The sequence below is a fragment of the Manacus candei genome, unplaced genomic scaffold (genome assembly GCF_025592945.1).
Source record: "Manacus candei isolate 608988 ecotype Guabito, Panama unplaced genomic scaffold, ASM2559294v1 h1tg000017l, whole genome shotgun sequence".
NCBI lineage: Eukaryota > Metazoa > Chordata > Aves > Passeriformes > Pipridae > Manacus > Manacus candei.
The window spans coordinates 11,553,323-11,670,837 of NW_026138065.1; the positions used below are offsets into that span (position 1 = coordinate 11,553,323).

Genomic DNA, 117,515 nt, shown 5'->3' on the forward strand with positions numbered 1-117,515 from the left:
GCAGAGGAACAGGGGCCACAACAGAGCCACAGTCCCCTTTGTGTTCCCTTTCAGGGCTCAGCTGGTGGAGCAGGGGATCCCAAAGCATCATGCTGTGTGGTGGAGAGAGTTGGGTGCACACTGCCAAATGCCTCTGGCTGCAGCTATTTGCCACTGCTTCCTGAATGTCTCTGCCATGTCCAGCAGCATCGCAGGCCAGCTCAGGGAGAAACACTGGGCTTCCCTCTTGTGCCCCATCACCACACTGGGATTGCACTGGTGAAGGGAGCTGGGCTTAGCCCTGGCATGCTGCAGGTTCTGCTTTTAGCTGCTGAGCCAGGCTGTCTGGAAAACCCACACTTTTTCTGTTTAAGGGTCAGAACTTGCCTGATGCCTGCAGAGTGCTTTTGAACCCGCGAGGAGCAACCTGGAGCATTCCCAAGGACTTCTGTACTGCCAGCAATGTGCCAAGGCCATCTGCTGCCTCTGTGCCTGGTCTACCTCTGGCTTATGCCCTGTGGTGCGTCCTCTGGACCAGTGTAAAGCTTTCCATTTCTGATTTCTAAATCCAGCTGTACCCCTCTACAGTAAGGCCTCCAGTTCTGCCTGATAGGGCCAACTTATCCTGCTTAGCTGTGCTTTTTGGTTGCACTGCTTGCTGGGTCTCTCCTTCTTCCATCTCCCTGGCTAGATGCCCAGGACTGGGTGCCCAGGGTGATGCTGCTCCCCCAGGGCTGGGAAGCCCTGCTGCAGAGCCCGCACTTGCTGTTTTTTCTACAAAAGAAAGCCACTGTGGGAGCTCACTGGCCCTCAGATGTGGACAAGGGGGTCTCTTCTCCCAGAGCCTGACTCTGTTAGGGAGCGGTGGTGCCCATAGCAGGGACACCCTACACATCCTAGCTCATGCTGCTGCTGCAGGGCCGTGAGAACCGGCAACTCCTGGGTCACTCTCGGGGCAATGAGCTCCAGCAGGAACTCTCCTGGCTCTCCAAACCTCTGGTCTGTTCCAGGTGGGTGATTCCTGTGTTTCTAATAAGGCAGGGGAAGAAAATTAAAAGCCCAAGTGAGCAAAGCAGCCAGGCTGAGCCACGAAACATCAGAAATGCCTCTGTCAACACTGCAGCCGAGGCAAGCAGGCAGGCAGGCAGCTTTTTAATTATTGATGGTGCTTATAAATAAATGCTGGGGCAGGGAGGAGGTTACAGCAGAGCAGAGGAGCCACTTCTGGGTGGGGGAGGGAGCCTGAGAACTCGCTTGTTTTAAAGGTCATTTAGTTTTGTCTCTCTTTCCCCCCTTTTCTGTAAAACTCGGTGATATTTGAGTTGATGGATTGTCTTCCTTGTGCATCTTCTTGCACCTGCCTAACCTGGCCAGCCAGGAGGACGGAGAAAAGACACCCACAAGTGAGGGCAGTGAGAGAAGGAAGGGGGAGGGAGGGAGGAAACACTGTGTGGAATGTGGGACAAACAGGCAAACGAGGAGACAACAAAATTAGTAGAGCAGCAAATCCCAACCCGAGTGTAAATAATTCTTCACCATGTGAAAAGAAGGTCTACGTAGGCTCAGATTTATCTCCCTGTTCCTGGAGCTCAAGCTTAGGCAACCTCTGATGCAAAGCAAGAAGAAAGTGCGTGACACAAGGCTGGGCAAGGACTAGGAGATGCAGGGATCTTGGTTGGGAACTGGAATAGTAACCCAGTGTCTGCATAGCCTCAGGAACTTCTGCAGCAGGCTCAGGGTGGAGTGTCTCAGAAAAAACAGACTATCTGATGGCAATAGCTTTGGCATTGGGATCCCACAGCCAGCTGAAAACATAGGAAGAGTTTTGAACTGGAGTTGCAGCAGTACTTTGAGGCTGACAGCCCCCATGGGAGTCTTAAGTGATTGTGGATGGTAGGACTTCACAACTTAGTCTGAAGCCCTCCAGCTTGCAAAAGTGACACACAGGCACTTTGTGCAATATGGACTCAGAGGAGATGAGTCTAAGCCAGTCTACACCACAGCAGACCCTACAGGGCAGGGTCACCTTCTATTCCTCCTCCAGCCTCAAGGGAGCCATTACAGGTGGTGGGCAGCAGCACCCCAATACCTGGGGCTGGTCATGAGCATAGCTTTGCTCATCTTCCCACGAGGGCCTGCCATGTTTGCACAATTGCAGGATGAGCAGCTCTGCAGTGCACAACAGATGCAGCTCTGCAGTGCACAACAGATGCAGCAGCATGCAGATCTCTGGATGATGGATCTGGATGCAGCCCAGGTAACACCACAACAGCCTCACTGCATACCCTCTGTGTTGACATCCTGGGACCCCACAGCCATCCTCCAATAGACTGAGACCCAGAATGACATCAATAAATCAAAATTCATCCCTCCATGGAAATGAGGTGTGCCCTTTCAGAAGGGTGGGCTCAGTAGCAGGGTGCTCCTGACAGCAGTTGGGATGGCAGTGGGGAAGATGTAGGGGGAAGAGGAACCCTTTTCCCAGCCCTGTGGGTTTTCCTGGTACTTTCTGGAGGAGAAAGTTGTAGCTGAGCAAATCATGCCTCTGGGCAAGCAGCACAGAAATGCCAGCTGCAATCCAATCTGAGGAGCTGACTGCAAGGCGCCAGCGCTCTCGCGCAGGGAACTGGCTGGCCGTGAAGGGCATGCAGCAAAGGCGAGCTGTTGGGATTCCCCACAAAATGCCTCTCCTGCCTCCTCAGGCTCTCAGTGTGCTGCTGTGGGCAGTGTTCTGCTGCAGTGGAAACTTCTCTTTCCCAGGAATGCTCCCCAGAAGCTGAGGGCCCAAGACCAGAGGGGTGATTTGGCCAGGGGGCTTTCCTGCCCTGCCCACATGCCCTAACATGCTGCCTGTCCCTCAGCCGAATGCCTCTAGCACAGAGCCATCCACTCCTTTCCCAGGCATCTAGGACACAGAAGGTGAGCAGCAGCACCAGCTCGTGGTGGCTCTGAGCCACTCCTAAGGGATGGGAAGTCCCACCTTGTCACCAGTGCTCTGGGTCCATGGTTCACCACTGCAGCCTTGTCTGTGCTGTGCAGCAGCTGCTCATGTGTGGGTGTTGGCTGCTGCAGGAGCAGGGAGCCCACAACACAGGGCACTGTGATGGTGAAAGCCTGCGAGGGTAACGCAGAAACCCACAGATAGGTGGATGTGTGGGTTCCTGGATGACATGTGTGTGCATGTGTGATGTGACTAGCTCGGTGCACACTATCACTATGCATGGAGAATCACAGAATAGTTTGGGTTGGGAAGGACCTTTAAAGGTCACCTCTGATTCCCCACCACTGAGCTGCTTTTCCTCCCTGCAGGGCTTAGCTTGGACATGCTGCATTATGTTCAGTGTCTCTGGGAGATGTTCAGTTCCAGCTGTAAGGGACCAAGCTTTTGAGCCTGTGGCTCAGCATGCATATGGCATCCTCTGCATGGCTCGGCTCTGCCACCACTACAATCCCAGTACATTCCTGAAATGAGTCCCTCAGGACCCAAGTCCCTACAGCAGCCTGCCCCTGGGACTGGGTGGCAGGGGTGCCTAAGGAGAGTGGGCTTCTTGCAGGCACTGCCTCTCATGCTGCAGCCCAGGATACAGAGAGTGAAGCTCCTGGAGCAAAGTGGGTCAGAAGAAACACCCAAGTACTTTCTGCTCCCCTTTTGCTGATGTCAGGTAGTTGCTTGGGGTTGCAGGTGCCCTTAAGAGACCTCAGGGTCCATCTGGCCTTACTGAGGTGTTGCCAACCTGACAGCACCTGATCACAGCAAAAACGCTTTTGTCTTTCAATTAGTTTCCCACTTCCTGCTGTCCCTTCTGTGCATGTGTTCAGAGTTGCAAATGTTTGCCCAGAATACTGCTTGGACCTTAGATCCTTGATGGCTGTAAGAGAATGCAGGCTGCTATTTGGGCCAGAGAACTGTATTTCAAAATTGTGTTTCATTCCCTGAAGTCCTCCCACCTGATCATTGCTCGCCCTGCTGCTGACATGCAGGGCATGCCAGGCAGAAATGTGGCAACTACTGCAGCTGCAGCATGGGATGTGAATGCCTTGTCCCTGTGCGGCAGGGAAAAAAGGAGGACAGGAAGTAAGTATGGGCGCTGGGGGCTCAACAGAACAGGAAATGCTCTCTCCTGAATCAGTGGTGGCCTGGCATGGCTGCAGCACAAATCCCAGCATTTCTACGGCAGCAACCCACTTTATCAGCTTGAGGTGATAGGGGCGCCACAGGTGCCTCCACAGAACCACTATTTGGTAGGGTAAGATCCTTTTTCTTCTTTGATTACAGAGCAGTTTTAGTGCAACTGAGCTTATAAGATCTAGTAAGATCACGACTTGGTTATGCTGTGACTTCATTGATCCTTGCAGGCTCAGGAAGGGGAAGGGAAATACAAATTTCATGTTCATAAAAGCCAAGAGCAGCAAAGGAGGAGAAAGAAAATGGGCTCTCCAAGACTGCCCCAGCTGAGGCAGAAGAGCCAGTGCCTTTGCAGCAGGCTGCAGCCCTGCTTGCTGACTAGGTGGTTTTTAAAGTTTATAGGAAGGTGCAGGAGATGCAGCAGCCCTCGGTGCAGTGGGTACTGGAGCTGCTGCAAATACCCTAAGAACAGGAAGCCACTTTTCTCATGGGACACAGGAGGGGACAGAGCTGGAGTGCCAAGGCATCAGGCCTTAGCTGCTCACTCTTCACACAGTGCTGAGAGCCTAACAGTTCCTACAGGCGTGATGGACCTCCTTCCAACAGCCCCAAGAGCCACTGCTCCACGGTGCCTCTGTAGCAGCAGCCCTTGGCCCTCCAGGGGAATGACAACAACGGCTCAACTTCCCCATCAGTAAAGGCATTACCTTGAAGGTCAGCACCCAGACCTCTGCCCCTTAAGGGGCTGGACAAAAATCTACGAGGGGTCAGTGGTTTTTAAGCTAACAGTCAAGCCAAAGAGGGTTAATTACATAAGGCTGCTGCTGGCAAGCTCAAGCTCTGCTTTTGGAGCATCACGCAGGAGCAGCTCAACCCAGCATTCCTTTCCTCCTCCTCACACCTACTCTCCGATACGGAAAGGAGACATCATCTCCTGTAGCAGCTATTAATACAGTAACACAGAATCACTCTGGGAAAGCGCTTTCCCTGTAAGACAGAGCACCCCTTTCCCTTCCCACACCTGGTACTGCTGTGGCCCAAGTGAAACACAGGGGCTGTGCAACACTGAGCACTGATGCTGCTTTCAACTGATGGCACGAACCATTCCCTAGGATTCCACACACACTCTCCAGCACCTAACCAGCCTTGTCACAAGGTCCCCAAAGCCCCAGGCTAGATGTTCCAGCTCTCTCCAGGGCTCAGGTTCCTTGGAGAGATGTTACGAGCACCAAAAGTACCTCTGCATTCAGAAGTGGAAAGAAATTTGAGAAAGCACCAAGCTGCTCTGCTACAGCATAGAGGAAAGCAGATGGGGTCTGGGGTGAACAGCAACCTGCCCCACTGGCAGGGTGATGAGAGAAAGGGGCCTATGCACCCCTCTGATGGCTGAAATCGTGGCAGCAAGGGCAATGTCGAGAGACCTTGGCTCACAGACCCCTTTGCCACAAGCTCTGCTTTAAGCTCCCTGGCTGGAAACAGCATTTACTGAACCACTGAACACTATTGCTGCAGCTGTCAGTGCTTTGGGGGAGCAGGGGAGGACAGTGGGAGCACCACCAGACCCTAAAGGGCTTCCTTCTTCTTCCGAGTCCTCACATTTATATCTGGCACTTATCCAATGCAAAAACAGTTGCTGGCACTTTGCAAAGATGAGTAGGAGCCACATTAAGCCCCATATGAGATTTTGGGCTGGAGAGCCCAAACCTCTGAGATAGGGAAGAAAACCCCTTGTCTGCTAGTGATGCCCCTTAAGTCCACATTACCCCCCCACCACTCCTGAGATGACCTGTTCATTGAAGAGAGAAGGGAAATGAGGCTCTGCTCACAGCAGCTATTCACCCTCCCTCCCTGAGGCAGACAGCTAAGTGGGAAGTCTCTCATTAGGACACTGGGCCATTCCCCTCTACATCCTCTTCACCAACCCTTATCTGTGTGACAGCCATTGCCTGCTACCCATCCATCAGCACCACATGCTTCTAACCCTGCCCCCTCTCCCCAAAAGCAGGCAGCTACTGCCTCCTCCACCTCCCTTCACAGTGCCAGGCAACCCTACCTGCTGGCGAAATTCATCCCTGTCAGGCTGCTCTTACAGTGAAATCTGCTTGTATCACTATCCCATTGCACCTTTGCCTCAGCTACCGTTTGTGATCTCTATTTAGGTCAAAACTGTCTCTCAAATAATGTGCTTTGGCCAGGAGCTCTAGACATCACTCTAACAATGAAGTCTGAAATGTCTTTATGAATTGAATTTGCTGGGTCTGCTACTGCTTGTGAAAAACGATCAGTTTATGAGAGAGACCTGCTCACCTCAAGACTAGGTGTCCTGCCGCAGGGACTTACATGCTGTGACACAGCAACAGTTCTCATTCACACAATTCACCAGATCAGTGGTGATTTTTAGGTAGGAGCTGGGAAGAAACCAGAAGGAAGGAGTTACAAGGAAGAAACAGGGATAGGAACATTCATCCAAAACAAAGAGGTGGAGACTGGGATGATTCTGTTCCCTCCATGCTGAGGACTGGCTTCAGCACTACGCACTGCATAGCCTAACAAGCCTGAGCCCACAGGGGCTCAGGGGATTTCTCTTCCCATTTCTAAATTACAGTAGCATTTTTAATCAGAGGGGTGTCCTGAGTTCTGCAGTAGGAAACACACTTTCTTAGACACAAGTGGGTGCTGATTTCCAGAGCTACAGAGGACCCCTCTGCCAGAAGAGAAAAAAACGGTGCGCTAACAAGAAACATCAGGGGATCAGACACTCTCTACCCTTTAATAGCTTTAGGATAACACTGTGCCATCTCCCCATGTTCTCACAGAGTCTCCGTGCTGGTCTTGTGGCAAGAACTGCACTGTTCCAAGAGAAGGACCTGCTGTTGCAACTAGAGCTTTCCAAGGCTCTATCCCCATATGCTCACGCTGAAGAACAAGCAGCATCATTCTGTCAGCGGGATCAGGAGCAGGGTCTCTGCTGATCCTGGATGGTCAGAAGTCAAGTGCTCCAATACAGTGGTAGCAGCAATGTTCAGTGTGGGAGCTGGTAAACTTTTCAGACCAGCAGAAGTACATGCTCAATATCAAGTGTACGCAGTGGGTGCATACAGCTGTCCTGGCACTAAAGCATCACAGTTTACTGTGAGCAAACTCCAGTGCAGTAGTCAGGGCTCCCTGCATGCCTTTGGCATTTCCACTGCCCTTAGCAACGATGGGAGAGCCTCCCGCCTTGCCTTCCATCTGTGTACACACAGCCATGGCCCAGTCAGCAGCGGAGAATGCAGGGAGGCAGTTCTGGGGAAGAGACACAGAAAAGTCATTTGGACTGTGGAGCACTCTGAAGTGTGAATAAAGAAAGTTAAAAACATCTTCTCCTCACCCAGCCTGGGCACTCACTATCCTGAGGCAGTCATGACTGTGAGAATGACAAAGGCTGAGCTTACATGTTAATGCTGTGTCTTGCCCTTGGGCAAACATGACCTGGAGGATCCAGGGATATCTGTGCCCAGCAGAGACTGAAAGCACATCTGGTCCAAGTAGGGTCATCTCAGGTCCTGCCCCTGTGTGATTAACCACCAACTCTGGGCAGAATCCCAGGAAAAGCCTCAAGCAGGACCTGCAGACCAGTGGGTCCAATGCCCCTTTGCAGGCATGTTCCCCGTGTCTCTGCCAGGGTTCTGCTTACCTTGGACACCTGACAGGCACAGAGCACCTCACCAGAAGCCTGAGGGCTGAGCAGCAGGACTGATGAGCCAGGAGACTTGTCACACAGCTGATTCACTACCTTCATTAGGATCTAGGAGAGACAGGGAGAAGGGGGGTCAGGCTACAGCAAAGGAGACTGGCATCCGCAGAAAATGTGCCCAGCAATTCCCTTTTACTGTTTGCGGCATCTGAGGTACCGCTGGGCCAACAAGGAATGTGGATTACTCACAGAGAGGGAATCAGCTGGGACAGTATCAATGATGACAGGTTGGTTGCAATGTTTTGCTAGCAGGCTTTGTGCCTTCTTTTCAGCCTGGAGGGAGAAATACACAGCATTTTGAAAGGCTACAGGTGGCACAGGGTGGGCTGGATGGGGATATATGCATGCAACAAATATAAAAAGGGAATGCAAGTGCTGCTCTGTGGGACAGAAGGGAGCTGTATGATAGCAGAAATCAGGCTGGCAGACTGAAGTCTTCATGTGGAGACCTGTACAGCCCTCCTTCCTTGAAAGCAAGCAGACATGAACCCCTGGCAAAAGTGGAATAGACAGTGACCCATTCAGTCCCCAGCCTCTCCTGGACCTATACACCACCCCAGATCTCAGGAAGGCTTCAAGATGCTTCTACTTGTAAGAAAGGGATAGTTCTTGCTGAAATCTCTTGTCACCAATAAGCATTTCCAAAGGGCTTTCAATGTAAATTGGCAGAATAGAAACACATGTGGGAAGCCATAGCAATATTCACATAGCTGGGAGAAAGGCTCTGTCCTGCCACTGTCTTAGTGTACGACCTCGTTAAGCCCACTGTGACAACCATCTCATCTTTTCCACATATAAACAAGGAAATGATGCCTAACTCCCTGTTGGTGTTGGCCAAAAGTGCTGGTATGGGGCTCTCCATCCTCACAGGTAGAGATGTGGGGATTCTGCAGCTGCTAAAAGCCCAGCCAGTCATTCACTGCATTTTAAGCAACGGCACCAGACAATGCCAGTGAAATCAACCCAACACAGGGCGTGTGGCACTGTGTGTGATTATACCTGCCTTCTTCTGCTTTCTAGTGGGACTCTACTGACTGAGTGGCTGTGAAGTGTGACAGAGACACCAGGTCCACTGGTGTGTGCCACACAGTGCTATCAGCTGGCTGCAAGTCAGTGTGCTGTTGCCACAGTACCTGCTGCAGCTCCAGTTTCTTGATAGCTGTGTTGGCTGTTCGCTGTAGGGCTTTGAGGATGGTCTGTAATTCTTTTCTTTGCCACTGGGGCATTGCAGTGGTGGACACTACCTGCAAGACAATTTCCTGTGTAAGAACATTAAACTGTACCTCTAGACGTAAACTGCCAGTTCTCTGGGAGGTCAGGCTGGAGCCTGGTCTCTTTTCAGACTCTCCTACAGCCCATGTGATCAGGCCAGCCAGTCACTGTGGTAAGTAGCTTTCTTTTTCAGCTGGCTATCTACAACAGAGGCATCTGGGCACTGGTAAAAATCCTGCAACAGTAGGTAGCAATTTGCCCTTGCTATTGACCATGGTAACACGTTAACCTGGTAGGAAAAAAGTCACGTGCCTCAAGCGTATAAAGCCCGTGCCAGGATCTTTCTGTATGGGAGTGTAGTCCTTACTTTGGTCAACTGGCCCACTTCTTTGGAGAGGTTCTGCATCTCAGGAATAGAGGTGCTCCTCTGCTTCATTCGTTGGGAGACAGAGTCCACTTCCATAGCCAAGCACTGGCCTACTTCCCGGGCCTGGAGAGGTAGAAAGAATGCAAGCTTGAAATGTAGCAGTAGAAAAAATGACTAGGGATGGAGAAAGTAGGGAGGCAGCAGGGTCATAAACACTGAAGTGTTGCTCAGGATCCAGTGGAAAGACACCTACAGATGTTTTAAGAATGACTGTTCCCATAAGACTCTGAAATAGAACGTTCTGCTCCAGATTTGCAACCAACACTAGATGGTTACACCCCAGAGACCGAGCTGTCAAGCATTTATGTTTCCTCACTATCTTGCACCAAATCATCAGGATTTCATTGAGGAAAAACTGGGGAGCAAATGGCATATTAGAGCTATTAGCAAATGCGATCTTGAAACTACTGACTGAAGAAACAAAATAAACACTAAAACTAAAAGAAACTTTATCAGCTGTTCAAGCATCTTTCCTTGGTTCTTCTATCTTGGTGTATTTCTTATTGCTTTCCCCAACAACAATGCTGCCATTAATTAAAAAAAAAAAGCTATTACAGGCTTTTCTCATCAGTGACAATCCTTATGGTTTGGAGCATTTCCTCCTGCCAGATCTCTGTGCCCATGATGGTCCTGTGAGACTTCAGATCAGGACAGCAGAGAGTACATAAGAAAAGCTGTGGAAACTGTGAACTGCTCTGCCTAGCTAGGGTACACAATCCTTGTTTCAAGTCATTCCCTCATGCCTGCAGTCTCCCTTGTTTCATTAACACATGCACAGAGTTCCTCTTGGAGGCTTCTCCAGGTCAGCATTTCCAGCAAAGCACGCAGATGTGCCCTGCAGCTTTTTGTTCTTCTGCACAAACAAAAGCCTCACTGGGACACAGATGCACAGGGGACAGCCAGCCAAAAAGTAACAGATTTGCAGGGGTGGGCTTTGCCTTTAGTCTTTCCAATTCCACTGACTATGAGTCACTCTCCTCTGACTGCAGCCTTAAAGGAAATGAACAAGCTTGTGGGGCACCCGACAATTCCAGATATTAAAGGACAGAGTGATCTCACGAATACAATAGTAGGTTGCTTACTTTTTATACAGACCCAACCAGACCAGAATCACAGCTTAGCAAGAAAAAGACTAAAGAAAAGAAGCAAAAGGGCTGTAAGAATGAGGCCAAAGCCCTGTAATCATAAAGTGCAAATCCAACTGTGATAGGCAGGAGGTGAAACTAATGTACAAAGGATCACAGCTTCAAGTGTCAACCCAGGGACTGAAATTTATAGACCAGAGACTTTCTGATATTTTGTGCCAAATTTTTCTCTTGGAAAAGTAGGTCTGGGGGAAGAATGAAGGTCAAGGAGACAGAAGACTAGGATGTGGGTAAAAGAGGTGAATGGTGAGGTACAGCAGCAGAGCTAAGTCCAGGGGTGAAGCAGGAAACCAGATCAAGCACAGCAGGGAGGCTCCAACCAAAGCAGCGGGGAGCTAATCGTCTATGAGGAATCTACAAAGTTTGGTCCTTCTGGCATTGCCTTGACATGGCAGAAATCTCAGTTCCCCCTTCTTACCTGTTTGGCTTGGCTCCCTGTCACTGCAATGACACGGCTAATCCCTTTAACGAGCTGACGATCGCTGATGATGACCAGATCTTCCACAGATCCTGTCTGCAGAAGGTGCCTAAAAAGTCAGCAGAGAACAGGAAATAAAACAAGCTGCTCTCTTGAAACAGAAATCATTAAGCCTGCTTTCTTTTTAAAGAAGTCTGAAGTCCAGTAGCCCCTTCCCACTCCCAATAGCTCGAATCCTTTCCCATCCCTAAAATCCTGATGGCACCCTGTCAGGCAAGAGACAGTGGCATTGAGGCTACTTCATAGGAACCTCTGTGCTACCTGCCCAGCAGGGTTCTGTCAATGATGCATAATAGCCAAGTTCTGCCTTTCTTTCCTCACCTTTCCCTCAGCAGTGGGATAAACTGGGATTTCTCTCTTCTACTCAGCTGCTACTAAATCTTGTAGAAAGTAATCTTATGCCCCAACTCCACCACTCTCTTGTCAGGCCAGCTCACAGCCTGGCCAGTAGACTCCAGTCACAGGATAGCTGTGCAGTTTCAGGGCTCTGACAACTTCCCCTTTCCTTCTTGGTTGTTTAACATTGGATATGAAAACTATGGTGTCTCAGGTTCTGTTACCACAAGTAATCATTTCAGACAGCTTCACAAGAATTGATCATCTCTACTCCCATGCAGTTTCTTGTCCCACTACTCCCACAAGAATGATCTCATGGCTAGAAAATTGCTCATTTTCAGCTCTATCTGCTCAAAGGCCAATTTGTTCCTGATTTTTCTTCTTTTTTTGTCAGCACTGTCCTAAGATTGATTAACTTTTCTTCTACTCCCATTACTGCTAAAAGCAAAAAAGAGAGTGAAGATAATTAATTAAAATAATCTGAGCAGTCTCAAATTTGCACAATGATCTTGGAGTCTCCAGCTGGGTCCCCAGCCCTCCTGCATCCCCAAAGGCAAAGCACTGGTGTGACAGGCCACACACACCTTTCCCATACCCTGTTGGTGACCTGTGACTTCTAGGTTGGTTTCAGACTTTCAAGTAAGGAAAACGCTTTACATTTCATTAAAGTTTGCTCAACCTGGGGCTTCCAAAGCTTCACAACTAGCCAATCTTGTCCTCACAATATCTTCCCAGTGAGGAAACTTAATTTCACGAGGATGGGAGTTAAGCTCGCAATGACATCTCTAACTTCAGCCACCAGTGCCCAAAAACATGCCTTCTCACTGCAAATAAAAGTCACTTACGTCCCACAGCAGAGCTCCACAGAGGTCTGCATTGCAGCCTCGGAGTCACAGGTCAGCACACTCTCCACAGGGACCCCCAGAGACACTATCCTCACTGGATCTGGATACCCCTGACAGAGGAGACAGGGATCAGCAGCTAACAACATGGTCCTTCAGGGGCACTTACAGACTAACTACATGGCTTCAGGTGTTGGCCTCATTTTTCCCCTATTCTAGAATAGCCCCAGAGTCAGGGGCAGCAACTACTACTCCCCCACCACCAACCACCATGGGGAGAAAGAAACAGTTGGGTGACACTACAGGCTTTTGGTCCAAAGGGATGAGCAGAAAGCCTATGCATCACCAGCCTCCATGTTTTACAACACAGTGTCCTGAGATCTCATCTCTGTCCTATTTTCCTTTCTCGGTTTTGGGAGTCAATTCCCTCGCAGAAACACGTTGCGTCAACATCTCGTGTCCCAGATGATTCCTGCTGAAGGAGAAGGCTCATGAAGATGTGTGCTGCTATCCAGTCATACCTCATCCACTGCACGGAGTCCCTGAACTCTTTTTGCCAGTGTGAGGGGGACCTCAGCCATGTGCACAAGCTCATTTCTTTTGATCATATCCTGGACCACTTGCTCCACTTGTTGCAGCTGCTCCACAGTCACAGGGCCCTGAGGAAGTAAATCACCCACTTTCAGGAGAAGCCTCCTGAGAGGAACAGAATGAAGGAGGAGAAGTGGGGCAGGGCCACTGGGCAATTCAGCTTGGGCACACCACGCTTCCCGTGTCTCATCTTCTCTACTTGTAAAAGGGAACTGTGAGCATCATGGCCCTCCCATCCCCTCCTCCCATGAGAGATTAAGGATTTTTGATGAAGAACATCAGCCAAAGCCTTCAGAAGAGATACTGCAACGAGTGACAGGTTACCAGGGCCAGCACTCAGCCTGACCAGACAGCTTTCAGTTCCCAAATACTCTTACCTGGATGTCCACACCAGGTATGTGTCACAGCCAAGCACCATCTCTCAAAGACCCCTTTACACTATTTAATGTCAGTCCCATGACCACTGGCCTTGCTAAGCGTTTTCCTTCTGATGCCCATTCATCCCCTCAGCAAGCCCTGCTCAGGGTCAGGTCAATGCAAAGCAGACCCCATCACATCCAGAGAGCCAAGCTTCATTGCTCAGATAAAATGTGACCCATCTCCAAGGAATGATTATGGTGAGAGGAGAAAAATCCCTGGAGAGAAGGCCAGTACTGGAATGTTGGTACTGCTGAGAGCAAGGAAACTGAAGTTCGGAGTCACCTTGGTATCAAAGTCGAAGCGCAGCCGCTCTGCTGTCACATGGGACCCACGCTGCTCTGTGCTGTCACCCAGGACGTGACGGAGCGCGAAATTCAGCAGGTGGGTAGCGGTGTGGTTGGTCATGCAGGCCAGACGCTGTGCCTGAAAGCACAGACAGGAGGTTGGCAGGGAATGCTGGTTCTCCATAGCTCAGGGGAGTAGGGGATGGCATGAAGAGATAAGGGAAAGGCTGCATGTGAAGGGATGGGAGAAGATGGGGAAAGAACAATGGATAGTACAGCTGTCAGATTAAATATGTTGCAGGGAAGATATAAATTCTTTTCCTATGGGATCACCTCTGCAAAAAAGCAAAGGGTAGGCTGGATACTTTTGGACAGACCAGTGGCTCACAGAAAATTAGAGAGTCACTTGTAATGTTTCCTTCCCACTGCACATTACAATGAGGAACAGTCTCAAGAATACAAGGGACAAAGATCTGCTGTGTGCCGGCTACTCAGGACATCACAAGGAAAAGGTTAAGGGCAGTGAGTTATCACCTCATCCACAAAGAGCTGCACTTGGTCACCAACATGCAGGGTTTCCACAGCAGTGACCTCATGGATTACGTAGCCACCACAGAGATGAACTGACTCTACAGGGAAGAGTACATCCTGAGCAAAGAGACAGAAAGATGAATTAGGACACAGGGAATATCCAAATACCTGTGCTAGGTACCTGCTTGATCCGACCGGGAAACACAATACCCATTGATCCCTAAAAGACAGGGATTGGGTGGAAAAAGCAGAGAGAAGCTTGCTGCAAATGTAACCAGAGTGCCTCAAACCTTCCCTGCACCCAGCCACTCTTTGCACAACATGCTGAGGCTGCCAGCTTGCAATGGAGGGGCAGTAACACCACCCATGCTGATGAATTTTCCTAACAAGGATGCTTGTTCATGAGAAAATGGACAGCGTTTGCCAAGGCACTTGTCTCAGGCATCCAAGGTGCCAATTCTGCCTCTCTGGGCTGGCAACAGAAACTGGATCCCCACTTCAGCTTGGGGAGAAGTGCTGAGCAAGGCACTATCACATTCTGCAAGGCTAAAAAGGCAGAATCAACGCCCAGGAGTCATTATCAAGAGCTGGAATGTGGGAAGCAGAAAAAGCTGCACCTGTGTAACTTTCCATGAGAGGGTCAAAGCTCTCCCTCTGGCAAGGCTGAAGGAACATGCTGCAGAATTGGAGGTCCTTCTTGATGTTCTCGGGAGGGATAAGAGATTTTCCACTGGGTCTCAGATTGGGCACTGCTTGCAGTCATCCAGGACTGGCCAGAGACAGTTACTCAGCTCATGGACTCTCTGATCATTGATTCCCTCTCTCAGCATTACACTCCCAGCAGGCAAGAATACAGCACATTGAAGGGAGACCTAAGACTACAGTCTTCCCTAGCAAGATGAAATTGCACTGAAGAGACAACCAGAGCAGCAAGTACAACTCTGTAAAGTTACTGCTGCTTCTGCTTCACCATACCAACCCTGATGCAAAGCCAAGGGAACTGTCAAGAATCAGCATCTTGCAAATTGACACAGTAAAAGAGCTCATCACTTGGGGAATTCTGCCTGACCTCAGTACCCATGGCGGCCTTGGGTTAGGCAGCAAAGGGCCTTACCTGCTGTCCTAAATGTACCATGTAGCCTTGGTCAGAGTCTTGCCCGCCCTGCTCTGCATAGAAGTTAGTCCTGTCCAAGATGACACCGCAGCGTTGCCCTGCCCCAACCTCTTTCTGGAGACACTGATCTCTGTACAGCATCAGGACAGTGGCCCGGCATGGGCTGAACTCTGTCAGGGGGAAGAAGATAGCAGCAATTAGTGCATATACCCTGTTAGATTGCAACAGGAAAGGAGGCATCACTTCCCCATGCCAACCCTGCCAACATCCAGGCTATACTGAAAGCTGGCCCTTTGCCTTGGTAGGAGAGGAACAGCTACTGGCAGAAAGGACGAAAGATCTGTTAACTGGAACTAAGTCACCCCTCACTTAACTAATGACAGAACTGCTGAGTAGCAGCTACATAGGCAGGGACACCCAATCTGGCTCCACATGAGCCTGACAGAAGAAAATGTGGCACAGACATCTGCATCCTGCTATATGGCAAGCTTGGCAAACCTGCCTGATTTTTATGAAGAGATGACAGACACGGTGGACAAGGGACAGCACAGATGTTACTTTCCTTGATGCAGCAAGCTTCTAATATACTCTCCTGTAGGTTCCTTCAAGCCAAATTTGGGCAATATGGACTGGAGAGGTGGACCATAAGGTGGATGTGTAACTGGCTGGGCAGCTGGCCCCACAGAGAATTGCTCAGTAGTTCAATGTTCAACTGATATTCAGTTACTAGTAGAGCTACCTTGTGGCTTATATTAGGGCCAACACCATTTAACATCTTCCTTAATAACTATCCATGACAAAGTGGGATGTACCCATATCCCACTTGTGTATGGCAATGACTTGGCAGGCACTGGTTGATACACTGAAAAACTGGGCTGCTCTTCTAAGGCATCTCAGCAGGCTACAGAAATGGACTGACAGAAATCTTGGGGTCCTCGGGAGCAAGCTGGGCACAAACCAGCAGGGTGCCCTTTCAGCAAGGAAGACTGCCTGCCTGCTGGGCTGTCTGAACACAAACATAACCAGCAGGTCAAAGAAAGAAATTATTCATCCCTATTTAGCATTTTTGAGACCATGTTTAGAGCACAGGAAATTCTGGCTGTACATGAAGAAAAAAACTTTTCACACTAAGAGTGATAAAGAACAGGGAACAGAGAGGCTGTGGGATCTCTGTCCTTAAAGATACTGAAAACTTAAATGGACAAGGCTCTGAGTAACCTGATCTGACTGTGAAGCTGATGTTCCTTTTATCAAGAAATTGGACCTCTAGAGATCCCCTTCAACCTGAATTATTACATGATTTAGAGGCTGAGGAGGTGAGACAGTTCTGGCTTGGAGATTTCAGCCAATGTCACTGCTGGGTTTTTTCCTCCATTGTGCTCTTGCTGTATTATATATAGCTTGAATTGCCTCACCTTCTGCTTAGTATGGGCTGCCACCAGCACATTAGGTAAGAGGGAGCTGGTTGTGCACGGCTATCTCTAATTGTCTGTGACAGCCACACCACCTCTTGCTCTCTGTGGTTTATCTTCATGCTTTCCCTAGAGCATCAGCAATCTCAGTTAACCTAAATAATAAAGAGCCTGTGCTGGCATCTAGTGGTCTGCCACGGAAATAGCAAAGGCATTGTTTCAGACAACTACCTAACCCCTTTCAGTAACTATCCTTTATTCTCCCGAGCACACACACCCACAAGCCTAATTGTTGGAGACAGATTCATCTCTCGAAGAAATCAACAGTCCCTTCTTCACCACTGCAAGCAGTGGTGCCAACCCAGAGCTCACAGCCTTGACACCAGCCCAAAGGCTTCCTAGAGACTCAGCACCAAGAAAAGCACCTACTTTGGGATGAGGTACAGGGGCAGGGAAAAGATGCGCCAGCAAGGTGAACAGGTTTGGACCACAATGGACACCTTCTGCATGCATGAGGGTCAAGCAGTAAAAGTAGGCTTCTGAGGGACTCCAGTGCCCTCAGGCAGAACCTGCCTTACTGGTCACTTACCATACTGCCCGTGCTGCCCAAGTGTGTAGGCGTACTTCAGGGAGTCATCGGTGGCAGGCACGTTGCTGCTCCGCAGCTGAGCCAGTGAGTGCACATCAAGGTGTGTGTTTGTGTTCTCTGGCTGTGCTGCCTGTGGGCCACCAGCCTTCCGCTGCAGCAGAGCACAGGCACAGTTAGATAGGAGACACTGGGGGGCACACACACCAGTAAGTGGTGCTATAGTCTAGGAACAACTTCTTCCCCCTTTGTGAAAAAGGCTTGTTTAGATCCAGGCTGATGGAGCCTACTGCTAAACCAACTCCATTCCTTCAAACCTCACAAGCACTCAATACCACTCTGTGCTGGCCTTGAGCCAGGCCATAAGCAACAGCTAACGCAACCTCCCTGGCACAGCTTGCTGTGTAGCTGCGAAACTTCCAGGCCATTAAAGCTCAGGAGAGCAAGGCCTTGAACCAATTACTGCACAGGTGGGGTGGGCAGCACAAGTCTTCCAGCACCACAGAGGCCAAGGAGATTTTGTAAACTCTTCATAAGTATTGCTGCTTGGGCTCTCTAAGCTGGCTCTGCTTTGTGAGAGAAGTTGGACTACATGTAGACTCACATGGCACTCTCCTAATCTATGTAATTCTCTTATAACCTTCACTCCAGCATAATAAAACACTTCTACCAACCTGAAAAAAATCACCAGCCAACACTTCTCAGTCCCACACTCACAAGCAAAGGCATTGTGATGACACTGCTATTTCAGACCCCTTCAGGGACAAGCCATGTGGCCCTATGGTGCATTCAAAGAGACTCAGCAGTGAAAAGGATTCTACTTCCATGTTCACAGGAGAGAGAGAAAGCTTTGAATTCTTCTGATACAGTGAGTCTCCCTCTCACCTGTGCATCTTCCAGAGCAAGTTTGTTAAAGGCAGCTGAATCCAAACTGATTCCCTTTTCTTCAAGCATCAAGTCAATCAGATCCAGAGGGAATCCTAAATTCCCATAGAGAGACCAGGCTACTTCAACTGTAAGACAAAAAGGACAGGAACTCTGTGTGAATACAGAAAGCAAAGGCATCTCAAGATTTGGATGGGACCAATCTAGAGTGTGCCTTGGTAACTGGATTCACCTGTGTTGTGTGCAGCTGCACAGCCAATGGGAAAGAGACGCCATGCTGTTCTTGTATGGGATTGAATATTAATGATGCTCCACAGCCCCATTCCTGCTAAAATTCAGTGCAGCACATCTAGACAGGCAACCACACTGGTTGGGTTCTGCACTGCTCCTTTCAGCTGTGTCTTGTAAGGACCTAGTTATCAGTCAATAAAGCAGCAAGGGAATGTTTCTAACTTTCCTGGTGCCCAGTTCGTTGTGAGAACAATGTACTAGAAAACAACTGCAATGTGGAGAAAGAAGCAACATCTGCTCCTCTGCCTGGAGCTATAAAGTCACAAAAGACGTGGGGGAGGCAGACATCCACCAGTTTTGACTGCAGTGCTTGTGAGGATCAGGATCTGGAGCAAAGTGTCTCTAAATGCAGCTTGTCAGAGGGAGACTGACCTGGGAAATTCGTGGAGGGCTCCATCTGCTGCACTGTCCGCTCGATGATGTGCCTCCCACGCTCGAGGGCGGACAGAAACGCGGCCTCATTCTCATTGATGATATCCATGATCTGCCCAAGGATCAGAAGAAGGGTTAGCCACAACATGTCAGGGAGTTCTCCTGCTCAGCTCAGCCCTGCTCAGTCAGCTCAAAGCAAATCAACTAGACTTTTTGTTCTGCAAGTATCCATCACAACATGTCTCCAATGCACTATTAAACAGTGCCAAAGTCATTGTGCGTCCTGTCATCGCTCCTGTCAAGGAAATATTGGCCATACACCTGGGTAAAGCTTTAAGTTGACAAATGGTCTCTGTCAGACATTCACGTCTGTGACCCAATTACAACTGTATGTCTGGAACAGCCAGAGAAGTTGCTTGTCATAGCAGCTGTCAGCAGAAGCAACTCAGTTCTAGCCTTAAATCACCAATCCACTTTAGACAAAGGGCACCCAGGCTAGGACAGGCTGTCCTTGCACTCAATAAAAGAACTCCTGTAGGTTTTTTAGAGCAACAGCTGCCTTACACCAGGACACGAAGTCCCTGGTAAGGATCTAGTTGAGTTCCCACACAAAAATCTGCCACAGATACTTCTTGTGCCTAGCACATTTCAGCCCACCCACAAGAACATGGCTATGGAGGAGGCTATGCAAACTCCTCCAGCTAAGTCCCAAGGAAGGGCTGACTGCTGCTGCTGAGAGCACTGCCTCACAAAGACAGTGAGATGGAGGTTTCTCTCCAGGGGATTCCACATTGCTCACCTGGTCTGTATTCTTCGTCAGCTCTGGATAAGCATCTCCCTGTGGAGTGAACCTCAGTTAGTGATAACATTCTCAGCATCATCCTCAGGGAATCTCAGAGTATGCCACAAACATTATAGAGGTTTCTTAGGCAGGTGCATGTGAAGGGAGCCCCAGTGCACAGCTCCAGGGTCAGCAGTGCAGAGCAAGAATCATGCTTGGACCATCTCCTGCCTGTCTCCCTGTGACTGGCCTCTGCTAGACCCTGCACAGCATCCCTTGGCCAACACATCCGTTCACAACAGGAAAAAAGGATTGTCTTTGAAGATGCTGTTAGTACTAACAGAGACCAGTTTCAGATGGCTTTCTCCAGATACAACACCTTGGAAGTCACTGCCCTTAGAAACAGCAACGTGCACTTGCATACACTTACATGTGCTTGGACTGACTGTACCAAAGGTCACACTAGGCCCCTCCCTCCCATCACAAATGATCAGGGGACAAAAGATTTTTACTGCTGCAATGCATAGCATCAAGTACACACTTCCTGGAGCTCCTTCACATCCAATATTGTCTCCTGACAGTGTGCAGGAAAGGGACATGGGGCTGAAAGGGACACGTGTGATAATCTTTTTTCCCCAAGGCAGCAGTTTTACTCACCAGCACTTCCACTACAGTAGGCACCAGGGAGGCCAGGAGCCCAGGTGGAGCCTGAAGGACTTCAGAGCAAAAGCGGACAGCCCTGCGCAGGATACGGCGCAGCACCAGTCTGAAAACGGGGCAGGATTTATCAGGCAGGCATGTGAGTGTCCCTGCCCAGCTCCCACAGCCAGCATCCCCCAGATCCTCTGGTCTGATTCATCAACACAGGACAGCTGCTCCCCACACTCTACACCCAGCCAAGGATGAGTCTGCAGATTGGAACCCTTTACATTTTCTCACCTTCCTGCCTTCCCAAAGCTCATGCACTCCCTATCTTGGGCCCACACCAGAACCTTTCCCCTGGCTGTCCATATTCCTTTCTAGACCTCACTCCTTCCGCCCTGTGCCATTTCCTTATGTCCTTACTCTGCTCCAGAGAAGCCTGGGTAGATGCCATCAGTGATGCACACGCACAAGGTGCGCACGTGATCTGCCACCACACGGTAGGCCATGTTCACACGCCCAACATCAGCATCCCCGACCAGACCCTGGTATCTGGGCGCCCCGCAGCTCTAAAAGAGAAAGTAGGAATATAAATTAGCAGAAACTAATGGCTGCAGAACAAGTTTCAATACAAGAGGCAGCCACTCACACTTGACGTCATGTTTCTCAACTACCTCTGAACCTCATGCATCTAGGTGTACTCATTAAATCCTTCTACAGCATTACAAACCAACACGTCCGTACCTAACACAGGTCAGCCAATGCCCTAGCACTGAGAGATTTAAGAAATTTTGGAGGAAAAATGGATCAGCAATGCCAATGATCCAGCAGATTTCCAACCTGAAATTCTCCCCGGTTTTTCTAAAATGTTGCTCTGGACCTGGCCAGACATAATCTCCTCTCAAGACATAACCATCTCAAAATGTGCATGTAGAGAAGGCTGTACTATGGTACCAGGCAAGCAGTCTGCATTCAAGGATCTTCTGCTGAGCTGTGATTCTGAGCAGAAGCACTATCACCTTGTGAATGGCATCCAAGATGGGAGTGAAGAGATCTGTGTCATAGTTGGAGCGTTTGTTCTGCAGAACTGCCACCAGCCTTTCCAGACCCATTCCGGTATCCACATGGTGCTGTGGCAAGGGAAGCAGATTCCCCTCCACCTCTCTGTCAGCCAGGCAGGAAAAATAAATGGCAAAAGAGAAGAAAGGGTCAGTTCATGCACAAAAAACAAAAGGAGCATGTAAATCAAAGCAAATAGGAGAGTGACAGGGGATGGAAACAGTGGGAGACCAAGCAAAAGGAAGCTCAAGGGACAAGACTAACAGCAGCCTGCCTTGGCACTGTCAAACAGCAAGGATCTGACCATCAGACAGTCGGGATAGGCTGTAATGTAAGGAAAAAGGCCTTCCCTGACAGGGCCAAAGGCCTTCTCCTCCTTCTGCAGGTTTCTCTGGGCTGCTGCAAACCTCAAGAGACCTCTGAAATGCAGCAGTAAGGGAGAATAGACAGCAAAGGTTGAAGGAGGACAGGGCAAATAAAGTGAAGCAGACCAATAACTACACTGGAACATCCTCCCAGCTTCCCTCTTGCTTCTGGAAAGCAGTGGGATGTCAGAGTATACACATATGATTTTGGACTCAGACAAGAGGAAAAGGCTTTGGAGTTCAGACAAGACACCTGGTACCTGCTGTACTGCATGAAGACCAAGTTCCAGATCTCCACTACATCAGGGCTGCCCTGGTTCACCAGTGCTGCAGCATTTCTGCCACCGCCCACATGGTCATAGTGTATTTCTGTGCATGGACCACAGGGACCTGTGTCCCCCATCTCCCAGAAGTTGTCCTTCAAGGGGAAAGGAAGCACGTGACTGGCAGGCACCCTGGAAAGGCAAACAACAGAGGTGGTAGCCCTGAGGCATACGCACAAAGCACACAGTAGCCTAGATCACACAGAAAGTTGGAAGGGAGGAATACTTTCTTCCCACTGTAGACTCAGTAAGCAAACATTGGAATTCCTCTGCTTCTGTTCACACAAAATTACTCTTCTTAGCAAGAACAAGCTGGGCTAAACCAGACAGGATCCCACTCTGCCTAGAACAACTGGCAAACACAGCCTGGCCCCTGCTGAGGGAGACATGCTCTCCACTGGGTCTGTGGAGCACCTTCCTCCTTGGAGCAGAGGCAAGACCTGATCACAACAGACAAGACTGTACACCAACAGTAGCACAGAGCTGGCTGCCTTGGGTTCAAAGCCCACACAGAGCCTGGAACAAGTTTCCAAAGCACAGCACTGTTCTGCAACGGCTTCACCCTCTCACTAGCAATCGCTAGCTTTAGGAGAACATGCTCTCCACAGCTCATGATGGAGAGAAAGCAGAGAATTAAAGATAGTTCACATACTTCATCCAGGCCAACCAGTGTCAGGCACATAGCTCCCCTAGTGATACCACCTAAGAATGAGCTTAAAGGTCAAGTGCCCTAGTCAGAGCCCAGCTGACTTTTATCAGCCCAAACAAACCAGAAACAAAATAAGTTTGAACCATAACTTTTGGCCCCCACATCAACTAAGAATTAAATGGGAAACTGTGAAGATCGAAATGTCAGCACCTGCTGATCAGAACCTTTCTCTAACACACTTACCCCAGGCGGAGCCACACATCCCTGCACTCCTCATCCGCACTCAGCCCCAAGGTAGAGTCTCCGCCAAAATAGGTGACGTAGAGACGATCTTTGGGGATCTCGTAGACCTCTGTCAGGAGCTCCCAGGCCATGCTACATGCCTCCTCCTGAGCAGGTAGGGAACAAAAATGAAGCACTGTAAGCCAGGATGCATAGTGATGCAGGAAGGCTCTTTAGAATGGGAGTGAAACACCAAAGAAGTTAATTTCAGCTGCTCTCTCCCTTTCCAATCTTAAGGTTCATTTCAAAGAGCAGGATGAGGGTCAGGAGAGTGAGACAGCTCTCTGCTGCCTGTGAAAAGCTGGCACTCCTAAATTGTTGTAAATCACAGCTTGATTTACTTCTGTGTGTTTAACAGCAGAGTTCCATGGATTATTTTCTTTCCAAGGGAAAAATATACTCACTAACAAAAAGTAGCATCCTTTATCCTTCTTCCCTTTTCAAACTTCCTAGTAATAAGCATCAAATGAACTGGTAACCTCTTTTCACCATATTAAATGGTCTACACTGGCATTCTCACAAAGAACTTCTATTTGTGTGTGTTGTTCACAGCTTTGACAGGCTTCGAGGGCACGTTTAATGACAGAGCCCACCAGCTGACCACTTCTGCTCCAGGCCACAGAGCTCCCAAGGAGTAATAAGGAGCTTACCAAAATGTCTTCTGCTGACAGTCCTACAGCACTACAGCGCAGCTCTGAAAGAAAGGTCACGTTTTCCCCTGGAGAGGGTTTGCTCCTATCACCTCACCTTAAAGTAATCTCCAAAGGACCAGTTCCCCAACATCTCGAAGAACGTGTGATGGTAGGTATCTCGGCCCACATCCTCCAGATCGTTGTGCTTCCCTCCTGCACGCACGCACTTCTGGCTGTTCACTACCCGTTGGTACTGCGCCAGCTCGCTCCGGGGGTGCACCGTGCCCAGGAAAATGGGCTTGAACTGGAAACGAGAGACACCTGCTATTGCTAGATGCCACCCAGAGCGGGGGGACAATGCCTGGGGCTCTTGAAACACAGACACAGAATGGGTCATGACCACCGTGGGTCATCTGATACAACCTCCCTGTTTCAACAGGGTCGCCCTAGAGCGCATGGCACAGGACTGTGTCCTGACAGTTCTTGAATATCCCCATCAAGGGAGACTCCAATGGCACTTTGGCACTGCGAGAGGCGACCGGGAGGGCAGCGGCGCGGTCAGGCCAGAGCACTGCCGGACACCTCCGTGACAGGACGCTGGCGGAGGCGGGCCGCGCTCCTCTGGAGACACCCGGGGAGCCGGAGCCGGGGACGTGCGGGAGCGGGACGCGGCGGAAGCACCTGGTTCATGCCCGCATTGACGAAGAGGAGCCGCGGGTCGCCGCGGGGCCGCACGGGAGCCGAGGGCACGCAGCGGTGGCCGTGGCGCTCCTGGAAGAAGCGCAGGAAGGCGGCGCGGATCTGCCCCGCCGGCGGGCAGCCGGCAATGCCGCGGCGGGGGCTGCAGGGCCAGCGCCACGGCACCAGCAGCAGCAGCCGCCGCCGCAGCCGACCGGCCGCAGCCATAGCGCCTGAGGCCGGACAGCGGCGCCGGGGCGCCCGGAAGGGGCGGTGCGGGGGCCGTGCCGGGGCCGGAGGGGCGGGACACGGAAGAGCGCGGCGGGACTGCGGGGAAGCACCGTGGGATAATGGGATAGCGCCAGCGGCCCGGAGGGCTCCTGCGGCGCACGCGCGGGGCCGGGCGGCGGGGCGGTGCCTCGTGTTCCGCCCCGCGCGCGGCTGCCCCGTCACTGCCGCCGCCGCCATCCCTCCGAGGGGAGCCATGGCCGTGCGCGGGGTGCCGCGCCTCGCCTGGTGCCTCCGCCGAGTCGGGGCCAGCTGCGACTGGCTCCTGCTGGAGGCCGGCACGCAGGTGAGCCGGGCCGGGCCGGGCTGGGCTGGGCTGGGCTGGGCTGGGCTGGGCTGGGCTGGGCTCCCCGCGGGCCCCTCGGAGGGGGCGGGTGGGTGGCCGAGGCACGGCCCTCGGAGCCGGCCCCCAGTGCCGGCAGCCAGTGCCGGCCCCGCTTAGGCTGAGCTCTGCCGCGGCCGGCTCCGCCCTGGGCAGCGGGCGAGCGGCCCTCGGAGCCCTTTGTTTCGGGAGCTTCGTTGTTCCTTATGGCGCTTCCCAGGAGGAGAAAGCCCCGTTTAACGAGCAGCCGCCGCTCGTGGCCGTTCGGAGGGGCCCCCCGTGCCCCCCAGCGCTGCCCCGGCCTCCCCGCGGGGCGGCCCGGGCGGGCGCGTTGCAGCCCCGGAGACGCGGAGGGAGCGCAGGGCGGGTCCGGGCGCTGCAGTCGAGTCTTAGGTTGTTATTATCTTTAAAAGTCTTATGTCGTATTTAGATAGGAGTTGTTTGTGTGACAGTAACCTAAGTGCGGATGGGGGAGGGAGCCCATAGCCTAATTAACAAGCCGGTGTTTTGGCGAGGTTAAATAAGGCACTGCACTTGGGTGGTTTAAGGTGTTCAGGTGTAAACGAGGTCACGTTTTAAATATGTTTTGGTTGTGTTTTGGTGCGGTGCGGGAATCGTGATTTTAATTGAAAAGGCCAAATGGGCCCTTGTATTCTTTCCCTTAAACTCAGCAGGCAAAGATGTGTGGTGAGGTTGAGGCAGTGTAGGAGGAGTTGCTGTTTTGGTGGTCAAAACCAGGTGAGTAGTTAGGTGGTGTGGATGATGCTGTGGCCAACTCCTTTGTGTTTACGCACTGCAGAAGGTGCCCCTTCAAACTCACTTTTCAGTACTACTCAAATCTTAAGCAAATGTATAGTTTTCTTACTCTCCCATCGTGGATTTGAAGCCCTGAGGTGTGTAAGTATGCTTAGTGAAGGACTGGAGCTCATACATCTGCAGAACTTGCAGCCAGAGCTCCACTAATTGTGCAGAGAATGCCATTTGGGATGTTATTGCTCCAGTTGTCTGCATGGCACTTCTCACAGGCAGCGAGAGGGCTGACAGCATCCTGGTGCTACAGGTGTGCCAGGCCACAGAGCACAAACCAGTTTTACTGGGATTTAAATCAGAATATTAGAATATCATGAGTTGGAAAGGATCCGTGAGAATCATTGAGTCCAGCTCCTGGCCCTGCACAGGACAGCCCCAAAAATCACACCATATGCCTGAGAGCATTGTCCGGATGCTTCTTGAACTCTGTCAGGCTTGGTGCTGTGACCGCTTCAGTGCCAAAGGGCATGCCCAAGGCATGGGGATGTGCTGTGGTGTGCTGCTACTGCTGTGGGCAGCACTGAACTCTGGCAGGCAAGTGGTAACACGTCTTGGACCCCTGTTTGCTAAATGAACTTGATCAAGGGGAAGTTTTGTGGCCGGCCCTACTTGGTCTTGCTCATATTTGTGTGTGAGGCCTTGCAGATGGGTGTGCCTGGGCCATAAGAATCATTCAGGTGGCTTAGGCACTTCTCTTACTGCTGCAGGGACAAGTGCAAAGCTGATTTTATGTTTGAGCCCACATGAAGTGGGGACTCTTTATCCACCTGAGTTTCTGTATCTCTTAAAGATGCAATCCATGTTGACAGAACCTTAATGCATTTGAAGTATTTAAGAAGACGGGAACAATGCGGTTGAGTTTGCTTTTGTCATCTTAGTTTGCTTCCTTGCATTTAGTTATGACATCGGAGTCTGAGTTCTGGCTTTAAACTCAAGGTGAGACCTACTCAGGTAATGTGCAATGCACAGATGAATAAGAAAAGTGTACAGAAGAGGCAGTGGAGGAAGGTAGAGCAGAGATGTGCTTTAAATGGCAATCTGCAATTAGATGGGATTTAATAAGATACTGTGAAATGGTACAATTAAATTGTGTCCCTTCTTCCAGAAGATACTGTTAGAGTGTAATTAGATTATTTAGATCACTTTCACTACTGGTTATGAGCTGCATGTAGCTTAGATTCTGAACCATAAGATTGATAGTGTGATTTACAAAAGTATCGTGCATTTAGGGCAATGTTGTGTGTGCACTTTTCTGTGGCAGTTTTCTGGGCTATTTTTCCTGTAGCTTTCTTGTTCACAGACAGTTGAACAGATGCAGTCACCAAAAGAAGAGGGTAAGAAATAATATTCAGACCCACAAACAATAGTGCTGGTTTGGAGAAATGGTGTTTAGTTAGGTAATGACTAAAGTGGAACACGGATGGATTGAGAGTGGCTTTGAGCACCTTTGCTGCTGAAGGAAGATGTCCATGAAACTGTGAGGTCCATGAGGCTGTAATGTGCCTCAGAGAAATCAAATTTTCCTCAATGGGAGAGAAAGATAGTACTTCAAAATTTGTAGGTTTCCATTTTCTATGTACTCTTGAATTTAAATGCAAAAAACCCCCCATCATATTATGGCAGGCTCTTTGGAAATACCTATAAGATGCTAGAGTTTTGCTGTACTTAAATTTAATTGACATAAACTGAATTTACCATGTTAATGATTGCAGTTACTAAACTACTTTATTTTTAGGTAACTATAGGCCGAGGATTAGATATCACGTACCAGCTGGTGTCAAAAACCTGTCCCTTGATGATCTCTCGTAAGCACTGTATTTTCCAGCAGAATGCAGAAGGGCAGTGGACTGTCAAGGATAACAAGGTACAGAGACTTATTGAAGACCTTGTACTCTTTGAGATTGATTGAAAAGAATGCCTTGTTGGGATCAAGCAATGTATGGGCCATGATATAGTGTAATGTAAATGTGATAGAAGGTTCCTTCAGGAAGATTCAGTCTGCTGCAATTTGGATGCAAATAGTATTGCTTTCTGTATGTAGATTCACCTTTTGGTTTAGCATTTTTCAGACCATTGTGGCCTTACCAAGGGCACTTTGCAGTCTGTGAACCTGTTTTGTGTTGCTTTCTATTAAAAAAATCCTATGAATTTTGGCGTAGGATTTTATCCTTTCAAAAGGATAGTGTTCTTGTAGTGCGAATGAAAGAATAAGCTGGAACTCCTTATTGTAGTGACACAGGTGCTTTAATTATTATCAACTGCAATAAGAATCTGTTGTTAGAAAAGACATGCTTCATTTTCAAACAAGTTTCTCCTGAAAGTCCTTCTCAGCTAATTAGAATAAAACGTTGAGAGTCATCACTCAGGGCTCTCTTTGACTTCAGTGATCTGTTTTTTGAATTGTGATCTTGCCACATTCTCATTCGGACTGAAAACTGTAAAATGAGTAATTTGCTTTAAAACAGCACTGGTAGAAGAAAAATGTTCAACAAGCTTTTGTGCTGTTTTTTCCCTTCAGACTTCCTTCTTTTTCTTCTGCACTAGCATGCATGTTAAAATGTTGGTCTTAGTGCTTGTACACAAAATCTGTATTGCAAGAATAATGCACAGTAAATCATGCAGTGTAGCAAATAATAAACAGAACACCCAGCCAATAACTTGGATATTGCAAGGTTTATTTAAAGAGGTGCCTTATTCTTATTGCAGCACTGAAGAGGTTGGATATGTTTACAGTTGCCAGAAATAACCTGGAGAGGAGTTTGTAAGTACATATTAAATTTTGCTGATTCTGTGTTTGTTGGCAGAGTCTAAATGGAGTCTGGCTTAACAAACAGCGCCTGGATCCATCAAAAGTCTATCCTATTGCTGAAGGAGACCGTATCCAGTTGGGAGTGCCTTTGGAAAACAGAGAGACTGCTGAATATGAGTATGAAGTAATTAAAGAGGAATGGGAAAAAATAAGACCCTTTTTAGCCCAAAGAAGTGACCTGGGGAGAGCTAAGAGTTCAAGAACTAAACGTAAATTTAGTTCGGAGGAATTAGAGACATCTGGATCAGAAGGCCCTTCGAACTCCAGATGCAAAAGAGACAGAGTGTCCTGTGACAATGACCCTTTGGATAAATCATGGGAACGGGTAGAAGAGGCCAAACGGTTAACAGAGAAGATGGATATCAAGCTGCCTGCTCCTGGACCAAGTGAGGGGGATAGCGGTCCAGTGCATACTAGCCCTGTTCACTCCGAGAAAGCTGTGTCTGTCCCCCATAAGGACCAGAAAGGCTCTGGTCTTACAGAGTCGTGGACTGGCTTGAAAATGCTGAGGAAAACTCTAGTAGATGTAATGAAATTAAAGGTCAAAGTGCAGGAGAAGCAGACAGCAGTTCTGAATGTGAAGCAGAGGCGTAGAAAGTGTGCTCAGAAGGAGATCCTGGTAATGGAGCAGGAGCTGCAGGAGTTGCAGGACCAGCTGTGCATGGAACAAGAGCATCAGCAGCAGCAGGTGGAAGAGCTGGAGAGGACATTTTGTAAAGAGCAGCAGAAGCTAGAGGTATAATGGTGGTAATCATTTTTCCCTGTCTTCATTTTTATGGAATCCAAAATAGCTCTGAAACTATAGAGTAACGCAAATAATGTTTGTGTGAATTACCCCTGTTAAATTTTCATGGACGTACTTAAGTTGTACCAAAAGAAAGTGCAGAGATGGAAGAGATTTGGCTGTATGGGGAATTAGGAAAAAGGTAGGAAGTAAAGCATTTCAGTTGGTAAAGAAGCTTGCTTTGTAATAAAACCTGAAAAGTCTCTGCCTGATCTCCTGTGGTTACAGAGAGGACAAGTTGAAAAGTATTTACTTTGAGTGTGAATTTCTCTTGGTATATGGCTGAAATAATGTCCAGTTTGCATGGCAAATCCACTCTCTTTCCAAGTAATGAATTATTGCATACCTTAATCCTTGAAGGGATGGAGATTTTTTATTTTCCTACTTTCAAAGAAACCTTTCTTGCAATCCGTGTCTTCAAGCAGTACATGTATGTTGATAAATAGCTTTTTAGATAACAAACTGAAACTGTTCAAACTTGAGACTTCTCGAAAATAGTTTAAAAAAAGTAAAGATTCACCTTGGAGCGAGTTTAATAATTTATCAGTTACTTCCTCTAAAGTCTGCTGCTAAAGGCAAGATACCAGTATCAGAAGTACAGAAAGTCTGGAGTTCTGTCCTTAGGCACAGTGTGAAGTTCAGCTTTAGGTATGTCTGACCTCTTTGGATGTGCTCAAAGATAGAGTTGCAGCTTTTAAGCTGTTGCTGACCTCTTTGCTTCTACGAACATGCTGGTGCCTTTAAGAGCTAGAATACTGTGGAGGTGTTCCAAAAATGTAACTGCAAATGATATATCCATTTTAATTCTTCACAGTAAATGATAGCTCTAATTTCTGTGGTACACTAGAGTGGGACATCTCAGAGTTTTTTGAAAACCAGTGTTCTTTCTTTAAGCATATCCTCTAAAGCGAGGGTGCAGAATAGTAACTTTCTGTTTCTTGCTTTCTTCAAGTCTTTTTTTTTTTTTGTCTCACTTCTTACCCCACCCAGGGAGAAAAGTGGCAACATGGGGAAGAGAATCTGAAGGAGCAGCTGGCCCAGGTCCTGCAAGAGGCAAGTGGTTATGAGTCTAGGTTTGGTCTAACTTTTTGACTCGAATGTTTAAATCTTTCTTGCTGCTGTGGCCTCTTAGTAGAAGATGAGAACTTTGCCTTAGCTGACTGTGTAAGACTCCAGCCCCAGGAGCTGCCAGCTCCTGGGCTTAGCTAGGAGTTTAATGTATAGATACAGTGTTCTTTAATACTTTGAGATAGCGTGAAGAGAATAAGTCACCGTCTTGTTCCCAAGGGATTTCTTTATTAATTTAGGGGAGCAAATAAGGGAACTTGGCTGAAGTTCAAAAGCACACCACACAAGCTACACAAAAATATTCCACCACAATACTGACTCAGCATATACTGTTAATCCACAACACTTAAGATCCAATCCCTCCAGCTCCAAGCCACCCAAAACATCAAGAAAGGAGCAAAGAAAGAGAAGCAGAGAGAGCAAAAAGGAGAAAAGGAGGAAGAAGGAGAGACATTATATAGCTACCACTGGAACCTTGTGGAAGACCAGCTCTCACACTTCCAAGTGACAGGGCCATGACACGAGGCAAACACATGGTTTATCTACTCTAGTCCCTATGGCCAACCCCTCCAGGCAGCATCTCTGACTCACCAGCCACTCTGGGGTTCCAGCCTCGAGTGAGGGGCAGTGTTCTCACTGTCTCTGCCAGTCTGAGCCTGGTTTAGGGGCTCCAAGAGGTGTGGTGTGTTATAGTTTTCCCAGGCTGTTTGTGGCTGACAGCTACTCTGGGGCTTTCCCATGTGCGGTCCAGGGGCCTGCCATGAGGGATACAGATCCACCTCACCTCTGTGAAGTTTGACCCATCCCTTCCCCCTCCACGCACACACACTCCCCACAAGGTGGTTTGGACCCAATAATCGCTGATCTGGTGTCTAACAGACTGTAAAACCTAACTGAAATGAAAGAGTACTTGGGAGAGGGAATGCAAAGTGCAGCGACACTGGGAAGGTCATAAATAACTGTCAGTACATTCCAGTTTTAAGCTAAGGGTAAACTGCTCAACTCATATATACATATGAGTTTGGCAATGGCAATATTGCTCTTTTAGGAGGAGATTAGGAGAAATGAGTATGCTGAAACTTATGACTATGACCATGTATATTTAATAGGATAGTTTATAAGGCCACTCAGAACTTCTGGGATGGTATTGTTACAGCATCATGCTTTGATGGAAGAGCTGAGCCGTAGCAAAAAAGACTTTGAGGAGATAATTCGAGCCAAGAATAAAGAACTGGAAGAAACAAAGGTAAGGAATAAGTGAATTCTCAGTTTTATTCATAAGTGGAAAACGATATACTCCAGCAGAGAAAATAGTTTATTTTACATTTGTCTTAGTTCTGCCTGGCCTCCCATAGTGCAAAAATTTCTGTGTTTTGAGGTGGCAGCTGACTGGTTCCAGGACTGGGCAAGGATGCACCTTGCCCTGTTCATAAACTACTGTTGAACAGTTGTTACTAGATCTTTCTCAGTCATAAAGAAAGCCAAGAGCAGCTGAACTGCGCATTGTGCAGGAGAAATGGGCCTATTCTACTCTTTCCTTAAAAACAAAAAAACAGACCAACACCAACAGAAAAACACCCAGAAATGTTTGAAAAGTGAGGTGTTTCATTTTCAGTTAAAGTGCATATAAGTAAAACTGTAGTGTGACAGCAGTTGTATAAAGGTGTGTAAGACTAAAGCAACATGGAATTTGAATAATGAATGAGATAAGCCATATTTCTTCCTGCTCATGACACAAGGTGGTGAGTGGGAAATAATTAAGGAGATTCTTTCTGTGTCTTACTCTTGGAAATTATCATAATATCTTCCTTTGGCAGTTTACTTTGTTTTTTTTTTTATGTTATCTTTGGAACTCTGCTGCTGTTTCAACTATAGCTTCAACTGGAAGAATTTCTCTGTTATTTTTAGAAGATAAAGCAGGTACCTAGCCTAATCAGCCTAATTTAACACCAAACAACCAAAAAAAGATTATTGGGCTGTTAAATGCAAGTAAATAATTTAAACTTTTATGCTTCATTTTTTTAACATTTGAGGTGTTTTGTCTGTTGGGTGTTATGCTTTTTATATCAGACATCAAAAGAACTGTTGACTTAAGCTAAGCTCATGCCAGGAATGGGTTGGAAAAGATTCTGAAAAAGTGATCCAGCTGGTAGTTTCTTAGGGCTGAAGGGAATTTTGGTAGCAGCTGCTGTTCTTCCGTCTAAGTTCTCTGCAGTGCATGGGAATATTCTCAATACTGCTGTGACTACAAAGAGGAGGGAGGTTACATAGCTGGGTATTATAATAGGCACAAACTTGACATGTGGAGACTTGCAGTATGATTTTCTATTTGTACTACCTTCTCCTGCACACGTGCTTCCTGCCAATATTATATTGAGTAAAATCTTGTTCTTTGTTGACACATGACCGTATGTACTATTCCACTAGGAGGAGAAGGAAAAGGTGAGAGCCCAGAAAGAAGAGGTGCTGAATCAGATGAATGATGTGTTGGAGAATGAGTTGCAATGCACAATCTGTTCTGAGCACTTTATTGAGGTATGTTTAAACCCGTATGGGTTTGCCAGTAAAGAAGAGACTTGAGTAGCTTTTCCTAGTTCTGTTTAAGCAATAGTTAAGCCTGTTTCTTTACTTCACTAGTTTAACAGTCCCAACAGACCTGCAGTGTGTTGTTATGGGAAAGGGTTGATCCAGAAATCCATTCTGTTTGCCCTGACTCTTCTGGACAGAAAATTCAACTTTAATGTCTCCACCTGCAGAGACATGCTTAATCCTAAGATGCATATAAGCTTGGAGCACTTGTGCAGGTTTTTGAACTGGTGCTCTGAGTCGCTGCTGACGGCTTTCTTGGGGAGGAATTATTTTGTAGTGGACCTTGCTTTAAGTTGGATGGATTTGGACTGTTTCAGGTTTAGATATATGGAGAGGTTAGATCAATCAAATCCTGAACCGTTTCTATTGTTCAGATAAACACTTTCTTTGAGAAATTGGCCTATTTTCATTTGATTCTAGATTTGATAGGATATGTCTGACATGGAGACTGTTAGTTTTGTTCATGTTTTGCTGGACCTTCAGTTGCATTACGTTAATTTCTACTATGGGGAAACCTGATGTTTTAGTCTTGCTGTAATGGCTTAAGAGCTAGCTCAAATTTTAATTTCTGGTGTCTCAGTAATTTAAAATACTATTCTGCAGTATCTGAGCTTTTTCATAATTTATCCTCTTCAAATTAGGGAAACTTAGAATGAATTCATTTTGTCCATTTCTGCCTTGCTGTGACTTACAGTGACTCCATTAACTTGCTTGTAAAACTGGCCTGCCCTCTGGCATGGGAGAGTTTGTGTGTGTAACCCCTTTAAAGCTAAAGAAAAGGGGCTTTAGGCTCTCCCCTCTCTTTCCTTATAGGAAGTGTTCATCTAATATTTCTCTGTCTTCAGTATGTTTTTCCTTTACAATGCTTGTATGGGCATGCTGTGACCAGTGTCATTTGATTGAATTCCACAGGCTGTCACTCTGAACTGTGCACACAGCTTCTGCTCCTACTGTATCGATGAGTGGACGAAACGTAAAGTGGAGTGCCCCATCTGCAGGCAGGAGATCAAGTCAAAGACACGCTCTCTTGTGCTGGATAACTGCATTGACAGGATGGTAGAAAAACTGGATGTGGAAATGAAAGAGCATCGCCTGACCCTTATCAGAAAGCGGAAAGGTGAGAGGTGGGTGGATGTGGCATGATCAGTACAATCTTTTATTCCATCTATTTTGTACAACTTTCTTTGGCACCTATATACCAAGAAGATGCTCGGGGACTGCAGCAGAAACACTAGAAAAGTAATCCTGAGATCTCTTGAGTAACTAGCTTTACTGCACAGTAAAATAAAATTAATAAAAAGTTTGGAAAAAGACTTAAGTATGAATTGCACAGTCTAGCAGGGTATCTTAATTTAATCATACTGATGGTTACGCTGTTTCAAAGAGATCGCTAAATAAAAACAAAACTATATAGAATGGTCCTTGAATAATTGCCAGGCACTTTTAATTAAACTGCTGAGTACACAATTTCAAAAACTCAACAGGGCAGTGCCAGATAAGAAGCTCTGAATTCTCTTCCATGTGCTAGATTTATATAGGAAATCTCTGAAAGGGACATTGGTATATCATGTAAGTGTATGGCTGAACTGGCAGTTGCTCTGCCATGTTTATTTTTGTGGAATTAAAGTCACTGTGGCCTAAAGACATAACATCTTGCCTAGTTGTAGCTAAAAGACAGTGCATGGTGTAGATAGCTTTAAGAAAAACTCTGGTGTGGGCTATTCCTACTCTTCCTTCCTTCTTCCAGGTTTGTTTCTAGAGCACTTGACACTGGTATCTAGGTGCTAAAATGTAGACATCTTTTCCTGCTGCTGTTTAACAAATTTCTATTGCTCCGTTCCCTCAAGTAATTGTCTTCTTTTCGCTTCGTAGAGGTCAGTGCATGATCCTTCATTTTGCAGTGTGTCAAGCCTTTTACCTAATGAAAGAAAGATGCTTTTGAAATGTTTCAGATGCTCCATGGTGACGTAGAATGACATCACTAAGCAGTGCTAGTTCAAGCCTGAAATTAGAACCTATGTAACCATCTCAGCCCGATTCCCTCAGGAAATGCTGCATTGCTCAGAGAGTGCCTGGCTCAGCTTCATGAATTGCTTTCACCTCTGCAGAACTGACATATGTGCATGTAGGCAGAGTATGCCATAGCTCCTGAAGTGTCTCATCAGGTAGCTAATGAGGACTGGCTGCAGTGGTGCCTTCCTTGGAGCCCTCTGCATGCTAAACCAATGGTCTTCATCCTTGGTTGAAAAAAAAAGGAAATAAGCTCATAGTCTACCTTCATAAATGACTATCTGTAAGGAAATCGTTTAACTTAACCGTGACACACTTCAGGAGGAAGGTTAAATGGTTTCTCTGCCATCTTTTTATTCAGTGATGGAAACATTTTGATTGACATGAGGATAACCATGTGTCTATTTGAAATTAATTCCTAAGAAGTAAACCCACTGAAAGAAGAATAATGATGAAAGTGGCACTTGAGAAGCTGTCAGAGCTTACCAAGAAACTTTTCCAAGAGCCTTAGTAGAATGGGCACCAGAAGGACAGCTTGCAGTCTTAAATGTATGAAGGTTTTGATGGGCCTCTAAGTGTCCTGAGCAACTATTAATTGTGTGAGAGCTTCTTACCATGTTTTGTTCCTTCTTTCTTACCTGTAATAGTTAGCCAAGGCACTGTAATAGTTGGCCATTTCCATTGCCAGTTGTGTGCCTGTGAAGGGATGGAGAATATCTCCTCCTCATCTCTGTTATCTTAACAGGAAAAGACAGAGAGAACACTTAAGAAAACAAATAAACAAAAAACTCCCAACCCTTTGTTCTTTTAATACTGAAAACTGAAAAGAAAAAGGCCCATGCCTGCAGCTTGAAAGACATATCAATCTTCAGTGAGAGGCTATAATATAGTTTCAGACAACTGGTAATTAACACTTGTGGGTACTGCAGTCACAGCTAACTTTTGTATCTGTGTGTTTTGAATGCAGAGAAACAGAATGTGATGGTGAAACCAGCCACAGACAATGACAACAGTGTCACTTCCTCCACCTACTCCATCTTGTCGATAAGCAGTTGTGACAGTGAGGAGTCTGAGGAGGATTCTTACTATAATGAAAGCTATTACATTCTCTGAACACTGTTACTGCGGACTTGTTTGCCTGTGTGCTGCCCAGAACCAACCTAATGGTGTTTGGTTCAGTGCTGCTGGAGGAGCGGACTGGACACCTGGAAGCAGAGACTCTATGAAGAGGCTGGAGCTCAGAACTAGCAGCATTTTGAAGAAGTACCTTGTTTTTTCCATGAATATACAGAACCTTGATCTCTAAAACAAAATTGGGGTCGGAGAGAACAAACTGCTGTTATGCTAGCTAGTTGACCTACAAACCCTAAGCTTCCATGACAGCTTGTGACCCGCTTGGTGTAATGTAATAGTTTGTATTGCATCATTGCCCTTTTCCTCAGTGAATGACATGTTTAAACGTGTACATCAGCTTCCCTTATTTCAGGCAGCAGAGGGAATGGCCCAAGGTATTTGAGAACTTGGCCATCCCCACCAGCAGGCAGGAAATTCGTATGTCAGGAAAAAGTGCCAGGGTGGGTTTTCCCCTTGAATTTCATATGGCAGCTAGAGTCATCCCAGGCCTCGGGCAGTAAAGTAATAAAGGGTGGGTTATGGACCCTGTCAGCCGTAAGTGCATTGTGAGCTGAGCTACTGGTCATCAGCTCTCTTTTTATGTAAATAATTTTCCATTAGATTGGGATGAAGGATATTATATCTTCCAGAATTCCTTAGCTAGTGCTCTTTTCATGTAGTGTCTTTGGATTGCTCCCTCTTCAGGCTTTTGCATAAAGGGTTTTAGAATTGGGAAGCAGTAAATCCAGAAATTATTAGCAGTGACTTCAGAAACATTTAGTCAACAGCAGAGAGGAACCTCTGCCTCTTCAGAAGTGCTGCTCTCCAAATTATTGAAATGTCCTGTTGGCAGGGTAGGAAAGCGGGATCTGTAGGCAACCACAAGGCACAGAATGAAGCACTTCATTTTATTGTTTACAAAACATCACTGTTGAGCTGTGGGTTATACTACTCTCACAGAAAATCACTCATCCTTAAGAGACTGAGCAAGTCTTGCCTCATCCTATCATGTATTTGTCTATCAAGTTCCATTTTCCAGTGGCTTATGCTTTTGACTTAGCTGTTATGTGGAAAGGACTCATAGAAGATGGGGAAGCCCTTCTCATCTGTAGTTTGTCTTCGGCTATTTGTACGTGCTCTTTTGTTTATTTTGTTTAAGAACGAAAATATAAATCCATTTCTGCATTAGTCTTCCTTTGTGCAGCCACTGAGATGAATGTCTTTCTCCTAGTCATCTTTAGATTTTTTTTTTTTTTGAGAAAAGAGAGGCCATCTCATTTACTGACTTTGCTTCATGTTTGGACTGCTGTAAGCAGTGTGGGTACGTAAAGTTACTTGAAAGACTCTTGTATTGAGGCACTGATAAAAGACTGTGACTACCCTAATACTAATTTAGTAGGTACAAATCATACCTCTTACCTTCTTCCACAGGAAGAAAGATCCCATTAAAAAGGTGATGCTGTCCTTAGGAAGTTAGTGCATTCTGGCATTTGACTGGTAGGACTTAAACCGGGTGGGGGGGGGGCTGATCTGAGGGCCAGGCAACTTGCTTAAAATTTTAGTGTAAGATTTCTTTTGTGAAGGAGATATTATGTCTTGCACATTCTTCTTTCTCTTTTAATATTCACTTGCTGTATGTGCTTTTGAAAGTTTCTTTTGTGAATATGTGCTTTCTAGGATGTGCAAAAGAATGTTCCTCAAAATGCTCATGAAATAGGCTGATGTAAAACAGGCATTCTCAATGAAGAGGAGTAGAAGGAAAATACTCTGGTTACCTAGGACTGCAAATTCTTCTACTGTGTATCTCTTCCATGTTTTTTTTTTTTCCTCATTTCATTTTGTGAAATATATATATATATTTTATTATATTGGTGTTGCAGAGAAGGAGAACGCTTGCCCGGGTAACAGAATGGTAATCTTTGGTGCAATTTCTGAGTGTGTCCTCTTTTCACTAGAACATGAAGAATGTAAGTGGTGTACCAAACCATTTCCACTCTTATTGGTAGGTGCATAATGTGTAAAGGTCCACAGAGAGAGGTGAAGTAATAATACTGTTTACTTGCAAAAGCTTTTCACTGACAAAACCAGACCTGTGTTTCTAGCAGTGTGCTCTCCTTTGGTCTAAGTTCTGGATCCTTTCTTCTACTTGGTTGTACATCTAAGTGTCCCCTTGGAGACGTTATATCCTGAACATAACATTCCTGTCTTGGGATGGCATCAAGCGCTTCCAGAATTCAGGTTACAGCTGAGCTAGTCACAGCTGGTGCACAGCAGTCTTGATGCAGGTTCAAGACTTGCTGCTTTCCACTGGAAGACAGCTGTCAAGCAGTGTGTTAATCAAACAATTTCAGAGGAATACATTGTCTAGCAGCATCAGAGAAATAGTTGGGAAGGACTGCTAATGGATTATGGAGGGGGATCATCACATCACAGGGGAATGTTTAACTCATGGACAGAGCCCAAGATGAATCTGACAATCACATGTGCAAGAAAAATCTACCATCTTAGTATTTGGTGAGCCTGTCACAGGCAGAATGGGAGCTGCAGACAAAAGTTTATTAAGAAGGCCTCCCGTTGAGTCACGAGGTGCAGAAAGGGCACCCTTGCTTTATAAACTCCTCTGAGAGCAGCCTGGCTGGATCCAGCCTTAGCCCCAGGCTTTGTCAATGGCTTAAGTGTAAAGGATTATATAGGTGTAATTGAACCTTTATACAACTGTGTCCCATGGGATAGCAAACCAGATATATTTATATATATATATCTCATTTATTATGACAATAATCAGACAAAAATATCTTAATTGGAATTATTTACTACACACTATAGGAGCTATAACAACTATTGTAGTGCACTATGAAGCAGTATTGAAGCAATTATATTAAAGCAATTGTATTAAAGCTAGCAAAACCCAATTATTAAGTAGAGATTGATGTTACTCAACCCATACCAATGACCAAATCTCTTTTGCTCAGCCTCGAGGAGTAACCTTGAAGGGTGTCTCCCCCCAAGGCAGGAATCTCCACACATACACTCCAAGAAGGGGTATGTCAGAAGACCCTGCCGTTAAATTTGGGACTGGGCTTTTATAGTATAAAGTGACTGACTGTCAGTCATATGTCTCCAGGCCAGCTGTGTCAGCTCAGCAGCTTTAGGTATGTTATCAGTAGTATCACTTGTTTATTCCTTTATCTGGATACTTCACCAGGTTTATCACATCTTCATCTCGCTATCAGGATGTTTAACTGGTGTTAAGAAGTCAGACTGGATTCAGCATTAGTCAACACCAAAAGCAGCATGATGACCCCTTCTTCATTTACCACTGATAGCTTTGCAAATAGGGCATTGTTGTTTTCCGAGTTCCAGGCAGAGCATCCTGCTACAGATTGTTGCAGAGCCTTAGCACCAACTGTTATTTAACTTTGCAGGACATGTAACAGGCAATTTAATACTCCAGCTGTGCCCCTCTCCCCCCAGGTGAAGTCTGGGTTTTCTTTTCCAAAGGTGTATTCTGACTAGTCAATGTTTTATTTCCTCCTTGTCCTTCCCTCCTCCTGGTCCCTTTTGCCATAACTTGACCTAATCAAACACAACAAACAGCAACACAAACAGCAACTAGATAATCTTGAACTACACTTCTCAAGTAGGATCCTCCTATCCCTTGGTGTTACCATGTTTGCTTTCGTTTTTGAGACTAAGCATTCAGGCCTGTGTGCTGAGCTGTATGTCCCCAGGTTTACAGCTTAATGCAAAGTACAAGGCAGCTTACAGAATCACATAATCAGTTTGGTTGGAAAAGACCTCTGAGATCATCGAGTCCAACCTTTGACCTAACACCACCCTGCCAAGCAGACCATAGCACTGAGTGCCATGAACAGCCTTTCCTTAAACACCTCCAGGGGCGGTGACTCCACCACCTCCCTGGGCAGTCCGTTTCAATGTCCAATCACCCTTTCTGTGAAGAAATTCCTCCTGATGCCCAACCTAAACCTCCCCTGGCGCAGGTCGAGGCCATGTCCTCTTGTCCTGTCTCTAGGTGCCGGGGAGAAGAGGCCGACCCTACCTGGCCACAACCTCCTTTCAGGTAGTTGTAGAGAGTGACGAGGTCACCCCTGAACCTCCTCCAGGACGAACAACCCCAGCTCCGGATACGACACACGATAGACACACGTTTACCCATCCAACATATTTAAAAAAAAAAAAAAAAAGAATATCTGGCACTTTACATCGCATCCCGCTACCCTCACACCACGCCCCGGCACTGCCCCCGGCCCGCCCGCGGGACCGGGCGGTGCGTCACAGCCGCGCGCCGGCGGGCCGGGCAGGCCCCGCGCGAGGGGCGGGGCGGAGGCGGAGGCGGGGCCGGCGCCGCGTCCGAGCGGGGAAACGAAAGCGACGGCGGCGCAGGAGCGGCGGCCTCCTGCCCTCCCGTCCTCCTCCTGCCGCGTTCTACAAGCCGGAGCCCTCCGGAGCCCACCCCGGCCGGTGCTGCCGCCACTGCCGCCCGCTCCAGCGCAGCGCTGCCCGCGGGCCCCGGCCGTGTGCGAGTCAGCGTGGGGCGCGGCCGCCAGCGGTTCCCGCGGGCTCCCTCCCCCCGGGCGGCTCCGCGGCTCGGCCCCGGCCCCGGGGGCTGCGGTGCGGGCGGTGCGGTGAGGGTCCGGAGAAGAGCAGCAGAACTGGTGAAGGGTCTGGAGGGTAAGTGATGTGAGGAGTGGCTGGGGGAGCTGGGGGTGTTCGGTCTGGAGAAAAGGAGGCTCGGGGGGACTTCATTGCTGTCTACGACTACCTGAGAGAAGGTTGTAGCCAGGTGGGGTCGGCCTCTTCTGCCAGGCGACAGGCGACAGGAGGAGAGGACATGGCCTCAGGGTGCACCAGCGGAGGTTTAGGTTGGACATCAGGAGGAGTCCCTTACCAGAAAGGATGATGTGACATTGGAATGGGCTGCCCAGGGAGGTGCTGGAGTCGCATTCCCTGGAGGTGTTTTAAGGAAAGACTGGATGTGCCACTTGTTGCTGTGGTCTAGTTCACACGGTGCTCTTCGGCCACAGGTTGGACTCGATGATCTCAGAGGTCTTTTCCAACCTAATTGATTCTGTGGTTCTGTGCGAGGCCGGCTGGGAGCGCCCCGCGGGCACATCGGTGGTGCAGCGGAGGGCCTCCCGACGGACGGACGGACGGACGGACGGACGGACGGGGTGTCCCTGACTTTGCCCTTAATTTTTCTTGGTTTGAAATCTGTCGGGAAGGCAGATGCGGTGAGCGACCCTTAGTGGGGTTCTCTAGAGGGAGCTGTCGGGGGTAAACTAAGAGCACGTTAGCCTAATAAGAGACTGTCTCACAAAAAATAGAAAATGGCCAGTTTGTTAGAAGCAGGGGAAAAAGCAAAACCCTAAATTGAGGCAAGAGCAGATAAAGGTGAGTTGTCTGTAACAGAATTTCTTGTAGAGTGGAAAAGATTTTCTAGCCATAGTGCAGTGAGGTTATGGGATCGTTTTGCAGTCAGGATTGTGGGGATGAATAAAGCTTTTGGCCTTAAACTGCCCTGTATGTGCTTGCGGAAATAAGCTAGATAACAGAGGGTTTGAATTGGTCTTAAGCGTTCGTCTTTTCTCTGGGTTTATGTGAAATTTATCAGCCACACTTAGAAGCTTCTTATCTTGCCAGTGATTTCCGGTGAAAAACACTCCCACCCCCAACTGGAGCACATGTGTTTAATAATGTTCTGTTACAAAAGTCATGTAGGAAAGCTCCTTTATTAATTAACATTTCCAGAGGTGAAGTCAGAGTTGTTCAGAGTCTTTTGGGAGACACTGGTTCCACCTTGCACATTCTCCATTAGATTGATCTTTCATTTTACTCAGCCACACCAAAAATGTATCTTTGATTCAGTAGTAGTAATAATCAACTGCCATGTATTTAAGTTATCTAAATAACACCGAGCAGTCCATAAAATGATCTATGTCACTATGCTGCTGTACCTTACAGAAAGTTAATTTGCTTAATGTATGCCAAGTGTGATTATCTTCTTTCAGCATTTCAGCAAAAAAATGAAGAGAAGGACAGAACCCGAGTTTAGCAGCCCCCAAAACAAGCAGAAGAAGAGGCTGGAAGATTTGGGATTAACCCTCAGTTCTACTTCAGATGATGAAAATCAATTTAGTAATCATACTACTCAAGGTAAGATTGGAGACTTGGTATATGTTGCTGCAGGGAATCTAAGTAATAACTAGGAGTTAAACCTAAATCTCTTAAATCCTAATTGATAGCCAGAACTTCAAGAGGATGCTCTCTCTTTAGAAGAAAACTACATTATTTCTTTTCACAGCCTTGAATTGGTGTGATTTTTTTTTTAAGCTTTTTTAAAATCTCATGTAAACATTTTGATCTGGGAATTGTAGGAATTCAGATGTAGAAAATCGAGTTTGAGGTAGATGACGTGTGCATCATCCAAAGCTATAAAGATTCTTGTAATATATGAGCAGCATTGATCTTTTAAGTCCCAGCAGCTATTTCTGGTTTGGAGACTCTCGGTAGTGAGGAGTTATGGATGTTGTAGCATAAAGAACCATTGCAATCTTAATTTTGTTTAAAAAATAGAAAGAAATTGTTAATCTTACCATATTTTTGCAGATGGGAGAAATTGAGATGAACACAAAGGGGCAGGTTGATTTAGGCTCCTACGTTGTAGCACCATTTCTTTTGCTGGCTCAGTGTGATTTTTTTGGGGGGAAAGAGGGGAGTTGTGAGAGCTCACAGGTGTTTCATTTCAGAAAGAAAATCTGTTTCGGAGTTAACTAATTGCCTGCTTTTTGTTGGAGTGTGCTTTCTCACCTGGAGCTTGGGGTATACCAAAGATGAGGCGAGTGCTCCACACAATTGGTATCGCTGTTGCAGGATGCTTTAAACTCTCTCAGGATGGTACTTCAGGTTGCCTCCCAGTCATGCCTGCTGCTTCTGAGTCTTGGGATTTCCTGTGGTATTGAAGTGTTAGTGAGGAAGGGCCTGAACACATGAAGAAGCCTTCCTCTGGTGAAAATGGAAAGGGGTGTGTATGGGAGATAAGTGGGTCGGTCTGTGAGTAGCTGCAGTTGCAGGGTATTGTATGTGTACCTGATTGGCAAGGCCCCAGGTGAGTGAGGAGGTCAGAGGTGCAGGTTGTGAGAGCTGGGCTAGGGAATGCTTGGTGCACTCAGGGCTGAGCTAAACACCTCAAACCAAAGTTTTTTTTCATTTTTTCCCCCCTTTTGATTAATGAGTTCATAAATGGGTCAAAACAGGCTGTGACCCTTAGTGTTTAAGAAACAAGTTGATACAGTTCTAGAACAAGGTTTTTAGATAGCATAAATTGTTTAATAGCCCATTACACCCATTGTGGTTCCCGGGTAAAGAAGGGAGTTCAAGGAGAAGAACTGATCTCAACTGAGATCTGATCTCAGCTGAGCACGGCCTAGCAAATATTAAAAACAAGAAGAGTTGTGAACAGACTTCCTTAAGACTTATGTAGTGGCTATTGTGTTTAAGGCACATTATGGATCTCTGGAAAATAAGACACAGTTCAAAAGCAGGTAGCAAAGCTGTAATTGAAGCTGTGTGTTGAAGAAGGAGAATGCTGTAACTGACCCCAGAGCAAAAGTCCTTTGTGAGCCTGTTCTTAGCTATGAACTTTGTGAAGGAAAGAGAAATGTAGCATGTGTGACGGATGTTTGAAAATGAAGATGGGTATAGAATGTTGCAAACGCAAGTTGAATTGTAGCCTTCCTTCTCTGAACTGGAAGCCTCTAAGATTGATATTATAAAACTCTAGTGTAGTAGTTATGTGGGGACACAAGTCCTGACTGTTAAAAACTGATAGTTCAGCAACAAGTTCTGAGGACGCATTGAAAGGATTTTTTAACTACAGTCATATATTTCACAGTGGTGTCATTCATTTTCACTTCATTTTTTTTGTAACGGCCTTTTTTTGCTAATTTTTCAGCTATTTCCTGTTACTTCACTGATGCTCAGTTTTCCAGAACAGGAAAATAGAGAGATCTGTGAGTTGAGAGAGATAGTCTGATTTCTCTTAAATTAGACAAACGTAAGAGAAGTTCAGTCCTTTTTAGGTAATTATAATGTCTCTTTTTTTAACAGATCTGTGAAGCTAAATAATTCCCTTTTAAGTGATACACAGAAAAAGATCAACTCTTCTAACAATTTTCTGCTTAATCTCTGGGCAGCTTTTGTAGATCAACTTCTCCTAGTTGTACAAAGTAACACAGAATGATTTCTAGTGCTTGGCTAACAAGGGAGGCTCAAGAGGCACAGATCCAGTGCAGAGTGTGGCTGTTGCTGTGGATTGCTGCTCCTGTGGTCTGTATGGTCAATCCCACAGCATTAGCTGTAGTATGACTGATGAGGTGCTAGGCAAATTTCAGAAGGAAACTTGTGCCATTGCTTCATCCTCATAGTGATATTACCACAAGAGAAATGGAAGGACTCACTGGGTTTTAGGGCCTCCCTTGTCACCCACCTGGTGCAGAGCAGGCTGAGAGAAATGATGACACTAGCATGATTTCTGCCCAGATCCCAGTTACGTCCAGCCCAAAGCAAATAGGTTTGGGCATCTCACAACTATAGAGCTCAGAGAGGACTGTACAGTTCATGCAGACCAAGGTTCCTCCTGACTAGATCCAAATGTGAAAATGGGCATAGACAGAGCTTCATTGTCTAGTGCCCATGAAGGCTCTGACACATCAGTTTCAGGTGACTTTCAGGTGACAAAAGTTTATTTTGAGTGTATGGTGGTACTTATTACCTTGATTGAACCACTGACTTGGTTGTGTTCCCACCCATGGCAATGGGGGTGGGACTAGATGTTCTTTAAGGTCCCTTCCAACCCCTTAATGTGATTTTATTAAGTTCGTCCTCAAATCTTTGTCAGAATATTTTAAAAAAGATTGATGTCTTCTGACCTTTTCTTTTCCTTGAGTTTGTATGTATTGGTAAACTCTAGAGGTAAAAAGCTGTCTCAGTTGCTGTAGTGAACTTGTGGATCCTTGCTACTGAAGTGGGTAGTGGGGCTCAAAGTTTAAATTTCTCTTCTTTCTGTAGTGTTGGCCATTTTGTAGATGCCTGGGTACTGGATGCAGATTTTTAGTTAAGTTAGGGATGCATTTACACTTGCAGTTAGATAGGATACAGAGGAAAATTCAGCATGTTTCATCAAGGTGTAACTGTTGTTATTCTTGGGAGAGAATCCCTGAGGACCTTCTCAATTTCTCAGGATCATTGCAAAGGTCAGGCACACCACAGTACTATCATGGTTATGCTGTGGCTGCTCTACTGCTGTGATGGGGTTTGCCCAGCCCTTTGTGGGGCCTGGAATCCTTTGGCTCAGAGAGGCTATGTGGGTCCTTGAGACAAAGGGGCAGATAACCAGGTGTTGGTTCCACAGGGTATTTTATATTACACCTGTGTGCTTCCCATAGCACATTTGAGATACTGAAATGTCCTCCAAGTGTGTGTTGAGAGGATTTAATGAGTCACACTGTATTTTAATGTAGTTACTGAGGTGTCTGTCTGCCATTTTATTTTTATTTTCATTCTCACTTTTCTCACTTTTTCATTTTTTTTTCAGAGTCTTCCAGTAGCAGCAGTGGATCTGACAGTGAGAGTGATGAAAAAAGACCAGTCTTCAGCAATGAGTTCAAACAAGACTCTCTTGTGGAGGGTACTTCATCTCGCTACTCGATGTATAACAGTGTCTCCCAAAAGCTCATGGTAGGTCAACATAGTTTTGGACTGAACTATAAGGAACTGATGAGTGCAAAGTGAAAGGATCACTTTGTTATAAGATATTTTGATTCTGATCCTCTTCATAGCACAGTTCTCTGCATCTTTGAGCCATCTACTAGCAGCAGGTGGGGGAGGCTGAGAGAGCTTGGTTTAAGAGGATCTGTTAAAAAAGAAAGTTGATTCATGTTCAAGTCCTTAGAGCAGGGAGGTGAATGAGAAGGGAAGGATCTCTGGGTCAGGCAGTTTGCTGAACTTCAAAAAGAAATCCTACCATGTGTTATTTTGCATTGCTTTAGCTAAAAAATGCCTTGTAAGAAAGGCCCTAGCAAATTCTGTGGTTGACATTAATTTGTTTGGTCTTGAAGGCTGGCTGGTATACTCTTGTATTATTACCTTAATAATTAAGTTATTTCTTTTTCTTTCAAGTCATACCACTCTGCTTTATGTAGGGCTGGAAATTTCTCAGAAAGGCAGGGAATTGTGAAAGATAATAACTGTGACAACTAAACTTTGACAGTGATCAGCCACCCCTTGATTACACAGTGTTAGCATGGAAGAAGAAAATGCTTTTAGAAAGTTCTAAGAAATGGTAGCCTATCTCTGTATCATGGTAGTCCTAAATCTGGCAACTTGTTCCTGAGTTTGAGGCAATAGTGGGCTGTAAAGGAGTGGAGTCTCCTGATGCATGCTTATTTCCTGATGCCAAGTTACAAGTTGAGTGTTCTGCTAGAAGCTGGGAAGAACTAGCTGCTACTAGGGGTGGGAACAGGGAGATACTGCTTCTCAAGGAGGTGGAATGCTGCTGATGAGCAGGATCATAGCTCTACATGAAAAAAGAACTTTCTTGCTGAATCCAAAACTCAGTGGGATCTAGAGGCTGAGAGTTGCTGGTTGTGCCTCTCTGTAGTTAAATTGTGTTGCTGGTCATTCGGACTCCGTCCATGTGCATTTTTGGCACTGGGCAGCAGTTTGCTGATTCTAGAGCAAGACTGTCTTAGGAGAGTTCTCTCCTGAGCCAATTAAGAAGTGTGCTTTCAGTTGCCACAATACAGGAGCTTTTACTACTAAATCTGGGAGGCTTTTGTTTGTAAGGCCTCGTAAATTTGAATATAAAGATTGATATCAAGTGATACCAAGTGTGGTTGAATGATTTGGCAGCATTAGGTAAGTAAAAGTAAAATGGTCCTTAGCTGCTAGATTTTCAAAATTCTGTCCTCAGAAAACTGGTATAACAGTTTTGGTGACTGTGACATTTGGTGTACATAATTCAAGACCTGATTCAGAGACAGGTAGCAAAGGCAATGGGAAAACACCATGGCAGATATTCTTGTGTTGTTTCTCATACAGATTGGTAATAAACAATGTTTTTGTTGCTTCTCACAGGAAGGAGTATATGGATAGCATTCAAAGTGAAACAGTCATTAAGTCTTCTATTTACTTACTGTCTTTTAGATGCATACTGGAAGATGTGAAATTGAATGCATCCCTGCTTTTTGTTCTTATTCTCTTGTTGCTATAATTTACCAAGAGAAAAACCAGAAACACTAGCAGTTAATGAACATAGTTCTTTTAACCTGAGAGATGGGGATGTGTTTTGGGAGCAGTGTGTCTTGCATTCCTCCTCTGACCATTAGGTGAAGTTTTAGCTGATGCTTGAAATGTGTGTGAGTGTATGTTCACAAAAAAGAATATCATCACAACATGAATTTTTTCCTGCACCAGCATCTTTTTTTTACAAACCTTCCATGCTTACTGAACACTGTGATGAATGGCTCCGGACTCCTCACTACTTTCTCTGAGCAGGCTGTTGCCACATTACTGAACCTTTTGTAATTTGTTGTCATCATTCTTCAGATCTAGTTTTTTTGTGTCCTGCCTCAGTGAAGTGAACTCACTATTAAGTCCTGAAAGCCACAGCTGAGATTAAAAATGCTCAATGCCTTCAAGTCACTTCAGGGTAATGTGCCATTTCCTGTCTGACCTCAGTCGTAGTACATAAACTGGAATCCACTTGCTTCACTGCGTTGTTCCCTTTGGTTTCTTTATAGGCCAAGATGGGCTTCCGGGAAGGAGAAGGTCTGGGAAAATATGGCCAAGGCAGGAAGGATATTGTTGAGGCCTCCAATCAGAAGGGAAGGAGAGGCTTTGGGCTGACCCTCAAAGGATTTGATGGGGAGCTCAATATTGATTGGCAGGATGAGCCAGAGGTATGTACTTTTTGTTTTGTTCTGTTTCCCATTTATGTTGCTGCGTTCAGCAAGAACTGGGATAAAGGATGTGTAAAGCAAGTGTGGGTTTTTTTGGCAACTGTCTCTTTTCCAGTGTCTCTCAACTGTACTTTAAGAGTATTAGACTCTTGCTTTGTCTTGATTGTCAGACTCAGGGGTTTTTTTGTGGTGGAGGTGTTTGTTTTTGTTTTTTTTTAATTTTAAAAATAAACAAGTAAGACACATTTTAGTCTAGGAGGAGAAAACTATGGTCGGCCCTAAAATCATGGCATAACCCTTTATGCTAAGATTGGGAGGCAAATTTTTGGGGGGCAATTTGTTTTTATATTTTGCTTGTGAAAACATCTTTGTCTCTTCCTGCGACTTGTGGTTGCAGCCTAGTGCTTACGAGAAGGTGGACTGGTGTCCCGAGTGTACCACGGAGATCCCAGATGCCCAGGAGCTGAAGGAGTGGATGACTGTGGGGAAGGTAATTTTTTTATATCTTGGTAGTTACCAGCCTAAGACAAAGCAAGGCTACCCAGCCTGAAACAATTGCCATGTCAAATAGTTCCAGAATAGCCTAGGTTGGGAGCAATCGCATGAGACTGCTAGTGCAGCTTCCTGCTTAAAGCAGAGCCAACTAAGTCAGGTTGCTGAAAGCCTTGTTTAGTTGAGTTCTGAGTATCTCCAAGGATGAAAACTTCACAACCTGTTTGAGCATCTATTTCAGTGTATGATAGCTCAGTCAACAAAAGAAAATTTCTGTATGGCTAACTGATATTTTTTATGTGACTCCTGCCCATTGTTTCTTGTCCTATTGCTGTACATCTCTAGGAGTCTATGTTAGTCTTTTCTGTTTCCTGCCATTAAGTACAGCAGTAGGATCTCCCTTTCTCTGTTCTGAACAAACTGTTCTCTCAATCTCTTCTTGTACAGCAGGTGCTTCTGCACCCTTTTCATCTTTGGTGGTCCTTTTCCTGGTTTTGCCGCAGTATGTCTGTGTTGTACTAGGGAATGCTGAACTGAATGCAGTATTCCACATGTGGCCTTAAGATGTGTAAGAGAGGAGAATAATTCCTCAGCCTGATTGCCAGACTTTTGCTAATACAGCCTAATATGTGGTTGGCAGCCTTCATGCATTGCTGATACATGCTGCATTCTGAGCTGACTGATACCATGTTTGCTAATTGCTATCTGTGTTCTTGTCCTGTTCCAGAGGAAGATGGTGATTGAAGATGAAACAGAGTTCTGTAATGAAGAGCTTTTACGTAGTGTCCTGCAGTGCAAGGTGAGTCCCCTTTTTAGAGAGGAACTGAAGTTTTGGGGAAGTAAGTGCGGTAAATAATTGAAGAGGATTGAGTAGTTAACTTAGGTGATTGGCTAGTGCTCAGAACATCCTCTTTCACCTTCATGTCACTGGTTTGACTTAGCATCCTGGTTTTTACTGTGTCTTTAGCAATCTGTTTTGAACCTCAGCATTCTAAGAGACTGTCTTGGTTTAACTCCAGTTGGCAGCTAAACCTCATGCAGCTGCTCACTCGCTCCCTCACCAGCAGGATCGGGGAGAAAATCAGAAGGGTAAAAGTGAGAAGAACTTTTGGGTTGAGATAAAGACAGTTTAACAAGTAAAGCAAAAGCTACTCAATGCAAGGAAAGCAAAACAAGGAATTAATTTACTACTTCCCGTGGGCAGGCAGGTGTTCAGCCATCTCCAGGAAAGCAGGGCCCCATTAGATGTAATGGTTACTTGGGAAGACAGAAGTCATAACTCTGAATGTCCCTCCTTTCTCCTTCTTCCCCCTGCCTTATATACTGAGCATGATGTCATATGGTATAGAATATCTATTTGGACAGTTGGGGTCACTTGTCCTGGCTGTGTCCCCTCCAAACTCCACAAAAGTGCACCCCCAGCCCACTCGTTGATAGGGCAGCAGGAGAAGCAGAAAAGGCCTTGATGCTGTTTGAGTACTGCTCAGCAATAGCAAAACCACCTCTATTATCAACATTGTTTCCATCACAAATCTAAAATATATCTCCGTACTAGCTCCTGTGAAGGAAATTATCCCAGCCAAAACCAGCACAGGAATGATTGAAAATAGTCCAGCTGAAAGGCTGAAGGCTTGAATAAGCTGAGGAAATAAGCTCCCTTTCTTGTGTGTTCCATCTTCCATCCTAGATTTTATCACGCCCTTGTGAATTGTGGTAGAGTGTGAGTGTGTATATGTGTGAAAGAATACTTTAGGTTGGGACTGCTTTTGAGGTGGCTAACCACATTATCAGGCTCTGGAGCTGTCAATACAGAATTCTTCAGCGTTGCTAAATTTGCATAAGAGCTGAGGTGACTTAGAAGAAGAGCAAATATTATTATGTGATGGAAAATGTTTTGTATTGGTGAACCAAACCCTGCATGGAGTTTGCTGTCTAAGGAGAGGATATGAGGATAGGAAATACTCATGCCTACCTATCCCTCCAGCCTGTGCCAAGTCCAGCTGTTGCCATGGGAGTTAGGTGCTGAAAAAATCTCCCGGAGCAGTTAATTAGGGGTGAGATGAGAAAGGGTTTATTATGCCAAGGCAAAGATGATACAAGACGCTCGCTGGCAGTGCCTGAGATGTTACATTTTATAATACCATCCATTCAATCCCAGATGTGTCCACCCTGTGGTCTTTACTCTGGACCGCCCCGGGTCCACCCCCTGAAAATGGGTCTGGGGTGTATTTCGGGACCCTCTGTTCATCCCATCTTCATCAGAGCACAAAGGGTACATAGTCACCCGGTTTTTGACCGTGTTCTGTGGTTTAGACCAAGGTACAAGCATTCTCCAAACAATCTAGGCCTTGTCTTGACAAAAGACTAAACATTTCTGCTGTATTCGGGGGTAGGGGTGATATAGGGAGCATAGAATGGGGTAAGAGGGTTAAGGAATGTGTAAACTAAGGGTACTAGAGGGAAAGGGACAAGGGATGAAGGGTTGGTGCTTTTAAAATCTACTTATAAAACTTATAAGGCTTACCAATATTAGAAAAATAAAAAGACCATTAGGGGCTTAAGGCATCAAGCTGAACTTTGTTTCTGTTTGTGCAGAGTGTATTTGATGAGCTGGATGGAGAAGAAATGCGTCGAGCTCGAACAAGGTCTAACCCCTATGAGATGATCCGTGGAGCTTTCTTTCTGAACAGGTTTGTAGAACCTTTGGTAGTGTAGTCCCTTTGCCATTTATGTCCACTTTCAGCTGTGGGGGCCAAGGATGAAACTTACAAGGGCCCTATTTATATGTTCGCAGGGCTGCAATGAAGATGGCAAATATGGACCATGTCTTTGACTACATGTTTACAAACCCTAAGGACTACAATGGGGTGAGTGCCTCTGGCTTTCAAACAGCAGTGCTTTCTCAGAGAATTTAGAAGGTGGGAACAAAGAAGAATCTGTAGGATACTAGCTGGCAAAACAGGTGCTTGAAAGACTTCTCTGAGTAGTGCAGTTTATGGTGTATCTGTTATGAGTTGGTAGAATTTCCTCAATTTCCTCTTGCAGGTGCCTTTGATAAAGGAGTATGATGCAGAGCTGCTCTACTTTGCTGATGTGTGTGCTGGTCCTGGAGGCTTCTCTGAATATGTCTTATGGAGGCGGAAGTGGCATGCAAAAGGATTTGGCATGACCTTGAAAGGACCTAATGATTTTAAACTGGAGGATTTTTATTCTGCTTCCAGTGAGCTCTTTGAACCTTATTATGGTATGTAGTGTGTGCATGAGTGTTATCTGATGTTTTTGCCTATACTGCAAAAATCTGATGTTTTTGCTTATACTCTGCATTAGTAGCAGGGCTGTATTGATACCAGCATGGGGATCTAGGAGAAATCTAGGGAACAAGTTTTCGAAGTAGAAGGGGGCGACCATCAGGGAAAGGGGTTGAAATTGGTGAACTTGCATAGCAAGTCATATTTTTGCACTTATTTCCCTTTCCCTACTTGCTTTATAAACTTGTTCACAGGGGTTTTTTGTGGTTGCTTTTTTAAAGTCCAGGTTATATTGTGTTTGGAAATGAGTATTGTGTTTGTTTGGAATGATTGGACTTTTTATTAGAAGGTTGCAAATGCACAAGGTAAATAATTTTATATCTGTAATAACATGTTTTTAATAGGTGAGCAGTGTAGTGAGGTTGAATCTTACATATTTAGTAGGTTCAGCTATGTGTCTTTCCTACTTGGATGAGAATATTATGTTGCCTTGAGGCTAATGTACTACTCATCATTTGAGCATGGTTATTATATGGCTTCATTTTGGCCTGACCACACAATCTGAATCATTTTCATAAATTAAAAAGCATCTTTGGTTGAAAACAAGCAAATGTGTTAATGTTTATTGGCCTATCAGGGTGTTGTAATTTCTGACTAAATGTTGCCTGAGTACAGTAGATCATCTGCGCATACTGATCTTCAGTTTGTGCTTGCAAACATGTTAGTGATCATCTCCTTTTTCCCCTTAGGAGAGGGAGGGATTGATGGAGATGGAGACATCACTCGATCAGAGAACATTACTGCTTTCCAGAATTTTGTTTTGGACAACACTGATCACAAGGGAGTGCATTTCTTAATGGCTGATGGGGTTGGTCATTTTCTTTTTCTTCCTGCACTAAGGACCAAAACTGATACCTCAGTCTGCATATAGTAGGGTATTTGACATGTATCTGTATCTACGATGTGAAATACTTCAAGGCTTGCCATTAAAATTCCTGGTAGCGGTTCTTTTACCTTGAAGAAACAGAAGTTATCATGATTCCATGATTTATCTCTGCAGAATCCTTTGCTTGACCAGCAGATTTGTGGAGACCCTAATTGCATGCTATGTGCTTTGCAGGGTTTCTCGGTGGAGGGTCAGGAGAATCTGCAAGAAATCCTAAGCAAACAGCTCATGCTTTGCCAGTTCCTTACAGCACTGTCCATTGTCCGCACAGGTATGTTTTATCCATTAATCTTTTCCTCCTTCTCTAAGGTGTGGGTGGCACTGTGGAAGGTTGCTGTACAATTTTTATTAATGTGCCTTGAGGCACATTACTCACACACATAATGTGCAGTTGAGGCTAAGTTGCACAGAATTGAATGTGTATACATACATCCTGAGATGGTTGTCACAAAGCTAAGAGAACTGGTCAGAAAAATAAGATTTTCTGTGTTTATTTTGCTTTTAATTAAAAGCATGAGGTAAAATGCATTAATTTAAACCTCTTAATTTGATAGGTTATGTACCTGTCTTGGGCTCAGGTCACTAGTGTGATAACTGGACAGTATATCTGAGTTTTATGGCACTAGCTGGACTAGGTGCTTCCTGAATATGCCAGCTGATTAGAACAGAGTCTTTATCCAGTTCATCCTTTTCTCTAACTTGTGGCTCTTCTCCTTTAAATTTGCCATCTGTGTGATCAGAACAAGATAATGTCTCACCTTGTCTTAGCTGTACCTCATTGTTGCTAAATGATAGACGTTACAGCTGTATCTGATTTGGATGCCTCCTCTCTTCCAGTGAGTTTAGTTAGCCTTTGGCACTGATGCAGGAGACAAATGGTAACATAATGATCATTTTTATCTTGTGCCCTGTGTGTAGAAGTACCTGAGGCAACGATCTGCTTAGCAGTAGTTTCAAATGTGATATGGTAAAAGGGGCAGCCTTTCAGTCTTTCCTACCTGGGTAGATAATAGTTCTGTAAAACTGCCTGCATTTTGCTTGGGGAAACTGGGAATCTTGTTTGACGGTGAGGGGCAACATAGACTCTTTTTGTCTCTAGATGGCAAGTTATTTTGTTTAGGTAACATCTTAGTCTTTTCCTCCAGCCTGAGGTTCCTTGTTGCACATACCAGAGCCCCTCTTTCATTAAGGGCCCTGGCATAGCATGCTGCCATGCCACAGGGCACAACTTGTGCCTGGAAGGGAAGTGTGGGGGTAGATAGAAGGTTTGCTTGTGAGACAGCCTATGTATCGATTTGATTCTGGTCAAGGGAATGCTTTTCTCTCTTTGCTTCAGAAACATGGGGAAGATGTTTCATTAAGCCTTGCTGGTGCACTTCATAAATGTGTTCTAGATGCTGTTTAGTTCTACAGAAACACTATTAGTAGTTCTGCAGAAGAGAAAGTTTTTGAGGTGCCTGGTATCTTCTTGTTTTCTTATAATATGCTAGTTTTGATGTACTTCCTCTTTGTTTTCCAGGAGGACATTTTGTCTGCAAAACCTTTGACCTGTTTACTCCATTCAGTGTGGGACTTGTTTATCTGCTGTATTGTTGCTTTGAGAAAGTGTGCATCTTTAAACCTGTGACAAGCCGCCCTGCTAACTCGGAGAGGTAAGATTCTTGAGCATGAAGGACTACTAAAGAAACTATCCTCTAAATACGGTGATAAATGGATTCGGGTAAGCCTAGTGGAAGCTTTGTGATGTGCCTCAATTGGCAACTGCCTTGGAGAAGGAAGCATTTTAGATGTTCAGCAAATTATGACAAGGTAAAAATGATATTTGTGAAATTGCCCTTATGGAAAGAAAGCTGTGGTAGTGGATATATAACAAATTCTTTTTTGTGTGAAACAACTACGGTTTCAGTGAAACCAGAGTGTATATGAGAGGCTGGATGTGAGCTGACAACATGTGCTCACAGCCCAGAAAGCCAGTGGTATCCTGGGCTGCATCAAAAGCAGTGTGGCCAACAGGTCCAGGGAGGTGATTCTGCCCCTCTACTCTGCTCTTGTGAGACCCCACCTGGAGCACTACGTCCAGCTCTGGGGTCCTCAGCACAGGAGGGACATTAACCTTGGATGCTGGAGCGAGTCCAGAGGAGGGCCACCAAGATGATTAGAGGGATGGAGTACCACCTCTCCTACAAGGAAAGGCTGAGAGAATTGGGATTGTTCAGCCTGGAAAAGAGACAGCTTAGGGACCTAACTGGGGCCTCTCAGTACCTCAAGGGAGCCTAGAAGAAAGGTGGAGAGGGATGTTTTACAAGGACATGTAGTGATATGACAAAGCGTAATGGATTTGAAGTAAAAGAGAGTAGGTTTAAGTTAGATGCTAGAAGGAAGCTCTTTGCTATGAGGGTGGTGAGGCACTGAACAGGTTGCCCAGACTTGTTGATTCCCCATCCCTGGAGGTGTTCAAGGCCAGGTTGGATGGGGCTTTAAGCAGCCTGATCTAGTGAAAGGTGTCCCCACCCATGGCAGTGGGGTTGGAACTAGGTGATCTTTAAGGTCCCTTCCAACGCAAACCATTCTATGATATATGTATTTTTCTTTGTACCTGTCAAGTTTAGCAGAATTGATTTACTACTTGAGGGAGATCTGTGGGTGTTGTGCATAAGGTTGCATTTCCCAGTCTTTCCAGTGCATAGAAAACATCATGATTTTGTGATAGGTGAGATTGCACCTTCCTGGAGATATCCAGGAGGAAGGAATTCTTAGAATTTGGGAAACTGTCCTTATAGCGGGAGTGTGGCAGAAAAGTTGGCTCTGTGGAAGAACTGTACCTACATGATGTCGCTGCCTTGCTCTGCAGGTATGTGATTTGCAAAGGATTGAAGTCAGGGATTGATGACGTGCGGGACTACCTCTTCACAGTGAACATCAGGCTCAACCAGCTGCGCAACTCTGACGTGGATGTGAATCTTATTGTCCCACTGAAAGTGATCAAAGACAACAAGGATTTCTACAATTACATCGTCCAGTCCAATGAAAAGTGAGTGCCTGTGGGTGATGAGAGCTGCTGGCTCTAGGCAGGTTAACCGGCATGGCTTTCAGCTGTAACTTCTTGTGCTCGCAGAGATACTTGTTGATGCTGCTGCACTGCTCTGCTTTTGCTCCCTGAGGGGCTGAGCAGAGCAGAGGGACTCTGTGCAGACAGAAATGCTGTATTAATGTTAGTGACTGTTTGGCCTCTGAGTACTCTGTAGAAAAGGTAGAAGGGTAGTGCCTAATTCATTCCAGTGGTCTTCCTGTCAGTTTGAATCACGTTGGTAAAGACCCCTCACTGCTCTGAGGATCAGACTGGCTTCCCCCTATTGTCCCAGCACTCTTTCTTGTTTTGAACAATAGAACAATCTTGGTGGTGATAACTTGCTCTCTGACTGAAACTTTTCTTCTCTTTTAGCCACTGCAAAGTTCAGATAAAGGCACTAGCCAAAATTCGTGCTTTTGTTCAAGACACGTGAGTATATTCCTCTGGCTTTTTGCGAGGATGGAATTAACCCACTATGAATTAATTGCTTGGCCCTTCTTTAATATGCTCTTGATTTGAGCTGGTACTTGTCTTGGTCTTTGGAGCCAGGAAAGTGAATAGTGCTTTTAGGTAGCTCAGTTTGTGTCTCTGCCTGAGTTATTTGCAGAAACGTGTGGGTGGCTGGAGGAGTCCTGAAAATTGATGGTCTGTTATCACCCTTGTTGAGAAGGCTTCTTCTATGCATTGCATGATTTCCAGTTACCATAAGTGAGCTTGCTTCTTAGCAGGAGTGTAAAAGCAGAAAAGTAACTCCCAGCTGGTATGTTCAATTCAGCAGTAGCCATCTAAGTTGGGCGTGGTTCATAGCTGTTCATTTTCCAGGGCAATTGAAAGCATTTAACTTACATACCTAGAATTACTTAAAGTTTATGAAGTTAATTTCTTGCATAAAACTAAAGCCATTGCAGTGTTTTCCTGCCATGACTTTTCTGTTCCAGTGTTATTGAGAAATAATATATGGTAGAAAGTTGAGTGAGTTTGGTAATTAGGAGTTATCCAAGAGTTAATCCTAACACTGACACTGTTTTTTGTGTGGCCTTTAGCAGGTTTTCACTGCTATTCTGAAGTAGGGCTGTATACCCAGCTCTTAGAGATTCACATAAGTTCATACTAATACATAACTTCTTGAAAATATTTATACCCAGTGGTACTTTCATGGAACGGAGTGGTAGCTGCTAATCAGCAGTGCAGGCCATGAAATAAAGCTAAGCACAGAGACTGGAAGGGGGTGGAGGGTGGGGAAGGAAGGCATCATTCCTCTTTTGTATAATCTGTTGTGGAGCATCGCATGTTTGTCATTCCCAAGCCAGAGGCTAAAAGATCCAAGTGCTATAGGGCTGGGATATGTAAGGCTGCAAGATCAAGGAGGTTTCACCATCTCAACAGTCTGCTGTCTTTCTTTAGGACACTGATTGAGCCACGGCAGGCTGAAATACGGAAGGAGTGTCTCCAGCTATGGGGGGTAAGTGAGCTGTCAAGCAGGGCACTTGTGCAAGTGTCCTTGCTGTGGTGAAACAGGAGTGGAGCTGCAGTACAGACAGGACTTTTAGCCAGAGGTTTAATATATTGTCCTGTAGGAAAGTCGGAGGCCATTCCAAGCTGTTTATGTAATGAAACAGGATGTCCCTGATTTATTGTGTATGGCTTAACCAGGCAGGCTCCTCTGCTGCAGTTCAGAATATTTCATTGTACATGGAGTGAACTCAGCACCTGGATCTCAAGCAGCAGAGCTCTCCAAAAGGTCTTGTTTTATGAGTCTGCAGTTTCTGTTTCCCGAGCTGTTGACTGTGGTGGAGCCAGTTTCACAGGCTAGTTGTATGTCTTCAGTGAAAGTGTATTTCATCAAAACATGCATGAAATCAAAGGTTTAGGCTATATCTTTCTGAAGTTGCCTGTTGGTTTCTGGGAGATGTGGTATGCCTACATTAAATTTCAAACATGAGACCTTTTAGATGCCATATGATGTCTCTTCAACTGGAATCTCAAGAGCAGGAGTTTTGGGGGCTGGATGTTCTGTCATGTATTGAAACAAGAAATGTTCCTATGAATGTGCCAAAGAATAACGCTTACCATCAGTTGTTTGGATTTGCTTTCAGATTCCTGATAAGGCTCGTGTTGCTCCTTCATCTTCAGATCCCAAGTCCAAGTTCTTTGAGCTGATCCAGGTGAGACTTTTCCCGTAAGCTAGTTTTGAGTCCTTTCATACTAATCTAACTTCTTTCCCATTGGAATTAAGAGATGAAGAAGCTAGTTCTGGATTATCATTTCATGTAGAAGTTGTGTTTACCTACCTGTTGATGTAATATATCTAATTTACCTTTTCCATACTTCGTTCTTTAGGGCACAGACATTGATACCTTCAGTTACAAACCCACTCTTCTGAATTCCAGCACACTGGAGAAAATTCGCCAAGTGTTAGATTACCGGTGTATGGTTTCTGGAAGCGAGCAGAAGTTCCTCCTGGGCTTAGGGGTAAGTGCTAAGGACAGTCTGGAAGTTTTGCTGGTTCATTTAAATGGTATTATTCTGCCTTGCAGTTTCAGCCCAACCTTTCCTGTGCTCAGATGCTTAAAAGAATCCCCATCAGCAGCGTCTGAGACTGCCAGTTATATTTCTTTCTCCTGACGTCACTGCTTTTCACACTTATTAACTCTGTTTTTGTAATCTCAGCCTACACAGAGACCTGCACTCCTGCTAATGTCTCTAATTATCTTTGCTGTTCTTTTAAAGGTGTTCTATTTCTGGTTCTTTATGCAGGTATGAAAAGTCACTGGCAGATTAGAATCAGTGTTTTTGTTCCTTTGCTGTAGAGATTAAAGTTCTTCCTTAAAACTTCTGACAAAGAAACTGCCTGTGACAGCTTAGGACAGAAAGATTCTCTGAGGGCTGCTCTGCAGTTAGCCAGAGGTCTCTCCTCCACCCCTGCCCTCATGAAACTTTGGCTGAGTTTGACTCTGCCTTCTACACACAGAAATCACAGATCTACACCTGGGGTGGTCGCCAGTCAGATCGCTGGACAAAGCTGGATTTGAAAACTGAGCTGCCACGAGATACTCTTCTATCTGTGGAGATTGTTCATGAGCTGAAAGGAGAGGTAGGAGCCTATTCTCTCGCTTACCAAGTGGCTGCAAATACAAAGAGGAGTTTTGCCTATTCTCTGTAAGATACTGCGGAGTAATTGTTCCATCTGTGCCGGGTCCAAAGTTTTTTTTGGTATATGATCTTTAGAGTAACTATATTGGATGAAGTTTCTTCTTTCTGTCCAGTGCTAGAGATATGAACTTTTAACATTGTTTTGCAAACACTTTGGACCTGACGTTACTGTTCCATGAAGAGCAGCATATGGCATTGGCAACATGACTTCGTGTGTCTGTGGCTCTTTGGGTACATAACTGCTCAGTAGTGATTGCAGGCTGCGAGGAAAAGATTCTTGTGGTATGTTCACAGTGTAAGGCGAAAACTCTCAGCTGCCTGGGACTTTGCCTCTCCTCTGGTACCTCAGATGAGGATGCTATAGTGCACTGGGCTTTGTGGGTACCTGATAAGCACAGAGAGCTGGTGATGGCAGCTGTGGTACCGCCCTCTCTCCCTCCCCTTAGACTGAACTGGATATTTAAGATATACCAGTTCTTGGAGGATGGCATGTTACTGTATAATGGGCAGCAGGAAATCTGTGTGCTTCTAATATCTGGGAAAGGTGCTTTCTTGATAGAAAAGAGTGATTTCCTATCAAAAAATGAGCTGTATATCAAAGCTGAAATATCACCAGTCTGAGTAGTAAATCTCTGTATTGCCCTCCTTAGGGGAAAGCCCAGCGAAAAATCAGTGCCATCCACATCCTTGATGTCTTGGTGCTGAATGGCAATGATGTTCGAACACAGCATTTCAACCAGAGGTATGTGGGATCTGGAGAAGCTTTTTTTCTGTACTTGAGTAGGAGTGACTGGGAAACAGTGTTCACCCAAAAAGCAAAATGCTGAGCACAGGGAGACAAGTGCATTCAGCTGAAACAGTGCTATAAAGATGAACTGTGAATGAAGCTGCTCTGACGTGAAGTGCTTATAGCCTTTTCCAGCTGTATCTTCTCTGTGTATGAGAGCAGGTTTAGCTCCTTCCTTAGTCTGGCTTGTGCCAGCCACAGCTGGGGTAAACTGAGTATTCTGGGAATATGAATGAGCATAGCTGATAACTGGCTGAGGGAGAAGGAACAAGCCCCTCTGTTTCCTTAGGGACTTGATGTCTCTGCTAGTCCTACTATCCTGCTGATGTATCAATGCATTCAACAGTGTGTGGGCCTGTGGAGTAAACTATGGTGACTCATTCCTAATGGATAATAGCCAGTATCACTGGGCACTGAACTGGGAGTGTGGGGTGAAAAAAGTCTTGCTCAGACCCATTTGGCTGGCAGTGGAGGCAATCTGCATGTGTCTAGTCAGTTATTCTGCTGAAACTGTTACCTATCCACTGTGCCAAAGATCTCATTAAATTGCTGGGTTCTCCTTCCATTTTCATTCAGGATTCGGCTGGCAGAGAAGTTTGTTAAAGCTGTTTCTAAACCGAGTCGACCAGATATGAACCCCATCCGGTGAGTGACGACTCCTTACCTCAGCCTGGCATGCTTTGGTGTCAGTGTGTTGGAGGATGAAGATAAGGAGCTGAAGGGGAGTTAAATTTCAAACTGACATTCATAGTTCTGTTTATATTCTTTGGAAAGAGGCTAAAAGCTCTTTAAATATCTAAGGTAAATATTGTTAGAGGAGAAGTTGTGCCCTCATTTCAAATGTCGAACAGTCATATTTTCCTTGTAGGTGGATTGGCTGGTGCTGTTTTCAGATATGTGCAATAGTAGGTCTAGCACCCAGATAGCTTAGTTGTTGCAAAGAATTCTATGCTGACTCTGCTAGTAGATGAAGTACTGACCAGCATTTAGCAGGACAAGGCTTTAGTTACAACCCCAAGAAAGTTCCTGACAATGGGCTTCAGCTTTGATTGTCTCCTGACCTTCCATTTCATTGATTCTGCTGTGGTAGAGCATAAGAGCATTGCTGTGCTGAGCATCAGATAGGTATTATAGACAAAACAGCTTCTCTTTCAGAAGCTAGAAGTGCAGCAATATTAGGAAAGAATCTGGAGGCAGGGAAAGAGAATGTTCTTTTTGGTAGCTTAATGAAAGATAATGAGTGGGGTCTCAGACTCAAGACAGACATTTGTAGTATTTGGAGGAGCTTAAAGTGTTGGGGAGGGCTGAAAGAGAAGTGAGAAGGAGAGCTGTGGAAATGGGTTGTAGAGGGGTCCTTTGCTGTTCTTGTGAAAGGTGTTAAAGGTGTTCCAGCTATGCTCTTCAAAGCCTGATGCTTGTAGGAGTATATGGGAAATGGGTGGTTGGGGTGTCAGATTAGAGGCAGTGCTTTTGAAACTTAATGATTGTTTTTCTGTATTTCAGAATGACAAAACCAGTTTGTAATGATGGAATGATGACTCAAAATCATCTTTACTGATTTAAAAAAAAAAGCAAACCAAAACTGTTTGTACCTCATGGTAATTAAGGAGTCTGTGGCATCCTTGAGGATAATAACAGTGAAGATCAGGTTGTTTAATACTGTGAGCCCAGAAGCTGCCTGAGACTGATCTTGGTGAATTTATCTGATGGGAAAACAAAAGCACCTGACTTTCACTGTTCTAACTCTTCTTTATACTCAACCTGAAGTACAAACACACAGCTTCCTTAGCAGCAAGGATGCTCATATGCTGCTTATAGCAACCCAACCATGAGCATGCAGGTGTCAGGTTTTCTCAAGCCAGGAAAAATTAGCCACTGAAGCGTAAGATTGAGGAGAAGGGTGAACCTCAGTCGTGCCTGACTACCTCATGCTATACAAAATCAACCATTTGTCTGCTCCCTGTAGCTGGAACAGGAAAAAAAATGTTAATTTTTTTTTTTAAATCATGCTTTTGTCTTTTCCTCTCAGGGTGAAGGAAGTGTACAGATTGGAGGAAATGGAGAAGATTTTTGTGAGGTAAGCAACTAGTGCAAATGAAACTAAGGTTATCAGCCAGTGGTGCACAGGAATTGAAGGGACGTGCTCATCTGTGCTAGAGGAGTCCTGGACCAAGAGCTGTGTGGTGGTTTGGGCTAGGCCTTCCTTGGTGACCAGTTTGTAACCAAGGAAGGGTCCAGATTTACCCAGTATTCCCTACGATTTTTACGTAAGCTGGGATATAAGAAGAAAGGAGGAGAGGCTTTCGTTCTCTTTCCTTCCGGCGGCTTGGAGGTGCAGGTTCCCTGCTGTTGAGTCTGCCGTGTTGGGGAGCGAGGCCTGGTTGGGCCTTGTCGACCTTGGGAGACAGAGGTTGCCGGCGATCGTTCCGGAGCGACCCTTGGTTGTCCCAGGAGAGTAGTGAGCTATTTCTTTGTTAACTTTTTTAGTGGATAGATCTTGGGCCGCTAATTGGGATATTTATATACATAATATTTTGGTTTTGTTCCTTTTCCCTTCCCCCTTCCCTTTCCCTTATTTTTAATTGTATATAAGTGCAAATATATTTATATATATCTCATCTTTGGTTGTCTCTCTCTCGTTTCGGGTTTTCTTTCGTTTTTTTTCCTCCCTCTTTTCCCTGAGGTTTTGGGGGGGGGGGGGGAACTCTGGTGGTACGGTTTGGAGACTTGGCAGGGAGCCAGCTTCAAACCATATCAAGCTGTTAGAGCTCATTCAGCTGATAGCTGCTGTTCCTGAGATGCTGCTGCCTCAGAGCATCATTCTGCTGCATTCTAATGCTGTAGATGTGACCAGGGCACTTTAAAATAGCTGGAGTAGCAACAGTGCTGGAATTTGTGTGCAGCAGTATCAGTGGATTCTCACTGACTTGAAAGATCAAGAGTTCATACCTGAATTGGGAACCGTATTTGGATTAATTATGGTAGTTCATTACAAATTCTTCATCCCAACACTCAATTTGCAACCTGACCTAGGCAGGTCTGACTGATTTCTCTAGCCCTGTGTGGGAAGGCAAGAGACTGAATTCTCCAGGGTGTGATGATTTTGTCCTGTCCTGTGCAGTGCTGTCAGTTCACACTGTGACTCTCTAGAGAGGGTGTGCAAGTGGTGCATTGTGTGCAAGAGAGTGGTAGGGGAAGAAACAGGCAACCTCTATCACTGCCTTCTCTCAACATTTAGGTTAGAGATGAAAGTCATCAAGAGTTCAGGGGGAATGCCCCGGCTGTCCTACACTGGCCGAGATGACCGGCACTTTGTGCCCACAGGACTCTACATCGTACGGACTATGAATGGTAGGAAGAGACAGTCCTCACTCTTACTCAGCTTTTCTTTCCTTCTCCAACTAAAAAGTATTCACCAGGCTTGTTCCTGTTGTAACTTGGTAGAAAATTATTGGGACTATTCCAATGGCTAGAGATTACTGTTTGCATGTAATGAGGGTAGCTTGCATTTGGATAAGGGTTAGGGTATATTTATATGATAGGTTTTTCTGTTGTGGGTTGATTAGCTATTGTGTGGGTAATTCCACTTATTTACATGACTGATTATTTTTTTTAGTGAGAGAAGTTTTCATCAAGATGTTTTCTAGAGTCATGGTACATGGAAATATCCAATTTGGAATGTCAACTTTTAAATGCAGGGAGAAGGGATTTTTCTCAGTGAATAGAGAACAGCTTGGGAAGCAGGACACCCTGGGGGGAGGAAAGGAAAAAGGAGTAACAGAAAGATCACAATTATTCTTACAGATTCTTCCTTGCTGATACTGTATGTGTATTTATACTGTGATTTTTTCCTCCCTTTCATTTTCTGTCTGATCCCTGTGACTTTTACTAGATCCCTGGACAATGGCATACAGCAAAAACTTCAAGAGGAAATTCTTTTTCAACAAAATGACCAATGTAGCGACATACAGCCTCCCTTCTGAAGCCATTGCACCCTTTCAGTGAGTATGAGCCAGAGCTGAGGCTGTGGAAGGAAAGCTGAGTGTCTCTGTGTGTGTGTGTGTGTGTGTGTGTGCCTGGGTATTTGGAAGGGAATTCAGGAGTGCTGTGTTCTTGCAGTGCAAGTGCAGCTTGGTCACCAGCAGGGTGTGCTGCAGGAGCTGATATCTTCTCAGACTTTCAGGAAACTGCCGATCTGGAATCCTGGATTTTGTGATTAATGGCTATGAATAACAAACGTCTCACAACTTTGTTTTCCCGTCTGCAGCAGAGTACAGGTTACTGAGCCTCCTGCACACAGGGAAGTAGAAACTGAGCCCAGCAACTGTAGTTTGCTGTATCTCTGTATTTTAACGTGCTTGGTTGGAAGTTGCTAATTTAAAAGCAAATCCCAGTTCATTTAGCCCAGGCTCTGGAATAAGCTGTGGGAAACTGGGAGCTTTCTTAAGGTGGGGCAAGAGAGAGAGAGGGAGAGAAAAGCAGTAACTCCTTGGGAAAAGATGGAGTAGCTTGCCATGGGACATTAACATGGGCTCTTGAACCCCATCTGACTACTAGGCTAAGGCCATTACTTAAATACAGCAAATCTGTCTGTGACACCTCAGACACTTTACATGAGTGGAGATGTTCTGTACACCCTGCCCTCAGGTAGTCTCAACAGATGCTCTCTACCAGTTACCCAAGACTGTGCCTCTGAGCAAGAGCTTGGTGTGAAATAGGACTCCTGATTTACTCCCTATGAATCTCCTTACCTACCTTACAGCAGTGGTCTCAAGAATCCTGAAGCTTTCCTTAGTGGGGTGAATGGAAAACAGGCTTAAAAAGCAGAGGCACATGAGGCCTTTTCCCTCTGTGTGTGAGGATGGGTTTAGTTCTGCCTTTGTACTGGAAAGAGACCAGCAGGAACCTGCAGGAATGGCTGAAGAGGTGGAGGGAGTGCTTGTGTGGGACTCCAGAAGGGATGTGTGGTGTTTGTGTTGTGGTTAGTGAGTACTAATGTCTATAATTAGCCATTGACATGTGCTCTTGTCGCTGTGCTAGTACTGCTTTGTTAGAACAGAAGCACTAAATAAGCTATGAATATTAAGTGTCAGTAATTGTACAAATCTAAAGGCTGCTGTGTTGGCAGTAATTAGCAGCTCTGATTTCATTATGGCTGGGACTATGTTGATGCAGTGAGGGAGGGCTGTGCTTGATGGGTGGAGTGGGAGATGGCTGTAGGACTAGAACTGTCAGCAGCCAAGCTGAACTGTGTTATTTCACACGAGGGGGAAGGGGATGATCCTAGCTGCTTTCGCTAAAGTGGGAAGTGCTGTTTGTTTGCAAAGCTCCATAGGACAGCTATTACTGATTATAGTAGGTTTGTGGTGAGTGATTAGGTTGCTGCTCCTGGCAGGCTTTCTAAATTCTTCATTAAGGCCTTTCCATTGCCTGCAATGACAGTTTCATTCTCTGAAAAACATGGGGGGAGGTAGGTTTTTTTCCCTAATGTCCTGACTCCTTCCAGCAAATACTGAACTGAATTCAAGTGAAGCTAAAATTAAGAAGTTTGTTTTTGTGGAAATCTTTCAGGCTTGGCAGTTGCTGTACTTTGGGAGCTGTAGAGTTTGTAAGGTGAATGAATGCACCAGTCTTTTCTAAGGCACTTGTTAAGAGTATTTATCTGTGGCTCCCATTGTAAGGGCAGCTGTTTCTGGATAGGATGAAAGTGTTTTCCTTTCCCTCCCCTGCCAAACTAATCTTTCTCTTCTCTTTGCCCACAGCATCTGCCATTACAGCCGCCTCTTCTGGGAGTGGGGGGAAGGTGTCAAAGTGCACGACTCTCAGAAAAGACAAGATCCAGAGAAGCTGTCAAAAGAGACTGTCCTGTCTTTCATCCAAGCGCACTACCCCTAACCCTGCTCCCTTGAGGGTGCAGGGGGAGTCTGAGCCCAGCTTGGATTCTTCAGGGACTGATGAGACTGGGGAGGCTCCACAACTTCTATCCTGGTCTTCTCCAGAGCTGATTTCCTGGAGGTGATCGAACAAGGGGGTGGTATGCAGAAGGCACAGGATGAGGCCCTACCTTGGCAGTGTATATAGAGTACAGCCCAGGTAGCACCTGCTGCTGGAGTACCCATGGTGACTCCTGGAGCCAAGGCCTAATGCCCTTTTGTCCTGCCCTACTGCATGCATGAGGCCAAGGGGCTGGCAGCTTTCTTTGCTCCTGCTCAAACATTCAGCAAGGTTTGTGGAGCTCTGTGTGTGCCAGAACTTTCCAAGCTTGTGCTTCTCTGGCAGTATGGGAAGGAGCAGAGATGTTTTGATGGCAGAGCTTGGCAACTGCACGTTGAAGCAGCCCTGCATTGTTCCTGGCAGCTATGTCTCCTTGGCCTTGTCAAAGGCCTACACTACCCACTGGAGGGTGTTAACTCCTTGGGGAATGCTAGCTGTGGGACACAAGTTATGTGTCCTTGTTGTCTCCAACACTTCTGTTTATCAAGGCACTCAGTTGGCCTGGCAATTCTTACATGATGGTATCCTGTTGGACAAATGCCAGTGCAGATGATGAGTAGAGCTCCTGGCACAGATCTGAAGTGCTCAGTGCCAGGGCTTTCTCAGACCTCTAGAACCTGCTGTGACAAGGATTTCCCCTCTCTAGGTTAGTGACTGATCCCAAATCAGCAGCCTAGGGTTAATTTGTGAACATGTACCATGGTTGGCGTACGTGCCTCATGGTACTTCTGAGACCAAGGTGCTTTGGTTCTGGGTACTCAACACCATTACCCAAGTCTTCAGGGAGAAAAGCTGATATGGGAGGGAAGACACTGGAAGGCTGGGATGCTGGAGTCTTTGGAAGAAATTATGGGGATGCCTGACTTAATTAAAAAGACCCAGGGCTTCAGTGAAAAGGGATCTTGACTTTGACCATGTTGGTTAATTGGAAGAAATCCTGTCCCCTGACTGTACCCCCTGGCAAGGTAACCAGACTTTCCTTTTTAAATGTCAAAGTGGCTTCAAAACCCTTTGTATCTCATTTGGCTGTGGAACTGCATCTGGGGTGAAGGCATAGAGCTGTGAAACTCTCAGCAAGGTATTTGTGTCCAGACTTCTCCATGCACTTCTGTGCCAGGCTCAAAGTTGGCTTCTGTTGCATGTTTTACCTTCACTTCTGGCTTCCATGGCACTTCGCCAGGTCTTCCACGTAAATGAGAAGATAACACATAATTGAATGCTTTTGACCAAGCAGCAAAATTGCCCTTTTTGTTTGGTGTTTTGTTTCTTTTGTTTTGTTTGTTCTTGTTTTTAAACACAGATTGGCGGTAGGGAGAAAACTGATTTAGGTCTGAAGTGTGCCTTAAGGAAAGCTATAGTTCTAGAATCTATAGCAGTTATTAGATAGGTTTTTTTCTCCACAAGCATACTTATGATTTGAACAAGCTTGTGTAGCAAACAGAAATTTTCACTTAGATACAGGTCTATCAAAGCAGTTGAAGGACTGCAGGCTGTTAATGCTTCCTCTTGCTGACCTGGAGACCCCCCTCTGCTCTCAAACATCAGTAAAACATGTATCAAGCAAGTGGTGGCCCTTCCTCCAGAAGAACGAAAGTGCTTCACTGGTACCTTTTGTCTTGGCACAAGCACTTCCCCAAGGAACAAGGAGGAATCTCTCCCACTGGGCAGTGAAGCACCTCCAACTGTGTGGTGTCCGGGCCTGTGTACAGTTGGCTTTTTAAACCAACCAGTAATTGAGTTCTGGCACTTGTGCAGACTGCCTTGAGGCTGTTCCAGTGCCAGCAGAGCATGCTGCTCCCTCTGCCAGGCTCCTTCCCTGAGTGTTGTACCCTCCACTCAGGGCTTTGACTTCTGCAGGCTGGCAGACAGAGGGGTGACTAAGAGGGACACTAGGGTGAGTGTGGGCCTCTGAGGGTACAAGAATGCCTGGTCAGCCTGCAGACTAGCTTTTATGAACAGATACTTTGTTTACTCAGTTGTCTCCAGCTCCTCATTTAAATTTGCTTTTAATTTTATTTTTGATGCACTGAACCTTGATTCCAAATCTCCCTTCAAGAAGGCAAGCTTGAGCCACCGTGCTACTTGCTTCCCTGCTGAGGGATTATGTTGGGAAGGGGTGGGTGAGTAAGGTCTTGCTGAAGGGAATGTTATGTATGTTAATTGCACAATGTATTATTAGGCTTTGTATCATTTTGTGTTGATTTCTCTGCTTTCATTGTCTCTATTACCAATACAGCCCCTTTAGTTCACAGGAGTGCTTGTTTACTTTGCTTCCCCACAAAATTCTGGCCAGCAGTGTGTGTCAGTGTGGCGACAGAGATATGCCTTGCAGAGTTAAATTTTCAAGGCAGTCCCTTCTAAAGGCTTTCTGCCAAGTTAGAGCATGCTGAGGGCTACTTACTGTATGTCCCTGCATAAGAATCAGGGGACTACAGGGGACAGTCTCCAGTGCTCCTCTGCAGCATGCTAGGCTGCTTTCCTCTCAAAGGAAGTAGATTCCAGGCTGCAACAGACCAGTAACCACTGTTGAAACCTCACTAACCAGGGATGCTAAGTGCCTAACCCAGTCTAGGCTTATTATGTGTAATGTGTGCCAGCAGGGAGATGGTAGGATGGGAATAAAGCACTGCCTGAGAAACAGGACAAAATGAGAAATTAAAAAAAATCACAGAACAGGAAATTACAAGGTTGGATTATTTTATTTAAAACCCTACAGAAGCACTTCCATTTCTGGCAGTTATTAGTTAATTCTCTTCTGCAAGTGCTGATTCTCAAAGGCACAAAATGGCTACCAAGCTCTGATGCATTGGAGAGGCAGGCAGATCTTCTCAAAGCCCAAGCACCCAGATCTGAAGTTGTACGCTACTTGCTTGCATAAAAAGAGATACCTACGTACCTATGGTTTTGTGGAGGTAGGATTCCTTTGGTCCTGTAAGTCAGGGTGGAGGAGGAAACATCTTTAGTGCAGCTCTGCAAACACATAAAATCTTAAGGTCGCAATTCCTCAAGATTACTCTTCAGTTGAGGTTGGTGTCCCTTCATCTTATGGCTGAGTCACAGGAGCCAAGAAAGTGGCATGTCTGCAACCACAGGGGTCCTCTTCAAAAGGAGAACAAACTGTCTTCCTGCATCAGGCTGGGTGGTCTTGACTGTGTTTTGGGTAAGATGGCACCACCTTGAGCTCTGTTTGACCTGATTTTCAAGTGCAAGTGTGCTGTGATTTCTGTTTTGTCTCCTGTCCCCCTCAATTTGCAGAGAAAAATCTTCCCTACAATGAGGCTTGGAGACAGTAAACAAGAACAACATTTTGAAATGCTGATCCTCACTCTTGGAGGCACAGTGGTGAGAGGAGGAAGCACTCCTTGCAGGGGAGTCATTTGGTCAGCAGGGAGAATTCTTGACTGCAATCACATCGTCCAGCAGGCGTAAATAAGAGCAATCAGCAACGCCATGGCCACAGCAAGGGCAGCATTCTTGCGATTTTCCTTGCGAAGCGCACTCAGTTCTTTCTCTGGGAAACAAACAAAAGCCTTGCCTGTGAAGGTTCATCATGTTGCAGCCACATCCGCTTTCAAAACTCTCTTAAAAGCACAAAGCTACCTTGGCCATGGGCAACATTTTGGGAGCGGTACGCAAAGCTGCCAATTATAGGATGTGCCAAACAGGAAGTAAACTAGCGGGAACCCTTTCATTTGCTAACTCCCATCCTGACACTTGTGCTTGGGAATACTTCAGTGCCAGACCAGTTTCTGTTTGCAAATGACATTGCTGTAGGCCTCTACTAAGGACAGAGTTTGTCATTAGAATAATTGTTTGTTCCCTAAAAGAATGAAGGAGACAGAGGGCTAAGAGCTATTTCTAATATCTTCTAGAGGTAACAGCCTGGTAGCTTTTTCTATCGTTAAAATTTACTTAAATACAATTGTGGCTGCCTTTGAATGTTGCAGAATGTGGGTTTCCTTGTGCTTCAGAAGGATGAGTGTGGAACAGGTCTGAGCGTAGACACTCATTCTGTTGGGGTCTGAAGCTTTTTAGAGACAGGTTGCTATTCCTTGCCCTGGTTTACAGAACCACCACAGATACACAGAGATGAAGGAAGTGGCTACTGCAAGTATGGAGCCTTCTGATCTCCATTTCATTTCTGTTTCCTTTACAAAAGATGAGAACTCCTGTCTGGCTAGTTTGGTTCCACAAAACTTTGCTGGGTGGCACAGGCAAGCAGTGAGGCCTACAGCACTAAACACTGCATGGTCGAACAGCAGTAATTGTTTGGCAGGGCAAGGTTGGGTGGGGCCTGTCTCCAGAGTCGGACTGCTTTTGCTGCTGAGTTCATCTGCAGTAACTGCACAAGTTACTGCCTCTACAGTTTGCACCAGCAGCCTCCAGCAGTTCCTAAACTGGTATTGTTATCAAAAGAGACTCTTAGCTGTTCTTTCTGCCCCCATTCTTCATGTAATGCAAGCGTTCTCATGCAACTGCAGAGCAACCTGCTTAAATCTGCAAGGCCCCAGAGGAGGTGACACGGGCAGGAGGTCACATAACCTCACACACAGCAGTGCCAGCCTGAAGTGATGGAGCAATGCCATCATCAGCAGCTGCAGTTCATGACCTCAAGTGTGTCAGTTGGAATAAGTAAAGATTTAATCAGAGGCCATAGCAGTGATCTAAAAAGACTCTGTGCACATGCAGTGTGTTCTGTTCCAGAAGGAGCAGCCATCACCATTAGGTGAGGCTGTTGCTGCTGTCTGAGCTGCTGTCAGACTACTTTGCTGCCAGTGCTGGCTGACTGCTGGCTGGTGAAAGAGTGGCAGTGATGTGTAGAGTCTTCTGCTGTCTCTAGTGGTAGCTCCTCAGGGAACAGCTTTCAATCTATTTAAAGTAATGGCTACTCTTCTGGAAACAGTCCTTTAACAGGAGTTATAATTAAAAAGTTGCTGGCTTTCCACTCTCCAGGCCTTAAAGTACTGTCAAGCAGGTAACACACTAATCAACACTAGGAGTCTGAAGATGTGCAAAGCAGCATTCCTGGTGGAATGGACATGCTGTCAAGTTGTGGTAGAGCGGAGGGACTCTCATTTTAATTGTCTACAGCAAGACTTGCAGCAAGGAAAGACCCTGGCTCTCTAGAACTGCAGGGAGCACATCAGTGTGAATCCCTATGGTCCTGTGCTGAGTGGCCCCAGAAACTGATGCAGTAAGAACCTTCCCCAAGGAAGGTATACTTTGCAACACTCCTGATAGCACTTGCCAGCTTGCTTAGCAAGCTTCTATTAAAAAAAAAAAAAGGAAAAAAAATTAAAAAGGGGGGGAAGAAATGTTAAAAGCTACTCAGGCTGATCTGTTAGCTATGATTATCTAAAGACTAGTAATTTGGGGTATGTGAAAGGGACATTTTCCCCCCTTCATTAGCTGATGCTTATTTTTTTTCCCCTATGGTAGCACAGCTCAAGCAGGAGGATACAGACTCAAAATATGCTGACTACATTTCCCTCAGTCTAGCTCCCTTTGGCTGAACTTAAATTCAAAGGCAGAAGTCAGAGGTGGCAGGAGCTTGAAGACAAAGCTAAGCTGCAGCACTGATCCCATCCAGCCCAGAGGGACCATTTTTAATGAAGCTCTTACCATAGTTGTCAGCTTTGGTCATTAGTAAGTTTCTCTCTCTCTCCAGTGACTTTCTGTAATGAGAAGAGGAGTTCATTACCTGCGAGGCACAACACAGCCTATTTCTTTGCTTACATGATGGAAGAGAGACTGTCCCACTGCTGGGGATATCTGCTCACAGAATGAGCCCCTCACCCTTCACTGTGGAGTGATGACAGTTTAGAAACACCCAGTTGGGCAAGAGAAGCGATGCAGCATTTTAGATTATTTTTGCCTTCCTTGAAACTGCTTCCTGTCTCTTCTTTCAGGACAGTGTCAGTGTTCCTGAAGCAGCTACAAAGGGGTCTGTGTGTCAGAGAGCCCCTGCTTTAGTTCCCCCAGGTGGGGTAGGAAGTTCTGACATAGGGCAGGGTCCCCAGGTGCTCTCTGCAGAATCCTGCACCTCCAGCACACTGGCATAGTGCTGCAACAGTAATTCTTCTCACTGATAGAAGCCGGGATCCCTGTGTTGGGAGGTATCCAATTTACACAAATTGGTAAACTCAAGGAAACAAGCTGAATCCAAGCTCAATAGCAACCAGTTAAGCAACCTGTTATTATGCTGAAAACTCATGATAATAACAGGCCAGCCCAGCCCTTGTCTTAAACTGCACAAGATGATTAATTAATACACAGTTTAAAATATAAATGCATAACAAAATTCCTGAAAGCAGCAGCATTTCCATTCTGGCAGTGCAGACACAGTCACTCCTTTCAGACTATGAACATCAATACACATGCACTAACAAATTATCTCCTGGTTCCGAGAAGGCAGTAAGTGTAACAGAGTTTGTTGTTCCCCTTGGGGCAGAGCAAGAACTTGTAGGAGGAAAGAAATCCAAATCTATTTGCACAGCCAGTCAAGTAAGGGATGGCAAGAAAGCAAACTACAGCAGAGCAGCAGGAGAGGAAAGGGCTCTTAAATACAGCTGGGGAAAGGCAAGGGGGAGAGCAGCCAGGAGGAAGTGAGAAGACATTTACCAACATGACTGAGCTGCTTAGAAACTTGCCTTGTGAAGAGAGTCAAGGGAAGAAGCTTTGAGAATGAGACATGAAGAAACCATGACAACTGAACTTCAAAGTGGGAAAGCAGAGCTCTCCTTTGTGTACTGTGCACCGAATCAATAATTTTCGTCACAGTATGTACCTTCCTTCAGGGTTTTTCAAATGGTCTGGAATAGGGCAACTGAAGTTCTGTTTCTATCTCCATACAAGCTGTAAAATTCAGAAAAGGCCCCAGGAATCTCTATTTCTAGTTCTTTGCTCTAGGCCCTATATTTCAGAAAGAAACCATCATCTTTTCCATCCTGTCAAGTTATCACAACTGTAGGTTTGGTTGTTGGCCATCTAAGTACCAGATAAAGAATACACACAGTAAACAAGAAGAATTTACGCCTAGAAAAGGACTGATGAGATGAAGAGCTAAAGAGATGAGGGACAGGACCCTGTCTAAATATGGATGGGGATCTAAAACCCCAGTAAAGGAGCAGGGAGGGGAGAGTGCAAATGAGAGTTTAACAAAGAAGTTAAACTGAGGCTGATAAATATCAGGGTATGGAGACATCACCACTGCTAGGATCATTTCTAAGGGGTTCTGCTGGACAGCATTGTAGAGCAAACACCAGGATCAACAGAACCACTCCCTGGGTCTATAACTGAGCTTCCTGGCCTTTTTTGCTAGGAGCAGAGCAGTAGGATGCTGGTCACAGAGTCACAAAATATTCTGAATTAGAAGGAACCGTCAAGGATCATCAAGTCCAGCTCTTAAGGGAATGGCCCCTATGGGGATCAAACCCATGCCCCTGGTGTTAACAGCTCCAAGCTCTGACCAACTGAGCTAATCTCAGGTGACTGAAAGAATATCCTCAAACTGAGAGATTTGAGAATCAGCTGGAAGACTTAGAATCTCTTGCTTCACACTCAAGAGAAAGCAGGTTGTGCCTCTGTCTGCTACCAAATCCAGGCCAAAGTCCTTCCTTGAATCCCAGCTCTAGAAGCCAACAGTTGCTACCTCTACAGCAGTGACAGATTTCAGGGGGATTGTCCCTCTTAGCTTTCCCACAAAAAGCCAGTGTGTCAATGCATCCCTACATCCAGACACACGTGCAACATAGGCACAGGAAATCTCTCTCAGCCCCTTCTGCAGTTGCATCCCAGCCTGGTTTGGCCCTCAGTAGTAGCTGCTGCACATCGCCCCTGACTGAACTCATGCAGCTTTGGCAAGGCTTGAGCAACAGCATGCAGCAAACCTTTGCCAGACTCACAGAGCTGTCTTCTAGCAGGCCAGGAGTCAGATCTGCAAATTAAGTGGCAAGTTTTGGGCACTGCTTGTCTGGTTGTGGTGCAGGTTGGAGTCAGGCTGTTAACAAGATAAAGCTCTCTCCATATATCACTGAACTTCTCAAACAGCAAGTTCCCCAAGTAAGCTCCAAGCTGGGGGAAGAGAGTCTTGTCATGGGGAACCACAGACTCCCATCCTTTCAAGAGCCCTTGCTCAGTATTACAGCAGGGTGACAGGTAGCTGAAGTGCACAGCCACACCTGTGGAAGGAGGTGGTCATCACTACCTTCCTTCAGGGCTGAGCTTCTCCCTGCGCAGCTTAAGATCCACCTCTTCCATGCTCTGTCTGCAGCGTGCCAGCTTCTCCTCCAGTCCATCGATCTGAAAAACATCACACCAGTCACCATCATTTCCTGCCTCAGCTAACACCGATCCATTCCCACGCAGATGAGAAGGGTGGCAGCTCAGCCACTCCACCTTCTTCGTGCCCTAATCAAGGGAGGAGCCCCAGCTCTGTGTAGAGCTCACAGCACAGAAAGCCCTTCACCTCCCAGATCAGCCTGTATTATACCCCAGGCAACTATGACATCGTAATGCCAGACACAGCCAAGCCAGCCCTGATGCTGCCAGTTGTGTGGCTGGCCAGCACCTTTCTGCTAGGATCTGGTCCTGTTCCAGCCTGTTCTAGTTTCTTTGCATGTGGGTCCATAAGCAAAGATGTGATCTAAGGCATCTTTAGGCAATTAAGAAGAAAAAAAAGAGACTGGCCTAGGCCAAAGCCTGAGGTACAAGGTCTTGATTTAGCATTGTGAATGGATGCAGAAGTTCATGGGATGTGCCTACGAAGCACCCTCAGCTGTCTGAGGGTGAAAAGGGGGAAAAAGGGGAAAGAAACACTGATACCTACCATCTTTTACCCAACTAAATCTACAACAGCAACAGTGGTCTGCAGAGTATGCTCAAGAGAGCATTCAACCCTGCCTCCACACCTTCCACTTGCACCAAATTTTGGAAGCAACATGTTCCCCTGCAGAAGAACACTGGTCATCTCCTTGTGTCTCCTCATCAAGCATCCTAACAGCTACCCTCCTCCTGTGTCTTCCTGTGGAGGGGAGTAACTGTGGCTAAGCACAGGAGGGGTTGATCTAGTTGTGTGCAAAGGGATTGCCCAGGAGGGAATCCTACCGTGGGCAACAGTTCTGGGAATCATTCCTCTCTTCTGCCTGGCAACCAGAGTATAGACATCTTTAGGAAAACTTTCTTTCAAGCTTGCTGCCAGCAGGGAAACAGTGGGACTAATCAGATAATATGAACATAACAACCTAGCCTGAAAGCAAACAGCCTTGGTGCCCTGAGATGGCAATGACCTCTCTTTTTAGCTACTTAGCGCAACACTCCTGCTGTGCCTGGTTCTCCAGGGAAGGCCAGGGCTGGCTAGATGGAAGGCAGCACAGCCTCTTTGTGGTGGGAGCCTTAACACACTAGAGACTGAGAGGCAGCACAGTCCCAGGAAAAGTACTGAGGTGGAATAAGCTGCCTGGACATAAGCTGCTCTAAGGTGGCTCAGAGCACAAACACTCCCATAAACAGTGATAAGGGAAACAAAATCAAAGGTAGTGATCCCTAATTATTGTTGCTTTGGGGATCAGCTCTGTCCAGAGCTCATTAGCAATTCACACCTTCTGCTCAGGAAAGGCAGGCAAGCATCATAAATAAGCAGGACGTGAGAAGAGGCTTGACGCAAAACGGGGAACAAAACAGACCATAAAAAGAAGTTTAGCCAGTCAGCTGAATAGTCTCACTGCAAGGAGCACAGCAGAGCTGGGCAGGAGGACACATATAACAAGGCTCAAGTAAGTCTTTTATTTACCAGATAGCAATTTCAAAGTCCTGTGTTATTAGGCAACTCTGCTAGGGCCGTTGAGATGCCAAGCTCCCCAGAGGCACCTGCACAGCTTCCCCTGAGCCCAAGGGGAGCACCAAAGCACATCACCTGATCCAGAGCACATAGAACGGCACTTCTGTGTTTGGCAATGCTTGGGTTTGCCTGGATGGGGAAATGGATATTTTTGAATCATGTCAGCTTAAAATGCATTTGGTCAGGGCAAAGAAAACTGTTCTCCTCCATTTTCAGCTGTGCCAGTTAGGAATGTTAATTCCAGCTGCTCATCAGTATGTCATCCACTACAGGTCAGTCAGCATGATGCTTCAGGGCCAAGTAAGGGCTTTGTCCAGGTCAGCTCTGACCACAGTTATCAGCAAGTTAATTTAATGGCAGAGTGCAGCAGAGTAGAGGTGGGGTGGTCCATCCAGTCCAGTTTAAGAACTACCATCACCTTTACCAACTCCTACCATTTAAAAATGACTGTCTCTGCTCCCTTAGATATTGGAAACCCTCACATGCACACACAGCAAGGGATGCTCCAGTATGTGTTATTTGGCTACTCCTTAGCCAGTAAACTTATTACAATGCACCATGCCTTCCTGGGAAATACATTTAAAAATAATGTTAAACAATAACAATTTAATGAGAGCTTTAGTCAGCTGCCAACCCCACCACTAAATTAATCCATGCCACTGCACTCCTCTCCTCCAGAACTGCTCCTCCTGGGCAGTCTGCAGTTGCTCTCACTAGGACATTCTCTGCCCATTCTTCCCTCATTTCATGAGACTCAACAAGAGGATACTCCACCCAACTCTGTCAACGCTTTTACTTTCTGCTGACTAAAAATCTCCAGATTCCACATAATACTTTAAAAGTTTCAACTGGTGTTACTGCTCTTAAATCAAAACCAAAGTTTGGGTCCCCTGCTGGAGAGCAATAATTTTCTAATAAACCACATGCCCTAGAATTGCACCATCAGCTTTGCTGAGCTGAGGGCACAAGGGACAGAAAATAATCAGGAAAAAAAAAAAAGAAGTAAGGAAGGAGAAACAGACTGCTGAATGAACAAAATACTTTTCCTTCAGAATCTCTCTATTTCTGCTCTTCCAGCTAGTCTAGGGAATTGGGGGTTGTAAGAAAGGACAGAGTGAGGATTCACAGATGTTATCCATTCACCATGCCTCAGTTTCCCCACTTATAAACTGGGACAATACCATCTGCCTCCTGAAGGTAGCTCATTTGCACTAGAAGCCTCAGACAACGCCGCTACCTCACTTGGGATTTGGGATCAGTTCCTGGAAGCCAGGAGTTCTCGGCAGCTCAGTCATCCAAATAATTCTTCACTGCAGGACAAAGGAAAGGCAGAAATAGAAAATAAGCACAGGGAAAAATCAGACTAATGCCTGGGATTTACTGATTACTCTCTGGGCTGCTCAGGAAACTCCCAGGGGAGCATAGTCTGTAAAATGGTAGCACAAGAAAATCTGTTGAGCTTTGGCATAATTCCCTATGCAGCTCTCCAGGAGAGCAATCCTAAAAGCAGGGGCTCACCTGAGCTAGCTGTGGATGGAAAGCTTTCCCTCCTACTAACTAATACAGGAGAAGGTTAGTTGGGGTATGTACCTAGGCATACTGGAAGCCCACAGGAAAAGAAAGAGCCAAGCTCGCTTAGCTGACCCATCCCTGCACTTCACACTGCCTTATCATTTTAGTGGCAAGCTCAGCACAGTATCTCATAAGTTGCAACGACGAAGCCTTCCTCCCTGTAGCTCTCCTTTCCATGAAGGGAATCCTCTGGGACAGAGCTGAAATGCAGCACTCAGAAAGCTCACATGACAACTCAGTTCACAGCTGGTAGCAGGGACACAGGACTTCACTCCCAGCAACATCTATAAGTAGTGCCAGTTAAAAGAGGTGAGTGAAATGGGTGCTTCACATCCAGGCAGCAGCTCAGAGCATGCAGAGCTGCCCTTCTGAAGCTCATCATTAGACACTCCACAAAGTCAGGTCCCAGCAGCTTTGGATGCACACAGAGATCTAAGACCAGATGCCTCCTTTGCTCCACAGGTATGACAAGGCATTGGGCTATTTTTGTTGAATTCTGGCAATACTCGCTCACAATCTGGAAACCTTTTTAAGCCAGAGGGACCTGGAATGGATTTCAATCCAAACTGACTTATATGCTGATTACAAATATCATTTGCGGGGACCATGTTAGGCAGGAAGCCCAAAATGGCTCACATAAAGGCAAAGAGAGAAGAGAAAAAGAAGCAGCTTTGCTTACAGAGTTGAGCTGGATCCCATTTAATACATTTTGTAATGAATTAATAAAATCTTTCTTTCCAGCAGAAAGGCTAAAAGCGCTTTTCAAGAACTGGCATCCACCCTCTGCTTTTATGAATTCCCTAATTAAGATACTGGCAAAGAGCCATTATCACACATACGTTGACATCCAACAGCATTAGGTAATGAGGTTTTCATCTTGTGACCCTCATAAAACAGATCAAAGCCAACTGAAGAGGTAGGGGCAAATGCAAAAACCCTTGTCTGAGCAGTCTTTACATGCCTTATCACCTGCCAGCATACTTGAGCCATTCTTTTCACAGAAAAATTAACGGTTCCTTCATCCACAAATTTGGCTGGATTATTGTCAGTCCAGCAGAAACAAGTTTTGTTTAAATTCAAGTGGTAACTTGCAGTTCATGTACACACTTCCATTTTCTCCACGCTCCTGGAATCATTTTGCATGCTGGCAAATAATTTCACACATGCTCTACCCACAGTGTGCTTGGAAATATTTATCAGACAAGCTACTACACAGCAGAGGATGATCCTCCAGCAAACTCTTTTTTGCAGAACAACCCTCTGCATTGCTAAAGGAGAAAAGGCTGGATCCTACCTGCATCTCTTCCTTCAGCCTTGGAGAGACTATCCCATAAGCATATCCTGCCTCAGCTCAGACTAGTGCTTTTTGAAAAATTCTGTAAGAACAGCTTTACTGAGTAAAAACTATGTCGGCCTTTTCCCTATTCTTTATGCTCTTCCATAGATAGTCATTAGGAACTGCCCTGTCAGAAGCAGCAATGCACAAAGTAACAATACTTTCTCTAAACACACACCTGACATTTTACAGCTTTGGCACTGTCTGAGTGCAGGGTGTTCTCTTTGCATTTAATGCACTGTACTGCTTCCGTTATTTTTTTTTCAGTTGTTGTCTGATCCACAAGTATATTTTTAAGGGTTACAACATCCTCTGAAAGGGAGTTTCACAGCACAGCCACAGGTTATGGGAAGAACCCCTTCTGTTTGTTCTGAGCTAGTCAGCTCCTTGTTTCATTTGATAGCCCTAATTTTTTATTGACAGTGAAGGTTCATTCTTTGTTTAAAGTTACAAATAGCATGCAGAGCATATAGACCTATATTGGGTCCCCTTGCAGTTGTGTTTTCAAGCTTAAAAGGACCTGGAATGCCTGGCAGAATCTTGCATAAAAGTTTTCCACACCTTTGATCATCCTTGTCACTCTCTTAAGTTCTTTCCATTTTCATTATTTTGCTACAAAATGGACCAGTCTCCTCAGTTTCATTTGCCTGACGAGTTTCCTCAAGAGAGTTCTGTGCAGCTCAGCATTGTCAGTAGGGCTGCCTGTTGAAAGACTAGAGAGCTATAGGAAAGAAGTGAGGTGAGTTTAAACCACCACAACATTATGGAGATGCATTTATATCGGTTTAAACCAGATCATATTAATTACACCCACAATTTGTAAGTGCAAGCCACTGTGATAGGAAAATTGCATTCATTTAGCATCATGACTTCAGTTAAACAAGCATGACTCTGCCTAGATGAGGCCTTTCAAAACTATCATGTATAATGTCATATTAAGACTCATTTGGAAAGTTTTCTGTACAATCATAACAGCTCAGAAGGTAATACTAAACAGAATAAAAGTTTAAATTATGAAATCAATATCTTGGTTGTCATGCATTCTGATACCTGAAACACAGCTCTCTTCCTCTGGCTTAAAGGGATTTTGTTTTCTTCCTCCCTAACTGCTATTCAGTACCTTTGTCATCACTGCAAGTGGAAAGAATTTTATCTTTTAGCAGTATCTTTGCACTGAGAGGTTTTCACCTGTAACACACCAAAAAAGAGTAGTTCTACAGTCCTTTCAAAACTAGTGTGTTCCATCATAACAACTTCTAAAAAAACCCCCCAAAACCTAAACCAACTACAAGTCCCCAGACACTTTGCAAGAATTTTTTCTGGCAGCTAAAATCAGTCTCTTTTCATTCTGTGACCAAGAGATCCCTGACAGGCTCAACCTTTTAACTATCTCTCTTTTTGTAAGGTAGACCCTACTACTTCAACTCCCCTTGTCTACCATATCTCAAACAACAACCACCAAAAAAGCATTTCAACTCCCTGCTAGGCTCACCGAAGGGAAGCTTGGACAGTCAGCACACTCTCCTCTGGACTCCCTTTGGTGGTTATATTTGGGCTAGAGTGTCTAGAAATGTCTGTGTCTCTAATGAAAGCATAACCAATGAAACAGACAAGAAAACTACTATAAACTGAACTCCCAATCATATGACATAGTAGGATGAGAGGGAATCTCAACAGCATTCTCAAAGGTGGGTGCCAAGAGGATGGTGCCAGACTCCTTTCAGTGGTGCCTAGCGACAGGAGGACGAGCAATGGCCATAAACTGAAGCCCAAGAAGTTCCCCCTCAGCATCATGAAGAACTTCTTTACATTGAGGGTGGCAGAACACTGGACCAGGCTGCCCAGGGAGGTTTGGTTCTCCCTCTCTGGAGACATTCAAAACCCACCTGGACACGTTCCTGTATAACCTGCTGTAAGTAACCCTGCCTTGGCAGGGGGATTGGACTAGATGATCTCCAGAGGTCCCTTCCAACCCTAACGATTCTGTGACATTCACCTTTAGGTTAATGGCTGATGACACAATAACTACAAGCCCCAAATCCTTTACCTGGCCTTTCTACTCTGGTTATTTTGGTCTGCTATGCATAATCTCACCCGAAAGTCTTCAGGACAGAAAGGTGACCAGTGAAGTTCACTGGTTCATTGATTCTGCCCCATCTCAGCCATTTGGGATGAGCTTTCATGCCTTTGCTGTCCCCAAAGTATCCACAACCCTCAGATTTGAACTACAGGCTCTCCACTGCCTCCTCGGAGTCACTGTTCAGCACAAGAGCCAGAACAACGTATGCTTCAGAGACACCTTATCTAACACGACTCAGACTGTTAACACAAATGTAAACCTTCAACAAAGCTTACCAGCAGCCCTCCTGCCACTCAGCAGATTACAGAATCACGGAATCACAGAATGGGTCAGAGTGGAAGGGACCACCGTGCATCATCTGGTCCAACCTAAGGTCATCCTAGAGCACATGGCACAGGACTGCATCCAGACAGTTCCTGAGTATCTCCGGTGAGGGAGACAAAACACCCAAGTGCAACAATAAAAAGGCATTTTTACAAGGGAGGTGTGTTATTAAAAAACAGCCTTTCCCCCTCCTCCTCGCTGTGATTTACAGGCCCCTCACATGCTGGTTCACCACCGGGCTCCTCACAAGAAGCAGAAGGAGCTGCCCGTGTCCCGCACACGGCTGACTCCCACCGCCGCAAGGCCCACACCGCGCTGGGGCCGCAGCAGCGGGCACAGCCCCACCGCCCCTGACGGCACTGGCTCCAGGGCTCGGCGGGAGCAGGGACACCAAGCGCCATCGCTCACGGCCCGGCGGAGAGGACAAGGACGGCGCTCGGTGCTCCCGCTCCCGACCCGGCCCCCGCCCCCCCTCACCTCCCGGGCCACGCTCGGCCACGCGCGCCGCCTGCTCATCGTCCGGCCCGGCCCGGCCGCGCATGCGCACGGCTCGGTGATGGGCCGCGCTGGGCGGGGAGGGAGCGAGCGCCATCTTGGCGAGGGCGCTGCTGCCCGGGCTCTCCGTCGCAGCCCGTTCCAGTGGTGATGGATGAGGGATGGTTGGAGGAGGACGAGCAGGCCAGAAAGCTAAGGTGGGACCTATTGGTCCTGCCTCGTCCTGCCTCGTCCTGCCTCTCCACCCCTCAGAAACCCCTGCTCCCTCGGGCGGGGGGTCTGTAGGGTGCTATCTGTCCCGTCTGTCCCAGAGGGCAGATCCGAACTGATCATCTGGTTTTCCCCCAAAGGGAGTCAGTGCAATCCTGCTCCTGGCCTGCACCGGGCAGGACACTCCAGCCCAGCTCTTGTATTGCTGGGGGTCAGGGCTCACCTAGAAAGAAGGCAATTTTGGGAACACCAGGCAAACCCAGCACAGCTGCTTTGCTGCATGTTAGGATCACTGAGATTTTTTTTCTGGACATCAGGAGGAATTTTTTCATGGAACGGGTTGCTAAACATTGGAATGGGCTGCCCAGGGAGATGATGGAGTCAACCTCTCTGGAGGTATTTAAGGAAAGACTGAATGTGGCATTTAGTGCCAAGTTCTAGTTGACATGGTGGTGATCAGTCATGGGTTGGACTCAATAATCTCAGAGGTCTTTTCCAACCCAAATAATTCTGTGATTCTGTGATTAAGGCTGTCCTTGGGACTTCCTACTCAAACATCAGCTTTATGTTAAAGCAGCTGAGGAAAAGTGGGCTTTGTGATCTACCAGCAGACAGCACTTTGTGCATGCTAGCCAGTTCATTGCAAGATACTTATCACAATGTTACATATGCATGGAAGCTCTTGTTCTGTCCCGAGAAAGCTTTTATGAAACACTGCTATCTGGTATTTAAAAAAGAAACAACCAACCAACCAGAAAGAAACAACCAGCCAAGAACTACTGAAATGCATTTGTCTTCAGGGTAGGAAATGATTGCTACATGACAAAGAACAGCAGATCTATTTGCTGACCAAAAAATAGAAGGCTGGGCAGCAGCAGCATTTATTAGACACACAGACTGAATTTTCATTTTGACTAAATAGCCTCTGCTGACTGAAATTTTGCTAGGATGGCAGGAGTGCAGATGCCTGTCATAGAAAGAGTGATATTACTGATACCTAATTAGTGTGTTTCATTTTTCTTTCAAACAACAGCCCCCTACATTTTTACTACGTGAGGTAGTATGTGTTGGTAACAGCATCAATCTCATTTTATGTCTGGAGAAAATGAGGGACAGCTGTACTGTTTTCTGCTTCCCGGTCTGGTACTTGACTCCATGATACAGAACCTATACTGCTGAACCTAAAGGAGCCAGAACTCCCACCTCCAAGGTGAGACACAGATAACTGCTTTCCAAGCAGAAGCAGCTCAGTCAGAAGGCAGTAAAGAAGCTGAGGAGGACCCACCCAGCAGCTCCGGAAAAGCACAGCGTCAGGGGGAGGGAGAAAATGAAAAAGAGTGAGAATGTTATTTTTTCCCCCTCTTAGAAGACTTACTTAGGGAGTGTAAATACAATCTAAAAATGCATACAGGTTTGAAGAAAGCCATCTGTTATGGTTTGCAATGGGCTGAAATAGCCATCAGTTCAGCAGAAAGCATTTTCTCCTTTACAAAGGTGAATATTGATTCAGGGCAGGACTGTCAATTCTCACATATACACTTCTCCTCAGAGACAAACATACACCATTTTCCAGGCAGACGACTGTGACCTTTGTTGTTACATCTTTTGGGAAGACAGAAAGGGGGAACTGGTTCCTCTCTCACCAAGAAGCCACCATTCCCACTGTTGCAAGCAGCAATTTTCAATTCTCATGTTACTCCTCCTGGCACTCCTAAATCCATCAAGCTGGTAACTTCATTATGCCTGTTATGTGGTCTTGGGTCTCCTGGTTCTGCCCTCAGCTGACACTTTCTCTTCATTCTTCCCTGTGTCATATCTTAATTTCCTTTGTAATGTCATTCAGGTCATCTGCATGCTAATGCAAGAAAGAACAACTGTTCTTTTTCCTCAGCAAACTTGTAATATTTTCCTTCTTGAAACCTGAGGAAAAGAGATGGAAGTTTTTCACATGCAATGTCATCAGCTTCTGTATTTTAGAATAACCACAGACATGAGTATGAATTTGAAGTACTCCATATCAAACTGACTTGATGGCTGCTGACTGGCCATGCACATATCTAAACTGGAAATCAGAAGTTTCTAGCTGTGAGAGCAATCATATTATGGAACACATCTCCTGCCAGAGGGGTAAGAGGAAAAGAGTGGAATAGTTTTTAGTAATCTCTTGAATGGGATAGTCTAACAGAAAGCCTGTAAGAGAAAGGTGTAGGATGTGATGACATACAGGTGAACACCAAATAACATATCCAGTACTGAGATTGGATTAAAGTCCTGGTAAGATTGCTCAGGGTCTCTGATTAGGCTGTCCCTGCACTGGGGGTCACATCCCTGCAGCCAAAATGAGTGATGAAGTGATGTTGGAAACTAAAAATAACACAAGTGTCAGTCTGAAAGGAAAATTCAGAAGACACTCCACCTACATACCCAGAGGCAGGATCAAGTACCCTGATGCCACCCAAGCAGATGTTTGCCTTATCTGTGCTTAAGGAGTGCCAGGGATGCTGCCACCTCCTACCTGCTACACTGCTCATTGACTGATGGTTGGGAAGGTTTCCCTCTTTGTAACCAAACTGAGCTTGTTGCATCTTGACCTATTCTCAGCACACATGGGGAGGAATTGATCTGCATCTTCTAACAACCTTATGTATTTGAGGTTCATTATCATATTCCCTCTTCTCTTTTCTTCCTACTAGACTAAACCCTCTCAACCCTATGTGTTTTGCACCTATTATATACCATTTGTTACCTTTCTGCAGTCCAAACCTAGACTAATCCTCTTTAACTCGGGGGTATGGAGAAAGAAAAAATTACCCCCTGTGCAAGACCGATATGTTGTTGTCTTAAACATTGTCAAAATCATAGAAAGACTTTTTGTCAAACTGCAAGAAAAAAACTGCCTGTCTGCGACCACCGAAACACCCTCCCCTCCCAACCCCCCCCCCCATATGCTTCCTGACTGTAATTTAGACTGTGATGGAAACTTGAGATAAGATTATTGTCTAATTATTTCAGGTCTAAGAAGAAGTAAACAAGGCTGAGTGAGTGGAGGAGGAGAAGAGTTTTGGGCGTGTGATAACGAAATCTAGTGAGTGGAGGAGGAGAAGAGTTTTGGGCATGTGATAACGAAATCTCTCCACACAAAACACGACTAACTCCCCCCTCCAGGAAGGCCACATACACACAGGACATTCATGTGAGAGGAGCTGAGAAGGGGTCATAAACCATCAAAGACCCTCAAAGTGCCGTCCAAACTCATTCCTGAGGCCTTCTACCACCACAGGACTGCACTGTGATCCAAGTGATGCAACTAATCCAGAGTCTGTCTCAAGAGACTGTAAAGCTTGCCCAGGGGAGGTGCCTGGGCATCTCCTGAATGTATATTAATCCACTGGACTCTTATGTTTTGCGGGACCCTCACCACCAAGAAGACCAGAAGAACCAGACCGGCAAGATGCCACTGGGTTCCACAGAGTGGTGATACATATTCTATTTAATCTCCATCACTCTCTTTCTTCCCCCACCCCTTTTTTCCTATTTCTTTCTGTCTCTCTCTCTGCCTCACATTTACTGTTGAATAAAATCCATACTATTGACTTCGGCATACAGTCTTGTTTGCACCTTAATTTGGGCAGAGGCATTTCTAATAATTTTAATATCTGGATCATGACACCCCCTTTGTCTTATAGGCAGTGTGCCCGAGTAATACAGCCAAGAAGGAAATTTGCCTTTTAATGCAATACCTTCTCAATGGCAATTCATAATCAGTTCATGGTCCTGTAACTCCTCAATGCATTTCCTCAGTGCTGAGGTCTAGGCACTTTTTTTCTTTACTGGTGCATTTAATTTCTTCCCCTTCTCAGTTCAGTATTTTCACTAGTTTTATGAAATTTTAGATTGCTGATTGTGAGCTATTTCTCCAGTTTGTCAAGATAATTTTTTTTTCCTGTCGTGCCTTCAGTCTTGCCTGCTCTTCCAGACTTGGGGCCAACTCTGCATTTTATAAACACACTTTATTTCATCATCTAAGTCATTGGGGAAGCTAGTTGATAGATCTGGCCAGGCAGCCCTTGGACTGATCTCTGTAAGTCCTCTTGGTCTGATAGCAAACTACTGATAAGTAGTTGCAGAGCGCATATCCATGACAAATATCATACAGGATTGTTTCAGAAAGCCTTACTACACATCAGGATAGCCTTCACTGCTGGGCTTACTCTCTCCGCTATTCCAATTACTGTGGCAAAGAAAGTTAAACAGTTTTACATGATTTGTTCTTCGCTTTCTTTCTGCTGGCTTTTTCTTATCGCCTGATTATCTTTAAGTGATAACAAATTGATTATTTAATAATTTGTTCCACATTCACTGAGGAGATGGAAAGATAATCACTGAGGACTGAAGAATCAAAGTTTTCAGGAAGGTTTAGGGACACTTGCTGATTTTTATCAGGGCAGTACTGACTTTGAGGGTAATTTAATAGAACAGACATTAAGTCTTCACTAGTAATTAAGTCTTTACTAGTAAATTAAAAAACATCAGGAAATGTTCCTAGAATACAAACTCAATCGCTAGAAGTAAGTGTCAGCACACCCCTGGCATGGTTTGACTTGGTCCCACTAGAACTGTCCCAGAAAATTTCCAGGCATGATTTGGGAGTTGTAGGCACAGGACCATTCCCAATAGGCTTTTTCATAAGGTCACTGTTTCAGAGGTGAAGAAAGTTTAGTAATAGCGGCGTGAGCCGTTTGGTGCTAGTTTACAAGGTGTGTCTAGGAGAATGTTCCTGGGCACTCCTGATTTACTGCCTTCCTACCTCTTTTTGCCTTCTCCATCTGTAAGATTCACTGCGCTTTGTAAGCACAAATGAATCAGTCCACTGACAAGTCTGAGAGGAAGCTGAGGCCAGACATCTCACTTTATAGATGTTAGGCAGTATCTGGCCCTGTCCGGGCTAGCACTGAATCAGGGGCATGACCTCTTATCCTTGGCTATACCATGGGAAGCAGCCCTTCATCTCCCAAGCATGTCCTTCCCCAGCTTGTCAGACAATGTGTCATGGACACTAAGCCAGGAGGGACCTTCCAGGGACCTTCTGAGAATAGGTTTCCCCAGCATAGAGGATGTCCAGTTGTATCCCAATGCCGTGTCTCCTCTCTTCTCCCAGCTCTGCTGTACCACATGCAGCTGGTCATAGGGATCACAGAAGGAAGGAAGTCACTGCATCATGTCAATGTCTGCAGGGGAAAGCGGAGGTGACAGACTGTATACTTGCACCTGTGAAGAGATGGAGGGAAGCATCTTACTGCTGAGGGCAGCCAAAGATGAGCGTTTCCTGGGACAGGACAACTCCCAGCACAAAGGAATAAGCAGAAAATGCTACCACTGTAGAGGCTGTGTGTCGACCTCCTGGAGGAAAAAAACCCCTGAGTGCAAGGGAGGCAGACAACAAGCTGAGAGGTGCCCTGAGCTAGAACTGTGGTATGGAGCGTTATTATCCCACCACTTTTCTCCTGGAGGACCAGGAGGGATATAAATTCCCTCTTTTCTCCCCAAGCACTGTAAGCAGGGATGAAATTGCATCTTGTGGTGATGACCAGGGGACACAATTCCAGTGCAGACATGTCTGCCCCTAGGGGGGACAACTGCAGAATTAAATGCCACCAGGGAGCAGAAGAGCAGCAGAAAGCATTGTCAGATTTCAGTCATCTGAAAGGTGCTCCTGTAGGGTGGGGTGTTTTTTTATTTCTGGGAAGATTGAGAAGCCAGTGGACTGTGTCTTCAGTTTGTGTGCATCATGTTCTCTGCTCTTACCTTGATGGGCTTCACACAGATTCTGGGAACAGCTTGAGATGATAGAATTAATTAAATGAAATTAATCAAAACAACCTACCCGGAGATAAAACTGGCATCGGTGAAATGCAGAGTTGGGCCAAGAAGGGATTCTGTACTCAGGGCTAATGCCTGCTCTCATCAATAGATTCTGTTTGGATGAAATCCCATGTCATACACGCCTCAGTCAAAGATGAGGGGCTCTGAGGAGTTGTGTGCCTCATGCAAGATCACGTCTGTCCACGCAGTGCGGTAATTGCAGTGGGAACAGATGGAGCCCTGCTTTTCACAGAGCCAGGCACAGCGTGTAATCACTGATCTAGCTTTGATGCTGAATGAAGCTGAACTCCAAATCATGCTGTGTTAGTGTGGAGGAAGCAGGAGAACTGGAGCAATGGCTTTTAGAGATGTAATCTAAGAGGAATCCATGGGTCTAGTGGGTGTGTCTGCAAACCTGGGAACAGAGGTACAGATTTGCCCAAATGAACTACTGAAAATTGGAGATTCCCCTCTGCTTTAGTCTCTGCCTCTTTCCCCAGCACGTGCCAGCCCAAGTTTTCTTATGCCAGGTGCCAGTTTGGAGGCATTTTTTTGGGCCTGTCCCAGTCATTTATGTTCTTTGCTTTATGAAAGCATTACTGTCCTCCCAAAACCACCTGTGTCAACCTGAGGGTCTATGAAACTCTGTGGGCATGATTTTTATCTATTGAGCAAGGATAAAAGCATGGTTAGAAGAAAAAATATCTGTTCAAGAGTGAAGTGGTCAGATGTATTGTGGGGATGGGTCCATTATAAATATCTGAGAACAGAAAGAGAGACCCAAGCAACTTTATGAAGTGCTGTGTTATTGGGGCCACAACCCCGTGGCTGGGTTTATTCTGCAACCAGCAGAGGTACATCCATCACAGAGACGGGAAGCGTGATGCAGTACAGGGTCCCAGTGGTTGCCTGGGAAGTCACAGGGAGCTGTGTATTTCTGAATCAGGGCATGGCTGAGTGGAACAGCATGTCCTGCTTTTAACATTTGGCAAGTATCAGGGGAAGGAAAACGTGGCCATCGCAGTTCCGCCAGACAAGTTCACTTATGACCTGCATGTGGGGTCTTGCAGAGTCTCTTGAGGAGACCCCCGTGGACTTCCCTGCCAGTTCAAAATTGGATGACTGGCTTTATAGCAATGTTTTGACTTGGGTGTCTCAGCTATGTTCAGAACCTGAGCCCTTTCTTGGAGATTTATCCCCTTAAGTAGGCTTCAGGAAGCCAGAAAGTACTTATTTAGCAAATATGCTGCAGACATTTAGGGTGACGAGGTTGGCCTGCTGATACAGAGCTCACACACTGCATTTGTGGTCCTATGCTGGGACATAGGACAGCTGGGACAGCTGGTTTCTAGTTCAGTCATCTGTTGACCACAGTCTCCATTCCTGCCCTGGTCACCCTGTTTTCATTTGCTCTACCTCTTTGCCTGACTGTTAGGAGATAATGGGCTGGTGCCCAATTCTCTTCTGTTTCCATTTTGACTTTTCCACTCAATTTCTGTGTGGCCTTCCCCCATCTCCTTGTTGCAGGGGCATTAAGATCTCCAGTTTCAGTTGACTGTGCTGTAAAGACATGAGGAAGCTGAACCACATCTGCTGTTTGTCAAAAGGACCATGTACTCTCCTCTATGCAGATCCCATGGGGAACTTGTCCTACAAGGTTCCAGGTGCTGTTAGAGTAGTTGAAGTGCTCAAGGATTCTGTAGCCTTGCTGACAAAGGCAGGAGAAGCCAAATCTGTGTCTCCTCCCACATCGTCTCTACTGCAGGCCTGTCATGTGGCGGACAGGCTGCTGAGTGCCGTGGCTTATCCAAACAGAGCTGTCACTTGTTATGAGAGAGGACAGCCATGTAAATGTATTCCCTGGCTCATACACCTTGCTGTGCAGTCAGGCTGAGTCCATCCCCATCTGCAGGGACAGAGAGGGACTTGCCCTCTAATGTGTCCTGTGGTTTTTTGTATGGTTAGATGCTCCTTGAAAAGAAAGTGCCTAGTATTTATGCTAAGCACTGTTCTTCTCAGTCACCCTCCTGCTTCAAAGCCCCTCTTGTTTATGTAGGTGTTCGTACTTGTGGGCAGGCCCCAGTGCTCCTGGGATGATATGGTTGACCCTTTGCTTCTTATTTTCCCCAGGGTAATGAGGACAGAGGGTACTTGGGGCTCCCTGAGGAAGGAGAAGAAAGGAGTTTGCTCCTACACAAAGATGTCTGCAAATGGGAGATGACAGCCCTGTGCATCCCTGAATGCTCTTGTCTTGTTTAGGTAGAAAGAGAGTGATTAGATCCTGCCAGGTCTCTGCTGAGCTCCAAGGGAACGTGCGGCTCACTGCCTCTGATCAAGAGGCTAGTAGGGAGTCTGAAAATAGCATTATTTCTCCTGCTATCATTTCTGCTTTCTCAAATGACTTACTGGGTGATTGGTGGAGACAAATACTCCAGAAATGGGAACCTGGCAAGGAATCTGAATGCCCCCAAGTCTGAGATGACCAAAGAGCTGAAATCAGACAGACAGACACATGCGCACATCATTAGCCGCTAGCCTGCATGTGAAATGAATTGAGATTTCCTGAGCTGGGATCCAGCTGGCGCCCTAATGAAGACTTCCCCTTGTTCTTGCAAGCAGACAATAAAAACCAACTCAGATACACACCCATCTTCCCCAGCCATTTCTGTTATATAAGTAGTCCGGGTCTTGATCAGTGTTTCTTTGATTATCTCTTTGTGCCCACATAAATATACTGTGTGCGTGTTCACACAAAATCCATCTATTTATCCACCCCACAAACTGTTTCGCTGGGAGACAGCATGGTCCCCTGCATTTTTTATGGCTCTGCTTAGGTTGGAAACAATCCAAAGGTCAAACACTGTACTGTATCTCCAGTCACCTTGCCAGTCAGCGCAGAGCATGGGTCTCTGATACTTTCTGAATCTCCGGATTGCCCACAGGGCACTAAATTACAGCTATTACACTGCAATTCGCTGTACAATTTTATTCTTTGATACACTACCTGCCTTTGTCTGTCTGCATAGCAGCGAGAACAGTATGCATTATTTACCAGGCTAAGTACACTGCTGCTAGTGTTGGGAGGAAAAAAAAAAAAAAAGAACAAGAACAGGCTTGAAATATAAAAAGATGGCACAAATACAGCTTCCTGGGAAATGGTTTCACAGTTATGTAAAACTTTCTGAGATTTTTCAGTCCCTGCAGAGAGGTGTGTCCATGGCCTCCTAAAACTCTTCAGGAAGAACAGAGGTACTGGGGTAGATGGGAAGTCCAGTCTGGTCAGTGCCTTGGCTTCAGGAGGACCCCATGGCAAGCATTGTGCCTATTGGGAAAGGGGAGTGAAAAGCACATGATGAGGAGAGCAGGATGCCACTCCCCTCCACATGGGATACTCCAGGGCCTTAAATTGGTCTGTATTCCTTCTGTTTTGGCCAGAAATCCTTCTGGACACCAGAAAGACATTCTTTTATTACTTCAGTTGATATATACCATCCTTTCTCCAACCTAACCATGGTTTGTGTTCCTTCCACATTGTCCCTTTGAACCTGGAACCTACTGAGGCAGGGATCTGGGAATCAAATCAGTTCCAGAAGATTTCCATTTAGTGCAGAGATCATCAAAAAGATCACAGTCCTCTACTTTGGCAGCCTGAGAAAGACAGGTGGTAGCTGGGTTTTGTTGCCCTCTGTTGACTGCTGTGTCCTTTGGGCTTCTTTCCAGAGCAAGAGTCTGACTGTAAGGCAGCTTTTGGAACGTGCCTGAGTGGAGCTGGCTGGGTGATGCTGTCCCTGGCTGATGTGCTGAGAGACAGCTCCAGACTTCTCTGCAATGTAAACAGCTGGTGAAGGTGACAAGGCAGAGACAGACAAACCCTGGCAGGAGGGCAGAAGTGAGTGGCAAAACCAAGGCCAGCCCAGAGAGGGAGAGTTTGGGAGAAGTAGGCTTGCTGTTTCCATCTGGTGAGAAGAGGTGGGATGTGCATGGTGACTCACTTGTTGCTTTCCTTTCCAAATGCCCTGCAGACGTTCCTTTCATTTCCCCCTCATCAGCTGGCAGCAATAGCCTGACCACCTTGCTGTGGCTCTGGTTTAGGCATTACACAGAGCAATGGTAAGACAGCAGTTTATCCATCAGGTTGTGTGTACACTGGGTGCTAATCTTGCAGGGAGAGTGAAAGCAGCTGTACACAAGCTTCCTGAAGGCAGAGCTGACTGGAGTCATGCACTCAGACCAGCTCCTGGTCTTTTATTTGTTGAGATAAGCTACAGACAAAGTGGTTTTAAATCTAGTCTGTGGTCAGGGAAATGTTTGCTCACTGGCTGAATGTCATGAGGCAAATGGAGAGAGGAGAGAGAGTTGGGGCTCTGATTATTGCAGCGCTGGTTGAAGCAACATTGGCCTGTATTGCAGCAGTCAGAGCTCTGATTGTTTCCACTCTCCCCAGTGACTGGGGTCTTATTCACTTTCTCTCCATCTCCTTTCCATCTGACATGGCTTCATTACTGCTCAGCAATACAAAGTAGATTGCAGGTTGCTTTCTCTGTTTGGCCCCAAAAGCAGTCCTTACAGGAGATGGATTTCTGATTGAAATCCTCCGTGTCAATTGCTTCTGAGATGCTTTCTACATAGCGTGAAGACACTTCTTGTGAAATTGCTAGCAAGAGAGGGCTGTGGTTGCACGAAGCTCAGGCTCCCACTCCCTTCCTTTCTCTGGCATTGTAACACTGTCCCCATTTCAGAGATGCTTTGCACCCCCTTAGGGTTTTGCAGGCTCCTGAAGTGGGAGCATCAGAGCAGCACATGGAGGAGTGTCCCTAATCCTCTCCCTTCAACAAGCAAGACTGCCAGCTGTGCCTTCCTGGATAGACATCTTCCTGAAATCAGTGCTGAGAAGTTTTTCCCTGTTTCCTGCTGAGGTGAACCAGTTCTGGGTGAATCCCAAAGACTGTTTTTCTGAAACACAAGGCTTCAATTGTCTTCCTGTCCCTTGTAGGGAGCTGGGCTCAGGCTGTGGGCTGCACTGGGCAATACTGCCTTCCTTGGGCCTGAGCAGTGCTGACTGTGGGAATAGGAATTGAACCCATGCTTGGATGAGATACTTACAGCTCCCTTTCCGAGAGCCCGTTCTAACCAGCCTCTCAGCATTTCTTCAAGGTTGACAATATATTTTTTTAGCTCAGTCAAAATATGTTCAAATATGGGAACCCCTAGGAGACCAGGTGAACCTATGCATACAGGTTAAATAAAATCTGAAGATTGGACAGGGTCCTATTTACAAACTGTGCTGGAGGAGTGCAGGAGCATCCTTTTTGTTGCTGGTTCTGGAGGCTGTTCTGGCAGAGCAATGTGGATATAGTCCAAGAGACTTTTTAGCTCAGCGGAGGGGCAGTTCAGGCGCACTTGGATGTGCTCCTGCCTTGTTTCAAGGGCAGCACGTCAACCATCAGGATGCCGGTGTGGCAGGGGACTTCCCTTTGCTGTGACATTTTCCTTCTGGGTACAGGAGGGGCTGTGGCTGTGCAAAGCAGGCAAATAACCTTATTACCTTCTCCTCTCAGAGTGTCTGGCTGATGAATGTTAAGAAGTTAAACATCAGCACCCTTTTCTCTATTCTGTCCTTCATCTGATGCTTTTGCTTGTGTCTCAGACCTGAGGAAAGATTTAAGTGTCCAAAAGCTCATCTGTCTTATCCAGTTAGAGTAGTTGGAAAAATTATTCTCCTGCCTTACATATTAGGGATAAAGCAGCTGTCCTGGTTGGGCTCATTCCTCTCCCAGGAAAAATATTATGCCTCTATGCTCTTCTGATGATACAGCTGTCTGTGCTGCCCAGGTTGTGTCTCACAGCCATTGCCTTGGCTGTGAATGCGGTGTTGGCAGGCAGAAGGGAGACCAGGGCGTGGAAGGAAGAAGTGAAGGAAAGAGGCTGCGGCACAAGGCATGCATTTTCTTTTCTGATTTGGGATTCGAGCTGTGTGTGGCACATGCAAGTGGGATTTGAATGCTTTTTGATAACTTTACAAAAGAACTTCACTGTTTCCAGATTTCACAACCTGGAAAGAGAAAGAAATTAGCCAAATTACCTAGCTCCAATCTCCAATGGCCAGTCCTTGAAATGACATCAAGCATGTTGCTTTAGAAGTGCTGTCAGGGTTTGGAAGAGGATGGAGAAGTGCCATGAAACAGGGGAAGAAATCTATAGGGGAAAAGAGACAGACAGAACCATTTTGTGTACCAGCTGCTGCTAAGACTGACAAACATGGCTTAGCCATATTTCGCTCTCAGGTGGAGAGTACTCCGGTATTTCCCACACATGTTCATCTCTGCAGTTTAACTCAGAGGAGAGTGCTTTGTCTTGGCTGACATGTAGCCAGCAAACACCATGCCCTCACTCGCACTGGCAGATGCTCTTTTGAAGGCTTTATGGATAAACTGACATATATCTTACTAGAACATGTTGAGACCTTTACCCTGAGCACCAGTCTCTAATGTATTAAGGCTGCTGTAAATTCTTTTAAAGAAAGACCCAAGCTGGGACTGGAGATGTTGAAAGTGTGAGGTCCCAGAGCACTCCTGCCACTTTGATCCTGGGAGATGGGTTGCTTCCCATGCGGGGAATTTTGAAAATGGAGGTCAGGTGGTTTCTTCCCTGAAAAAACATGCTGTTCCTATGCTTCACTTTTTAGACTCTGGAGGTCTTTGCCAGCAGCAGAGCTTTTAGTGGATTAGAGACAAGGAGCTCAGGAAGGGATCCCAGTTCTCCTGGGATTTCCCACATGCATTTTCCATACTTCCCATGGGAGTGCACAGAAGGCAGCACTTTCCTGTGCAGGCTGTCCTGACTTTGGGCAGCCTGGCAGCTGACAGTTTTGTCCAAGTCCTCTGCATCCAGTGGTAACCCAGTGTGTGGGCAAGAAAGAGATGGTGTGATGGAGAATCCAGCATTTGGCAGCCCTAACTCTGTGTTGAGCCTGCCTGCTTTTTTTTTGGCAGCCCTGAGGGACTATGGGGAGTAGTGGAGCATGTGGGTGAACTGATGTCAAGGTGAAAAAGAGGGACAGGGAGAGCAGTGGCTGTGAAGTCCTTGGCTCTGTCCTTCCCCACCACGGGGGCAGAGGGTGCCCTGTGGAAAAGAGGGTGCTGCAGAGCCTAGCTGCAGGAGTCCTCAACAGCCAGCCCCACGTGCCTTTCCCTGGAGGAGCCTGGGGCATGGCTTGGACATACTGTGTCCTTGTCTCTGCTGAGGGAAATGCTTTTTCCCCAGCTGGCATATATTTGGCATATGAAGGCAGCAGGTATGCCAGCTGAGGTAAGACCCACTCCAAGAACGGCGTTGAGGCAACGCTCCTTCCAACTTCAAACATGTTCAACAGGAGACCTGACTTAAAAATTAGCAAGATTGGGTCTTTTTTATGGCTTCACTCTCAGTCTCTGAGTGGCTGCCAGCCCTGAAAGCAGCAGGGACCCAAGGCTGCCATTTGAAAGCCCTGACAATGGGAGACTGGCAACAGAAACACTCTGGATGATTTACTTGGAGAAGCCCTCAGAGCAATCCAATTCAGAGACTGATATTATCTAATTTCTACCTCCCCTTGTCATTTATTATTAGGAACCTGGAAGCAATCACCTCACCCCTTTGAATTGTCTCCTGACTCTTCCTCTCTAGTCTTCATCTCCTGTCACTAGCATCCTGAGGAACCTCCAGGATAATGAAAAGAAAAGCTGTGCAAGACAGATCCACAGGCCTTGGCAAGAGAGCAGACACTAAGAGCTGGTAGCAGTTTGGTTCAGAGAATAATATTCCAAATGGTAGCGCTCCAGGAACACAGATGTGGTCAATACCTCCTATGAAAGCAAAATTCACTCAGCAGGATGGTAGTTGCAGTTCACAAGGAGGCAACACCTCATTAAGTTTCTGCTGTGTGTAAAATAAAGCTGTTAATGATATTTAGTCCTTCTTTTGCACCTTCCCTTTGAGGAGCTTGAAAGCATTTTGCAGACACTAATTAGTAATGGGTTGCAACTCCTTGGGAAAACACAACAAAAACTTAATCTGTACCTAGGGAAACTAAGGAAGAAGGACAAGGCATTTCCTACATGATGCCAGGAGAGCAGAAATCATCAGGTGAATAGGTTGGAGACACTGGGCTGGGGGGGGGTGCCGTGAAACAACCAGCCCTGTTTGCTCAGAGCAGGGCAGTGTGGGAACACAGCACAGGGCGATGTGCAGCCAGTGCCTGAAACAACTGTCCCAGAGTTTGTAGGAGCAGCTTGCAGGACTGTAGGAAATCCTAACCCTTGCTGTCTGCCTCTCTCGGCTTGAACTGTGGAAGCTCTGGCTGCCCTGCTCTGTCAGAAAGGTGGAAGCAGAGATGAGTATAACTGTTTTGTCTGTTGAAAGACAGGCTGAACTGAGTACCTATCAGAATGCTTTGCAAGCTGCTCTGCTGAGGGTCAAGGTAGGAAAGAGGAATGAGGAAGAGAAGATACCTCCCTGCCACTGGGTAGCTGGTGCCTCTCTAGAATTACTTTGTGCAAGGTTTTCTCTTCTCATTGCAAGCTCATGCCTCTATTTGCTGGGCTACAAACCCAGCACACTCAACAGCAGACAACCAACAGTCAAATCCCCCTTGTCCTACCCAGCAAAGACACCAAATGGAGTGCTTTTAATTGGAAGAGTTCTGGGAGCAGGGCTTTGCTTTCTAGGTGACCAGGCTGGGTGTGCTTGAGGCTAGTTTGACTCTCTGCTTGAGGTTAGTTTGACTCTCTGCCTTTGCTTCAGCCTGGCTATGAGAGGGACTCGTGGATGGGATGCAGACAATGACTCTTTTGTGACCACACTGCAGTTTGGTCTTTCTGAGCTGTGCAGGCACAGCCAGTGATCTGTAGGCCAAGCAAACCAGTAGCTCATCCCACCTGCATAAAATGGGCAATAGGACTTCATGCCGGTCCCTTGTATTGTGTCCAGCTGTGGAAACAGTCACACACATTAGCCATTGAAGTCCACCCGCCGATCCTCTCCACTCTCACTGGGCTCTGTTCCTCACTGCCAGCTGGGAGGATTTGTTTCTCTTGCAGAAATATTTCCAGCATTTTAGTCTTGGCTTTCTTGCCTCTGCAGTGAAAGGCTCAGTGTTTCCCACCAGCCTTTTTACTGAGCAGTGCTTCTGCAGGACCTGTTCTCCAGGTGTTCTGCTTGGGTAGCCACTCTAAGACTTAGCATAAGCTCTGCTGTGAAGGATAGTGGATTTTGGACACAAGGAGAGAGATGAGAAGTAATTTATTTTACTTTTTTTTCAGTCTTATCTAAGCTCAGTAAAAGAGACCTTTCATGCAAGTGAAAGGATATCTGTCCTCTATTCAGGTGAGAAGAAATTCTCTTGGAAGAGTCTATTTTCTATTTAGAAAAGTATTTTTCATTTAATGTTGTTAAGGCCTGGTGAATGCATGGCAGCTTTTGTGTGAAATGAGTTTGGCAAGCTCATTTCACATCCTAGACTGTAGGTGTCCTAGACTGTATAGGTGTCAGAAACCAGGAGCTGTCTCTTGCCTGGCTGTGGTCACTGAAGAATCCAACAGCCTTTGGGATCTGGGACCTTAAGAACTTGGGGGCCAGATCAATTGTAAGACAAGGTAGAGGAAGAGAAGCAGACAGGATTCTTTCTCAGCTTCTCTGGAGACAAATCACAGACCTTCTGAAGGTTTCAGCTGGACACTTTTGTCTGGGGCTACATGAGAAAGACAAGAACAGGCATTTCAAGGTTTGGCAGGCTCAATGCAGCGACACCATCCTTCGCTACCCATTTTTAGAAAGGTTGACTGACTAAGGGTTAATTGCTGCTGAAAAGCCTCCCTCAGGCAGCTCTTACCCTAATGTAGCAACAGCATGGCTGCAGTATCCTCTGATCCATTAGAGCCTTATCTGGAGTTCCTTATTCATCTTTCTAAAATCCCTTTAATTCATGTCTTCCCAGAAGACAATCAACCATATTCTGACTTCATCCTACTTAGCCGTGTATATAATCACTTAAAGTAATCCACAAAAACAGTCCTGATACCTTGCTGTATGGGTTATAAAAAAACCTAAACCTTTATCCTCTGTGGGAGGAACATTTTTATCTCTTTCTTCCTTTTTCTTTAGGCAGGTTAATAATTTCCTGGTTTTATCACAACCCCCATGGATGCTGGAGTATTCCCTATGGCTGGTATATACTGTACTGCTAAATTCAGCATCGCTTCCAATATTTTAATAGCACTTCATCACAAACAGCTGGGTTTTATTTGCTATGCATTCTGCTCTCCGTTCCTTCCTATTTTTTCCTTCTAGTATCATGTGGGTTTGATTTATTCCCTGTGGGTGGTCCTGTGATGTGCCTTGGTGTATCCCTTGACAGTACTGGGAGCAAGAGCTACTGAGTGCAGTTGTGCTTGGTGCATGAGAGCAAGAAAGCATCTGCCACTCATCTGGACCTGCAAGGACACATTGACTGATATTTCACCTAGAAGCACCTGGACCCACAGAGTCCAGGATTAGGCACCTTGGTTTTCTGATAGGGAGAGAGAAGGTCACAGCTAACCCAACTTTCCTCTGGGACTCATGTGTCCACTTCAGCCTCTGCAATCCTCCCTTGAAAGCAAGAAACACTGTCTAAACCACAGCCTCTCCTCACAACAGCTGTCTGCTTCGTACTTGTCCAATGCAAGATTCAGGAGCTTATCAAGCTGTGCTGACAGCTAGGAGGTTCAAAAGAGGAACCACCCATTCTTCACACATCATGTAGCTAAGCGGTAGAAGTCCTTGCCACAGGGTGTTGTGTGTGCTTAAACTTTACTTATGTTCAAGAGGAAATTGGATAGGTTCATGGAGAGAGAGCACTCTGAACAGACCTAGCAGAGGGAAGGAGGCAGGTGGAGGGTCGCCTGCTTGATGTATTGCAGTGCTCTTAGCTGCTCACGGAGCATTAATAGTGGCTTATAGGCCTTGCAGGGATGTTTTAAGGATCTGCATTTTGTGTTCACACATGCTGCTTAATTCACATGTTAATTTTTCAGGTCTAAATGGAGATGTTGCACTGCCTAGGTAATATTAATGAAATCTTTTACATTCCTGGAATGGAATATGGTACACTGAGGCAAGACCTGACATATGATCATTCCTGGGCAGGGAAAGCTGGCCTTAGCAGGAAGGCCCAGGAGATCTGTTGCAAATTTTCTCTTTGGGACAGATGGTGAACCACATTCCTCTGCCACACTTGCTCCTTCTGGAAAGAAATGATAATGCACCATGTCTCATGTGGAACCATCAATGCTGATCTCAGTGAGGAGCAGTAAACAAGACTGAGCTTTTCTGTGCGGGGATAAATATTAAATGCAAAATGGCACAGAAACAAGGCCAGTCTCCTCTGTCAATCCCTTAAAGAACCATTAGCACCCAAGTATTTACTCTCTGACTTCAGATAAATGTAGTTGTTTTATAACTTAGGCCTTTTTATGAAAATGCTGAAGTTATGGGCAATGTCAAGATGGCTAGCTGAAAACCAGCCAACTTTTCTGCCAAGGAGGGATATTTTGGTCAGATTTGCAAGGGATAAATAACAGTCTCATCTGGCAGAAAGCATGCTGAATTCTCCTTTCCTCCAGAGGCATTAAGGTTTTCTTTGGCCTTGGGAACTGACAGATGGCTGAACAATGCAGAGATGGAAATGAAAAGCAATTAAAATCCCTTCTACCAGACCACTGGAATTATCATACAAGAGCATCTCTGCTGTCCCTCAGCCTGGTATCCGTAATCTTTTTCTTCCCAGCACTGAGAGTTGCAGAGAAGGTGGCAGCCACCATGGTGGACATCCACAGTCTAGAACAGAGCATGTGCCCAGGAGACATCTCCTCTCTCCGTCCTAGTAAATCAGCAGAGGTCCTACACTGGACCTGGAGGAGTTAAAATCCCTTCCAGAGGGATTTTATTCTGTCAAGTGTGACGGTGGATATTTTCATTATCCATATCAGTGGCTTTTTCTCTTCTGAATGCTTCTAAGCCTCTGTTCTCACTAAAATCACATGGCAGTGAACTTTACAGGTTAAGTATTCATTGTCTAAAAATAGTCTTTCTTTTTATCAGTTCAAAATTCATCACCTTTCACTCTAATTGCATGTCCTCTGTTCTGGTATTATTGCCAGTCTCTATGAGGGAATGATTTACTTCTGCCTGTCCAGAGGTTATTTTGTGCCTATTTTTCCCATCCCTTGTATTCATCTTCTTTCTATATTACCCTACTTCAATCTCCCTATCTCTCCCCATTCAGAAGGCTCTACTGGCTTTTAATTGTTTTTGCTACACTCTCTATTTCTGCTGTATCATTTTGCAGAACTGCCATAGGCAAAGCCAGAAGATGGGACTCACTTCTCTGTGTCCTAGGCTTCAATCCCCCAGAGTCAAACATCACTTGGGGGACACAGTGATAAAAAGCAGGGACAGGCCATTATCAGATTTTCATTCTTTATATCTCATTCTTTATGCACACAAATGCTGTGTTGACACTGGCAACACATAGCCCAGACAGCATTTGCCTTGTGGACACCTTTTGTGGTGCCACATCTGGCAAGAAAAGGTGCATCTGTCAGCATTGCTTGCTGTGCCCCACTTGTGTCTATCATTGGAGTCCTGCATCATGTCAACTGTGGTCCCCCAACACATGGCAAGGCAACAGGCAACTCCAAAATTCAGTTGGCTTCAAAGTCATGTTGCTGTAAAGACTTTTTTTTTTTTTTTCCTAATTGAGTTTCCCTTTATCTGGGCTTTTAAAATGCTTAGCAAATGCAACATTCAGCTTCCTTTACCACAATCATGTGGTTTGAAAACTTATAGGGACAAGAAAAACTGAGATTTTCAGGAAATTGCATGCCCCCAGGAAGTGAGGATTTCGGACTCCCCCTTTTCCTATCCGTTGAAGATTTATGGAAGAAAGCTGAAGACTGATAACACAGGCTTAACTGGCTTTCAGAAGTTTCCTTCAGGACTGGTGAACAGAGACAGTCTTGTGTGTAATCGGAAGAGGTGGCAGAAGTGCTCTTGTAATAGAGCTGCATAAAGGAGGAGGAGAATGCTAAAGACTCCTTGCTGCTGTGATCACTTGTTAATTCTATTGCCCATACAGGTGCTGCTACATGTGAAATCACTCACCAGATTGACCACTTTTGTGTTTTAGAAGTTCTTTGAACCTGTTTTTGATCTTCAATAGCTGCTTACATCTTCCTTTTGACTGCTTTGCTTTCAAATGGTGCCAGTCAGCATAAGGAACATAGATGGAGGCTTTTTGAAAGTCCAAATAAACCACCTCACTTTATCTGCTGTTTTGCTGACATGCACAGTGCATCCTAGAAACTATGTGAGACATGAATACTTTTGCTGAAGCAGTGTTGGTTTGTTTCTGTTATATCACCACTGTCATCTAGATGTTTTATTCTTTGAGCTTTAATTATCTATTCAGCTAATTTGCCTAGTTCAGAGCAAGGCTCATTGGTCTGTAATTCCCAGGATCACCACTAATGCCAATTTTAAAGATAGGTTTGCTTTTACTGCCCTCTAATCCTCCTTCAATACAGTAGCTTATTTTAACGAAATATCATGAGCATTAGAAGACCTGCATTGAGGCTCTGTGCCTTCCTGATCTCTGGATGCATTAGGTTGTTCTGGCACCTACTCTCTGAGCCTCTCAGTCCTTTGCAATCCCTTTCTCATTTTGCTCAAAAAGGGTGATCTTGGTCTAGCCTCATCCTCTTATTACCCTGTCTCCAAAATACGTGCTGAGAGGGATGCTGAGGAGAGATCACCTGCTTTCCCTGCAGTGTCTTTGTTCACCCTAGCAGTCCCTTTCAGTTCCTTGTAGTTGAGTCTTGGCAATGCTTCCTGCTCCTGGCAGTGCCTTGAACAGAGATTTCCCAGCCATTTTGATCCATGGACTGACAGTTGTGTCGCCCCAGCTGTGGTACAGACCAGATGTATACCCACCAGATGTATGGCCCTCAGGTGGCCAGTGTATACTCCTTGCTCCTCTTCACATCCTCAGGGAGAGCACAAAGGCTGTGGGGGTGAATGGCCTTGTTGCAAATCTCATTTCTTCAAGGCTGAGTCTCTGCTATCACTTTTGTGGTTCTCTGCGAGGCTTTTGGGGCCAGTATTTCCCTATGTCAGCTCTCCCAGGGCAGCAGAACTGCTGCAGGCTGGTGCCAAGGCAGGACCTGCATTTCAGACAGTGGAAGCAAAGAGAGGAATAACTGCTTTAAATCATTTTCTGGGTCTTCAGGCTGCTGTAGTCTTGTTTACTGCTTCCTTCAGTAGCGCTGAGTTCTCATGAGGTGAGATGATGGGCCCCAGAGAAGAAAAGGCCTTCAGGATTTTAAGATTGCAGTGTTTGGTGCCTGACTTGTGAAGGGCTGAAGGGCTTGCTGGGGGTCTAAGCCAGAGGAAAGGCTGGGCTGTGAATGCTCATGGGGTAAGACAGAAGCCTTTCCTCCCGGAGGCTCCAGGGGGTCCATGGTACCTCTAAGCCCAAGTGCAGGAGGCTGAAGAAGCTTTGCATGGGCCACATCAGGATCTCACAGAGTCTGTTGTTGTCCAGCTTCTCTCAGTGCCACAAAGAGATGACACACATGCTGAGGACATTACAAATGACTTTACAGATGAATAAAGCCTGGAGCAGATTTCTTAGTAAAACTGGATCCTTTATGAGGCATAAAGGGAGGCAGGTACATTGCTTTTTCTTTCACCTCTCCCATGCTGAACTGTTCTTTTCAACTAAGATTGATTTATCTACATAAGAATGACATTTAAGGGCAATCTGTTCACATTTGGTACATAGCAATTTATAATCCATATCTGCACCTTGTTTAATGCTGCTGCTCTAAAGCAAGTCTCTTTATCATCAGCTGGAAGGCTCAGTAAGCGAAATGATACATCTTTGCTCATTAAAAACACAACTCCCTTTCTCCATGATGAGTATGTAGCATAAAACATTTTAGCATCCCATTTGCCTTTCATTTTCTCATACTTGCTATCTGTCAAATGGGTCTTTTGCCTCTTAATATATGGATCTTGTGTGTATGCATCTGCCTTTCAACAGCTTTCTCCATTCCTGTAGGCCTGCTATATCAGAAATCGCAGATCTGATGGTGGTTTATAAACAGTGACTCAGATGAACTCTGGCTGAATTTTCTCCTAGCTTTTCCTGATATTGTCATACCTAGGGTCTTTAATGTATGTGTCTGAGACCTGAGTGTGAGTGTGTATCTGAGTATGACATCTAAACATAAACTCAGTCTTGCTGGCACAGTGTAAGCTGTGGTGACTAATAGCACCTGTCACACCATGATCATCAGCAGTGTCAAACCTCTGTGTCCAAAACTGTCTGGAGATGGGGCAAATATGGTTTAATACTATCATTTGCTCTGTTCCCCAGGAGACAACCTGCTGATCTAGCTTGAATTGTCTAATGATTAGGGGTGGGATGGAGAAGACACCAAATTTTCAGTGCTGAGCAGGGGTTCCCTGCTCCCATTTCAATTAGAAGAGATGGAATAAAGGCAGCCAGCACAGTCTGGAGGGAAATGCCACACAGGGAACTATGCATCTCTGCAGGCTGTATTGACAAAGGTGGGATTCAGTTGCTGAAATACAGATGCCTTGTACTGTTTGAGACATCTTGGGGCATCCAGGCTGTTCCCACTGGACCCAGAGCCCCATGAGGAGCAGCCCTGGGAGGCTGGGAGTCCACAGAATCATCGTACTAGAGTAGTGAATGGCTTAACTATGTGAGAAATATGTTACCTTGAACTCTTACACTGGGTTCAGGCTGATTTTGAGATGGCAAAATGATTATTAATATCAAATAGTAAGTGGTCATAGGCATTGATATAATGACAAAGGCATTCATAGAATCTCAGGGTATGAACTCAGACAATGGTATCTGAACATCTTCACCCTGCTGCATTGTGTCAAATTGGTTTGGATATGAAGAGGAAAAGATTCAAAAAAATACATGGTAGAGAGTTCTCAAACTTAAAAAAGAGAATACTTATGAATGTGAATAGAAATGCCCATTTTTGTAGGCACTGAACAAGATCAGAATCTGCTTCTTTACTCAACAGGATTCTAGTATAGATGGGGGGAATGAAAACCATAAAATAAAGTCATGTGCTGATATCCTCAGCAAAGTGCCACATACCTCTTTTATACCCATCCACCTAATGCCTGCACACAGTCAGTATCCTGAGGACATGTACTGATCACACAGCTTCTGGAGAGATGGATTATTGCACAGATACTTTATGGACTTTCTTTCTGTGTGTGCATAGAAAATAATCTGGCAGCAACATGTAAGAAACCTGCCTGGGTAGCTAAGGGACAAATGAGGACAGTGTGTTTAATTTTAACAGTTGATGCTACATGCTGTCCTCATTTGTTCCTCAGCCAAGCTGCTAGCATGTTTTTCTCTTAATTTGATCTACTACTCCTAACCTACTTTATTTCTAGCACAACCTTTCACCACAACAGTTACCCATCTGCCAGCTGCACAGCTTTTCTTAATACAGGGAATAAAATAAAACATCTCCTTCTGTGCTGGAGTTCCTGAAAGCCCTAGACCAAACCTGTGGATGATGCCTGTAGGGAAAGCAGCTCTGGTGCCACCTGGAAGAGGCTCTGAGCATCTTGCATCCTCTGGGAACAAGCCACTGAGGGCTGCTGCCATCTCATTCCCACTCTAGCCCTTCTCAATTTGGTTTTCAGCTAGAGGCAGCTGTATTGTAGCATCAGCATGTTCTCCCTTTTTAGATGCCAGCTGAGAGAGAGCATCAGGTACCAGACAGAGTGATCACATCAGGGTGGAAGCAGACTTCAAATGCTGGATGTGGTCAGTTGGGTAATTTGCATTTCCAAACTCTGTAAGACTTGCATGCAAATGACATGCATCTGGCATGGAGGTTTGATGCATCCTTTAAACTGTGAATAACACCTGACTGAAGATTAGCAAAGGTAGTATCTCTAGTTAATAAGGGTGATAAATGTGCTCTGGGCATGTACATGGTCATGTCTGACCTCAGCAATGTTTAAAGCTTTTGAACAACTTATGAGGGATGGACAAATTAGCAGAGGTAAATGGAAAAGGTCATACAATGAAAGGTGAGTTTTGCCCTTGGCAGATCATGACAGAGCAGTCTGATATCTTTCTTTGAGAAGGCAGCTGTTTTTCTAGACAAAAGGTGTGTGGGAGATCTATTTATGCTTAAATACAATTTCTACAGGATACCACTGAGAAACCAGTGGAACTGAAGTACATGGGGATCAGTAGAGCTGCCAATTAGAGCAAAAAACTGACTCAAGAGAAGATGACAGCAGAGCCTGTATCTTAAGAGTGTACTGACTAGGCTTAAGGGTCTAGAACTGTTTCTTAGGGATGAATATTAGGACTGATTTAATGTTTTTATGAACAGAAGAATAGAGGTCCTCTGGTAGAATTTTATACTCACAGAAAGATAGCAGACATCAGCAGGACAGAAGAGGATCAGAATATCATGCAGCAGAAATTGGGTTACTTTCAAGGCTAGAGCAGTGTAAGGTCTGCTACTACTGATTGCAGTGCCAGAAAGTCTGAGAAACTGCTTGTGAAAACCTCAGCTGTGAGCTGGGGGTCTATGTCTTTGAAAGAGTCATGAAGACAGAGATCCTGGGGGTGCTGCTGCATCACATTGGCTGGCAAAAATGATGGTTGGTTTTTCGTCAGTGTGTACATGTACCTGAAGGGTAGGTGCAAAGAAAGCAGAGCCAGGCTCATTTCAGTGGTGTTAAGTGGCAGGACAAGAGGAAATGGGCACAAACTGAAACACAGGAGGTTCTTGAACACCTGGAAACAATTTTTCACTGTGAGGGTGACCAAGAAGTGGCACAGGATGCCAGAGATGTGGTGGAGTCTCCATTCTTGCAGATATTCTGTCTGGGCACAGTTCAGGGACACCCTTCCAACCTCAACCTTTCTGTGAGCCTGTGTGAAAATGATACAGCCAGAAGAAAGGCAAATGTCAGTCCTCTGAAACAAAGTATTTCCTGCAAAGCGTGGGAATTACTGCTGCCATCAGAAAGGCTGCTTACAAATAAAAATAGGCTGGAAAAATGCTTTGTGAGCATCAGAAAGCAGTTCTGCAATGGTTTCTCAGCAGATGCAGTGGGGAGGAAAAGCTCCAGTGGGGTCTAGGAAGGATTTTGTCAACATGTAAGAGGAGTATAGGCATTTGCTTACCAGAGGGGACAGAGGATTGGGCTCAGATACTGCAATAGCAAGCCTGTATTTTTAAACTGTCAAGAAGGACGAATCCACCATTTAGGGTATTTCTCCAAATCTGAAGCTTCAGAGGGGTCCCTTGGTAACAGCAGGCCAGTTTTATATATTCTTTCATTTTATAGATCACAATTTTTAAGCCCTTCCTGAAAGTTCACCTCTTCTTGTTGGCTTCCTAAATTAGGAAGAAATACAAGCAGACTTAAAATACAATCTTCTGTGCTTTTATAGGTTGTTGTAAGTCTAGGTTTTGGGAAATCAGATGTGTCACTATAATTAGCCTGGGCTGCCTCCCTGATGCTCCCTGCTCCCTGCTGGAGATTTGTGCAGTATTTCCTGTTATTGAAGGATTAACTTTAACACTAATATTCCAAATATATTTAATGGTGCTCTCTGAGAAAATTACTCCATTCAATAGTTTCCCATTTCTGGGACACTTTGAGGATATGAGCAGTGAGCTCAAGCCCCTCATTCTGCACATTGCAGTATTTCCGCTTTGAATTTTCCTTCTCAGTCATGGTGTCTCACACCCTTTGTGGGTTGCTCTGCATCCACCTTTGCTCTCCTGGAGTTGTCACTAGTCTGCCGGGGGTGGAGGCTGGTGGGGAGAGAGGTGGAGATGTGCAGGTCCTGTGTCACTTGGAGGTGACAAGAGCTGGGGGAGAGGAGAGTCAGGTCTCTTTTTGAGCTGACTCACAGATACAGGCTCTGTTGTCCCTCCCTCTGTTTGCTGTGCTTCTGAAAACACCTGGCATGAACACTGGTGTTTGCCTTGCAGTGCAGAGCCTCCTGAGCACCAGCCAGCCTGCTGCAGTACTCAGACTATTAGGGAGAAAAGGTTTTGAAAAGAGAAGCTTATTCCAGGAAGGTTTGCACATATCCACCCCAACCTCTGCAATGAACCCTAGGCCTGTCACTGCAGATTGCTAGAAGTTTATAAACACAGGAAGAAAAGAGATTAAATTCAGGTACCTTCATCCGGGCAAGGATGTGATGAGTGTGCCTTAGTACCCAGCCTTATCGGGTGCTGGTCAGTGATACATTGTATTTTGGGCTAATGGAGATACTGTGGCACAGACTTAACTGCAAGCCAAACACTGATGTATCTGTCAGTGGAGAAGGATAATTCCTTTTTCTTTTTTTCCTTTGGTACAGAGATGTTTTTTTTACTGACAGCTTCAGCTGCAAAAGAACAGAAGGATGTTTGTGCTAAAAGACCATAATCTGTGACATGCTGGGGATCTGCACCACTCTGCTCTCTGCATCGTAGATAACAGTAATGTCACAGTGCATCTCCCCAGCCGAACAGAAACACCACCACAGCAGCAGCCCAGATGCTGCAGCTCAGAGTAATGATGCCATTGCACTCAGGACTATAACTCAGAGATATTCTCCTTTCTATGAATATGCTGTGTGCATTCTGACTTTCCCAGCTGTGGTACAGCTGGTGAGGCAGGCTTAGAGAGGCTCAGATGCTGGCTTTTGGTTTAGCTTTGTGTTCGCTAGGAACACACAAAAACTGAAAAATGAGAGAGGATCTGGCTTGCATTGCTCCTGACACTAATGACATTTTTGATGATGGTCAAAGTTCCACCTGGCCAGGCTCACATTGGGTGAGAGATGCAGCACCAGGGAGTCAGTCCCCTTTGTAACCAGTGCTCAGAGCTTTCTCCAACCTTGCCTTGCTCTGGGAGCCCTGTCAAATCTGGGGGTTGAAGCAGAGGAGACTGAGAGCTGCCATCCTTTCCTGTGCACCACAAGAGTGAAGAGGGTGCAATTCATGAGCCTGAAAAAAGGTGGAGCTTTTGAGGTCCTTTGTTCCTGGGCTAACTTCTTTTTCCTGAGCAAGGACTGACAGCCACATTTGCTGTACCAGTCCCCCACTCAGTAAAAAGAGCATAATGAGTCCAGTAGCATAAATACTTTATTCACCTCTTGTTTCCCCCCGCTGTTTCCAGTTTGCAGAGCTCACTCCTGCCTGTGTTGATGGCTGACTTGTTCAAAGTGCTGTCCTAATGCCAGCAAGTGACAGTGACAGGTCATCTGGTATATCCACCTAGTAATCTGTAGATTCCTCCTCAGTGGACTTGGCCACTACCTGCATTATAAACTCCAGCCTGGGCTGGGAGACTGCCCCAGCATAGGCAACAGGCTGCTATTATATGCTGGATAAATTGAGCCCATACTGGGTCGAGCCTGGGTAGGAGGGGTGTCCCAGGCTTGGTACCTCCCACAGACATTGTAGGTGTTTTAAGCCTGAAGTACCAGCAGCACCATGAGCAAAAACACATGAATCACAGAGCCCAAAGGGCTCATGACCCTCACAAATCTCTTATTGCTTTTCTCACAGCAGGTAATACAGGCTGACTGGAGTGGGAGAAACTTCCCCAGGGACAGGTGATACCTTCAGATTTCTTTCTGTTTCCCTTGGAAGAGTCCAGCACCAACCAGTGCCAAGAACGGGTCACACTGAGCCCATCAGCAACTCTTTTCTCATGGAAGCAGGCTAAGCTGCTGCTTCTTAAGATTCAGGAGACTGTAGAGAATATTTCAAGACTCATTGCACCAAAGCCTCCCTCGCTTCAGAGCTTTGATACGCAAAATATGGAAACAAACTCAAGCTTCGCCTTTTCTAATTACTGCTCAGTGCTTGAGATGTGTCTCTCACATTTCTGGCTGCCATGGGAAGGTGGTGATGTGGAAAGCTGATGTATATTAAAAGAGTGACGGTTTGGCTCCCTGTTGCTGCTGGCTCTGCTTCTTCGAGAGCCTGCAATACACCCTGAATATCTGTAGATGTTGCTGCATGCCTTCGGTCTTCCCACAGAGCTTTCCACAGAGGGAAGCCCACAAGTGCAGAGCATCTGGAGGGAGCTGCACTTTCAGAGGGGCAACTCTTTCCTCCCTGGGCTCCAGAAAGTGAAGATACAGGTGTGGAGGCTGATCTCTGCTGTCTGACAGCAAGTCTTGAGGAACCAGCTAATTAGGATGGATTGGGATGCGTGCCGAAAGGTCACTGTGGAGTTAAAGGTTTACTGCAAATCATTGCTGATCTGTGTTGCGTTGCCTGTGCCACTGGGTTCCTCAGCACTGGCCTCACACTGGAGGGTAGGGCCTGGTCTGGAAACACAGCTGTTCCTAATGTCATCCTTCCATCCTGGGGAATCAAAGGGTTTGCAGGTATCATACTCCCCAATGTGTCCCAGAGCATCTCACAAGTCTGAGTCTGGCCTTCCTCTGCACTTCATGTACCCACTCTCTTGGGTTATGGGAACCCCCTAGCTCCAAAATACAAGGTCTGGGAGCAGAGGGGATCCCTTTTATGCCCTTAGACTGCTGTGGCCTCTGCAAAGTGATGTACAGAGCTGCCAGTTGAAACTCACGGTGTGCAAGCCCACACACTACCTGCTGCCCTGGGGATATTAGCTGAAACCAAGTTAGAGATTGATGTGACTGCTCTTGATTGAGGGTGGCTAGCAGGAATCAACTAGGTCCTAGGAACCTGCAGTAAATTCCAGCAGATGGGAAATGCTCCTTTGTGACAGATGCAAGACCTTAGAAGCAAGGAAACTTCAAAAATGATTACCCTGAGATGTGATCTGTGCCAGGCACACACAGAGTGACTGGAAAGAGTCTTGCATCAGTGCCCTCAATGCCATGTATCATGGGGCTCCTTAGCCCCATGGGATGGACACAGTGGGTTGGGAGAAGTGAGGAGGGAGTGGGGTAGCAGGCTTGCAGCTAGGGGGGGAGTTAGGCTGCTGCACAGCTCTTCTCCCCTCCTACTACCTGCAGCAAGCAATGCATGGGGTAATGGAGGTGGCAGAGCTCTGCCTCCTTTTTTTATGCCCCTCTCGAATAAGTCCACCTTGTCGTATTAATGGAAGTCTCTAATTTGCAAACGCAGGAGAAATTTCTCATGGGGGAAATTACTTACTTTGGTTTAAGAAAGCAGAAAGAAAGAATTTCTTAAGAAAGAAATATAGTGATGGGTTTAAAGAAACAGCCCTGACCCAGGCAGAGCTGGAATAGAGAACTGAGATATTCACATCAAACCTGACCAGGATCTGCTGGGGCTGACCTACAGTATATTATAGGCTTGGCATGAGTGTTTGGCATGTTTGTTTGTAGGTGTTGCTTCTTTTCAGTATTTATGTCCTGAAATGAAAGGTATGATATTTTCGGGAAGCTGGCAAGTCACTGATTGTCACTGTCCTGAAGTGGGGATAGAGCTGTAAGCCCTGAGCTGAGGCTGGTGGTGCTCAGAATAATCAGAGGCAAGTGCAGTGGGGATGCTGTTATAAAACTATGGCCATGTCCAAAAATTATAGTAGACAAAGGTGTTAGTATTAAGTGAACTATCTGGCAAAGGTTGGGATGGAGGGGTTAGTTACCTCCATGTGTCAAAGCAGCCAACCCTGACTGCCTGAGGGGGAGTATCAATATGTTGAAGGGAGTGCAAATAGTTGCAAGGCCCAAGGAGTTGGCAGTGCCACCTGTAGCAAGCAGGGGATGGAAGAAATGCACCCCTCTGCCCTCCTCCATGTAGCTGTCTCTGTCCTTTGCTCCCTGCCAGTGGAGTAAATCATGGATGTCCTGACGAATACAGCAGAGACCATGGGGCTGTCAGACTGGGCTGCCCAAGACAGAACTTGGCTTGTTTGATAAACTTGCCACTTGTTGTGGTTTGACCCTATCTGGCAACTAAAGACCACACAGTTGCTTGCTCACTCCCAGCCCTTCAGTGGGATGGGGAGAGAATTGGGAAAAAAAGTGAAATTTATGCATTGAGGTAAAAGCTTTTTAATAGGACAGAAAAGGAAGGGGGGAAAATAATGATAAAGTAATTAGAATACACAAAACAAGTGATGCACAATGCAATTGCATCACTCACTGACTGATGGCAAGCCAGTACCCAAGCAGTGGCCCCCAGAGAGCTTTCCTCATAGTTTATATGCCGAGTTTATATGATGTCATAAGGTATGGAATATCCTTTTGGACATTTAAGGTCAGCTGTCCTGGCTTCTTGTGCCCCCCCAACTTCCTTACTAGTGGGGTGGGGTGAGATGCTGAAAAGTCCTTGACTCTCTATAAACACTGCTTAGCAACACCTAAAACATCAGTGTGTTAACAATATTATTTTCATCCCAAATCCAAAGCACAGCACTGTACCAGCAACTAGGAAGAAAATTATCTCTATCCCAGCTGAAACAAGAACACCCTTCTGCCTCAAATCAGTTCCCGGAGAATTTGTTTGTCCTGCCTGCTCCAGGTTTGTGAGGATGTAGGGCTCCCATGGAGACTGAAATGCAGGAGCAACCAGCAGAGCAGAGCTGATGGCTGCTGTGGAGGAGGCACAACAGGGTGTTCATGCCCTGCATATGTTCATATCCCATGCAGGTGTGCAGGATGTAGACAAATACCTGTCCAGCTCAGCATCTCAGCAGCTGGTTGTGTGTGCTTGGGATAAATGTCAGAAAAAGACAAGTGAGCAGTGCAGCCTCTCCAAAATATACCCTCATCTCCCATAGATCTGCAGTTCAGGGACCAAAGCTGCTTGTTTAAGACATCAACAGGTTTGTCCTCCTTGACTTTGGTCTGCTGCGTTTTGCATCCATGTTGATACTGAGCATCCCCACCACCCCATGGCAAGAAGTCCCACAGCTTAACAAAGCATTGCATGAAGAACTACCATTTCTTGTTTGCTTCAGACCAGCCACTTCCTGCATTCATGTGATGCTCCCCAGCCTACTTCTGGTATAAGAAGAGACAGCAAATATCTCTGCCTTTGGCAAATGCACTGAAATCTGCTTGGCTAAACCTAGACCCTGGCAAGTTTAAGGGCATGCTTAGACTACATTCAGCTTACAGGCTGTAGACTGCCCATCACTTTTAGGATTTTCACATTAGCTGGACTCAGATGTCACCCTACAGCTTATCTTTAGCAAGAAGAAGGAGACATCACTGGATACATCTGCTCTCATGATATGCCAGAGTCGAGGCACAGGCTGCTCAAGAGATCTTTGCTCTGCAGGCAGAGCCTCAAGCAGGGCAGGGCGAGATCGCAGCTGTGATGAAATCTTGGTATTGCAGCCCCCGTGCCCCTGAAGGCTCCCTGTCTGACTGGCACCTGGTGAGCAGATAGGATTCCTGCCTGGCTATGCCACTCATAGAGCTTGAATACCTCATCCCAGACAGAGTATGAGGCAGAGATTAGCCCATTCTCATTGGCATCTGCATCAGGGGAGAGATAAGGCAGTCAGCTGATGGGAGTCAGCCACTTTCTGTAGGGCTGCAGGTGGTTGGGAAGCATCCTTGTCCTGCTCGCTGAGCAGCAGCAGCAGCAGCAGCTCATCTCTCCCAGAGTCTCCTGTCCTTTCAGCATTAGCCCTGCACACAAAGGGAGGCTGCTTTGCACACCAGCAGGAGCAAGCCTGGGCTTTGAGCGGCACAATCGCTCCTTTCACTGCTCTCAGTTGCCTTGCTCCACTCTGCACTCCCATGCCTGGGGACTCAGTCTTGGGAGCCCAGGGATGGGGAGCCCTTGGCCTGGAGATCTGCTCCCCTGGTTATTTGAAGAGAGTGCTCAGCTCCTTTCAAATAGGCAGTTCTTTCTACCAAGAGCTCCAGCACTGAAATGATTACACAGCTATTGTAGCAGCTTGGGGAGAAATCTTGGCCTCATGCAAGGACATGGTTTTCAGGTGGGTCATTACCTGTCCTCACCTGCACATCCCTGTGCTGGCACCCAGAGGGGCTACAGCTGCTCAGCAGCCCTGTCAAGCCTGATGCTTTGACCTGACTATCCCCTTATCTGTTTGGGTGCCAAGATCTGGCACCCCTTTTTGGGTCCAGTGCACTTGGATCACCATCTCCTATCTCTTCACTCTTCAGGGATAGGGAATGGTGATCCAAGTCCTCTCCTTGGCCAGTCTGTGAGATGACAGCTCGGCTGAGAAGCATTGATGCTCAGGAAAACAGGGCAGTCACCCTTTCTTTCCTTTTCTCTGCCATGTATTTCAGGGCCTCCAGTCATTAATTCTCTCCAGTCACTCATCTCCCTCCAACATGTTTTAGGGGTTTGCTCGTCTTCTGGATAGTCCTTCAGAATACCCTTGCTTCAGAGAGGTGCACTGGGGAGTGAGGGAGGCAGGGGAGCACTTGGTACCAGCATCAGTCAGGCTGCAGGGCAGGCAGGTCTTGGCAGAGAAAAGTGGTAGAATATATATACATATTTTATATCTATATAACTACATCTATAATTTTTTTTTAAAGAATACTTTAGGATCTCTAAATACTATTTGAAAATCTACTTTGTCAAAGGCCAGCCCTACCTCCCAGAATCTGCTCCTTTCAGTTCTTTGTACTTCTGAGCAATCTGCTCCTACACATGTTAAGAAGCACTTAGCAAGTGACTAAAAGCCTCAGAAAAGGAATAACCTAAGGATTTAATAAACTGCAAACAAAATTATATAAAAAATTTCCCAGGCAGTTGAGTTTTCAGTGATTAAGAAAATACAATTTCCTGTAATTAAATCTTAACAAGAAATGTTATTAAAAACACTCTGTCCCGGCTTTTGTAATAATTGCCCATTCCCCCAGAACAGTAAACAGAATTAGAGTCTGCAACACACACTGTAATCCATGTGTCATTTTGATCAAATTTACCTTAATAACTTTATCTGAAGAGAAAAGTTGAATTACAGTGTCTGAAATGGAAACCCCTGCATGACAAATGTGACTTGGGGCTGCTTCTGGGGCTGGAACAGGGGCCAGCCAGGGTTGGTGATGCTGCCAGGGTGGTCCTGCCCTTGCATAGGCTCCCTCCATAGCTGCTGCAGCACCCTGAACCCCAGGGATAAATGGGCTTGGTGCTCCTCTCCAGGTCATGGGACATATACCTTCCTCATGGCTCTAACCCTCAGCATCTCCATCCCAAACTTCCTTGGTGTCCCAGAACCCCGCAGTGGAGTCTCAAACCTCCCTCTTGGGAAGGTCTGCTCTGAAGGGTGATTTGTTCCCATCTGTGGTTTCAGCTCCTTCCCACGATGTGTCTTGTGCCTGGTGAAGCCCTCCTGGTGCTTCCTTTCACACACGACGCCACTGCCATCTGCATTTTAGAGCTGATGTGGGGCTTTGTGCTGTCCCCTTCTTCCTGGCTCTGATTGCCAGGGGGTCTGGCTGTGCAGCTGCTGCAGCCTTGCCCATGCTTCTTGATTCCCCTTCCCTCTCTTTGCCCATGGCATGCCTGCTGGACCGTTTCTGCCCTCTTACAGCAGTAGCTCCCTTCTTCCAGCCCTCAGCTATTCTCCTGCTTTCCATCTCCCCAGGACTCTCCCAGCACCGTCTGGCCCTGGCTGCAGGCAGAAGAGAGGTTTTTATCCCTGCCTAGTGGCTCTCTCTAGCACGGCTGATAAGGCATCATGCATTTCCCCTATGATCCCCTCCCAAACACCAGGGCTGGGAATGAAAGTCGAGCAGAGTGCAGTGTGGGGAGTGCTGGCACATCCTTCCCGGGCAGCAGAGACTAACCAGGGGCTCTGTCAGCTGGCTGACAATTTCCAGCCTAACCTGAAATCAGTCTGACAGCAGCTGGGCAACCCACTCACCTGGGGGGTAATTTTTAAAGCCGGTAATTGGCTGTCATTGCTGTTGTGTCAGGCTATGCCACTCGCCCTCCAGCGAAGCCTGGGAAATGGATGAGGAACCTGCCTGCACAGAGGCAAAGGTTTCTCATGTGTGCCAGGTGGCCCCGGGTAGAGATGGGGAAGTGGCTGCATGTGCTGGGCAGGGCTGTCCTGGATGCTCCAGCTCTGTATCTGGCAGTGGTGGGGAAAAATACAGCCCCTGCTATGATAAAGAGCTGTTTGCAGCCAATATGAAAGGGACTTTGTGAGCAGCTTGCCACAGAGGACTGCTAGCAGATTTTTTTAGGAAGGGCAGAAAGAGTTGGAAAGTAATGGTCTAGTACCAAATGGAGGGGTGTGGGCTTGAATTCAGACTGGTCTTGCTTCAGATACTGTTCCCAGCCACAGGAAGAGGCTGGTTTCTCTTGGAAATGTTGTCCAGATGTGCTACAGAGCTGAAGAGTCTCTGCCAGCAGTGACAGAGCATAGCGCTGTGCAAAACCTGGATCCAATATGTGCAGGGACTTCTAACATTTCAGTAGTTGCTTGCATCACTAGGTGGAGGTGAGTGTAGAAACTGGGAAGGGTTGAGGGGAGCAGAGACGGTTTTGAAATACTATGCCAATTTTTGTCAAAAGAAAAACGCCTGACCATGCTGTACAGTTTTGTTCAATAGGACATTGCATTTTTCCACCCAGCTTCATTGCCCCTTTGAGATGCACTTTAAAAACCTGCTGTCTTTGTTCTCCTCTAGTGATCCAGCTTCCCAGCTAGATGTACCCCAGCCCTTGTGCCTCATATGAGACCCTGTAAACACATGCAGGCTCTCCTTGTGTACATTGTAGGAGATGTGGGCCAAACCCTGCAGAGAGAACTCAGCTTCTTAAGGAGAATCTGAAGCCTGAACTATGAACCCTACAATGGTCTCTACTTACAAGGAAGCACGGGTTCAAGCCAGAAAGACCAGTTGCGCTCTGTCTCCTGGCCCTGTCAGTAGGTACCTGGCTGTGAGGCTGACAGATCCTGCCAAAGTGTTGCTGGCCAGCCAGCATGGCAAAAAGGCAGAACATAACTGGTGGAATGCCTCTTTCTATCGGTTTATCTAGCTACTTACCTACCTATTTTTCACTCCAACTTTCCTTTTTCTACAGTTAACACCAATCCATCCATCTCTCTCTAACAGAGAAATGCCCCATTACACTGTTTGATGGTAGCATCTCCCTCTCTGATACAGTATCACGGCATTACCTACGTACAAAAGAAAAGGCTCAGAAAAGGCTCTGCACCTGTGAAATATGGTTTTCTAGCTCTGGAAACCTCCAGACAAACATACAGCAGATGCCATATCTCTAAACAAAGGCTTCTTGCAGAAACTAAGCTATTTGCTGTACAGGATCCAGCAGTCCTGCTAGCCTGAAAAGACGCACGCTCCCACTGGACTGAGTCCTGCACTATTTCAGGGAGGTGGCAGGGCAGATTCCACAGTCCACATACTCCATCAATGCATTGTGCTGGCCAATTTCTTATCTGTCAGGGTCTAAAATGCCTGCTGCTCTCAGAGTGTTTGAACAAACTGCCAAATCCTCGCTCTGTGTCACACTGCTGGCATCTGTTGCTTGTTCTGGCAATAAACCAGTTTATACTGTCACGATCCAACCCAACAGTTCTCCTGAGTCAGTGCACGATGGCTCAGAAAGGCAGTTTCCTTTTCATAAGGTTTTTATTAAAAACAACACTGGAGAGTGGAGTTTCTGTGCTGAGATGGTGGAAGCAGCTGGGGGATTGTTTTTTTCCAGCACATCATGCAGCTGGTATTTTATGTGCAGCCTTTCTGCAGGGGATGGCCTCGATTCTTCTCTTTCTTCTACAGGTGTAAATGAGGAGTCTTTTTAGTGGAGTTACCCTGCTGTGAAGCAGGTGTAAGCAAGAGGAAAATCAAGCCCATCTGAAAAGAATTGGCAAAGTTAAAGTCTTTGGAAGCATGTTGGAGATTGCTGCTTCAGTAGGTACTTGAGGAATATTCTCTGTCAACCCGGACAGTGGGGCCATTGGCAATGGAAACCGAGTTTAAATAAAAACTTCCTCAGCTATTCAGTGGAAAGCAAGGCTATGGCAGGGCTAGGCTTAAAATACAGGGACAGTCCCTGTGGGAATCCACTTACTTGTCAGGGAAGGGCTCTGTGCAACCAAGCAGCTCTGATGAGAAACCGGGGGATCGTGAGGCTGGTTTGAGCACCAAGTAGCATTTGAAAACAGGCAGCTCTGAACCTTCCAGCATAGGAGAAATTATTTCAAAAGAACCAGTGTCATGAGTGAAACAGACACACTGCTTTGAAACAGAGCTTCTTGTGGGATCTCAGCACCTTAAGTCTGTTGGGAGTTGAGTTGTTTCATGCTTGATATGTCCATAGTAGTCTTTAGCTGTGAGCCCTCAGGGATACAGAGGGATGTGGCAGACTCTTGTCTGTGAGTTGGGCTTGAAGGGACTGGGAAAAGTTTTTTCAGATCAAAGTCAATTTGGAGTTCTCTCCTATATTAGGAGAGAATTGCTAGAATTCCAGCTCAGAGGGATGAGATACTCCTGGTATTTCACCTTGTGCCCTTGTCTTTTGGAAGTCTGGCCTTTTGCCTGCTGGGAGAAGTGATTGGAAGCCTATCTAGCTCCAGCCACTGGAATATGGGGGTTTATCTCTAGCAAAAGAAGGAGAAGACACACAGCTGGGCCACAGGCAGTGTTCCACAAAACCCCTGGATGGGTTATGAAAGCTGAAAGGTTAACACTGAGACCTCAGGTAGCACTTATGAGGAAGGCAGCTACTATACCTTATGCACACTGTGCCTTTGCAGGAGAAGCCTAATGCTTGCCAGCTGCCCTGGGCTACAGCCCCCAGCACCTCTGCCATTATTAAACAGGACAGTGACCATCTAAATTCTTGCTCATCTGGAGAATCCACTCTTGCAGACCCAGTGCTGGCAGATGTAGTCAGACCAGACTTGTGCTGATACAAAGCTCTAACATCAGAGATGTTTATCTATCCGGAGACTGTCACACTGATTTTAGCACTGAGGGTGTTTAAGACCATTGCTGTGGTCCTGCCCAGCAGTGCACAGGCTTCCTGCCTCACGTCTTTCCCCTGGCCCTGCAAATAACTGGTGCCCGAGCTCATTTGGCTTATGTCCAACCTTCAGCATGCATTGCTCCTC

At 46.1% G+C, this 117,515-nt stretch overlaps 4 protein-coding genes across 7 annotated transcripts; 2 read left to right on the forward strand and 2 right to left on the reverse strand.

The window, feature by feature from the left end:
* Window positions 1–6,848: 6,848 nt before the first annotated feature.
* AARS2 (alanyl-tRNA synthetase 2, mitochondrial) lies at window positions 6,849–24,447 on the reverse strand. Its single transcript, XM_051783244.1, has 22 exons — window positions 24,182–24,447; window positions 23,616–23,804; window positions 22,830–22,975; window positions 21,875–22,069; window positions 21,210–21,354; window positions 20,614–20,759; window positions 20,206–20,314; window positions 19,567–19,605; window positions 18,768–18,879; window positions 18,105–18,232; window positions 17,223–17,373; window positions 15,222–15,391; window positions 14,111–14,224; window positions 13,575–13,715; window positions 12,803–12,940; window positions 12,285–12,394; window positions 11,044–11,152; window positions 9,421–9,543; window positions 8,975–9,085; window positions 8,031–8,114; window positions 7,782–7,892; window positions 6,849–7,390 (listed from the first exon to the last, which is right to left on the reverse strand). Exons 1-22 carry the CDS (start codon window positions 24,404–24,406, stop codon window positions 7,226–7,228), a joined length of 2,961 nt encoding a protein of 986 aa, XP_051639204.1. The 5' UTR covers window positions 24,407–24,447; the 3' UTR covers window positions 6,849–7,225.
* A 173-nt stretch (window positions 24,448–24,620) lies between these two features.
* Window positions 24,621–37,899, forward strand: RNF8 (ring finger protein 8). Of its 2 annotated transcripts, none has more exons than XM_051783262.1 (8): window positions 24,621–24,752; window positions 27,344–27,462; window positions 28,403–29,143; window positions 30,182–30,244; window positions 31,416–31,505; window positions 32,687–32,794; window positions 33,761–33,965; window positions 35,826–37,899. In XM_051783262.1, the coding sequence occupies exons 2-8, from the start codon at window positions 27,394–27,396 to the stop codon at window positions 35,969–35,971; spliced, it is 1,422 nt and encodes a 473-aa protein (XP_051639222.1). In that variant the 5' UTR covers window positions 24,621–24,752; window positions 27,344–27,393; the 3' UTR covers window positions 35,972–37,899. The 2 variants fall into 2 exon arrangements, with proteins under 2 accessions (XP_051639222.1, XP_051639221.1); XM_051783261.1 differs by lacking the exon at window positions 24,621–24,752 and adding an exon at window positions 25,160–25,181 and having other exon boundaries at window positions 27,334–27,462.
* A 2,429-nt stretch (window positions 37,900–40,328) lies between these two features.
* On the forward strand, window positions 40,329–67,893 carry CMTR1 (cap methyltransferase 1). Of its 2 annotated transcripts, XM_051783444.1 has the most exons (24): window positions 40,330–40,663; window positions 42,001–42,145; window positions 45,585–45,727; window positions 47,791–47,949; window positions 48,347–48,439; window positions 49,169–49,240; window positions 51,037–51,131; window positions 51,236–51,308; window positions 51,487–51,685; window positions 52,439–52,557; window positions 52,810–52,906; window positions 54,155–54,287; window positions 55,487–55,666; window positions 56,078–56,134; window positions 57,110–57,167; window positions 57,802–57,870; window positions 58,046–58,177; window positions 58,677–58,799; window positions 59,509–59,600; window positions 60,222–60,290; window positions 61,675–61,722; window positions 62,884–62,996; window positions 63,538–63,646; window positions 65,408–67,893. In XM_051783444.1, the coding sequence occupies exons 2-24, from the start codon at window positions 42,016–42,018 to the stop codon at window positions 65,538–65,540; spliced, it is 2,496 nt and encodes an 831-aa protein (XP_051639404.1). In that variant the 5' UTR covers window positions 40,330–40,663; window positions 42,001–42,015; the 3' UTR covers window positions 65,541–67,893. The 2 variants fall into 2 exon arrangements, 1 of the variants encoding a protein (XP_051639404.1); XR_007903926.1 differs by lacking the exons at window positions 62,884–62,996; window positions 63,538–63,646; window positions 65,408–67,893 and adding an exon at window positions 62,412–62,677 and having other exon boundaries at window positions 40,329–40,663; window positions 61,675–61,828.
* A 426-nt stretch (window positions 67,894–68,319) lies between these two features.
* On the reverse strand, window positions 68,320–81,332 carry CCDC167 (coiled-coil domain containing 167). 2 transcript variants are annotated; one of them, XM_051783454.1, is made up of 4 exons: window positions 81,267–81,332; window positions 73,846–73,940; window positions 71,262–71,314; window positions 68,320–69,150 (listed from the first exon to the last, which is right to left on the reverse strand). In XM_051783454.1, exons 1-4 carry the CDS (start codon window positions 81,303–81,305, stop codon window positions 69,047–69,049), a joined length of 291 nt encoding a protein of 96 aa, XP_051639414.1. In that variant the 5' UTR covers window positions 81,306–81,332; the 3' UTR covers window positions 68,320–69,046. The 2 variants fall into 2 exon arrangements, with proteins under 2 accessions (XP_051639414.1, XP_051639415.1); XM_051783455.1 differs by lacking the exon at window positions 81,267–81,332 and adding an exon at window positions 76,659–76,748.
* Between the last annotated feature and the right edge of the window lie 36,183 nt (window positions 81,333–117,515).

Coding starts and splice junctions, on each gene's coding strand:
- CMTR1 (XM_051783444.1), top strand. CDS start 42,016: ATGAAGAGAAGGACAGAACCCGAGTTTAGCAGCCCCCAAAACAAGCAG. Junction 42,146..45,584: donor TAGTAATCATACTACTCAAG/GTAAGATTGGAG, acceptor TTTTTTTTTCAG/AGTCTTCCAGTAGCAGCAGT. Junction 51,686..52,438: donor GCTCTTTGAACCTTATTATG/GTATGTAGTGTG, acceptor TTTTCCCCTTAG/GAGAGGGAGGGATTGATGGA.
- CCDC167 (XM_051783454.1), bottom strand. CDS start 81,305: ATGAGCAGGCGGCGCGCGTGGCCGAGCGTGGCCCGGGAG. Junction 71,315..73,845: donor AAGCTCAGCCCTGAAGGAAG/GTAGTGATGACC, acceptor TTCTCATTACAG/AAAGTCACTGGAGAGAGAGA. Junction 69,151..71,261: donor GACCAAAGCTGACAACTATG/GTAAGAGCTTCA, acceptor TTTGTTTCCCAG/AGAAAGAACTGAGTGCGCTT.
- RNF8 (XM_051783262.1), top strand. CDS start 27,394: ATGATCTCTCGTAAGCACTGTATTTTCCAGCAGAATGCAGAAGGGCAG. Junction 31,506..32,686: donor AAGAACTGGAAGAAACAAAG/GTAAGGAATAAG, acceptor CTATTCCACTAG/GAGGAGAAGGAAAAGGTGAG. Junction 33,966..35,825: donor CCTTATCAGAAAGCGGAAAG/GTGAGAGGTGGG, acceptor TTTTGAATGCAG/AGAAACAGAATGTGATGGTG.
- AARS2 (XM_051783244.1), bottom strand. CDS start 24,406: ATGGCTGCGGCCGGTCGGCTGCGGCGGCGGCTGCTGCTGCTGGTGCCG. Junction 21,355..21,874: donor GTCTTCATGCAGTACAGCAG/GTACCAGGTGTC, acceptor CCTGGCTGACAG/AGAGGTGGAGGGGAATCTGC. Junction 14,225..15,221: donor TGGTACATTTAGGACAGCAG/GTAAGGCCCTTT, acceptor CTCTTTGCTCAG/GATGTACTCTTCCCTGTAGA.